At 37.3% G+C, this 144179-nt stretch overlaps 1 protein-coding gene across 3 annotated transcripts; it reads right to left on the reverse strand.

Moving 5' to 3' along the window:
• Positions 1 to 7153: 7153 nt before the first annotated feature.
• Positions 7154 to 71993, reverse strand: LOC126761344 (uncharacterized). 3 transcript variants are annotated; one of them, XM_050477413.1, is made up of 7 exons: positions 71401 to 71993; positions 68795 to 69357; positions 37183 to 37257; positions 14451 to 15867; positions 13633 to 13735; positions 12795 to 12820; positions 7154 to 11760 (listed from the first exon to the last, which is right to left on the reverse strand). In XM_050477413.1, the coding sequence occupies exons 4-7, from the start codon at positions 15244 to 15246 to the stop codon at positions 11057 to 11059; spliced, it is 1629 nt and encodes a 542-aa protein (XP_050333370.1). In that variant the 5' UTR covers positions 15247 to 15867; positions 37183 to 37257; positions 68795 to 69357; positions 71401 to 71993; the 3' UTR covers positions 7154 to 11056. The 3 variants fall into 3 exon arrangements, with proteins under 3 accessions (XP_050333370.1, XP_050333368.1, XP_050333369.1); XM_050477411.1 differs by lacking the exon at positions 7154 to 11760 and having other exon boundaries at positions 11822 to 12820; XM_050477412.1 differs by lacking the exons at positions 7154 to 11760; positions 68795 to 69357 and having other exon boundaries at positions 11822 to 12820.
• Between the last annotated feature and the right edge of the window lie 72186 nt (positions 71994 to 144179).

Genomic DNA, 144179 nt, shown 5'->3' on the forward strand with positions numbered 1-144179 from the left:
GCAATTGCTGCTGCTCTGACATACGCTGCAACAACGAGTGCTGCACTCAGCAGCGGCAGCCTACTCAGGCCGTTGATGATGAAGACGTCCTACACACATCAGCAGTTGTGCATCTCTGCATGCAACACAACACATTCGCCAACAACTGCAGGCCTGCCAATCGGCGTTCCAGCGGAGCAACCAGGTGGAGTGCGCCCATACACTCGTGGAAGCACGAGTATGTCGCTGTCGCCAGCGCCAACTTGGTGAAAAGCCGTCCGATGTGGCATTGCTGCACTTTGGTAGTCAAATCAGCGGCAAGCATGGCGAAAATGTAGCGGCGATGAATTAGTAAGTTGCCATGTCGTCATGACACACAGCGGAGTGCATGCAATTTAATTTTGTCTACATTAAAGCCAAGGATCAGCAGCGCGCTCATTTGCTGCGCTTAAACCAAAAAATAAATAAACAGTGAAATAAGAGGTGAAATGCAAAACTCAGACAAAATGTGGCAAACGTGCGATTAAATGGCAAAAATTTAATTGACAAATCGCCATTGTCGTTGTCAAAACACAGCGCGATGTGTTGTTGTTGTCGTTAACTGAAATGCCTCCCGACATGAGGAAATCATGATGTCTCATTTCGCGCAACTCACTCACGATCACTGGTTTGTGCAATTGCTAATGGTTTGCAACTTGGTTGCGCGCTAATTAATTGCTGCCAGCAGCAACAACAGTCAATGCAACTGCTGTCAATGCGCATGATCGACTTTCGCCGTCGCGTGTGCATACAGACACCACTTTACATATGTACAAGTATATTAGTGCGCGTTGCGTGATCAATTGAAGCGTACGATCGCTTGACGTTGCACGAACGCGCAACGGCGCTCATTCACACTGTCAGCACTCAAGCACACACTCAGAGACTTGTGCTCGTGTGTAGCAGTTTTTATGGGTGCACACATTCGTATTTATGCATTTGCAGTGAGAGTGGGCAGCGAAGTGTCAACATTTTCTTTTATTAATAAAAGCGGGCCAGCTTTATCGATTTTCGATCTGTGAACGTGCGAAAGATCTTAAGATGGCGAAATCGTATAATTACGTATTGAAATACATAAATAATTTTAGTTGACAAGAAATGACAGCTGAAAATTCACATTCACTTCCTGCTTCACACGTGTCGATGAAGATTTATGTTGGCTGAGTGGGCTGAATGCGGAATTTCAGGCGATCGCTGATCGCTGATAAGATTGTGTGCTTGTTACAAGTTTATATGTATGTATGTATTGAGATGTTGGACTTTTGGCTTTATGTAAGCGTAAATAAGAATAATTTATCTTTCATAATCCTAATGCTATTCACATCTACTTACAACAACTTTGTTATGGATTTTGCGGAATTATTTACACAACTTCTTTCAAATACGCCTAATTTGAATTTTCTCATCAATTCCTCGTTCTTAGTTATCGCTAGAGCTCACTAAACTAAAGATTTTCCTAGTTTAATTGAAAATCTTTCGAAAGCTTTGTCTAAAATTTCACCTGCTTTTACTGAACATCAAAGTGGCTTTGGTATCGTTAGCAGATGATAACTTCTAGCCCTGCATTTCTCAAAGATCAACATACTCTTAAATGCAGATCCTTAGAAAATTATAAATGGTGCCTTCAGGGCCTGTTTGATATATGTTTTTAACCTTGGCTGGATCTCGATAATGTACATTTATTTTACGAGAGACCTGCAATGGTTTCCAAAACATATCGATATTCTTGGTAACTCCTAATCAGATGCAGTAGCCAGAGCAGAAACCACCCTACAATCAGACTTAGGAAAAGAGGAAATATATATTTCTCTGACTACTTCTACATATTTAATCGAAAAACATGTTATACATATACATATATATAACTGTGTGTATGTGGACTCTATCCCTAACTTGCTCAACAAACAGATAACCGTAACATGATAATAAATTCAAAATAAATGGCATAAGAACTCTAGTAGGAGTGCTAACAGGTCTCCGTATAATTTGCAGACATGTCACTAGACTGAGGATACTATACAACGCCTATTCAGAGATTTTCAATGTTTAGAAAAGAAGAGACTATAGAGCATTTTTTATGTGAATGTAGGGTAATGCATACGAAAATAATCGGAACTATTGGCTGATATCTCGGAGGTTGCACCAATAAAAACCCAAGTCTAGGACTCTGGTTCCATTTTCTCACCTGACATCTTGGAGATCAAGCCCGAAGATCTGCGTGCGAAATTCCAAGCTCGTGTTGCCAATTTGGCCGCCGTATCGTTACAGATTGGTTACCCAACTATTGCTTCCGCTCTACACAGTATTGTCAATGGCTTCAAGAATCTGTTGGCTTTTGCTGCTGCAACCGAAGTGGATTTCAAGGATGCTGCTACCATAAAGGAGTTCATCAAAGACCCCAGCAAGTTTTTTGTTGCTGCTGATGTCTCTGCTCTAGCTGCTGGTGCTGACGCTGCTGCCAAAAAGAAGAAATAAGTGAAAAAGGTTGAATTGGAGTCCGAGGAAGACGACGATATGGCTTTCGGTCTCTTCGACTAAACAGCTCAACACCAAAGTGTAAGTAAGAACTTCATGATTGGCATAGGGAGGTTCAGAGAGGACATAACTGAGTGAGAAGGTGTGTCACATTACGCCAAAGGCTTAAGTTAGTCGTCAGGCATTCACTCTACCTACTAATTTACCTACTAGTCTACCTAGTTGTTATTGGCCATTATTTGAATGATCAAATTATTGCATCTCATCAATCAGAAAAGTCCTACATATCAGGCTAAAACTTTTTAGATATACATATAATATCTACTATTTGAATAAGAGCAGAATTGCAGTGGCTATAGATTCACGTCAGCCTATTCGAAATTTCAGTAACTACAAGCGGCCTAGATTACTCCAAATACCTCTTTTTGGTGGACGTAGGTTAGGTAAGTCTGCTAAGCCAATGAGCCACGCATAGACCAGTTTTGATACTTTGCGATACCAGATGGAGTTCAGTTACTAGGTCTATGAGGAGATGTCATCTTTTAGGTGACCCCAAATACTTACAGAGCAGTCTTGCCAATGCAGGACAAGTGTACAATAGATGCTCCATTCTTCTTCTTAATTGGCGTAGACACCGCTTACTCGATTATAGCCGAGTTAACAACAGCGCGCCAGTCGTTTCTTCTTTTCGCTACGTGGCGCCAATTGGATATTCCAAGCGAAGCCAGGTCCTTCTCCACGTGGTCCTTCCAACGGAGTGGAGGTCTTCCTCTTCCTCTGCTTCCTCCGGCGAGTACTGCGTCGAATACTTTCAGAGCTGGAGTGTTTTCATCCATCCGGACAACATGACCTAGCCAGCGTAGCCGCTGTCTTTTAACTCATCGTTCGAATGCGATATTCGCCGTGGCCAATGCGCAAAGGACCAAAAATCTTTCGCAGAATTTTTCTCTCGAAAACTCGTAACGTCGACTCATCGGTTGCTGTCATCGTCCAAGCCTCTGCACCATACAGCAGGACGGGAATTTTGAGCGACTTGTAGAGTTTAGCTTTTGTTCGTCGAGAGAGCACTTTACTTTTCAATTGCCTACTCAGTCCGAAGTAACACCTGTTGGCAAGAGTTATTCTGCGTTGGATTTCCAGGCTGACATTGTTGGTGGTGTTAATGCTGGTTCCTAAATAGACGAAATTATCTACAACTTCAAAGTTATGACTGTCAACAGTGACGTGAAAATGCTTTGCATTCTCAGCCAAGTCGCGAGATTTGATCGACGACTGTTTGCTTGATGACAGGAGATATTTCGTTTTGCCCTCGTTCACTGCCAGACCCATTTTCTGTGCTTCCTTGTCCAGCCTGGAGAAAGCAGAACTAATGGCGCGGGTGTTGAGGCCGATGATATCAATATCATTGGCGTACGCCAGCAGCTGTACACTCTTATAGAAGATGGCAGAAATTTCGAGTTTCGGAATTGACTTTTACTTTTGGCTTGCTCTAGTTCCTAGTTTAAAAAGTTAGCAGATCAGATTTCTTATCTTTTTCACATCAAAATAGGTACTTCAGAAATTAAAACAAGGCTTGTTAAGGTTCTTAAGTCATTTGACTTTTCATATATTTAATCAAACCGAAATTCAAAACATGCTTTCATACATTTCTTCTGGAATGAGCATCTAAACAAAGTGACCTTCACATTGGCGGGTAAGTACTTATGAGAATTGTCTTCTGATTGCCAAATATCCATTCCACTTGCAGTACCCTCATAACTTTAAACTGAACTAGTTATTTTTGAGCCAGAAAATCCTTCGTTAAATCATTATTTGCTCTTTCATCTTAACCTTATAGTAGAAAAGGACAGATTTTCTATACTTACCAGTCGCTTTTTGGAACTCCATACCCCCAAAGAGTTAACTGAAACCCTCTTTTGGATATTTTGCTAAGATTTTATTAATGAATATTACTCTCTTTTATACATACAAACCACTGCGATCTCATCTATCTACCCTTGCCTTGCTGGAGTAAAAATAAAAACTCAGTTTGTTTTAATTTTTTTGAAGATTCCCTTTTTTAGTTTTTATTTTACTTAGTTGAATTTTAATAATTTTATATTTTCTTTTCAAGTATTTATTTGCTTTAAATATCGAATTAGATTTGATTTGATTTCATCCATATAACTATGTATTGTATGCATTTTTAGTAGGTATTTATGTATATACGGAATATTATGTATTTATGTAGTGGTAACTCACACAAAAAGGAAACATTTTCAGTTGCTGATAGTTTACATTAGTTGAAACATTAGATTGCTTATTTTTTCCATTTTTGTAATTTCTATTTTTTTTTTAGTATTTTCGTTTTCATTTTTCTTTCGTTTACACTTTCAACACGCTATACGCTTTGCATGCACTGCAACAGCAAGTACCGTTAACGGGAACAGTTTTCTAAAGATTTTTTAATTTTCATATGCTTTACAAATTTTACCGTTAAATTGTAATGATTGAATTTGCATTTATTGTACATAAGTATACATGTATGTGTGTGTGTGAGCATGTGTGTATATGTGTAAGCATGCAGAAATGTATATTTACGAATTGCTTTAGCTTTACGACGCTGCAGTGAAAAGAAAGAGGCTTCTACGAGTAGTTGAAAAGTGGGCTTTAGGTTCGTGTGTATGTGTGCGACTTTGAGTTTTTGTACTCTGTCTGTGTGTTTGTGTTTCTCTGTGTGTGTTTATTGCTGTGTCTGTGTGTGTGTATGGGTTGAAACGCATTGGTAGTAGTTGTTGATGTAATACCGTTATTTATATAATATTTAAAATATTTATTATTGCAATTAGTTAAATTCATTTAAGGACTACAAATATACATTTACAGTTACACATTAATTTACTTTGTTGTTGCTTGCTTTTACTCATTCATTTAGGTATGCATATGTATAGGTATTTATGGGTAAACTTATTACTTACGTAAGTACACTGCACTTGCTTGCGGATTCACATAATTTATATGCGCTGTTGCTATGTACATAAGTATGCATGTGTGTATGTATGTATGTGTCAGTATGCTTGTATGTATATACAGAAGTGTTTGTTTGCTTAGCTCGCTTTGTTTGGCGAAGCGTACGTTTTAACTGAATTAATATTACATAGCCATACATGCATTTACATGCTATTTACACACACATATGCCACTACAGTATGCATGTATGTGTACGCGTATTGCTGTATTATTCATTCGACAATTAATCTGCGCATAGATTCTTACATTTATTAGGACTAGTCTTTGGTAGCATCAGTTGCAATTGTTGTTTCGTGTATGAGTCTGTCTATGTATGCATGTGTTTGTGTGTGTGCATTACTATTTATTGTTAATTGTTGCTGTTGTTGTAGTTGTACAATTTTCAACTAATTACATAGCGAAATTACTACAGTTACTTAATGCTTTGCGGTGTTGTACTTGAGACACACACACACACGTGCGTGAGTTGACTGCTCTGAAGTGTGTGTGTGTGTGTATAAACGCTTAGGTAAACAAATAGAATTAGCTTAATTTCGTTATGTATGAAGTAGTAGTAGTTCTAGTTGTTGTTGTTGTATGCATGTTGAACTCTTGAAAAGGAATGTTTGTGTTTTGGTTATAGTTTAAATAGTTCCTACTAATGAAATACACTCTTGTCATGACCTTTGTTTTTGTGGAAGGCAGTCATGAGCAAGCTTAGCATAATAAATATCACTCTGATGAAATACTTAGTAATTAGTTACAATAGTTTCACTTAGCCGCTATTACAAACACACTAAACGTAAATTTATTTAGATACAAGCTACATTAGTTGAAGTGATGATTTTGGACAGTTTTGCTGCTGCTTTTTGGCCCGAACAGCGCACCAAGTCTTTAACAGCATTAATTTTTCCCTACGCTTAATTACTTATGTAAATATTATATATACTTATGTAACGGTATTCATATATATATATATATATGTATGTATATATGTATATATATATATATGATGATATTATTTTGGAAATTTCTTTACCGTTATGCACTTACAGCTATTTACTATACAGTTTTTAAATATTTACAACAAAAATACAATCCACTTACAGTTAGTTGAGGAATAAAAAAATATATTTACAAACCTTATTTAGCATTAGAAAATAGTTTCTATATAACATTTAAGTACCTACATAGTATACAAGTATTGATAGGAGCGCTGCGCAGAGACGTAGTGGCGCAAAAGCCTAGGCAAAAAATCTAAATAAAAGGTTTACACGCTTTAAAATATTTAGTTTTATAATTTCATGCTGTTTTTTATGCATAAAAATTAAAAATTTTTGTGTTTCCAATAATTTTGCTAGCAAGAAAATTTAGTTGTGATAAAATTTTTTTAAAAAAATTTACAGATTTTTTCTCAAAGAAATTTACAAAACTTTTTTCAAAAAAATTTTGAAAACTTTTTCAAACAAACAAGTTTTTGCGCGCAAGAACATTTAGTTGTGACAAAATTAAAAAAAAAATCATAATTATTTCAAACAAATTTGCAAAACTTTTTCAAACGAAATTACAAAACTTTTTTTATACAAACAAATTTTTATGAGCAAGAAAATTTAGTTGCGATAAAAATTTTTTTAAAAAAATTTACAGAATTTTTTTCAAATAAATTTAGACAACTTTTCCAAACAAAGAAATTTTTTTATACAAATTTAATTTTTTTCTGTGTTATATATTATCTACATTTGACATATTTATTTACTCACAATAACCTTAATGCGTGTTGAAAGAATATTTTTTTCCTAATAAATTTTTGATTATTTTTTTGAAATTTTTTACAGCGCTGTTAGTCATTCTGAAATAAATTTTCAGTATTATTATTTTTTTACAGCGCTGTGAGCTACTATTTATCAACTTGTTTTCGAAAACTTTTTTTTCAACATTTTTTTGCAGCGCTGTTTCTAACTTTTTACAAATTACTTTAAAATAACTGTTTCTAAAACTTTTTTTTACAGTGTAGTTAGCCATTTTGAAATAAATTGCAGTATTATTGATTTATTTTCAACGCTGTTAGCTGTTTTGACATTTCTGTTTACTCACAATAACATTTTGCATTGCTCGCATTGATTTATTTATTTTTCTGCCACCAATTTTCGACACTTTAGCAAATTTGGCATAACAATTTTATTTTTTCAAAATTAATTTTAATTTTTTTTACACAACAACCGTTTGTGGAGTTGTAGTATTTTTTTCTAATTTCAATAAATTTCTGCTTTATTAATTTGTGGCAATGTTGTTTTTGCAAAATTTTTTGTTTAAATATAATTTTTTCGTGATTTATTTGCAAGCACTTGCCACCGATTTTGCGCACTTTAACTGTTTTTGTTATTCCTATATTAGTATAAATATTCACTTGTCTATTTTTTATCATAAAAATATGATTTTTTTTCGCTCTGATATGATTTTTTCACGCACTCATGCAATCATTTTATAGTCCTCTTTAACTGCATGAGTTGCTGTTATTTTTTCTGCCATAAATTACCACTTTTTTATCAGTTTATTAAGATTTTTACTCGCTCAGCAAAATTTTATGTATGTATGTATGTATGTATCTTTTATGGGTTGATATAAAAATGCCTGTGGGTGTGGGTAGCTTTGAATTATTGCTGACTGCGCACTCCAAAAGAAATACGCTTTTCTAAAGTTCCAGGACTTTCGGAAATAATATAAGTACAGTCTCTCTCAGAAAACTGATTTTTGAACTCAAAACTTAAATTTTTTGTTAACGAATTATGCTTATAGTAGTTCACCAAAATTTCCCTGCTTCAGTCGCATTCACATTTTGATTGGAAAAATGGACGCTTAAAGTGTCTCAGTTGATCCTTACTTGATGGTGGTTATACTCCCCCCATCCTCTCATAGAAACTCTGAGAACCGATATTTCATAATCAGTTACTCTAAGCTCTCATGTGCGAAAAAATACTTTCCATTAATTTAAGCTCTATGAGATCCAATAATAGATAGCGCGACATCCACGCTTTGAAACCCTTCATTGTTTTGTTTTTGTAATAACCGAAGCACGAAACTGCGTTGGTCACGGTGTTTTGCGCCAAAGAAATCCCATCAACTGCACAAGCCAATTGAGTTATCTTATCTTATTTCGGAGAGGATATGAAATATGACAGCAGAATGAACCGACTAATGAAGAAGGAAATGCAGTGAGCCAGTCTTTTTTCCAAAGAACTGGTTGCGAATTAACGGAAATGAGTGCAATTGACATAAAAACCAACACATAGCCTTTGGAAATGCTTGAAAATGCCAAGCGCCACGAGGAGCAGTTTACTTTTTTATAAAGAATTCCTCTTTCGTTCTGCAGAAAGGCGGCAGTAAGGAATCGTTTAATTTCACTGCGGGGTTCTTATGCGACTTAACAAGTGCATAAACGTGAGCTGGTGTACATGCGTGTGTGTGTATGTGTGTGAAAGACGCTGCTCACAAAGGACGAAACGTGACTGACATGCTGATGTCATTGCTGGTAGACAAATGCACACACATACACTGCAGCAGTTATGCCGCCAGCGAAATGCTGCTGCAACATTTATTTTTCTCAGTGTTTTTTTTTTTTGTTTTTATTTTTCAGCGAAAGCACTCATTCTTTATTTCTTCAACACTTGGCTGCGATTGTTACTTTTTCAGTTGTTTTATTTGTTTTTTTTTCACTGCCTTTTGAATGCTGCACTCGCACCGGAAGGCCTGCACGTGTGTGTGTGTGTGAGAATGTGTATGCGCGCCAGAAAATCAGCGTGTGTCGCCAGTCGGCCAGTGGTTACTACTTTCCAGTCGGCAGGACTATTGGCATCCACACAACACACGCGCATGCTGATAAACACACACACGAACATACATATGTATCAGTCTGTTGTTGCTGAAGTATGTGTGTCTCCAGTGGAGTATTTTTAAGGATTATGTCTTGCCATGATACCATCGTTAAATTGCGACTGTGAACGTGTGCTTAGAATTTTTGATCGCTGATAATTTGTATGATATGCTGGCGATGGCGGGCAAAGGCAAAAGAAACAACGAAAAAGGGAAGGAAAAACAGACGGGATTGTTAGAGATTTGACGGTTCTTATGGGTGCAATTTAAAGTGGATTGTTGTGCACGGCAGGCATACAAAAAGAACAAAAATAACAACAAGAATGCAATCGAAAAAAAAACTCGTACAACTTTATATGCCTTGGCCGTATAAGCACGTCGCAATGCTGAAAGTATCCGTTTCAATTCCCGGTAAGTACTCAGTACTCACATATGTTGGCTACCAAGCCAATAAATATTTATATGAGTCGATTCGTAGGGAAGAGGTTCCAGGAAAATTTTGCGCTAGAAAAGGTTTCCAAAAAAGCCAAAAAAATATTAACTACTGACGAGCGTGTGTATAAAGTTGTAAGTACTTGTCGCTTTAAAGGCGCTGTGGCCTTGCCTCTCGGAACTCATAAATAAGTGATTACAGACTAGAGATCTTTATCAATTGCCGTACCCAATCAATAAATATAACAACTCACTAGACTCGCTGCAGCTGCTTTGCCACTTGAATTGGCGTCTTGCTTAAAGTGTGTGAAATAGATTTGTATGTAAATAACTGTTAATTACTTCGTTAATATATGAAAACATGTGCGCTTCGGTTTTCAAGTGCTTTTGGAGACAGTTACAGCTGTTACAGGTCTAGCTGGGAAAGTGCTTGGGACAGCGCTTGAATTTTTGACAACTAATATTGCCTCTAAAGAGTTTCTGGGAAAAGCTGCCATGTTATTTTTTTACAGTACCTGACGAATCTGGCGTGACCTTAGCTGAAGGACTTGAGGACAGTTTTTCGACAAAATAATAAGTTTTCAATCTATATATGGTAATAATCCACCGATTATTTTACATTATGATATGCAATTCTGCGTGGCCCGACAGAACAAAAATATTGACTGACTCAATCACCAGATTCTCGAAGCAAGAGTGTCAGACAACAGGCCAACAAGTCATGTTAGAAGTTCAAAAAGGACAGGTTTTTGCAGGTTGCAAAAAATATTTTCAATATGAATCAATTTTTCTCGTTTGGGGTGTAACTCTTTCGGAGTGCGTTCGCAATCTTTCACTGATAATTCTTCAAGGCAAACTCAGATTCTCACATGATCTACATTTGGTCAAAATGACTGCTTTCTAGCAGCACCATGGATCTCTCAGTTTTGTTTAATATTTACAAACAGGAGCGTTTCAAAAACCAGCTTACTTTACTTGGCACAAGCTTTGTCTTAGCATTGCGCAACGAAATTTCACCGCGCACTTCACCGACACATGGCCACCGCTGGCGCGCTCAATGCCATATCCAATCATTCTTTAATTGCTCCGAGCTGCATGATTTCGTCCAAATAAATTCGGTGGCCTCCACTTCGCGCTGTTGTCGCTGCAACTGCTGCTGGTGCTGCTGTTGTTGTTGTTGTCGCCGCTGATAATGGTCGCGATACGGATGCACCGGTAGCAACGTCATTGCGCCGCTCAACGTGGCGGGCATACGACTTTTGTACGCTTGCACTCAGCTGGCCACCACAATTGTTGCATTCGGCCAACGACATGAGGACTCGTCACCCATTTCGCCAGCGCCGCGCCGGCTTATGCCTACACCGACACCAACCATACCCGCGCCGAAGCCAACTGTCACACCATCGGACACATTGTAGGCCGCTTGCTGCTGGTGCTGTGGTTGTTGTTGTTGTTGCTGATGGTGGTGCTGCAACGGCTGATGTTGCAGCTGCAGCGTGCGCGACTTATTGTTGTTCGCCACCGCCACCGGTAGGGTTGGCGTGTCGGACAGCGATGACAGCGACGAGCTGTGTTGGCGTTGGTGTTGCAGCTGCAATTGCAGCTCCTGCGGTTGATGGTATTCGTGCTCGTATTCATAATCGGGCGCGCGCTGATGACCGCTGATGCTGCGGCGTAGTGACGCTTGATGCTGTTGATATGGATGGTGGTAGTATTGTTGCTGCTGTTGCTGTTGTTGGTGTGGCAGCTGTGGCGGCTGCGTGGCATTCGGCGTGACCGCGTTCGAATGCAGGGGTCCCGCTGATGCGCCCATTGCGGTCATTGTGGTCAGCGACGAGGCGGCCGATAGCGATGGCTGCTGCAAGCCGCGCACACTATCCGCTGGGTGCGCTGTATAAATATTGCTGCGGCGCAAATGATTGTTGTTGTTGCTGCCGTTGGTGCGCTTGTTGCGTGACCACCATTGCACATGCGTCTCTGTGTATATGTGTGTGAGGAGTACAGCGCGCACCAAAGGCAATACACACAGGCGTGCCATGAAGTGAAGTGTAGTGAAGAGAAGAAAGGGGGGAGAAGAGAGTTATTGTAGTTTCAGTCAACTAAATGCATTAAATTTTCGGTTAATTCAATTTCGTTTTCGTTTAGTTTTGGGTTTGTGTGGTTTTAATTTTGAATTTTTGGGAGGAGTTGAGCACGCGCTCAGAATTTCTCAGTGCTGCGCACAGCCACCATAACCGCCGCTTCAACTATGGGCATATCAGCTTCTTCGACCGGTGACGCGTCTATCTCCAGCGTCGTCGGCTCTTCATAAGCCACCGACGATTCGGCATAACTGTCACTGCAAATGCTCTCATCATCGCCCCTTCTACTACTGCCACTACCACTACTACCACTGTGACTCGCAATGCTACTACAACTCCGCCGCTCGATCACCGCATCGTGATGCGCCTCCATTGGTGGCGACGGTGGCGGTGGCAGCGAACGCGTAAACATGTCAATGCGTTGTTTTAGCAATTTTTGCTTTTGTGCCGCCTTGGTCAATGCCACTGTGCCAGCGTGCACCGTAGCGCTGCTGTAGTAGCTTGGTGGCCGATATATGGTCGACAGACTGGTGCGTTGCGTGCTCTGGCTGTCATTCGTCAGCGACGAGGAAGAGCAACTATTGCTCACATAATGCATTGGCAGCGGCTGAGGTAATCGCTTGTGTTGTTGTTGTTGTATATGTTGATGTTGTTGCTGTTGTTGGTGATGGTGTGTTGTCATGGCGTTATGGTGGCTAGACAACGACGGATACTGTGCGTGTAGGTTACGATAGGCAGTGGGATACAAATGTCGGTGGTGTTCGTGTACATATTGGTTGAGGTTTTGGTTGTGTTGGTGTTGGTATGGATAATGATGGTTAAGGTGTTGGTTATATTGTAGTTGTTGGTTATTGTGATGATGGTGGTGGTGGTGGTGTTGTTGTTGGATATAGGGTGCTGGATCGTCGTCAGCAAGTTTAGTACACTTACCGTTACGGTTGTTCGTTGGTTTTTTCCTGCAAGCGAGAGAAGAGCAGACAGTTAGAGAGAGGACATTGTAAAAGTAACAAATAGTGTTTTAGGGCAAGCTTAAGCTAGGTTAGCATATTTATGTTTATAAGTCTAATAACTTTCGAAAACGAAAAGCGAAGTTTGAGATAATAAACCTGAATACAAAGAAAATAGTTTTCTTTTTAAGGAGACGGACTGTTGAGAATGATTTATATCCTTGCATGAATTAAAATATTGCTCGCGATGATCGAGAGAACCTTTCGGCATTCTAAAAATTCCAATTTTAACATCTTAAGCACTGCGCTTCATGGATTTTTTTTAGTTTAAAAGCGCTTGAACTAAGAAAAGAATTTAAAAAATTTCGAAAAATGAAAAAATATTCGCTAAAACCATTTTTTGCAGTTCCAAATGTAAACCGTATGTATATAAATATATAAAAGAGGTCAATTAAACTCACAGTGGCAAATATCCGTTTCCTTTTTGAAACACTATAGCCTGCGCCCGAAGGTTAATTCGTGCAATTATCCTTTCGCTTGGATATATTTTATTTGAGATTATGTGCATATATATCCTGTTTTCATATTTCACAGAGGGTTGCCACTCTTCCATTTATAATTGGTATCACATTTCTCAACTAATCCCCACTTAATTGGTTTCAAACCCATACCTTTTTACAGACAGGAGTATATACTTTACTGCCATATATGCTCATGAATGAAATGAAGTCACCCCAAAAGGACTAATATCATAATTCAGTCACGAATATTTATACTTTATAAAAGTCTATAGTGTAATGTGCAATTGTAATTGAACTCACCTTCTGCAGCGCACAACCGTCACCATGACAATCGCTCCCAGCAATGCTGACAGCACCGAAACGATAATCAGCGTCAAGGGCCAGCCCAATTCGGAAGCTTTTTCTGCAAGCGAAATAGAAAAAAAAGAGCAGAACATAAGCGGAAATTAGTTATGGTATGCCATATCCGGCGGAAAGCAGAGATAACCAAATCCTTTACGAGCTTTCATGCCAAATGCATTGCCCAAAATGTTAAAGGGCTAACAGGTTCATACGCGCATACATACAAACAAGCACACAAACGCAAGCAAACGTATAAACGAGCGTGTATGTGTTTTTGGACAGACATTCGTGCACATTTTTACAGCAAACTTCATATCGAAAACCAAACCAATACACCTGGTTGTGAGTGTGTGAGCTTCGCAAATCGATTTATATATATGTATTAATGCCAAGTTCCCGGGAAATGCCGGTTGCACGTAAAGCCTTTAGCTGTCTCCGCTTTTCGCAAATGCGCTGACAACAGCAATCCCGTTTTTGCATACCTTAATACATTTGCATAGATAATGATTGCAAAGCTCATGCACAAACACATGGGTAGGATTTTTAAATTCACAAACACGCATATATACACACAAACGCAAGCAGTGTGCGGAAGCACTCACATACAACGGTGCCTACTCGCACATATCTCTCACCCGACACAAGCAATTTCATTTAATGACAGTATACTTTTACTCTCAAGCACACAGCCACAAACACACACACACCTACACAGAAACAGACACTTGCACACACTCAGTAACCCATCCATCCATTCATCCACCCACTTTACTCACCTATTGTGCCCTCGAACATGAATGTACTCTTCGTTGGCATGGCCCATGAGCACAAATCACACGTTGTCAGTCCATCACTCAGCACCGGCTCATCGACTAGGAATGGCGGACGGGGTGGTGGCGGCACGAAACGTCCATTCCACAAGCCATTATCGGAAGCATCAAATGCCAATGGCGAGCCAAACAAATCGTCATCGTCGTCGAATATATCGAAGGACACATCACGAAAATTGCTCAAATCCTCAGCTGAACTTGCGACAAGATTCTCTATACTCGGCGGCCGGAAGGTTGGATATGTGACAGCAGCACCACGATTGCTAATACCACTACTGCTACTACTACTGATGGCGCTGCTGTGGCTGCTGCTGGTGAGTGTGTTGGTGGTGGTGGCATTTGTGACGGCATCGATGGCAGGCAGAAAATTGGTTAGCAACTTATTGGCGAGGCGGCTGGGCAGCGCGGCAACGGAGGCGGCAGTTAGATCAACATTTACGCCTACTCTACTTCCACCTCCGGTGTCCGTATCGACATCTGGTTGCAGTCGTCGCTCCAAAGCATCCGGCTGTTGAGTTGATATGCTATTGTGGTTGTAGCTGGCGATGCCGGCTGTTGCCGTTGCTGTTGCTGTAGTTGTTGTGGACGATGTTGTCGCAGCTGCTGCTGCTGCCGCTGCCACTGTGGCTGCGGATGTGAGCAGTGAGGCGGCTGCTGTCGCTGCGGCAAGCACTGTCGCTCTGATTGGCCGTAGGCAGCGGGTGGGCGCGGGTCTTGTCGCTTCACTTGTTATGGCAGGCATTTTATTTACTTTTTGTTTGCACGTTGCTAGTCCTTTCTTATTTTTATTTTTATTTTTGTTTGTTTGTTGTTGCTTTTTGCTACAATAAACTCTAAAGTTTTTTTTAACCTTTATCTAAGCTTTCTTCTATATGTGTGTGTGTAAGCGTAGTAACTTTTGTTTTGCTTTCTAGTTTCTTTATTGCTTGGCAGAGGATTAGTTGGCATTCAATTCACAGGATGTGCCTGCGCTTATGCTCAACTTAAAATGTGTACTTTAGTGAGATTGAAACCGTTTCCTCCCATTCGACACACCAGCGCCGTATGTGCCCCGCTTGTTTTAGGTTTTCTGCCACTACAGTGCAATTTTTTATGGCACGAGTGTATACTTTGTAGTTTTCTCTGTGCAATATTTTATACGATTATCACTTTGTGTGCAGGAATTTTCAACACAATCTGATGTGCCGACACATTTCTATGCTTTTTTGCGCTTTTTTGTGTTTTTTTCAATTCTTTTTGATTTTCTTTTTGTTGCAATTTTCCAACTCTCCGTCTTCTTTCGCTTTGATTATTATCCTTTTTTGGGCTTATCGTCTGCTGTTGTCACATGTGATTGAAGTCAATTGCAGTAACTAAAGCCGAGCTGTAACGAAAAGAAAGGAAACGTAAGGAAATGAGTGAAAGAGATTAAAAATGTGTTTAATGTAGTTCTCGTTTTTTGTCTAGATTTTATTGCCACTAAAGGACAAACGCTGAACTTCATGTCCAATGAACGGAGAGAGTGTTAACTGCCACAAAATATGTGTGTGTGTGCGAAATGTGTTTCAATCTGTTAAATAAGCCAATAGAAAGTACTTTTCTTAATTGAAACTCAGTGCTTGAAAGGGATGTGGAAGCTGGTTATGTGTAATTTAGCGCACAGTTGTAAGGAGATTTGTTCACGATAAAAAGGTCAACTGTCATTGGTAATGAAATTGCTAGGGTTTAGCAATTGTTGTTGTAGAAAGCATATTTAGCGCAATTACTGAGTGTGGAAGCGGAGTATTTGAGAACCAGATTTCTGTCTAAAATTTCACTTAAAACTAAAAAACATGAATATTTGAGTGTTCTAGAAAATCCATACGAGTTTTTTCGATTTTTTGAATCCATGACTCCAAACACGAATACTATAACCTTTAACCCTCAAAACCGCAGTTTTCAAATAAAAGGTGTTTATAGTTAACTTTTGGTTTAAGGCTAAACATCTAAGAATAAAAAATTGAGGATCAAAACAGCACTTTTATAAAAAAAAGTGTTGGAGCTAAACTCCGTGTTTGAAAACAGAGTTTATCATTAAGCACCTAAAAGAATGCAAGTTTACTGCCATTTTCAAATTTTTGATAAATAATTTAAATTATTAAAAAGTGTTTAATAGTCGAGTTAAATAAACTCGAGATTATGACGCATTTAAATACATTATTGGAGAAGTGCAGTCTAGTGCCTTGATTTTAAGAATTTATAGTAGGTAAAATGTTTAACGCTAAACATCTAAATAAACTCGAGTTTATGGCGTATTTTATATAAATTTAAAGCACATTTGCTTGGTCTTCAAGTCATATTATGACAAAACGGGACTGAAAAAATTTATATATAAAATTTTTAAAGCTAAACACCTAAATTAACTCGAGTTTATAGCTAATTAACTCTTAATGGAAATTGCATTTACTTGAGTTTCTAGTTGATTTGATACATTTTAGGTGGAGAATTTGTAAAAAAAAACTTAACACTAAACACCTAATTTAACTCGAGTTTATGTCATATTTAAATTTAGTGTAAATCGAGTATACTAGGATTTTGTTTGTTGCTGTTTTATTAATATATAAGTAAAGTGTTTAACCGTAAACTCCTAAATAAACTCGAGTTTATGACTCAATTAATTTTTCTGTTCAACAAGTATGCCTTCAAAATTTATAAGAAAATAGTTTACAAAAAAATGTTGTAAAAAAGCACAGATGCTTCTCCATTAGCACGAAAAAACGAAAAGTGCTTGAAAATAAGTTCAATGCTCTCTTAAAATGAAGAACCTGAAAGGCTCGGTACAAATAATTGGGTAAAGAAAGTAAACAGAACAACATGAAAAATTAATCATTGCTACAAATTTTACTCTTGCGATACATGCACATACTATACGTACAAATAACTAATTAAAATTTCCTCGCCCTTCAATTGAAAGATCTCTATTATACCACAAACAATTGCGCACACACACTTAGGTACCCTACACATATGCACTGACGACACGCTACGGCTTTCATCTCCAGCTCCTGTCACCGCAGGAAACCAAACAGCAAATAAGACACATATATATTTCATTCTTAGCCATAAGTACAACATGTGATTACAAATGAATAAAATCGAATACAACATGCATCCCCTAATGACTAATATGTTACTTAAAAGCATCTCAGAAATCGAATTTGACAGACACGCTGCTTTGTGCGGATTTTCCAATGAACAAATCCAAATTTGAACATTGAATGCCCGATTAGTAAGTAAAGCGTAAACTACATGTTTAACGTTTATTTTTTGACAGAATTTGGGATGCCAATCACCTGGCTGATATGCAGACCGGCATAACACACGCACACACATATACATGCATGCATATCGAACACATTGTGTGAAGCAGAATGTAGCAATTCTATCGATTTTTGAAAACCGACATCTGACTGAACACGAAATTCGCCTTTCTTAACCATGGAATGTCGCCTGTCAGTGATGAGCGCGCAACAAACAGTCGCCAGCGTATGTATGCGTGGACTTGTGTGTAGGACTGCACTTCAATCCAATTGATATTTTTGACAGTTTGACAGAAACGACGGTTCTACGGATTATTTAAATATCAATACAAATATGTAAGGAGAGGCGACAGTTGTTTGTATGTGTGTGTTGGTGTATCGAATAAAAGTTGATATGGGGGTAGGCAGCTGACGTAGTAGAAACAAGGCATTTAAAGGATGCAAGAGAAATCAATGGTTTTAAATTTTTACGTGGAATTTTAGCGAGCGGAAGGTGCTATTACAACGTTTTGTATAGAATTCAAGAAAATTAATTCTAGAAATTTCAAAATACTGAATTTTTTTATTTTGGTATGTTTGTTATATACGAAAATATTTATAGCAATACAAGTATGTAATATTAATATTTATTAGAATATTACATAATATGTGCCAAATTTCTTCATGGACTTAAAAAAAAAAAATTCTGCTACATAACAATTTTTAGAGCTTTTGAGCGCTTATATTGATTTGTCCTTTTTAAGGAATAGATAGATAGAAAATAATAAAATAGGTTTTGCACTACGACCTATGGTTTATTGTGCCATCTCCAATATCACATATGATCACAAAAAGCCAGCACTCTAAACAATTCCAGAAGCTTGCTGGGCAATCTAGAATCAGGTGTTCTGGAGTTTCCGGTCTATGTCGCAAAACCGGCAGTATGCGCAATAGACTATAGAGAACATGAATTTGCTGCCCAGAAATCGAGTCGTATCAAACGAATTGCCTCATGTAGATGATTCAAAATTACCTCATGTCCTCGTTTATGGTTTGACCTTGTTGAACGAAGTCGTGGTGAACCACACCACATTAGCCAAAGATAACGATAAGCATTACCTTAATTTTTCATTAGCTTTTATGTGACTGGTTTCTGCTCGCTTTTGGTAAATATAATGATGTCTACATGTACCCTACATTCCCCAGCTTCGTTGTCCAGTATCTATCTGTATTTTGCAACCTCTGCTCAACGTCTTTTCCAAACACGATTCATACCCAAAACGTAACTAAAATGTTTCTGGAAGATCTATAAAAGATGTTGAGGTCCTCTGCTATCTCTCTGATGATTTTCAAATATTGTTTCTTTGACTTTGTCGATGTTATCGTCATTAACAAAGGTGAATAGACCACTTTCATGTGGTAATGACTTAACGATCTTCACCGAATGTTTTTTGCTATATAAGTATATGTTGGTATAGACGCCAATATATTCTCCGAATGAATTGTTCAAAACTGACTACTATAGCATATAGCTGCCCTGCAAACCGACCGATCAAAATCAAGTTCTTGCTTTGAAGTTTTTATATTTGTGAAGGGTATTCTAGCTAAGATGCAAGCGAAGTGAACTTTTTTTCTCGTTTATAATGTCAAGCAAACTTTTTGATATACCAAAGTAAAATAAAACGAAGCTATTTGCGCCTAAGACACAACCGTGTAAACTTTCATAGAAAAAAATACAAATTTCATTGCTGCTTTGCTGCAGATAACGGCACACATCAAGCGAAATGTAGAAATTTGTCAAAAAAGTGCTTTCGAAAGCACTAGCAATTTCAAACTCCCCGACTAACTTAAATTGTAGAATCGCACAGTTGAAATAATGCAATAAATGCAACTTCACTTCCATTATCGCCAAAGAAGCAGAAACTCTAAACTTATAAACGCCAAAAAAGTTTCCAAAAGCCATTATTTCGGTATTATTTCTCATTTCCAAAATGTACAGTTATTATGACATATTTTTATTTTCCACACTTGTAATCGGTTTTGCACAATCGACTGCAGCGCCATTCAACAACTCACCAACTTAATTCACGTGGCAAGCAATCAAAGCTGATTTCAGGACAAAATAAAATTGTTGCGCTGCTATTCACCAGTAAATGGAACTGTCAGCGCAATGACAATTGAAAACGATTTGTTTTTTACGATTTTTTGTTGTTGCACATTGATTGGTAGTGTAGCTGGTGACGCGAATGGCGAAATGAAATCTACGACAAATCAAAATTGCAACAAAAGCAAATGTCAAAAGCGTCAAAGCGTCAACATTGCAAATAATTTTTAGTTTCGCGCGATAAACACGCTGCAACACATACACTTACATTCAAGTTGCTGCACGAACGAACGGCTGTAACGCCCTCGAACACTCATACGCACACACACAGGCGAAGGCACTTTTGTGTGTGCGCGCGAAATTGAGAAAAAGTTGCTCGCCGACACACCCACCGAGCAGCAGCAGCACACCTGCCTGCAAGTATGCTACGTGCGCGGCAAAAAGTTGTCGCCGCTACCAATTGCCGCTGCCCGCGCGGCACAGTCGTGTAGAGCAACTTGCAACACGCGAATGTAGATGTTGGAAAATTGTTTGCTAATGTTTTTGTTTTTGTTAATATATATGTTTTTTTTTTATTGTAACAGCAGTAGCGTTTAGTTAGTGTATGGTTGCTGGTGTTGTTGGGTGAAAACTCGTACACGCCAAACCTTGTCACGGCCGCAGCCCAGTTGCATGTCGCATGTTGAAGGTGTCATATGTCTTCAGTTGCATGTCTGTCAATTTTTGCTTTATTGTTGCCGTGATTTTTATGTCACTTACAGGCACACGCACACACACACACATGCATTTGTTGCCAACTTTTTCTTTGTTCGTGAATTCTCTTCTATCAAACTCTCGCTGTTGCAGATACTCGTCAACAATGTAAAAAATTCAGCAGAACATGTTCACTTGCGGCAGTGGGGTCAACAGTTGGATAAATAACTCAGCGCTTATGTGTGTGGCTGTGTGTGTGTGTGTGTGTGTGTATGTGGTTAGGTGGATCTATTGCAGCGCCTAGTTGACAAGTTGCTAAGTGAATGAGCAAAGCAGTATATTGGAGTAGGCATTATAGCGTTTGTGAGTGTGTGTGTGTTTGTGGCATGAATGCGCCTCTCAACGTATGTGGGTAGCTGCCTTTTAAGGCTTATGGTGCGACGTGAATACTTGCACTTAGCACAGATTACGGTAAAGCAGATAAGTAGGCACGTGAAAGCGAGTATTCCAATAGTTTTCCGAGGTATTTGAAATCAATATTGAGGACCAAGTGAAATGCTTGAGCGCTGCCTCAATTGGTGATTGCTTTAGGTTAGGTGTGTGTGTGTGTGATATGTGGTTATGTGGAAGCAGATAATTTTATTGAGTATTGTTTATTTTGCGCTTTCTTTAAAAGATCTCGATATCGTTAAATATTTATATACAAGGTCTGTCGCAAAAGAAACAAGACTATTAAAAAAAACAACAAAAAATTAATATTTTTCAAAAGTTATATTTTTTATTCAAAGTAGTTTCCTTGTGCTTCGATACAGCGTTTAGGCCGGTCAATTAGCATTTCAAATGAGTGTTTAAGGTCATTTTTCGGAATGCTCTTGAGAATATCGGTCGTCGCCTTTTGGATAGCTGAAATGTCGTGAAACCAGTGTCCTTTCATGGACAAATGAAGTTTTCCAAATAGGTAAAAATCACAGGGTGCCAGATCAGGTGAGTAGGGTGAGTGATTAATGGTTAATATGGAGTTTTTTGTCAAAAAATCAGTGACAAGCGTCGACCGATGACACGGCGCATTATCGTGCAACAGGCGCCAGGACCCTGCCTCACGGTATTGTGGTCGAGCACGACGAATGCGTGACAAAATACGCTTCATAACACCAAGGTAAAACACAGCATCAATCGTTTGGCCAGGTGGGACGAACTCTCGGTGTACAATACCCTCGGAATCGTAAAAACAAATCAGCATTGTCTTTATTTTTGACTTCTGAAGACGACTTTTTTTCGGTGATGGCTCGTCGGGATGTTTCCATTCGGCACTTTGACGTTTGGTTTCGGGATCATATTGAAAGCACCACGTTTCATCACCAGTCACAATCGAATATTTGTAGTTTATGTCCTTTCTCGACTCTTTAATCAAATCCTTACAATGTTGGATTCGTAGCAATTTTTGCTCTTCAGTCAATTTGTGCGGAACAAACTTGGAGCACACCTTCCGTAGACCCAATTTATCTATCAAAATGCAATGAATGGAGTCTTTGGTGATATTTAACTCCATTTCCATGTAACGCAAAGAAGATTTCGGCTCATTCTTAATAAATTTCTGCACTTTTTCAATATAGTTTTGGCTAATCACTGATTTTGGCCGGCCCGACTTCTGATCGTCACAGAGGTCCTCACGACCTTCTTGGAATCGCTTAAACCACTCATGCACATTACTACGGGATGGGCACTGATCACCATAAACTTTTTCATCATTTGAAATGTTTCAGTAAACGTTTTCCCAAGTTTAAAACAAAATTTAATATTTGCTCTTTGTTCAAAATGCATTTTATGACCGATGACCAAAAGCTACTGTCACTTTTTGATCGATAACATCGATTGTAGTTATCCAATTGTCTTAAAATTTTTACAAAATGTCAACAAGAGATAAACTTTTTATTTCATATACCCAGTTATATTTAAAAAGTTCTGTTTCTTTTGCGACAGATCTTGTATATATGTATGTATATGAAAAAAAAAATTGTTAAATTTTGGTAAAATTTTTTTTCGAATTTTTTTGAATTAAATAGTTATGTAAATATAAAAAAACAAATATTTGAAAAAAAATATTTTTCTTTTTTTTTATTTATTGCTAATTATTAATTTCTTATACTAGGAATTCTTTTATCTTTTCAATTCTAAATTTATTTTTAAACATTTTGAGATGGCAAGAAAATGGAAAACAAAGAATTAATTATTAATAAAAAATTTAATGCAATAAAAAATTTTTAAAATTTTTTCAAAACAGGTTAGCACACACACCCATCCTACTGAAATTTATTACAGTCAATTGACAGCAGAAACTTTCCAAAACCAAATATTTAGATATTATTTTTCATAATCGTAAAACAATTTTCCACTTAATTGGTACTAAGTAAGACACTTAAGTCTTAGGCGTGCAAGTAAAAAATTTAATAGGCGAAAATTTTCCAAAATCATTAGTTCAGTTTACCAAAGAAAAAGCTGTGGGAACGCATTTTATCTATCGAAATTTGCACTAACTACTAGTTACATAAATACTTGCATACATGTACATATGTAAACAGAGCGTTACTTCCCCCTTTGGCTTCATGCAACACAAACACTTGATTACATGTCATATTTATTACGAGTACTTGGGTTTGTTTAGGGTAATTACTTGGAAAGTCACAACTAAATTAGTTACCTGCACGACATTTTTCCGGTTACGGCACTACCCAAGTGTCTGTCAGTGTCAATTACTGTCATTATATGACAAACAGTTAAGCAGGCGCTCACTAATAGGCGCCTTTCAGGCCATGCCATGGAACCGGTTTAAAAACTGCTGGCTTTTGTTCGAAAATGCATGAACAGGAAAAACTAAGACTAATAAAACAGAACTAGAAATAATGTGTGCAGAGAAAGAAGCATGAATTTCGGTGCTTTTTGGTGTAGAAAAGACCACACGCAGGTATTATGAAAATTATAAGCTCAAATTAGGTACACATTCAGAGTGGAAGCATGTGAAACGAAATAAAAACAAAAATAAAATTAAAATTGGCTGCACCAAAGCTAAAATAATCTTCACAAATAAAGAAGTTTTCATACAATTTTTTCTTTTGTGAGCACTCAGTTTGTATGGCAGCCAAGTCGTTGGATCTGAACTATTTCTACGAAGATTATACAGCTGCCTGGAGCATTAATCTAAGCGAAGTTTTTTGAAGATATCTCGCCAATTGCAAATCTCTTCTATACAAGGACTTGAATTTGGTGGGTCAGTTTATATGGTAACTAAATCGGTTAGTGCACAGATATCGGCGCTACTGGCAAATGAGCGGCTCCTCAAGAAGAAAGGAACATATGCTAAGATTTAGATCATTACATCAAAAACTAAGGGGTTAGTTCACCTATATACAGACCGACGCGACGGGCATAGCACACTGACTCAGCTCAACATGCTGAACGTTTACATAATATTTTATAGGGTCTCCGTCGTTTCCTTCTGGATTGTACAAACTTCGCTGCATGCTTAATACACCTTGTTGAAAGTATAAAAATCACGGTAGAGAGCTTCAAATCACAATTTTTTGGTTCTAGCTGTAGCCAGGCAATATCAAAGAAGCCTGGCACACATTTAGTTTAAGAAAACTTTACTCAAGTTTTCTATATATTTTTTTCAAAATCAACTTTAATTTTAACCTGCAACTGATTAAGTTTTGTGTCCTCACCAAACACTTGCAACATCCTGTCATTTGTGCTATTAAAATTAACGACACAGAAATGTCTGTGAAAAATTTCGCTGCTAAAATTTTCTTCAGAAAACTCCGTGAGCACCAAAATGGGCGAAAATTCTTGCTTGATTAAACTGCAGCAAATATCGCGGGGCGTAACAAAACACAAGCATAACAATGCCGCGCGGATCCACAAATGCGCACAGTGTGCGCTGTCACCACCCTACACTTCCTCTCGCGCACCGTGTCGCTCTACACGTGCAACATATGCTATTGAAAGCACATAAAAGCGCCTGAAGCGCCAGGCGGCAGCAATACAAGCAAGTAAAGTAAGCAAAAAGGTGGCAAAGTGTTGGCGCACGTTTCTAGCATTAACGTGGCGGCGCATGCCCCTCTCCCGACGAACCGGCGCTTGGCAGGAGTGACACGGATAATAATAAACTGCAGGTGAGGTCTTAACTCGCGCATTAGGAACATTTTTCGTTGAACAAAGAATTTTTGTGCGCTACAGTGAGTAGCGAGCTGCAGTTGTTGCATGTTGCCGATGCGGCGGTAGTCAGTGGCAACATTTTTTGCTGCCGCTTTCGTTAGTGTTGCTGTGCAATGGCGCACCAAGTGCGCTTTGTGCACATAATTACAGTTGTTGTTGTTTTCGATTTTGTTGTTGCTGACGCTACTGCTGCTGCATACTATTTATGCGCGCCGTAAGAGTAAATTAGCGAAAGCCTAGTCGTGTATGTAGCGCTTTAGAGCTGTTGCAAAAATAGCTTGCAACAAGCTGCGGCATGTGCGCGCACTCGCTCACTTTCTCTATCCACAAGCGGTGATATTTTTAAAGTCAACTTGTTACTTTATTGAAAATTCTTCTATCATATTTTTCCTTGCGCGTCTCACTCGCTGCTTGCTACTGCCAGCCGTGTGGCACTGGCTCATTGCAAATTCCTGAGTGCGCTAATGTTAAATTTGTTCCAGCCAATATGTGAGGGCAACATTGTGCCACTTGAGCAACTTGTGCATTGCGCTGTGTCTGCTGCTGCTGCAATGTTGTCGTGTTGCTCACTCGGGCGGCAGGTGGCGAGCTGCCTACGCCGGCAGCGGCAATATCAGCTCCAATTGCAAGTGTCGCTTGTTTAAACACACATCTACATACATACATACATAGATATGTACTTGTATATAAATATGATATGTTGCATGTCGCATGGACACATGCATGTGTGCGCTTGTGTTGCAGCAGAGCACAAATCTCTTTGAGTTACGAGTGGTAGACAAAATATTGGCTAATATTAAAACGTAAACGATATTTACTCATTTTCAAAATGAAAAACGTGATGCGCATAAATTTCATAAATATAACGTTATTGCCAACACACATGTGCTCACACAACGGTACAGTCTTATAGCATACAACTGACAGCATGAAATGCTTAAAATGTTCTCTGCGCTTTAGGCAGGTGGATAAAAATAAGCTGCAAGAAAAATTTTTAATTTTGAATCTTTTGGACAAATTTTTCTTTGTTAATATTAAATTTTTTTCGCTAACCTAACCTAACATAAATATTAATTTTGGTTACATAATTTGGAATATATACTATTTCAATGAGCCCAGTCCTTAGTTGTTTGGTGTTATAGTGTTGGAAAGATGAGATTTTAAGCTTCATTTAAACAAAAAATAATAATTTCTTTTTTGCTGAAGGACCGAAATGATTTTTTGATCAGCTGACATTGCTCTCATAAAATAAAATCTCCCTCGAAGTCCGCAGAGCAGCAACAGAGAGCTTGAGAGCATATAGCATAGTTAGAATATGGAAATTCTCGCTTAATATGTATTTAAGCATAGCAGAAACTACGAAAAAGCCTCCACACTTCATAGTTAGCGAATATAAACACGTCTATACCACTTTTGGTGAATATCAAGAACGCCAGCGGCAAGCTTGCGTCTCAAACGAACAGTCAAACTCTTATAACAAGCCTTGACAAATCATTCTGTGACTTAGAACTTACACTTACTTTACACTAAAACACGTTGGTCTCTCTCTCTCTCTCAGATATTTGTCAGGTTTTCTGATAATGATGCTGGCGGAGCGCTGTGTCACTCAATATTTGTGATTACTGCAGGAATATCGACTTCGTTTTAATATTTTATATCCAAATTTCTTACGTTAACAATTTATTTTTCATACTAGATCACAGCAAGCGTTTGGTTAAATAATCAGTAAATATTTTTTAATCAGCATTTTTCAATTTAAAGACAGAAAAACAGAGTCTTGTGAGACTTACAAATATTTTTGCACCACAAAATTATTAATTCTAAGATCACAGAACAACATGCACATGTATCCTTCGAACACTCACTATCGCCTTCAAAATTTTAAGACAACTCAACGTTTCAAAAAGATGGAATGGAAGGGTATATTTAATTAATTTTTTCTTATTAGATATAATTTTTTTTTTGAATTTTTCTTTTTTTTGGTTTGATGAAAATCACCGCAATTTCTTTTCTAACCACTCCAGATTGTAATTTTCACAACATTCAGCAAAAAATTGCTTATTTTAAACACTTCGAAACTACACTAACTTCCACTAACAATCTTCTCATTTGCAGCAAATTATTTTGTAAAGTGTAGACTCTCTCCGCTCATGTCCATCACGGTATTAGTTCGGTGTTAAACTAACTGCACACACTCAAATCGTGCAGTCTGCGCGTCTCGTCAAAACGCACAACTGCAGTACATAGACGAAAGATACAAATTGGCGCTAAGCCGGCAGCGCCTGCACCTACTACATACCTACACATATGTATGTACATGTATATGAACATACATAGATGTCTAGATGAATACGTACAAGCGACTGCCTAGTGAGCTGTCCTTATACCCTACACCGAAAACCGCAGGATACTTAGTGCTGTTCCTCCTTCGTTGCATTCATAGTGTTCCATGTGTGCGCCAGGGTTCTTTCAACACATGAAGACATCGGCAATTTAACACGCTAATTTCAGAGGCGGCTTATATGGACATTAACACATAATCCGTAACCATAAATATCTATTTTGAAGCATGACTTCACTAATTTGCTACTCATTGTCAACGATCCGCACATAGTTGGGGTGTACTTAGTAGGCGACTTTCCGCGGAATGCATAAAAATCGCGATAGGAAACTTTTCCTAAACATGTAAGTGATTTGCTTTTCACAAGTACAAACCGTAATTTATATAATTAGCAGCAGATTTGCATGTGTTTTGTGGCCATACCACCTGGGCGCTGCTCAGTGCGACCCTGCGCAACCGTGTTTAAAGGATTTGTGTCGGTTAGGTGCTAACCTTGAATTTAAATTTCTATTAGGGTATATAAGTGGGCATTACACTTGTAGTACATATGTGTGTATACATATATATAGTTTTTATATACACATGCATGTGTTTAGAAGTATTGAGGCTGCAAACTAGTTGCGGTTTCTGTTTTGAGGTCGTCAATTGCGAAGTTTCACGACAGCAACTGCCACAACTGATTTGCGCTTCTTGTACTCGTATTCGTTGGTTGGATATACATATATGTATGTAACTTTGGTGGCCGTAATCATGGCAATATGGTGTCGACTAGCACCGAACTTTGTGTGTGCATAAATAAATAAGGATGAATGGGTGAAGCGGTCCTATGTATTTAGTGTATAATGAAGTACTAGCACAGATTGTTATTTACAGATAGATAAAATAGGCCGTTTCTGGTTAAGGGAATTACTCACAAAGTATGCAAAAATATATAATTTAATTTTTTTTAATTTTAATTTAATGAAAAATATTATTGTTTAGAAAAATTTCGGAATTTTTTATTTTACACTTCAATTGAATATAAAATATATTATTAATTTTTTTAGAAGAAATATTTTTAATGTATTTTATTAATTAATAATTTACGAAAGTACATAATTTTGTATTTAAATAAATTTTAAAATTTGATAGAATCTATATATAAAAAGAAAAATATTAATTAAACCATAAAAAATTTGACCAAAAATAATTAATTATATATTTTTTTGAATTTCAATTTAATAAAAAATATTACTATACAGAAAAAATTTATATATACTAAAAAGAAAAATATAAATTAATAAAAAAAAATAATGAAAAAAAAGGAATTTATTTTAATTTTAATTTAAAAAACAAAATTACTACTTAGAAAAAATTTCGAAAATTTTATTTTACATTTTAGTTTAATATAAAATATAAAATATATTTTTAATTTTTTTTGGAAGAATATAAAATATATTTTTAATTTTTTTTTGGAAGAAATAATTTTAATGTTTTTATAAATTAATAATGTATCAATTTAATTGTGTATTTTAATAAATTTCAAAATTTGTAAGAATTTATGTTTAGAATTAGAAGAATAAAACTTACTTTCTATAAAAAAATGAAAATAATTTATTTTTACATAATTTTTAACTGATTAATTTATATTTTTTTGGTTAATTAGAAGAAAGGACGGAAACTAATATAAATTAATTAATTATAAATAAAGCAAAAAAAATATTTTTTTTATATATTAAATTACAATGTAGAAAAAAATTATATTTAGAATGTTTTTTAAACGAAAAAAATTTAATTAATTTTTTTTAATCAATTTTTTTTTTAATTTTAATTTAATTTTAATAAAAATTAATTAAATTTTTTTTTAAATTATAAACTCTAATAATTTTGAAATATAATAAATTTTAAAATTATAAAGAAAATGTTTAGAAAAAATTTTTTTTTAGGAAATTAAAACAAACGAAAGCCTCGTCGTGTTAAATGCATGCGTATGTAAGTCTATGTCTGCATATATTTTCATTAGACTTATAACATATATGTACATACATATGTACTATTTTATATACCTTTATAATATAAATATATTACACGTACATATACTTATGTTCATTTATTCTCAACTTACAGTTGTGGTATTGTAATTAATCTAAATTGTTAGATAAATTGCGTGCAACATAAAGCTCACTCTCAAAACCGCACGCACAACAATACATTGGCATGCTTCATGACAAGTTCAAGAAGTAGAGCGCAAAAATGCGTGACAGAGAGAAGCAAAAAAGCGGAAACTTTTCCATCAACAACAACAAAAAAGTGAGTGGGTAGTATTTCATACATATGTGCATACTTACTTTTACATACACCGCATATACCACACTCATATATATTACATATATACTAACATACATATATCGTAGGTTTGAACAAAAATTTCCTCGAAAAATATATAGAATTTGCATAGTTCTGAATAATTTCGAAATTACTAGTCAACTTAAATAAAAAAAAAAAATTCAAAAGAGGTAAACAGTAACCTTGTTATGGCAGTTTGAGTTAAAAAAGTTACTTTAATGCATATTTAAGAATTTTATAAAAAATGCAACCCTGCCTTAATATCGTTCTGTCGCCTTAGCTGTTAGCTTGTACTATTTTCCTTTCAACTAAGCTCGCTAAACTTTATATCTACCCAAAATTAGCTAACATAAATTGTTTTACTTTAGAAATTAAAAAAAAAAGAATGGCAAATACTCTTTTTTTGCACTAGAGGATCACCCTAATAGAATAGACATATTTGAAGCAAACTTCTATGGTCTGAATATTTGCCAAGAAAACTTGGTAGCGTTGGCTTAGGCATGCAGACTGCTTCGCCGTCAATCTCTCACGACATCCTTTTGAGTCTCCATTGGATTTGAGTGATTGCACGCACTTACAGCAATACGATTTCACATACATATACACACATATATGTGTTTGTGTAGGCATATTGTGTAAATATATTTATAATATGCCACAGAAATATGTTGCGCTAAAACAAAAGTAATGGAATAATGTGGATCCATCAATTAAATTTCCTATTCTAGAATAATTATGAGCAGAGAAATTTATATATATTCATGAATATACATAAATATATAGTGTATAGTATGGGCTATGTGTATACTGACCTCTTGGGTGTGAGGTTTGCATATTTTTGTGATTTATGACTCATCAGGCATTAAGGCATTGAAGTCTTTCAACTTGACCTTTGCTCTTAAGCGAACTAGACATCACTTGCATATGTTGCAAGTATTTATACTGACGAGATGCATATAAATTTTGCATGTTATTGCTGTATTATGATACAAATATAATTATTTAATATTTATTTAATTTATTTGGCTACTAAAGTGCTGCATTTCCACTATCATGTGGACTTAAATTAGTGTTTCAGATTGACTGTTGAATATTTGAACTTAATTGAAGTTAATTTATGCTCGGTTTTTTGCTTTATTTCATATTATGAACATACAAAAATTTAACTTCAATGATTCTTATATTAAAAATATAAATATTTACACTAGTCTTATATTAATTTATATGCTTATAATAAAAATATTAATTTTCTGCATTTTTTTTCTTTTATAAGTGAAAAGAAATTGTACAAAATGTTCGAAAAATATAACTAAATATAGTATGTGTGGTGTTAAATCCGTTATTTAGTTTAATTACTTAATATATGAAGTCAATTAAAGATGATTTGCTTAAAGTGTTTTTACTTTATAATGGCAATACAAAATTTTTACTTTAATTTTTCTTTAATAAAAAATAAATATTTATACAGAGATATTTAGTATTCATTTAGACTTGTATAAAAAAATTTCCCCATATAAACTTTTCATTTACCATATAAATAAAATTAATTAAATTTAAAAAAAATTATAAATTATAAAATTTTTTAGTTACAATATAAATAAAAATTTAATGAATTATTAAAAAAATAATATATCTATTATATTAGTTATATACTAAAATAATAAATTTTATAATTTTCCATAAAATTAATTTTTTTACTTTTTTCCTTTCATAATTTTCTTTTAATATTTCCTTATGTTTCAAGCTCCATATTTTCCACATTAATCTCTTTAAAACGGCATATAAATAAACACGGTGCCACTTTAGCCACTGAAATGTCAGCTGCAATATTTATTTGACCTCAAATATATTTTCAGAGCGAGCACAGCTGAAGTTGTCGAAGGAGAAAATTAAATGCCAAGAAATATTACCAATAAATAACACGAAAAGCAGAGATTAATTATGAATTCATTACTTGCACTTAAGCAAAAGTTCAAGCGATACACACAACCACACAAATACATACATACAAAGATATGTATATACACACACAAACATAACTACGCTTGAATATTCAACAGTATGTACATATGTTATATGTAATAATAGCTGTTTGCAGGTAAAGGTAAAGCAGCGGCAGCAGCAAAAATCCCAATCAATAACCATAAACGAAAACAACTGCCGAAGAATGACTGCGGAAGCTGTGGCAGCATTGCCAGCTTTGTGCGCACGGACAGCGACAGTAAAAGTGGCCAAGAATAAAGGTGGCCATAATTCAGGCAGTTATAAAAGCAGCCATAAAATTCGAAGTTACGAAGCAGAAGCAATAAACGTACACAGAAATATATATGTAGATAGGTAGGTGTGTATATAGATTGGTTAGGCAAATCCAATTTGTGCATACCACCAACAACACAAATACACCTGAGCAGTGTAAGGCACACATACTACAGCTTCGCGCACTCATATGGGAAATATTTCTTTGATTGATTGGAGCGGGCCTAGTGAGTCCCCGTTGAACGCGCCCTGATCGCATGCTGTGCGAAATGAGCAAGCCATATAGGAGTGAGAAGTTTACGGGTGTGCTTATGCGGCACAACATAAGTATGTACATGCGTACATATGTACAGTTGGAGCCACTGGGTGCTACAGCATTTACAAGTTGTTAACAATTCGTTTTGCGCTCGCAAGTAATGTTTCGTAGAATTAATTAGAAATTTTTCACCAACATTAAGTAGGCAATAACACGAGGGCGCTGCCTTCAACGCATGTGAGTGTGCGTGTATGTGTGTGCTCTTGTACTGGCACTCACGTGAGTATGTTATTACGCGATGCGCCATAATCATTGCGGTAGTTAGGCAATTAATTACTTATTTACAGCAGCGAAATTTTGTTCAGCCGAGTTGGAGGCATGAGTTGCTGAAAAGTACAAGGTAACGCACACATAAACATTTAAATATGTACGTGTGTAAAGTGGTTGCCGCACTTGTCGATTGCTGCTGGAGAGCTGGTGAGTAAGGCTAAATTTTCTTTTAACTTTTATGGATGCTTTTTGGTGAATATAAAATTTATTTTTAACCGCTTTCAACACAGAAAATAAATAATAAAATTCTTTGAGAGCGTTTTAAGCGTTTTCTTTTAATTCTTTTTATAACATATTTTGGTAATGCTTTTTAATTTCTCAGCTCCGGTTTGCTTGCAATTATTGCAGCTTCCTCCAGCATGCTAATAATTGTATAATAGAAACTTTCAAAACAGTGAGCTTCCTGGAATCTAATTTTTTCCACAGCGCTCAACTTTCTCCACATTTACCGTTGCGCGCCACAATCAGGCGCAGCTGGAGTGGCCATAACCACAGCTGGCGTATTATTTTCAATTAAACTTTTGTGCTCCACATAGCTTAGGCATTTAGTTATTGGACGGTTAGCCACATTATGGCCAACAGCATAGCCTTACTCATTATCAGTGCGTACATTTTTCTATGTGTATGTGTGTCAGCGCTGTTGCATGCTGGCTTATTCTAACCGTGCACATTCCCGCAAAGACCTGCAGTGTTAGTTGTAAGTGTGTATATGTACATACTTATACATATGTATGTGTACATACAGGCATGCCAAATTGGATTTTGGTAACTTCATTTGCTGATCAGCTGCGGCCACTGACGCATTAGCTGCAGTTCTTAAGCCGCATCTTCTCGCTTTAAACTCGCCATTTCGGCACGCAGTAGGGCGCTCTACGCATTGGTTTTCAAACTAATTGCTGGTTTTTCAAACCATAAGGAATATGCTGGTCATCGAGTTAGTATGTACGCAGCTGTGTTATGTTCGAAAACGCGTTAAACGAAAACCTTTTAGCCATATTGAAAGTTGCATATTTATTTTTTTAACAATAAGCAATAATATTTCGTTTTCAATACGGTCAATTTCACATTTTTCGAACTGAAAAACGATAATCGCAAACATTTTAACAGTTTTTAAAGATGTTTAATTATTAAAATAATTACATATTTATAATTTTAACAATAAACAGTCATACAACATTTTCAATACGGTCAATTTCACATCATTTCAACGCGATGTGCGAAATGCTCACTAAAACCAGCGCGTTCGATTGCGCTGTGAATCACGCGTGTGCAATCAAATCAGTGCAAATCTCCCTGCCGCAGCATTAATTGCGCATATTAATGAATCAAAGCGCCGTTTTCACTCAACAAATACAACAAATTGTTAATTTATTTATGGCAAACATAATGCCAAACAATTTCCACGCACTCCATTTGTTAAATATTTATTTATTTTCATTTCGATTAATTTTTTTGAAGCTTAAATTTATTTATATTTGTATATATTTTTCTTGCAACGCTACACTCACCATATTTTCGCATAAATAAAACAGAGAGAATTCCGTAATGTAAATATTATGCAAATTCAACAAACCCACCTTAACCTAATGGGGTCACGTGTTGCGATTGTTGCGATTCCATTATTATTAGTTGTATATGTGTGCTTGTGCATGTGTGTGTGCGTGTGGGTGTGCGTTTGCACAAAATTTGCTAAATTAATTTTTTTTATTGTTTCGCATAATTAATTTGCATTTTATTGCAGCGCCATTTATTTTGCCACTTACTCGCTTATATGTATGTGTGCGTGTGTTGGTGCAATTCTCTGATTATTTCACCAATATTTGTTTTAGCTGTAATCAAGTGTCGTGTTTGAACATCAGTGCAAATATTTAAATTTATGTTTGCTTACATATGTATTTATGTATATATATAATTTGTTTTAATTTATTTATTTACTATTTTTTTTAATTGCACTTCTTTGCAACTTTAAATCGCCATTCATTAAAGCAAACATTTATCCACACACACAAGTGTTTTGCTACAAAGCTAATATTTGCCATTTTTCTATTAATAATTCACTAATGCTTTTGCGACTTTTTATTTGTATATATGTATGTATGTAGGAATATATTTTGGCATTTAAATAAATATTTATTGAGCATTCGATTGATGCATTAGCCACTGTATTAATGAATATTCATTAAATACACTGCTTAGTTTTAATTAGATTTTAATATGCTATTTGTGGCATGAAAACCGTTATTTATTTATGATTTTTTAGTATAAATAATCTGCTGCAGGCTTTCTTTATATGTTTGTTGTTGTTTAAATAGCCATTTGTGGTGGTCGCCAAAGCAAAGCAGTGATTTGCTAATTGGTATTAATTTTAAGTGATTTCAGCAACACTCATGCAACATTTATTTACTAATGCAACATTTAGTCACTAATGCATTTTAATACTTAGTTAAAAATTGTGGAAAATTTGCGCCTACTTTAGCGGCTTTGTGTGATAAATTTCTCTTATATACTTATGTACATATACATACATATATATGCACCATAAGCCCCGCTGAGGTGTGCCATAATGCGAAATTTGTTTCGGTATACCGAGCAGCATTGCTAATTCGGGTGTCTACTTTTTTCATGCGAGCAAATGGCGAACTCAACGCTGTGTTATCGCTGTAGGTGTCAAGTGCAACCCTGTGGATGTCTATCATTTAGTTTTCGAGCATTTTTGAAGTTAGCAAGTAGAAAGAAGAAAGAATATTCGAAACCATAAGCAGAAGAACAGAAATCGTAAATTAGCACTTGTGGCAACCACTAGCCGTCAGAACAACTCGCACGGCTTATAAAGTAGCCTACATATTTGGAAATTTTTACTATTATATTTTAGTACTACGTTTGGAAGTTCTTCATATTTTTTCTGCTATTCACGCGTTTTATTCTTTCATTATACTCAATATGTACTCATATGGCGACCTAATTTGCTATCAGGCTAAGAGAATCTGGGATTCTAAAGGAACACATGTCTAAACATTCGGACATCCTCAAAAGATTTCACTTTATACCGGATCTTTTGGGTTATGGAGACGCCAAACTAAACTCAGACGACTTTTTCTCTTCCCAAATAACTGCGAGCGAGTTGCGGGTGGGTAGAGTCGTTGAAGGAGAGGTGCAGCAAACTTCTTTACGGATAGATCAAAGCTTAGGGGAAGGTTGGTGAAGGCGTATATTGTCAGGAACTATATATCAGCTTTAGTTTCAGTCTACCGGCTTGCTGCCATTAACGTAGCGGTGGATTTACTGCTCCGGAGCGCAGTCTTCTTCACAGCAGTGACTATCATCCACTTTGATATCAGTGTGCACATACTACAAGTCTTGTAGTTTTGAGCTCACTAACCGTGCATTCAGAGGTAGTTAAGGAATGCCTAACCTCGTTATATATGGCATCGAGTCACGGAGTAACAGAATCAATGGTAACTGTACAGCTAACGATTTGACAAAGAAAGGTACCCCAGACCCTGTATCAGTAGAATGGGAACGGGTCGGTCCTCTCTATCTCATGTGTTCCACTACTGTTTAATTGTGATTCGCGGGAGCTTAGCTATCGGTGAGCTGTCATCCGCTGTCGCAATATCTTTTTGGTCCAAGATTGATCTTAAGAGATCGAGTGAGCTTTTTGATTTCAGTAAGGCTAGCCTCTCTTTAGTTGTGGGCGTTTTAATTACCTTATCAGCAACCATGTTGTAAGGCTGGGAATCTTACCAGACGCCACCTGCAGAAGTTGTGTGGAAGCAGACCAAGTGGAAACATCTCAACACTTCCTTCTTGATTTAACCACGTTTGCGATATCAAGGCTTAAAGAATTGGATGCTGATATTCTCAGACATTACACCGAAGTGGTGAGAACAGAAATTAAACGATTGCGCAAATTTGTTTTGGTCACCAGACGATTTGCTGACTTATAAGAACGAACACAGTAGTTTGCTTTTCGAAGTGCGATCTCTGAGTCAGTCATCTAACTTAGCATAACCTAAACTCGACTTAATCAACTTTAAATTTTTTTATTTGTCTATATTCACAAAGTTTAACTACAAGCTTTGGGTACATCCATCAGCTTTCCAACAATTTGAAACAACTCTCTTCGCGTTACGAAGCTCAAGTTCGCACACGTCACGAAGCTACTATATTGCGAAATTAGTTCGCGCCTATAGAACTCTCTCAAAGAGCTCAACTATCGCTGCTTTATACTTGTTTTTGGTAAGCGAGTGGCAAAAGAATGCGCAACTCGGCTAACACTTTTGATGCTAACAAGATTCTAGCAATAATATATAAATAATTTGGCTTTTTATATCAGGAATTTTCTAAATTCTGAGTCATTATTATCTTTAATATCTTATAATACTACCTTCGAAGCAACTTTTTTACTTTTTAATAAAATATTGTTTGGCGAATAATTAAAAAAAATATATAATCAAAAATATATAAACTAGTTTGCAAAAAATATTTAAATAATTTTGCCGAAAATTAAAAGATTGTACTGAAAAATGTCTAAAAGGTGCTAGAAAAGTCAGCGGCTGCATGAAAATTGTCTTCTAATTTTTCTAATTCTTCGAATCACTAACAAGTAATTCATCAAAAAATAAATGTTTATCATAAATTTTCCTGCTGCCACAGCCGTAACAAGTGCAACACTTGCATATGTACAGAGTAATGTTTATACATACTTACATATTTATGGGTAGCAAAGCGACCCTTCTCTGTTTACACTAGCTGCAGACGCTCAAGTGAAAATCCGATAATGACTTTATACTCATGTTAAAGATTACAATGCTAGCCTATTAAAGTGTTAACAAATTTATATTACTCCATACATATGCACAATCTAATCTATCTATGTTAAATACACTTACATATTTACTTACCACACACTGTGCGCCAACAAATGAATCAAATTTTTCCCTTCTATTTTGTTTGTGTATTGTTTTTGTAGTGGTTTACTGCAAGAAAGAAGAGCAGAACAAAGGGAAGCATAAGAAAATGAATTAACAATGTGAACTGATACTTGAAATGCACAAAAGATTCCGAAATCCTTGGCTGTCAAATATCAATCATTATTATCCTTATGAGATTTGAACAATCATTATGCGAAGCGCGCAGATATGCGAGTCAAAAAACGCCACTACCACAGGCACACGTGTTTCTATTTTTATGGCTATACACATACAAATGACTATCAAATATTTTCACACACACACACATGCAGCCAACAACAAACACGCGTTCGCGTGCATGCATGCCAAGGCAGATAATATAATGGAACAACGTCGTAAAACATGCGACTTCTAAATGTGCTTATGATTATTTTTATAAGCATGTAAGTGTCTGAATTCTGTAGGGATAAACAACTCCTTGTAAGCGATCAGGTTACCAACTTTGCCTGGGCTTGAGTGCGCGTGTATGTGTGTATGCCGTTTTTATTATTACTTCTCGAATTCATAATGTGCTTGGCCTTTGTGGGCATAAACCATTATAAGTTGGTACTTTCAACACATTCCGAAGATTCTTTCATTTTCATATGCGTCCTCTCAAGTGTTTTTCTATGCCATTTGGCGCTTGGCCCGACCGCAGGGTTATCACAACACATGCCTCATGCATAATGGGTATGATCGATGAGGGCGTAGGAGTTTGTGCATGGATTTTTTCGCATATCATATTTCGAGTAATAGAGATAGTAATCGAATAGTTGAGTATAGAGAGGCGTGGTTGCTTGTTTAACGGTGAATTTTGCTACAAATTTTGAAATTTGGAGACTGAATATTTGATCTTTAATAGAGCAGTAATAGCTTTTTTTGGATTTCCTCTATATTTTTATGGTCGAGATAAGCCTGACAATTGGAAACTTGACGGATTTAGATTTTAGAATTATGTAGATTCTGCTTTTTTATTGTTTTTTAATACAATTAACACAAATGGGGCTTGTTGAGGCTTGGATGACAAAAGCTCCATATATTCACCGAATATATTTGAAGATTCTTTAAATATTGGAAAAAATACATATTTACATATGATTTTCGGCATATATTTTAGTAATCCGTCTTAAATACAAAAATACAAATTTTTGGAATTTTTTTGCAGAGGTAGACTTTAACACTTGATAGTTTTTGTGCTTTGCAAATACCATAGTTTTGCTTGACGGATGCGCTTAAAAAATATTTGTGGTATAATTTTCTGAGCCAACTGTAACTTCAAAAATCGAATGAAAATTGTATCCGACCTCGTACCGAGAGAGAAAAATGTAACTACTTACTTTCCAAACTAACCCGTAACTAGTTTCATCTATATCAAAATTGGTAATTATTAAAAACTCAATTAGTTAATTTTCGTTTTAACGTTTAGTTAGTTCCCAACTATATAATTATCCTTTATTTGGTAAAATTTTAATTAGTTACTTTTTGAACTAACCAGTAACTACTTCCCGTTGCAACTAGTTCCTTTTGTAAGTTCCCAACTTTATAAAAAGTATTAACTATATTTTTTGAGGCAAAATTTTAACTAGTTACTTTCCGTACTAGCCTGTAACTAGTTTCCAATTACGCTCGAAAGTAATAATTCCACCTGCCGATCCACACACGCATTAAAGTCACTGAGTGTCTCGAAAGGCAAGGAAGCGCAAATTATTCATGGCTCTAAATTCGTCTGAACCTTGGCCATAAATGCTTTATGTATTCACCTTTTTTCTTATGCAACGCCGGCTTTCATGTCACCTCTTCCCGGCTGTTTACACAGTTAGTTTATACACAATTTTTTATTTCCGATTTTAATATTCATAATAAATATACACACGCCAAGTCACACACAAACACAAGCAAGCCGACGCAGAATTATCCTAAAATGGCACTTTGCATCTCTTCAAGTGTTATTCTTACTGGTTTCCCTCTGCTTATTTATTTTCTGTACTGTTTCAATAAAAGACTTTGTTAGGCACCGCTTTCGCTTTTATGCTTTAACCGATGCCCGTCGGTTTATTTGCTTTTACAACAAGTGTTTTGTGTCCGAGAAAAACCGACAAGCAAATATCAATAAAACTGCATCGCTGGCTATACCGGGGAACAAGTGTGTATTTATCCTCTTTCATCGCTTGTGGTTGTTGCTTGCTTATTTATTTGTTCCTTGACTTTGGATATAATGCTTTTTATGAGTTTTTTGTTTGCGTCAAGGTTTGTGTTAATGTTTATATGTTAAAGCATTAAATACACAACAAAATGCGATAATAATAAATTTTGTTGTTTGACAGGACTTTGTTGGCGGCAAGAAGAGATAAAAAATTTACATACATTCAAGGCGGTGAGCACGTGTATACGATCCTATATATGCATATATATTATTACTAGACATACAAAAACACATACATATGTGTGTGTGTGTGGGGTTGAAAATAAACTGTATTATATTAAGCAACTTAAATCAAATTTTAGCCGTAATAGACCATAATTTTAATACCTTTTCCATTTATAGTTCAGTTTGTGTTCTAAGAAGGTCGCTATGCGCACATTTAAGCATTCCATTTCATGCTTCATATACGTAAAAGTCTCTTGCGCACATTTGTAGAAATTTAGCGTTTAAAGTCAAGTTAAAGGTTAATATCTATATTATAGTATATCTAGTTGACATTAGGTTGAAGTGGAGCATAAACCAAATTGTTTTCTTGCAATGATATCAGCTCTATCTTGAAATCGTTAAAGTTATATGTCATCAGATAAAAATGCTTATGTGTAATGATTATGAGCAATGTTTGTTCTTAAAGAAAGTATTGTAGGGCAGGTGCAGTGGCAAGTGGTGGGCGTTGTTTGTTTCCCTCACACACCTGCAACTTCATTTTGATTAATTTATTTTCTGATAAAAGGCCTGGTGTGGAAAAAATTGCTGTAAAATACTGTAAAAAAACGAGTACTTAAATTTTAAACCTAAAAGAAACTAGTCGAATTTTTTTCCTAAAAATAACTAGTTAAAAAAACGACTACATAAATTTTAAACCTAAAAGAAACTAGTCGAATTTTATACCTAAAAATAACTAGTGAAATTTCAATACCAAAAGTAACAAGTTAAATTTTAATCTTAAAGGTAACTAGTTAAAATTTATCCCGAAAAGTAACTAGTAAAATTTTAATCTTAAAGGTAACTAATTAAAATTTATTCCGAAAAGTAACTAGTTAAATATATCCCGAAAAGTAAATTAATACATTTTCAATAGTTTCTACTGAATAGTTTTTACGCATAAAAAAAAATAAAATACTGTAAAATTTCAGATTTAAGATAGCTGAGGACCAAATATCCTAATTACAGACAAGGTGAACTAGATACTATTTGTGTATAATGTCTGTTTTTCAACACTTTAAAGTATCTATCACGTAATGCTCTATTTTTAATAAGCCTAAACTGTCATTTGTTAACTTTTTTTTTGTTTTTTTTTTTCGTTTTTTAGGTCTGTTAAAAAAAACAGTGTGTTAATTGAGCCCTTTTTTTAATATGCCAACTGATAAATATATATATATTTACATAAGAAGGTACATTGTAATATTCTGCTTAAGTTCTGCAGCCGCTCATCCTTTCATCGAATATGCTATTCACTCTTCTCTCGACGGGGAATAATATTTACACGCTTGAAATGCTAATCTGGACACTGGAGTCTACTTTCCTGAAATTGATTTTAAAAGCATTGCAGCCGCAACTGCTGCACCGTTATACACCCACCATCGGCAGCACTCACTCTTCTCACTCTTTCGCGCTATCTATGCAACATCAATTATTCTGATAATATTTTGCATAATTTTCATAAAATATAGAAATCGACTGGAGTCTGTTCACAAAGCGCAAAGAGAATTACAGAAGAATTAATAGAAATGCCGTTGGGAAATGCTGAGATTCACAAAGCGAGCGAGGGCAGCAATGCCGGTGGAAAGCCTTTGCAACACTTTGCGCTGAGGGGAACACACACACGCACGAAATCACAAAAACAAAGTATTAGTTACATCAAAGTGTAGCAAATTGTGATGGGAGTTAGAAATTCGTGTAAAAAGTAAGAAGATTTGCCTATCAGTTACAGCTAGCGAAAGCGCTATGAGCTCCAGGAGACGTGAATTCGCAGCTAACACACCGGAGGGTGAGTGCGCGTTTGTTTGGCGGCACTACTGTTGCCGTTGGTGTGCTTTTCACAATGCGAATTTACATAATTTAAATCAATGTATGCATAGAAATGTGAGGCGCTGCCAAGCAGCCGAATGATATTCTTACAAAATTCAAGTGAAATCAGGTGAAAATAAGATATTAAGTAGCTTCGATACGCCGTGTAATGGCAGCGGGGCGCGCTACGAAGCTTTCATACTTCTTATATACATATGTATATATATATATATGTAAATACATATATAAAGCAAATGTATGATTGCACGTGAGTGTATTTTCTTGCGTCAAAAAATGTGCGCTGGCAAATTGGCAAGCATTGCAAAGCAATTGGATAGCTAAAATTGCTACCTAAGTGCATATGTACATATATATATGTATATAAGAATGTGAGTATGTGCATTCAAATGTGTGTGTGTTTACTTATAAACTTAGCTGTATTTGACAACGACATGTGCGTACGCCTGTGAGTATGCTTACAAATTTCGAAGGGGATGAAGCAAACTCATCTCGCTACCTTAATATAAATTGGAAAAACTTCGGATGAGAAACAGGCAAAAATATAAACAAAAAAAAAAAAAATCATAAAAAAACAATAAAGTAAAAGTGGATTTAAAAGTAATTTCCATGAGCGAAATAACATAAAATTTATTTTTACGAAATTTATTTGCAGGAAATGATAAAAATATTTGCGCTTCTCCATAATAAATTGTCAGTCAAATGAAGTGGAGTATAAAGAAGCGCATAACTTCATTCCCCGGAAGACAAAAGGGAAAAAATTAAAAATAACAAAAAAAGGTAGTGTAATGCCCTAAGCGCACTCCTGATAAAACAAATGATGTGCAGAAAGCGTAGGAGAAGGTGAAGGCGATAGAACTGGCTTTAGCGCAAGCGAAAGCGGAGACAATGGGCACACTGAGTAAAATATCAGCAGCGAGCAGTCAATAACAGCGTTGACAGATCGATCAGCGTGTCGCCTAGTGACGACGACTGACGACACAATAAATATGTAAGTATGGGCCCCAGCGAAAAAAGGACACCCACGGCGCTTAGTAGCATGATCCTGGGAAATGCACACGCACATAAACACACACGCACGCAACATTTATAGTAGCAGTCGTGGCAGCCAGCAAGCGGGTCGGTGCGGGGCAGCGCATTTTTTGTCACCATGTGCGCCCATTTTTCATTCGATAGCAATTTTTATTTTTATCGTCGCTGTCATTTGAGATGGAGAAAATGCGCGCTGCACAAACAAATGAACGCAGCAAGCAAATAAACAAACGGCAAGTATGGCATGTCTACTATTAACAGCTGCATTGTTGTGTGATTTTTTTCTAAATTCCTTTTTTCCATTTCACTTCAGTTTTTATTCTACTTTAACGTATTTTTTTTCTGGGCCCCGTGCACTTGCATGGATAAATATTTGAAGCTAAGCGTTGGGCGATGACAGTGCACATCAATCATATATAGTTCTGATTTGCGTATGTGTGCGTGTGTCTTTCCAAATCTGACAGCGCTGTCAACACACAGACACACAAACGTGCGTACATAGCTTATGCATATTTGCGTAAAACTGACAACAGGTTTAAAAAACTTGGCGGGCATCTGCCGACAATTGTCGTAAAATCGCCCCAGGCATCTTCAGCGTTAATAACACAAATACACGCAAATCCATTTACATGCGTACGCATAAGCTGCCCTGTAGGGCATTTCTTTAGTAATGAAGGAGCCAGGGGATACAATAAATGAACTGTAATTGAATTCCGCACGAATATTTGGTGCACAAGGGTTTAATTTCCGCGCTAGAGTGGCGACAATTTCACCCCAAAATCGTGTTTGCCTTCAGAAAAAATAATAGAAGAAGGTACTGCCTTGCCTTTAAGTGCTTAATTACATTCATGTTGGCGGCACTTAATTAGCCTGTCAACGGTTTTCTAATAAAAAACATCGGAAGTAAATGCATTAAAATTGTAGTTAACTTATTCTTTTTGGTATATTGTTACCCTTTTGACACTGAATTAATTTATTTTTCGACGAACACAAGTTCAATCGAGCTACTGGAGCTTTTCAAGCTCTTTAAGCTCAGCAAACAAAGTGAGGAAGCCAAAGAGCTTACATATTAAAAGAGCTTTTCCCATTAATTTTTACTATCAAACGAAAAATAATATAAATTTTGTATGAGGAAAAGAGATAACAACATCTTTCGAATCAAAAAGTCATTATGGGAAGTCTAAGTTACATACTTAAATCATATAAAAATAGTAAAAAGATAGAATTTCTACAATCATTATTATTGAATTTTATACCAAAATTACACTTTTGAACTTGAGAAAAATCTTATTCCGGAATTAGCATTTAGTGGGAAAAGTGTCCGCTTCGGAAAATACTGATTTATAGGGCGGAAAAAGACGCAGAACCATATCTATAGAAGAAAAATAGAAAAAAGATATGTTTAAACTACAATATCAATCATAGCTCAGATTATATGGTCGATCTTAACAGGGACCTCACATGGACAGCTTAGAACGCCGGTCCCTTGTGATACCTACTTAATAGAAAACTTAACTTTAGCAGGAAAAGTGATTAAAATAGTTTTTTCAAGTATGATCAAAAGCTGGAGTCGAAATTGCTGACCCAGCTGTTCTTAGTGACAAAGCTTTGAAAGCATATTTAGATCACTTGTTTTCAGAGCACTGCAAATAAAAAAAATATATGGCTTCATAAACTTCAAAATATAAATTTCTTTCTCTACTTTGCTGAGTGCCCGCAATGCCTCACATTTTTAACTAGTTATGTCCCAAGCCATTTTGCCAAGAATACTACCACTTTAAGGCAATAAACATTTCCTAGAGAGCTTTTCCCGCGGGCATTATAAAAACTCTCCTTCCTGACCGACACAGACACATTAATATACACAGGCACATGCCTACATACATACTCATCATGCTGGTAATAAAGATAAATTCCTGTTGTGCTGGTCGACAGACAATACGCACAATAAATATATCCCAAGGCGGGGTGTTCAACTGTAGTGAAGATGTTCAAATGGGTATACCCCCACTTGGTGCTTAGCGTCCCACTGCACTTCACTTCACGTACACAATGCTCTAATGCGTCTAATGCGCGCTTCGACACTCACACTAACAATAAAAAGAACAACAACAGACAATACAGTTTCGGTTAATGTTGCTATTTTGGGGCGGGGCATATTCCCAAGGGTATTTGGGGAATTCTCCAAGCAATTTACTTTACTTTACTTTATGCGCAGCTATATTGACAGAACGCTATCGGCGGCGGCGGCAACACAACAATAGCAGCAGCAATACCAACAGCAGCAAAGCGCCAGCATCTATTCTAATAGTAGTTCCGCTAGCTGTGTGTACAACAACAAGCGTCAGCCAGTGTCACTACTTAGTTGTCAACTAAGGCGCTTTGAATAGTCCAGCCATTCGGTGTGACGCTCACAGCTTCAGTTTCATTGCGTCAACTTGGTGTATGTATATGTGTGTGTGTTGATTATTAGTTAGAAAACAAGAGGTGGGTAGGGGCGTGTCTTATAGCCAAAAATATGTACAAAGGTACAATAAGTTTTTGTGTCTCGTAAGCATTTGATTTTCAGAGGAAATTGGAAATTTTAACTTTAGTCGTAACAATTTTACAGCCATTAACGTCGTAAATTTCATTGAAAGCGATTAAAGGACCGACGTGTAGTTAGGCGCGCACTCGCTCGGTTATCAGCGCCGCAAACATATTTACAAGCATAAAATATACTAAATTGTTTAATGACTGGGAAACGTCCCTTGACCAGCACTGACCGTTTGAAAATTGCTTCTGGTCGTTAAATATTGAAAGTTTTCTGATTTTTTGGTAGCGAGAAAAAGTTCTTGGCTTGTAGTTAGCGTGATTTTTTGAGTCGTTGGTTGCTGCAGTTTTCCGATAATGTAGCTAATCAAAAGGTACGCTAAACTTGGTTGTGGGTTACTTTTAGTAATTTGAAAATAAAAGGTCAATCAATAGAAGAAATATTTACTGTTGTTAAACTGTTATGGATATTTAATATATAATACTAATATCTTTTACTTTGCTTTAGGTTTTATAAATTTCGTTACCAATTTCTATTAAGGGATTATATGTATATATGTACATACATGTGAATTCCAAAGATAATTTATTCGCTTAAATAACATAACATCACTTTTTATAAGTTTACAGCCAAAACAAAAACGATATAATAAAAAACATTAATGTTGAAAAAAATTGAGTTTTGGTTGTAAAATGATTCTATATTGGTTATACATTGGTTATATATTGGTTATTTATTGGTTATATGTTGGCTATGCATTGGTTTTATATTGGTTATTTATGGGTTATATGTTGGTTATACATGTCAGCGGATGTCGAAACTTGTATGCTTCTAATACGATAGTGAATCGCAATAAGAAACTCAGTTTCAATTTTTTCGATGATACGGCCTTTTGCATTTTAAGTGACGATATATGTATGCACATATGTATATATTTGAAAGCGTTTTTCGAAAATTTAAAATTTATTCAGCCAATAGTTTCGCAGATAATAGCGACCAGTATATGTGAAACATTTTAGATTTAGTATAATCGGCTTTCAAAACATTTATTGCGCTTTTTTCAAAACATTGTTTTCAGAGTCGATGATGAAACAGCTAAATTGTTGGGTTTGAAATTTTTTACCATCTTTTTGGACCTATTTGTTAAGTAATAATTAAGTTATACGATTTTTGATAATAATTTAGATTTTCGAGGTTGAAATGTAATTTTTTTCATAAAAATTTACGTTTTTGGAAACAGACGATTTTGTCAAACGTTCAAATTTTAACTAGTCCTTCGATCATAATCAAGACTCAGCTACTGTAATTATTATTTTTTCTTTTTTTTTAATTTAAGATCTTTTGATACAGAAACAAATTCTTCAGCCCCAGATATTTTTTCCAAGGTGCTTCTAGAGAACGGCTATTGTACCAAGGTAAACGAAATTTTTTGAGAATTAATAGCCGATTATACTCAGAGCTGTACCATGATGTTCAGTAACAGACCAAAGTATTTATTGAACACTTACAGAGGTGGGAACACATATATTAATTTCTATACGAAAAAATTATTCATAAATAAATCCGAATCGATCACTAACTATAACTCAAAATATTTTAGAACTTTTCTGTAGCGATTATTCAATGGATTCTAGAGCTTAGTTAAAATGTGAAGTTTCAAAAATCATATAAGTAATCCATATTAATATAGAACTCAATGTAAGTTGACTTTATTGTTCATCCAGAAGTCAGTGATACACTCTTATTGGAGTCTTTTCGTATTTTGTCAATAGATGTCGTTGAGGTCGTATATCTTCAGTGCTACCAATCACATTGAGTCATATCATATTGTGTTGGAAAGATGAACTTTTAAGCTTCTACATCTAAGTACATCTGTTCGAAAATTAATGAAAATAATGAAGAAATTCGCGATAGTTTAAATTTTTATATAAAAACGGGAAATATGCCACGCAAGCCACCAATGAAATTTGTGAAGTGTACGGAAACGATGCTGTAGTCGAACTGATACAGCATACCCAACATATTTCCATAGCATCTCAAAGTTTTTTTTATTATCGCTTTCGAACTTTCTTCAGTAAGTCGCTCCAATTTTAGAACTTGACTCTACTGGTCACCGAAAAGTGATAGAATTTTGCATGAAAAAATTTATAAATTTTGTATGCATGAATGAGCTGAAGAAGTTGAAACCCAGAACGTGGAAAAATGTACAGATTTCACATGTGCGATAAGATTATATGTATAGAGATACATATACAGCGTTCTCATTGTTAGAATGAAAATATATAGTATTTGAAGATGCCCCAAAATATATGCATATTACTGACCTCAAATGTTCAACTCAATTAAACCCTAAGTTTAACCTTCAACGGCATAAAACACACCATTCAGGGAAGATGAAACTCATTTAAACACACATGCATACATACATATGTATATCAATCTATACATACATACAAACGCTTTGCAAGGTTAGATAGCTTGTGATAGCAACAAATAAGTTGTTAGCGCACTAATAACCATGCAACAAGAGCCAAATAGCAACACACATAAAATAACAAAAACAGTATAAAAAAGAGAAAAATAACAAAAAAAAAAATTAAACAAAAAAGTAAACAACAAACGCATCAAGTGTCGAGCGCATCATCAACGAAACTGCCAAAGACATTAGCTTTACGCCCAAAATAATTTCAACCAATTTTCACTAGCCAAAAATGCGGCCACATCAATACCTGAGAAATGATTGTGGCAAATGTAAGGCAACTACATCTTTTTTTCTCAAACTACCATACAACTAATGGCGTAAAAACAGCAACAACGACTGCGCAAGAAACCCGAAATTTCGGACCTTTTGTATGCTTTGTTGTTGTTTGAGTTTGGTCAGTCCAGTCGCTTGGGTCAAACGGCCGCAGCATTAGTTTTTACTGCCGATAATCACAAGTTTGTTTTTGTTTTTGTTTGCTCGTTGTCTTCATCTTTCTTAATGTCTTATTGTTATGGCGAGTGTTGTCATTTTACTTGTTTTATGCATTTTTACTCACATACTTTTTATTTAATTTCAGTTTTTTTATTATTTACAAACAACAACACATGTACATGTACATATGTTTGTAGCGCTTGGGCACTTGCTTTGGCGCAGAATTCAAGCGGTTTCTTGCCATTATGGGGAGGCCACAATTATAACAGCTAACATAATACGAGCAGATAATAACAATAAAAACGGCAGAAGAGTTGAAAAAGCAACGGCAAGCGCTACAAAGCGACTGATATACATCAACAAACACACGCACACATATTTCTATATATATATATTCACACACCCATACATATTTGTTACAGTAGAAACTCTTTATGCAGTCACTACGAAAAAAGAGCCTTTTGCGTTAGTTTCAACGGCAACAATGGCAATGGTGGCAGCAACAACAACCAACAGCTGTGGCAGACAACAAGCGTTGCGCGTCGGTCGGCCTTACAGGTTCTTTGTTAGCGAGGCACTAAAGAACTTAAAACTAATTAGTCCTCATCAGCTACACAGCCATGTAGAGCTGCTTGTGTGTGTGTGTGCGAAAGTACAACATAGCGACAAGCGCAAAAATGGTAACAGCCGCTCCAACAGCATTTACATTAGTATAACAACGTTAGTAACAACAATAACAACAATAGCTCTATTGCTGTTGCTTAAGTGGAAAGTGTGTGGAAGTGTTAGTGTGCGGCATGTGTGCACACTGGCGGCACCAGAAACTCCATTTGTGGGGTCTAAGTTTATTTGGGATTGAGATTTTTTTTCTATGATAACTAATGAGTTAGTTTTTTTTTATAAATAATTACTTTACTATAAAAAAATAAATTATAATAAATAATTCTGAGATTTTGGCGACAAAAATGTTTAAGCAAGTGATTCTTCACCAACATACTACTTGCAACATAATTATAAAATTGAAATTTTGCCATGCTGTGCAACCCTGTGCTGTCTTCCAAGACCACTTCTTGCTTTCTCTAGAAAATATTGCTTATGTGAAATAAAGAAGAATGCTTATAGACCTTTAATCTTGCTAAGAGCGTTCGGTTGTGGAAGTTTTGTTAATTTTTTCTCACAAAATTCTGAAATTGGTAGTTGTTGTTGTAGGAATAAAAGAGTATCAACGAAACTTCTTATTAAAATACTATTGTTTTCCTCTTAGTTCATTGCTTGTTCGAGTTTCTTTTTGAATTTAGAAGGCTAATGAAAGAAAGACTCTACTCAGAACTAATCAATGAACTCACAAAGCGTTCTTATGCTATCAAAAGTAATAAGAAAGCGACTCTGAACAGAGATGAGCACTTTTGTGTATATTTCTAGAAATTTAGAATACTATATGAAATTCAAATAATAATGTTTGCAACTATTCATACCAACTCAGAAACAATGAAGATCTTACTCTACACACGACTGATTTCTCGCACCTAATTGCTTGATTGGAAGTAATCATGTAAACTTTTACTTCCCAGGTTGTTCTTAACCCCTCAAACAACAACACAAATCCTGTTTAAATAACCGCGCACCTAACTGTAATGTTAGAGGTCCTAAACACTGAAGCGCGCCACGCCAGATCACCGCTTTGCCATAAAAATCAAGGCTTTAAAGCATTTAGTGTAGCGCTGTTGACAGTCGGGAATCAAGGCAGCAGCTTAATACAAGCGGTACAGCTTAGCTGGCGCATATAGAGTAGCACCATATTTATATATGTATGTAGCGAAGCTGCGCTGACTGTCTGGGTGCTGCCGTTGGCTGCTTGAATGGCGAGCAACCATTCGCCACGCTACAGCTACTACTCTGCTATGACTACAAGGTGGGGTATAAACGACTGTTTACGGATATACAAACTCGTATGTAGATATGTATGTGTGTGTGTGTAGTTGTAGTAAGCCAGTTGTTTGCCTGTCTGTCTGCATTTGGCCCACGGTAGTTAAGTTCAGTTTAATACAGACATCTTGTAGATAAAAGCTTTTCCATGTCTTCCTCAATTTTCGTGCCCGTTTCTGCCGTTTACTACCACACACACATACACCAACACACAATATTTTTTTTTAATTTTGCTCTTTTCGTCTGCACCAAATTGTTGTCTAGTGCTTGTGTATTTTTGTTGTTTTTAATTTTGTGATCTTTTTCCTCATGTTGCCACACAGTGGCGCTACGCTATACATAAAATATCAAATTATTGCCGCAAATAAATTTTGTACAATTTTATTGTTATTATTCTTAAGTTTAGTAGGTGAAAATGAAAAGCATTTGGTAAAAGCCGCTGCCACCATACCGCTATAGCCGAGTCTTCGGGCTTGTCTGCGCTTGCTGTTCGCTTTAGCTGTCGCCAGCAACGCCACGAAGCATTAGCAGTAATTTCTTTTGGAATACCATTAAAAATTAAAATTCCAGACTGATTTAATTACAAGCATGGCACATTAACAAATGGCAAGTGGCAAGTGGCAAGTAGTGAATGGTAAATGGTGAGTGGCAAGTGTTGCTGTCTGCTGTGAGTTGGTGAGTCATGCAATGCGACAGTGGCAACATAAATTCAAATATGCCGCATGAGTGTGGAGTCACAATTACATACATACATGTACATATGTACACACAAACCTGCATCACTTACCACATCAACGATTACTCAGATATATGTACATATGTATGTACGAGTAGGTATGTAATGCGACCACTTATTCAAATGTAACTTCACGCTTCCCTTTCTACATATTTTTGTGGTTGCAAGTTTCGTACACTCGCAACACGCCCAGTTTTGCGCAAACAGTAGAGCAAAAACCAAAAAAAAAATGAAAATAAAAAAATAACAAAGACCGTTAAAATTACGAAAAAAAACTTAAAATTACAAAAAAAAACTTAAAATTACAACAAAAACCAATGAGCCACAAAAGGTAGCCGTAAAAACTTGTGCACACTTTTTTCGGCTTTCGCATGCCACAGATCTAAGTAGAAATATTTTGGCGCATTGGTGTTTGTGCGGCATGCGCCATTGCAGTGCCCACAGTGTCCGGTGTGCGGTTGCCGCTTGCCACATTTCGCCATGCTGCCAGCGTTCATTAGGCGCGGCAAACTTCACCTGCCAGCGAGTCTAACATTTCTATCACATTGCTTGGCAGTTGCCAGCGGTATGCCGGCAAGCGCCACCGTTGCAACAAAAAAACTTTGACTTCGACAACAACGACAACAGCAACACTAACAAGTAACATTGCAACACGAGTCTCGCTGACGTTGCATGTACACACATACTATACATGCAGATGGGTATGTATGTATATAGGGAGCTGTGTTTGTGGCATGTGTGGCATGGTGTCTGTGCACACGGTTAATTGCATTTTTCATTTTAGCCCAATGCTGCTCACCTTTCTGCCAGCAAAATTGATATGCATAGCGGTGTCAATGTTGCAGCATCTGCTAGTGTAGTGGCTTGAAGCCATGCAATGCGTTCTATGTGTAGCATATACATATGCATGTATAAGTAGTATGCGTAGGATGGCAAAAGTTTATGTTTGTTCTCTGGAGTTGGTCCGACGTCTGTTGTGTTGGCTCTGATTGATTTGTTGCCTCTATGATTTGCAGCAATTTCAATTATTCTCTGTTGCAACTGCTGATACTGCTTTGCGCAGAGTTAAAAGAGCGTGTCTAGGCATCTTTTAGCATACTAGTTGTATGGCAAAATGTCGAAGACTGTAAAGCTTTCATAATACAGCATTTTTAATTGCTTTTTTTTGATGGAAAATATATTTCAAATATAAATTTCCGCTTGGAAGCTTATCGTCTGAATCTGATTTTTGCTAAGGAGCATTCTAATTCAGTAAATTAAAAAAATGAAATTTTTTCTAATAATTCGATAGTTTGGGGAGTCAAAACTATGTCTCTAAAAGGATTTTTCAGAATTCACATTATTTCCGAAGCTATAGCCGTTTTGGCTTCGTGACAACTGGAACCGTTTATTGGACGAATGCAACAATAAGCGACTTAATGTAAAACTTTGAACGAATTTTTCTTGAAACTACTTTTTCAATGCAGTTGCTAAAATATCTACAGTTCTGATTAGAAGATTTGCTTTAGATATGGCATGAATATTCTATATATGTATATCTCTCCATCACATGAAGCAACAAGAAATTAAAAATTGAAATTTGTAATATTAAATTAGTGAAAAAATCGATATTTATTTTAGGTTTGCTGCGATTTTTAGAAAATCAATTCGTTTGCAGCATCATGAGATAACGGCAATCGACTAATCAAGAATGCATTATTCATATTTTGTCAGAGGATCACAATATTAGATATTATGGCGATAAGGACACGGCCTTTTTTCCATCTACTTCAAGGACCCATAACTCAATGATTTTTTTTGTTTTTTTATAAATGTTTCTTATTCTTCAAAAATAAATAATGAAATGATAAAAAAATGGAAAAAAATTGATTAATATTGCCAAATATTGCATCTTGTAAAATTTTAAAGGGTTTTTCTGTAACAAACAAATCTTCTACAACTACATAGTATGGTTTTCAAGCCAAAGGAGCTTAGTACGCAAAACAGGTCAAGCGTAAAAATGCGTTTTCTTTTAATGTACTATACTACATTGGACTTTCGAATAACGAACTTTTCCGACCACGCGACCTTAAACCTGATATAATTGAATGATATATGATATCAGCTACCAAATACGCTACCACTAGATTTCAATTAATTTATTGCAATAAATAACGGTTAGCATTTTTATTCAAGCAATTTCAGCATTACCAAAAAATACAAAATCAAAATTAAAAGAAATAAAAATGACCGCAAATTCATCATCAAAACGCTCAAGCGCCTAAATGCATACTTAGAAAAAAACCTATACAGTACAGCAGCTGCTGCTTACTGTTGTTTGGTTTTTCAAAAATGCAGGAATCACAGCTGCGTGCGGCATGTAAGCTCCGCACATATGGAGATATATACTATATATGTATGTATATATTACGCGGTGCTGCTTAAAAGTGCGTATAATTCGATACCCAAAGACAAAGGCGGAGAGGGATAAAACAAAAACACATAACAACAAAACGCAGCGAAAGAAAGGCAAATGATATGTGTGAATTATATTTGTGGATATGTAAATGAAATGGACGTTTTGTTTTAATGCTGGTATTGTCTTACTGACAAATGCGCTGTTGTCGTTGTTTTAGTTGCTGCTGTGAGGCTTCAAATTCATTGGAATATATTTTTCACACTTCTCACACCATGCTGGCAGGCAAACACACGCACACCAATACATATATATGAATAAGCGAGCGCACAAAGCGTTGGTTTTAATATTTTGGCGCACTCACACCCCTTTCAATGGTATCTGCTTGTTTTTGTTATTGCTCTCGAGGTTTTTCGGTTTTGATGTGAGCTGGCAGTTAGTGTTGCTGAAAGCAAGTGTTGACACGCCTGAAACCCAATACCGGCACATGTGACCAAGAAACACAAACCCAGTGTCGGTACTTCCCCACACATACACACACGTATATATGTATATATGTATGTTTGCATACATATGTGTTTACAGTGTAAGATAATATGTTAGTAAGACAAGACAACAAAACTCGAGACTTTTTCTTCAAGGAGTGTGTCAAGGAGCAGCAGGAACTAGCGACAGCTCGAAGCCACACAATGGAAATGCAAAACGAATCGGAAAACAACAAATACAAATAAACAAACGGCACAAACACACAAAACAGCGATCTTGCGGCGGAATGAGTGCGGCACTGTCAGTTTGCTTAGATGCTTGATTGGTGAGGTTGCCACGGTGGATGTGATGGCAGCGGTGGAGTGTTGGACACAGCGGTTCGGCCAACTGATCGGGAGGGTTAAACTGGTATTTCCACTTGGCATCTGCGCATTGAGCTTTAAACAAGACGAAATAGCACGCAACTGACTAAAAGCAACCACAACAACAACAAGAGTAAAAGCGAACCAAACAAAAATGCGAAACTGCAAGCGACCGCAACGAAAGCGAAAGCCCACAAGATTACGCAGGCACAACACAATGCCAACAACAACAATAATAACAACGAAACAACAAACCGTCGGCGGCGGCAAACCCACAAGGATAAGCGATTTAGGGATATTTTAAATTGAGTTAAATGCGTGTGCGCCATTATGTGGCAGACACAAAAACAAGCACGCACCAACACACGCACACGCATATGTGTCAGCAGTGAAATATTTCATGTCCCACACACACACACACACATGCAAACGCATTTTTGTGAAATATTTGTGCAAGAATTGTTAAACAAAAGGTATGCGCACACACACGCATACAAACGCACCAACACTCATACATATGTTAATATGTATTTACGAGGGTTTTGCTTTTCGGCCGCTTTGTGCCGCGCCGTGTGCGTGTCATATCAAATGGCACTCAGCGCTTAAGCCTCTGCATTTACATAAGCACACAAGCACAACAACAACATATGCATGCATATAAATATATATGTCTGTGCGTTTGTCAACGGCATTTTTATTAAGCAGACGTTTAAATTTATTCGCATTCACACAGTCACAGTGCAGTTAATGTACTAAGTGTCATGTGGCCTTATTTGTATCTTAAGTAAACGAGTGTACTTCTGCACTTCTGACATTCCGTTTCCGCATTTTTTGATTACACACGCACACATACACCCACACATATACATTTACGAGGTGTGGAAACGGTTTTTAAATGAAAGAGGATACGCCTGTCACTTGCGCGTTAAAAATTTAGTGAGGTGTCGCTTGTGATCAGCCTCAAGTGGGTGGCAAAGGGTGGCGCGGAGCAGTCATTCGCCAGTCAGTCGGGTGTGTGTCACTTTTCGGGTATATTAAATTACTTTTGCTTACCTCAGTGCCGCAGAGACTGCAACAATGGCATTCGGGTAATATTTTCGTATTAGTTAAAAAGCTATTATTTTGTGTGAAGGTTTGTTTTTAATTTAGGGAAATGCCTTTCATATAATATTAATGAAGCATTCCATGCTCATTTGGTAATTTATGGTTTGTCCTTAGCGTCATGGAGTTGGTTAAATGACTGACAGTCGCGTGAAGCGGCTTTAAGTAAGTATGGTTTCAATTATACAGAAATATTTTTGGAAAAAATTCAAAGTATACTAAGGCTGAATTATACTGTCTTATTTATCGAAAAGATGATTTTTTAACTTCTTGAGATTTTTTTAGTTTCAGGAATATGGGCTGCCAATTAATTATGTTCTTAACGCTCTCAAAATGTTTGTATCATCAACCGTTCATAGAAAAGTGAACTTAGAACGATTAAACTTAATTTGTTAAGAGATTTTAAGGAACTTAGCAATTTAGTTTTCAAAAAGACTTCAAAAAATTGAAGTTTGCCACAAAGTTTGTATATAATATCCAGCTTAGAACATCGGAGACCCAAAAAGCATGTATTTGAAATATCAAACTACTGAGCTGAGACGATTTAGCCATGTTCGTATCTCCGTCTTTATACTATATATGCGAACTGTATGTATGTTTTTGATATATTAATTTGAAATTTTGATCACATCCTTTTGTTCTCAAGGAGCTGCTTATTTGTGGGTATAGATGATATTGCACCAATATAGCATTAGCTACCGTACAAAGTAAATGATCTATTTGATTTCACTAGATATCTTCACGAAATTCAACTTGAATTATTTTCCAAGGTATTGCTCCGATATTCGAAGAGACGGTACAAATCGGACAACCATTGCATATAGCTGTCATACTAACTGAACGTTCGAACTAAGGACTTGGCATGGAAAACCGTGATATTTGAAAATATATCATCATGAAATTTGACATAGAATATTACCTAAGACATTAGTACAACCTCTAAGGAAATTGTTCAGATCGGTCTAACATAGCATAGCTCCCATACAAACTGACCGATCAAACTCAACAGAAAGATCGTTTTATAGCCTTTTATGCTGAAAAAATGCAACTATGAAGGGTATACTATAAAGCTTAGATTTTTAATTTCTTTTTTTTAATTTTTTAATTCCTACTTTTATATGGAGAGCAATTTATATCCAAAAATTCACTAAATTCTTACTTTCATCACATGCAATAAAATATTATATGATGAAAAATCAGTTTGTAATTTACACGAATTTAGGCGTTAATGGTAGCTTAAATAATGAATGAATATTTTATAAAGCATATAACACTAATTACAGCAAAATCCGCTTGAATGTGCACATAGGCATGCTAATAAAAAAAGTGCTGCCTACATTTAGAGTGATATATATCAGTCTACACTTTATAAACAAGACAAGATAGAATACATAGAAAAAGTGTCCCTATTTAATTGAAAAATACTTTCAAAGATTCTCACAAGCTTAAAAATCTTACACAAGATATGCCCCTCTCTCTTCCGCTTTAATGACGCCTGTTATCATTATCTCTTTTCAAATAATCAAATTTCATTAAGTCACGACAGTGTGTAAGCTACTCGATGTCTCTTGTCGTGTATGCTGTCTTGACTAATTTTTCTTTTAGTCCTATTTATTTGATATTACTTTACGACTATGATAAGTCTTTAAAGACTTCCACTGCTTTATTCTGCACTTTCTACAGGTGTAATATATCCAAAGATTTCATATTATAGATTTGCATGTAATTTCCGGCATAACAACAACTTTTGGCTAATTTCCCAGCTCAAGCGAAAGCCCATAGAAATTTGTGAAGCTTTTCGAAGAAGAAAATTATCAATTTTGAAATCAAATCAAATTGTGGCGAGAAATATAAGAATACCACAGCACGCGCCACATTGCCAGGGATTCCTTTGTAGGTGTAACAAACAAAGTAATCATTGTTGACTTAAAAAAATACAAAAAAGGAAAAAATAGAGGAAAAAAAATTAAAAATAAATAAATGAAGCTGTGGCAATGAAATATTTACGTGAATGCAAATGTTTACAAAGCAAACATCTTTAAGTGTATTATACATAAATAGCCAGCTGTGTGTGTGTGTGTTGAGTGCCGAAAACTTTAGCAGCCATATTCTTTGCAACGCTTGCCACATAAAATGCGAGTGAGAGCGTAAGTACATGTGTCTGTGTGTGTATGTGCGTCCAATGCCCCGAAGGTGTTGTGCCGCAAGTGCCGGTGAGCACTGGAGACGCAAAACTTTTGTTGTTGCCACTAACACTACTGTTGGTTTTGTTACCGCCGTTGTTGTAGTGAAGATGAAACTGTTCACTAAATTTACGATTATGTTTATTACAAGTCAGCGTTGAGCAGCAGCAGCGAGCAGGACTAGAATACCTTGAAGACGTCACAATGGGCAAGTGGTTGCGGGCGCACACACACACCAATACATGAACTAGCGCTGCAAACGAATATCCGAATATACGAGCGTAATAAACGGACGCACAGGCATCCGCACACACACGCTTACAAACATTTATTGGTCTTTTGTTTGTGTAGGTGTTTTATGAAAATATTTTCAGCTTGACTTGCGAAGATATTCGGAGAAAATATGTACTTTAACGCTTCTTTGACAAAAGGTCATGACATTCATGCCGGCCAAAAGCAAAGCAGCAGCAACAAAAGCAAAAAAATAAGATGAAAAGTAAAATATGCGCGTTTTTATGTGGCTGTGTGTGTGTGTGTGTTTGGCTGGATGTAAGTATAAGGAAAACTTTGCCAAGAAGAATACGCCATTTGCGGCGGTTATAAAACGCATAGTGGTAAATCTTGTCTGCTTCTGTGAGTATGTGCGTGTGTGCATGTGTGTGTGCGTGGACAAATTTTTATAGGCAACAAAAATTTTTGTGAATGACACACTGGGGAAACCTAAAGCGAATTAGTATGCTGCCACTAGACTGCTGGGATATGCAACAAAAATTATATAAAAACACATACATAAATACCGTTAGCTGCCTACTTCTAAGTAATAAGCGATTTATGTAATTTCAAATGTGGCGTTTATTCTTCTCAAACATTTATAGCGCAACTTAACAGCGGAATTAGTCTATTGTGTGAACTTTATGCGTCTATCACCTTCAATTTTGGTGCAGTTATTTATCGCAGGTTGCGCTGTGTATTGAATGTGTATAAATTAACGCAAATATTTTTAAAGAAATCTAATATTGCGTTGATCTGATCTCTAATATTATTTGTTGCAAGTTTCCTGCGCTACCTACCCCTGTATTATTTAAGCCATTAGTTTTGAGTTATGCGTTTTTGTAATTAAACTCAGCCGCTTGCCAACATTTAACTGTGGCACGTGCGTCGGCTTCATAAAAGAATCATAAAAAATTTCATTAAGTACAAAATTATATTCTTTAGAAAAAGTTTTCCGCTTATTCTTTATGTTGTAATAAATAGATGCCACAGTTGTGCTGCTATTGAGTATGAGAAAACTAAGTGTGCGCATAGAAGTTCGTTAATAACGGTATGCTTTAGATAATAACTTTTTAGAGTATATCATGCTGGCAAAAATTTTCCTTTTATTGACTGAAGTGGGTTAAGACTTTTCTTAAGTATCCCAAAAAGTGCGAAAATTTGTGGAAACCCGTTTTTCGAAATTCGAAAACTTATTTGAAACCATGAAATGGGTTGAAAAATTGAAATATGATACAAGAGAGATCAAAACGCAAGTTTTTAAAAGAAGGTTCCTTATAAACGAAGCGGCTAATACTTTAACTTTTCGAAAATCAATGCTAAACTTCATATTGCTTTTTTGAGGCTAATATTATGCATTTAGCCTAAATGTATGCTATGCTATAGAATAGTGCAATAATTGACTGACTAAATCAAAAACGGTTGCCTACATTTAGGATGATGTGCGATGATGTGGAGATGAAGGCGCAGAAAAGCAAGGATTTCAAGGGAAAACCTTTATTTAAATATAAGTATGAAAGAGATAGTCTTTCATGTAAGTAGATATGATTTCTGAAAAATCAAAGCTTAAGAAAGAAAGGTTTATGCTCTTTAAAGAGAGGTGGTTGGAAAGGTTGCTGTCGCGCAAAGTTTATAACTACGAATGTAAAATCTTAAAAACATTTTACAATTTGACCATATGGACTTTTCTGTAGCTTTAAGGCTCAAGGTTTCGATATCGAGTACAAAATGGAAGAGCTCCCATGTGCGATAACCTACACAATGCCCTCGATTTAATGCTGAAAACCAGAAACGCCCTCAGAATACCAAAAATATATTTTATATCCTCACGTTATGTAAAGGAAAATATTTTATAATCCTATTGAGATTTACAGACGTGACTCCATTGCATGCAATAATAAGCAACATGCCTCAATGCAATGAAAATACAAACGTGCCACAAATAATTACATTTTGCGCCTGGCCAGCCTTATTGGAGTTTGTCAAGCATGTAACGATAAGATATTGTTAGAAAGGAAAAGAATAATAAATATGAATATAGCAAAAGGTAAAGCAGGCTCAAATTTAAAACTCTCTGCAGAGCAAGGCCAAAAACATGAAAATATGACCATTTCGCAATGAACTTGAACGCACTGAAATTAATTTCCAGTAAGTATTAAAAACATTTTCAGAAAAGCTTAAGATTTCGCCAAGAACTTAATTTTGTCAAAGGAGGCAAGGACCTGACGCAAACTAGCCGAAAAAGTATGCAGTAAAAATTTAAAGGCCGTAAAGTTACTGAGAGTGGAATCGCCGTAAAGCAGCAACTTTGTGAAACAGCGGAGCAAGTGCGAGCTTAACGGCACTTTCGTTGGTATGAATGTTGTTGTAGGAAAAGTGAATGCTAAGCTGAGAGGTTATATGCTATTTTATATGTACATATGTTTGTCAAAATAAGTCATTTGGATGGCAAGTATGCTTGTAAGAGTGCATGTATATAGTTTGCAACTTTGACGAAAACTTGCCACATGCCACACTAAATTGCACAAAAGCCGAGCAGACAAAGTCAAAAGCATATGCAAATATTAACGCACACACACACACATTTATATACATATATATGCGCATATATGAGGAGCTAACTAAATACATTTGTTTGTAGGTGATTAGGCAGTTGAAAAGTGAAAAGGCAACTTTCCACTTCTACGCAGCGTGAACTTTCCGGCTTTAATGAACGAATGCGTCCCGGCGTCTCGCACAAGAAAATGGCAAAAATTGCGTGTTAGTTATCTCCCCGCACCAAATTATGGTTGTATGTGTGCTAGTCTGGGTTTTCTTTCGTTGCTTTTGCTGCACCTAAATGGCACTTGAGTCAGCGTCGACGGAATACTCGCTCGGAAAAGTTTAGAATTTGAATGTTTCTGCTCTGCGCATATTTCGAAAACAATTAGATCAAGTTTGTGGTTGGAGATAATGGCGTTCGCCGGTGTTTTGGGACTCACACACTTATGCTGTCAGCCGCACACTTACGTGCATACATGCAACGCGCGTGTTTGGAGTGTGGGGCGTGAAAGTTCTAATAACAGTGTGGATGGTATAATTGTGCAAAAACAAAGTATAAGTTATTATTCGTGAATTTGAATTGCAAATAATATTTGTTTATGCTCGTTGAAAGTAGTAAAAGTGTTGAAGAACTTATGCTGGTGTTGTTGTAGACTTTTATGTGTGTTTGAGTAGGTTTATATGTGGCAAGAATTTGTGAATTAAGTTAAGAATTTAATTTTCTAAGGAAAATATTTAGGCAAGTGAGTGGGTGAATAACGGTATTTTAGTAGAAAATTTATTTTTTAGGTATATGCGTTGCCAGATTGCGAAAAAAAAATTTTTACTGCGTTGCAAGGAGAATAATTTTATTGAATTTTTTTTTACTAGAAAATAGAAGTTTTTTATTCAATTTATTACATTTGCAGACATTTTCTTAATTGCATGTTACTGATTGGAAAATTATCATATTTATTTGTTGTTGCAAGAAAAAATTTTTATTAGAAATTTTGCTTAGTAGGAAAACGTAGCTGTTTGTTCCTTTTTTCAAAAAAGTTTTCGACTGGCTGTTACTTTTTATATGTGGCAACTGTACTTTTACATATATAAGGAGCATATAGGCAGGCGTGGGAACTATAGTTACGTAATTATGTCAAAATTCAGTTGAGTCAATGACACCGATCCCATAAAGCACGATGTACATATCCTTCAACACTCGTTCTTGCAACACATTATGATTTATACATGAATGCCATGGTACAAATAGAGGTCCTCCATAATTTGTCAGCTTCAAAAGAAATAGAAAACACAATTTTTAATTAGAAATTTGTCTCAATAATTCAGATCTGCACTGCAGGGGACATGCTCCAAATAAACAGATAACACACATATATGCATGAGTGTGACTTTGTGCATCACGCTAGATACACTACAAATTTGTATGTATGCAACTGTTGCACAGAGATTTTCCGTTGCGGACGTGTTGTACGCGCATTAGATACGAACTCGACTGATAAGTGATGAAGCAGTATCAGCACACAAACACACACACATGCACACAAGCGCAGCCAAAAGATGCCGCAGCCGTTGCCACTTATATGGATATGATGGATATGTGAAACAACAATATAGTTGACAACAACAAAGGCAACAAAGCGTTTGTGTGTGTGTCTGTGTGCCGTTGGCTGGTCATGGATGTGCATAAGTATGCCGTTTTGACGTGCTACAAAGTGACTGTTGATGCAGCGATACGATACTGTGGCTTGTGGTAACTTCTGACGATGCAGCAGCAAGTTGCGGCCGGTGATGCCAGCCACAAGAGCAGCCAAATGAGACGAGACGAGATGCGATGAGATGATTTGAAGCAAGTATTGATGCAACATTATATGCTTGTTTGCCTGTATGCTTGCTTGTTTGTTTGTTGTTGTTGTTGTTTGCAAGCAGCATGAGTTGATGAAAAACACTAAGCAGAGCAGGCTAAAGTTAACGCGTGCGTATGCACGAGTGTGTGTATGTCGGAGGAGCAGTGGAAAATGCGGTGTATATTGAAGAAAATTCAGACTATAGCTTAAAGAGCTGTGTGTACAGTGGCGGTCATATTATTGGGAGCGCATTTTTTTATTTTTTTTTATTTTATTGTAAGCGAGGCATTTAAAAGCGAGGTAAGATTGGTTTAAAGTTGGATATTTAAGTCTTCTTGAACGAACAGCCGGCTGGGGAAAATTCTTAAAGATTTAAAAATATAATTTTTCAAATGTGAAATATAAATTGCAATTTTTTTATATTTTTTTTAACTTTTTTATTTAATTTAACTTAATTTATTTTAATTTAATTCATTTTAATTTAATTTAATTTAATTTAATTTAATTAGTTGTATTTAATTAAATATTAATTTTTTTTATTTTGCTAATTTTTTTAAGTCTATTTTAATTCAATATAATTTAAGTTAATTTAATTTTTACTAATTTTTTTAAGTCGAAAAATTTCTCGATTTAGCTGGCCTTACTATATATTTTTATTTATACTTCAATACAATTTCATTCCACATGTTATCTCTACTTTACAGACTTCTTTGTTACCACACACCCATACGTACACATTTACAAGCAATCGAATTCACGGCCACAAGTGGCAGTCGGACGGCCGGCATACAATGAGGCACACGCAATCCCGACTAGTTGGGGCGGCAGCAATCAGTTGAGCCAATTTCCAGATCAATATCTTTTCGGACAAAACAAGTAAACGTGACACACAATATAACTTGCAACAATGCAACGGCGAGATGTAAAAGAAAGCAGAAAATACCACTTGCCACAATGCGTTGCATAGAAATGCAAGCAAAAAATTACAACAAAGAGCGCATGTAGACAACGCGCGGCATAAATTGTCGGTGTTGCAATAGCAGATAATGAAAATAAGGACGCTATAAAGTTGTAAGCTATGAATTTTCGATAATGGCAAGCGGCAGAAATTTTATCAGAAAGACACACATACAAATTCCAAATAAAAAAGCAACAAAAACGAAATCAACCCACGTAAATTCGAGGCAAATGAAGGCAAAATCAGTGTGCATAAAATTAACAATCATAAAAAATTATGAAGTCAACGCGTGATATGCGCACACGAGTGGATTTATAGCTGCTTGATTTTTCACGGGCATCAGCGGCGTTGTTTTTGCTGCTACGCTTTTTAGTTGTTGTTGCTTTTTGCTTTCTAAACACCTCATACCATTCCAATTTCGTACGCATTACCGCTGCTCATAACGAGAAATGATTAATGATTCGGCGGGCAACAGGCAACGGGCGGTGGGCGCTGCCACAGGAAGGCACACACACAACAACAACAAACGCGAGCAGCAAGAAAAGTGAAGAGAAAAGTCGAAATGAAATGAAAATCCAATCCAAGCACTCATTCATGTGTGCACGAACTTCATGCGTTGCATTTGTTACACTTGAAAAGCATAAACACGCGCACACACAGACAAACAAACAAACACGCTCACGCACACACCCGCGCGCGCGCGCCCCTGCATTGTTAAGCTTGAGAAATCAAGAAATCGAAATTTTTTACACTTGATTAAGGTGAATGTGAAAAATTTGAATTTCGTTACCGCCGCCGCCTGTGCGCTGCCGTCGCGCTGTTGCTCCGTAGCTCCTCAGCTACTTGCAACTCCCAGAAGGCGCAACGCAATCTATTTTGCCGCTTTTCATAACACTCTTTTCTTCTTGCTTTTGTACTTACGTACGCGCAAGTAAATTTGTTTGCCATCCCCCTCCTACAATCATTCATCTCCTTGGCCCAGCTCAGCCCCCGCCCTCAGCCAGCTGCGCCGGAGTGTTCACACATTCATCGTTCATTTGACTTTTTGAAGAATTTCCCTGCATTGTTTATTGACTGACTGGTTGATTGGTTGGCTGGCTGACTGACTGGTTGACTCGGTGCTTACTGGTGATTGCCAGTGATTTTTACTTTTACACTTTGCGAGTGCGTCATTTTTCATGTCATGCATCGTTGAAAAATCCCTTTGTTTCGCTTTTGGTAATGCTCGGAATTGATTGCGATTAAACACTGTGATCTATGTATTTGCTTAGCCCATTTTCGGTCTGGCTCTTTATATGCTGTCTTCTTGTGTTTACTATTTACTTATGGACTTTATGCTTTACGCTGATCAAAAATTAAAAACAAAGCAATCTACTTGTGTAAATGTGTGTATGTGTGTGAGCGCTAGACATTATGTAAATACAGCGTGTCCGATAGTTTTGTGAGTTCAATCATATTTCGTATCATTTTTCATGGTTAAGGCGTTAATGCCAGTGGAGTCTCTTTGGAGCTTTGAAAGATTGCTTTTTGAAAAGTATGAAGGATTACAAAGTATTCAGAGACTTCGTAAATATGTGAATACAGAACTTTCACACAATTTCAGGTCATCAACACCGACTTAGAAGCTGGACTGAAGTGATTATGTGAATAGTCCATATCGAGAAGCGGTTGAGGGAACTTTTTGATTCCTGAAGGTATATATTATTTTTACAGTATTGAAGCACATGGGAGGCGGTTTGACTAAAATAAAACCAATTTTTCTAAGTGAAATTTGATTGTAATTTGAAATAAAATAAAATTATTTTTAATTAAGAAAATAATTTCTTAGAAAATTTGTTTCAATATAAATTAAAAATTTGGAATTTTAATTTTTTGAACTAAGGAAATAATTTGTTTGTTGATAAAATATACATTTATGTTATAAGACTTGTGAGGAAGGAAATATTTTTCAAAAATAAAAATATTTAAAATTTGCAAAATAAAAATATATTTCTTAAATAATTTTCAAAAACAAAAAAAATTAAAAAAAAAAACAATAAAATGTTTTTTAAATATTTTTAAAAATATTTTTCTAAACTTTTAATAATTTTAAATTTTAAATAATTTTGTATACAACCAAATATAATATAGTAGATGAGATTTCGGCAAAAAAAAAAAAATAGTGAATTGCAAACAAAAGTATTCGAATATTTTTTCACAAAAAAGCAACCAATATTTTAACGTGAGAGTTTTCGAATGGAAATCGGAGCATTTTCCATTTTGTCAAAATAATATGAAAAGTAAATATTTTATTTCAAAAATATTGCAGTGTGTTTGGGACATTAAAAAGTTATTTTACAAGAAAAAAAAAATATGAAATGAAAAACAAATCAATATAAAAGTAAATAACCCAGAAAATATTTTTTTTTGAAATTTTCATAAGCATGTTGAGGTTATGTAAAAACAGCGTTAAGTTTTTATTATAATTTTTTGGTTCTTAATTGAGTGAAAATTGAGATAAATTGTTCTTAATACTTAAAACTCAACCAATCCCCTGCCGTTACTGTTCCCGAATTCAGATTGACTATAAACTAATTTTCCTTTCTTTTTTTGTTATTTTATCTCATTTTCCAATGGATTTATGTAATTCTACTTTCTTTTTTTCACTCTCTATAATTCTCAAAGACTTCAGCACCGACTTTTGATTTTTTTCTAAATTTATTTCGGCATTAAAGCCGAATAAAAAACTCAAACATCTATTTCTCACTAATTTTTTAGTGCTCTGAACATCTTCAATATGGAAAATCTGTTCACAACCAAAATTAGATTATTTTTTTTTTGACGTATAAGTAATTAATGATATCTACAAGCAATGATCTTATTACTAATTTTCAACAAATGAAGTTTTACTGGCCATCTAGTTTACATGCAACATGCCGAAGTGCAATGACCCACCCACAAAACCTTGAAAATCACGCATGTAACTTTCGTTTTTATGCAGCTTTCTTCCATCAGCTGTCTATTTTCGCAAGGCATGTTCTAACTATTAATAGTAACACCAAAGATAACTGTGAGTCTCTGCTGCTGAAAGCTTGCATAAAAGATTTAAGCAAGTTAGCCAATATGAGCAACTATGAAAAGCAAAGTTCAACTAAGAAAGTATATACACACATATATATAGTAGTTATTTATTCATAGAAAAACTCGCTGTGACTCAACAGCATCTCGCATCCTTGTTTGTGCTGCAAGCACTCGCAGAGGCCAACGCAGTGTAATCATCTCATCATATGCTAGTCATCGACCCCGCCTTCGCGCGCACAACATGAATTTTAGCACTTCGCAGCCGACCCATTTCATTAACTTCCATCCTGTGTAGGACTGTAGAATTGTGACAGTGGAAATTAGAAAAGTGCGTAATTTTCTTACCGGCCCTGGGTGGTTTTCAACCACCGCTCGTTAGCATCCGCTATTTATTCATTGTTATTTTTGCCATTACAATGGAAGCGCATATAAATCGTAAGCCGAAGTGTGTTTATCTCACGGCGACAGCCACCCCACCAACGGCAACCGCACGGCTTAATCCGACCATATGCCAATAATTGCCTTATGTTACCCTTAGTAATGCACAATGCTTGCACTTTTTATGCGTTTTATGTGTGTGATGTGGGAAATGTACAAAGCAAATGTTAAACTGTCATAAATCAAATGTTAAATAATCAAAACAAATAAAGGAAAAACTTTTTTTTGGCTCTGAAAATTTGTGCAATTTTTTTTCTGTGATTTTATTTTTTGAAAACATAGAAACGTGCTGTTGTGAAAAAGAGTATGCCACTAAATTAGTTAAGCAACACATGCGGTGATTTTTCTTCGAGGGTTCGAAACGAAAATCGCATTTCTTCTTGCCACTACATTCGGGAAGGCGCTTGAAGCCTTATCACATGCTCAAGATTGAGTGCTTTTTGGCAGACAGAGATTTTAAACATTATGCTTGCAACATGTGTAAGTGAAAGATTGCCGAAAAACGTGCCAATGAAATTATTTTCCATTTTTTTATTTCTTTTTTACCAAATGCGTGCTACGTGGATGTCTCCTGTGCGTTGTTGATAGGCAACAAGCACAAAGAAATGTTTTCTTTACTAAAAATGTACTCCATCGCCGTATGACTTTAAGTTGTTAAACGGAAATCACGATTTCAAACCTGCCATATTTTTGCGCTGTCACTTTAACCTCTACTCCAGCCACAGTTTTTGTTACATCAGCCTAAATGTAGGCAACATTTTATCTTTATTGTAAAAATGACCTTAAAGAATATAAGGTAGCATACAATTAGGCGTATTTCATGCCAAGTCAACTTACAGCTAACGAAGCTCAGCATAAAACTCCTTAAGAGAGGTTCGTTTGAAGGAAGTCACGTTTCTGGCACTGTCATCTTCTCTTTTTGTCATATATAACCTTTAATTATATATGAGCTACCTAATTTTAGGTTTACTGCTTAGACCAAAATGTGTTGGAGGAGTTTCCTGTCATACTTTAAAATAGATAAACTTAATTAATTGGATGAAGACATATTGAAAACAGCTGTCGCTGTGGCTCGCAGTTTTTTCTCATTTACCTACAGCATACTTTCAGACACAAACGGTTAAAAAAGTGAAAAAATTTAACAAAATACTTTAAGTTTTGAAACCACACATTTGGCTAAAAAAATTGACATGAAAATGAAATTAAGTTCCCTTAAAGTAGGGCTCTATATGCGTGCTATACCGAGAGAAATTCTTGAATTCGTTCAACACAGTCAGACAATTATAATTATTTCGTGGTTTTGATGCACAAAAAACCATCTGCCGTTTTTCCCTTCTTGTCGCATTCCTACACAATTCCATATGTCTCAATTTCGACTTTATAAATGGGTTACTTATTGATAGACCTTTTCTATTTTTAGTTCATTCCAAAAGCAAAAAAAACGAATCCTCCCCTCTCTCAACTGTAATCGTATGAAAGTGTATGTATTGTTGTTCCTTTTTTGTCTTTTCTTACCTTTAATGGAAACCTAAAGTCATCATTATCAAAGAAAGGAGCGCATTTCAACAGAAATTCATTTCGTTATACCCTTAGCCGATTGATTGCGCTGAAAAGGACATGACCGCTAAAGTCGGCTAAGGATACAATTGAGTTGTCTCGCAGGAGAATCGATATTCTTGTGTGCATGTAAATGCACAAACGCTCCAATAAAGGTGTACAGGGGCAATTAATATTTATTGTTGCAACGAAGGATTTGTAGTATAGAAGTGCACTCTTTACAATTTTTGACATTTAAATTAAAGTATTGTGCTTTGTCGGCACTAATACATTTATATATATGTATTTATATATCTGGGTTCTGTTTTATACATATATATTTACAGATAGACGTATATATGCATAAGTGTGATTACGAATGACTAATATAGAGTGCAGTATAAAATGTATAAATAACTGACTATAATATATCCGTCTGTTTGTATAAAGGCAAACTTCTCCCTTAGGTTTTGAGTTATCGTTCAAAAACTGTGCACATATTATTTTCTCATAGCATATAGCTGCCATACAAACTGAGTAATCATAATCATACGCTTGTATAGAAGACTTTTTCATTTGACGAGATATCTTAACGAAATTTGGCTCTATTTATTGCCTCAAGCGATGATACATTCTGCTCAGAAATTTTTCAGATCGGAACACTATAGCACATAGCTGCCATACAAAGTGAGCATTCAAACTCAAAATATTGTAAGAAATATTTTGTATATGTATACCCTTCGCCATACAAAACATAGGTATGATACAACCGAGGCTAGCGTTTTTGCTTGTTCGAAAGCACCTTAACTGGCGTTTTTTTTAGTTCCAGAAGCATTTACGAAAACTCTGTATACCATATACATACTTATGGTATATCATATATATATATGTATACCCATGTAACGTGCCCCAATTTTCTTTCAATTCTATCTAGTTCAAACCAAAAGTCTTCTCTTCGCCAAGTCCACTCATACCACTCAGCACATAAAATCAATTTACTGTGCGCTCAGCGCAAAAAACTCACCTGCAACACAGCGGTGACACACCAACAGTGGCAGCAATCACTTCACTTTAAGCAGCAATAGCATTTAAAATGCTTCAAATCCAATTAGTAAGAGGTGGCACGTAAATAATCCAATTCAATTGTGATTTGTTAGACAAACAACCAGTGTGTGAGTAAGTATGTTGCACGTTTAAGAGGCAGGTAAAAGCAAATAAATTTCTTTTCTACGCAAATTGTAACGCACACGCGCACACAAACACACGCGACAAGTACGCGCACGCGAAAAACGCTGAAGATGACACTTTCAGTTACTTTGACAACACACACACACACAAATCACAAATGGGCGCACAAATGTTTACTCGCAACACACGCGAATGTTGTTTGCTTGTTTACGGCGCGGCAGCGGCGCGAAATGTTGCAGCGACAAAATAATATTATTTGCTATGCAAATTCGCTAATACGTGAGTGTTAGTTGCTGCACACACATACATACATACGTGCATACAAACGAATTGGCAGATATGTGTATTTGCATATGTTGCACGTACGATTAGGTTGGTTGTTGTTGTTGTTGGGCAAAGCTGCAAAAAAAGGAAGTTGTTTTAGTATACACACACATACAGACAAGCAAATTTATTTATTTATGACTTTTGCTGGTTGCTCCAATTTTATTGAGCCAGCCTTAAGAGGAAATGTTGCAATTTGCAGTAAAGCGGAGTTTATTTATTTTTGCGTAAAAATGCTTTCTTTCTGCTGCGCCTTAAATATTAATACACATTTTGTAGTGGCAGTTTTTTTATTATTGTTGTTGTTGTTATTTTTACTACACTTGCAGCAGGTTTAGATTTGCTGCGCAAACATTTCTAGGCAGTTGTTGTTGTTGCTGCTGTTTATTTCTACTGAAATTGCCATTACGCCTTGCTTTACTGCCTTGCAAAAGCCGGTTGCCGCAGCAAACATACAACATCTGTGTATGTGTGTGTGTGTGAGCAGTTGATTGCCGGGCAGCTTGCAGCAAGTTTGTGCTTTTGTTTTTATTGTGCTGGAAAATTAGCGGGGCGTAAGCACACCAGTACGAGCGTGCATATGAGAGGCCGTAAAAGCGGACATGCATGCTGGCGCACAAACACACACACACAAATATATACATGTATATGTCCACATACATACATACATATATATAAATAGCTAAGTCGCAAGCAACCGAACAAGTTGCAGAAAAATGCAGTTGCTGTTGTTTTCGCTATTGCTTGCAAGCTACTGCTGCCGTTGTTCTTGTTATTGTTGTTTGATGCTACTTTTTCTTCTGCACTGTATGTTGTAGTTGTTGCTGTTGTTGTTTCTGTTGCTGCCGCGTACTTTGAATCAACGAAGCAAATCGCGAATTGTTTGCAGTTGATGACCGCGTCCGACGCGGCAACATCCGCGACAACGACCACAACAACAACAACAACAACAACAGCAGCAATGAATGCAATAAAAAACTTAACAAATGCCGTTCCCGCTGTCGCTGCTGCTGCTGTGACCATATGTGCTCTTGTTGTGCACTTGACACTGGCAAAAGAACAACAACAGCAGCAACAACATGCAGCAAATCGCTGCTGCAAGCACAATATGAAGTCAGCAATGTCAAAGAGAATTTAGAAACTTTACTGTTTTTGTTATTTTTGTTTTTGTTTTTCAACTATTAACAATATAGGCCTATAAGCAGCGTGTGTGTGTGTGTAGGTGTTGCTTGCCACAAGCGCTATTAGGCAAAAATGGTGAGCAGCATAAAAACTTAAAGAATATTCTGGTGGAGGTCTGATGAAAATGTAACAATTTTTGAATGAAATTATTTTTTTGAAAAATTTAAAGAGTTCACTTAAAGACAGTTTTTGAGCTATAAAAATATTAATTACTTTAAAGCGTTCAATTTATTTAATTTATATGCCGCTTGTTAATTTCTTTTTGTTTTTGTTTTTGTTTTCGTTGCTCTCAAAACCATCGCTGCCTAATTGACTCTGAACGCATTGACAGCCCTCAATCGATTAGACTAAGTAGGCTTTCAACTCAGCTATCAACTTGAGCTCAATAACGGTTAATGTGCATGCTGGCGCGCGCCGCAACGCCACTTCAAGCGCCAGATGTATGCGCTCCGACAATTAAATAATATAATATTGCTATTAGGCAGGCAATAGCAAGCCTTTGAAAGCAATTATGTCATGAAATAGCAACACTTGAAGAGCAGCTGCCGCAGCGGCACTCGAATTGTAGCGCACAAACACACACACGCACAAGCACGACTTTGTGAGGGGTGTAGCAGGCATTTAAGCTAATAAGGTTGTATGCTACACATTATCATAAATATTAATGTTATCAATAGCTGCATGGCTTTCTATTGACAAAAACAAAAACGAAACTATGTCATTAAATTTGTCTGCCGTTTGCACAATTCATTAAGTCGAGCTCAGAGGCCAGCGCGTCAATAAAAAATTAAAAAAAAACATCATGTAATTATTTTCAGTAGCTTTCTCAGCTGATAAGTAGCCACTACAAAGTGCTTTAATGTTGCAACATATTGTTTTTGGGGTCACAGCGCACAAATTTGTATGTGAAAATTTTCGAAATGATTTTATTATTACCATTTGCTTATGACTAAAATGATTTTCAATGAGCAGCAATTGAATTTCGCTGTTTTTGTTGGCTTTTTAATTGCAGTCTGCTGCTAAATAAAGCAGCTTTTGGAACACAAACTTGTCTTTTTACACTTTTTCTTTATTGATTAATTTTTTAAACTTTTGTACTTTTGCTGCTTATCAAAATTAACGGTTTTATGCAAATTTGTTAGATTTTAAATTTTAAATTTTTTTTATATTTTTTCACTTTGGCACACGCACTTGCTTTGGCTTGGCCTTACACTCCACAACACTTTGTTTGCATTTTCGATTCGCAAGCGCTGTTTTTCTATTTTTTCTTTAAACAACTTTAAACAATTTCTTTGCAGTTGTAATTTTGCGTTCGTACGTGTATATGTATTTAATTTAAGTTGAATTTTCTGACACACGGTCGTACCGTTCGTTCGTTAAGTTGACGATTCCGTGTACTTTGCATCCGCACGCCAACGTAGCGCCGCAATTTTGCTTCAATCGATTTGAACCGGTCTCAAGCACTGAATCGCACTCAATGGAAACAGGTCCGACGAAGCTAATATTTTCCGGCGCAGCGCGACACTTATCACATTGAGCCGAGCAGTGAGCTGTGTGAGCTATGTACTGTGCCCGCAATGCCCAGCCGCTTGGCCACAAGCGCATTTCACTCAATATCATCACACACACACAGGCGCGCACACAGGTCGGCCGTTGATGGCGCTACCTTGTTTTCCGACAGCGCAGCAGTGTGTTGTTGCTGCTGTTATTATTACTGTTGTTGTTGTTGCTGTTGGTGGTAGTGTGTTTCAGTGGCAATTTCGTCTCAAACGCAACTGTGAGATACAAACAAAACCTGGTGTATCTTGTCGATTTTGGGTTCTGACGAACGAGTGAAGTGTTTAGTGCTGAGAGTTGAAAAAAAACTCACTCATTTTTCCTCGCTCTAATCTTGTATGCGAATGCACGTTGAAACACGTGGAATAAGCGAAACACTCAATGTTAACAATTCACGCTCTTTCACTCATTGCATCAGCGAGTGTTTTTCCAATGGGAAGAGTGTATAAGTCTTGCGCTCGGCGCTCTTTAATTTTTAATGCACTCCAATTGGAAATTTCAATTTTACAAATTGAGTTGTTGTGCGAGGGAATAGCACAAATATGAAACATGTTATTAAACAGGAACTGCCTAAACACACACGCATACACACAAAAGCGCACATGCAAACATACTCATATTGAGGCATATACACGCTCACCTCTCATTTAATAAGCCTGTTGTGTATTTGTTTCATGCAACTAATATCCCCATGCATGTGTGTGCCTATGTATGTCGATTTCTTTGTATGTTTCCATATGTAAATATGTTTATACAAACAAATAACAGGTAATAAATACTTTCCTCTCTCCTTTTCCCCATCGCGCAACGCATTTCTTTGCTTTTTTATGACTTTTCCACTTTTATTGGTTCATTGTGGGTGCCTAGGCTTGATCGCATACTTCTCTATGTCTGTATGCTTGCATCTCCATACATATTTATGAGTTTGTCTTTTCATATGTGGCTTAATCCAGCGCATCTGATCAATATTTATTGGAGATATATACAGTTTTGTACCAAACTCTGTTAGTATTAAGCCATTATTGCATTATTTAGCCTTTATTTATGCATTCGATTTTTAACATAAAGCTATAAATATACAGTTTTCAATTGAAATTTGTCAATTTCTATTATTTTGAGTTCAAAACATTAACACTGCATAAGATTAACTTAATTTGCATGGGATAAGCTTTCTAATGCCATTCAAATAAACTCACTCAGGTTTCTCTTTTTGAGATCTGGAACCAAAATTTATGGAGAACCACTTTCAGCAAAATAATTTTGAAATTTTATGGTTAAATATTGGGAAAATATACTTGATTCAGTGTATGTGAGGAGCTAAGTTGATGTTATGCTTAAGTTATTGTCAAAATATTATATAGAATTTAATAGATTCATGAGTTCTCATCAGCTCGTTAAATAGAATGGTGCCCTTGAGGTTATGTTTCTAAGGCTTTATATATGTATGCTGAACTATAGTGCTATACTGAAGAACCACATAGCGAAGTTTTTGAGCATATTATTTCCTTCCTAAGTCGTCTATAAATTCTAGAATTCGAGTCAGCATATGTTTTTGAAGAATACTCGCATTCGATTTTTAACATATTTTTTGGTATTTCAGCTGCCGCTTTTGCGACATGGAACCGGAAACTCCAGTAACACCTGATTCAAGACTGTCCAGCAATTAGTAGAAGCAGGATGAAAGCTCTGGGATCCTTCTACGTGGACAGGGCTCACATCACCTTCATCGCGCCCAGCTAGCTCCAGGAAATATTGAGAGTGCTGGACCTTTGTGACCATATCTGATATAGGATAGGGCACAATAGGCCATGGGTCGTAGTGTAAAACCTCAATTGATTTCTTTCTATCTTGGGTGTTTCAGAGTCTTTAATCTGCGAAGCCTATATTTTTTAGAATTTTACTACATTTATATACCTTAACAGGGAGTAATGCAGATCGATACCTTCTAGTTCCTTGTACATATATACTATTCAATAATACAGACAGTTCTTAACAGTCATAACTTCCAACCTGAAAATAAAACTCCGATTGATGGAAAAATTGAAAAAAAAAAATACTGAATTTGGAACAATCAACACTTAGAATTTGCTATATACGAACCGATGCGCTATGCTTTTAGACGAAATATGTAGTAACTGCGATGCTATAAATGAGACTAGAGCCAATGTTCAATATATAAGTTTTCTATTCACACTGGTGAGACGCTAGCGAAACTAAAAAAATCGAACGTGCCACACATTGAGAGGAGCTTTGATCTCAGGTTATACTGATTATCATTCTTCATTCCATTTATTCTAAATGAGATCAGCTTAGAGATGGTCGAAATCACAACACCCTTGAGCTGTCTTAACAGACAAAAAAATAATAATAATGAAGACCGTCGAGTAAACATTCCTCAAGAGCCTGTTTGGAATCATTAAATGAGGCTCGATTCAGAATGAAGTCCGTTGATTCGGTGCCATACAAATTAACGTAAAATAATAACCTCACTGACCGAATTTTCAATCGCTACTGAATTACCACAAAATCAATCCATTACTGAAGCAGATGGTTACTGATGGTGAAAAGAGGGTCAGTTGCAAGAACGTCAAGCGAGAACTTGTGGTGTTGGAATCGCAGTGAGTCTATGTATCGAAGCCGAGACTGACGGTCAGAAAGGTGTTTCTAGCTGTGGCGAGATTGACAAGGAATCATTTACTATGAGCTGCTTTCGTACTGCCAACTCTTAAATCGGATCTGCAAATCGCTGCTGCATCGCAACAAAATCCATCTAATCAACGTCAAACGGAATTGGTCGTGGTCGAATAGGGCTGAACTTTTACAAAGGGTGACCAAGCCCGAATAGACAGTCAGTTTTGATATGTGTTTGATGGGATTGGGAACGAATCTTCTACTGTGAAAAACTCTACTACCGCTACCTCCCTACGGCCTAACTTGCCGTACCCTTTTGGATCGTCTGAATTTTATAATCGCCCGGAAGCGGATAGGTTAGACCAGAAGAAGAGGAATTGCGTTTTATAAGGACAACGCCAGGCCACATATATCCACATTGACTCCCTAAGTTCCGGAAGTTGATTAACATTTATTTGCCTTATAGTTCGATCTTGGCAGCAAATGATTACAACCTGTCCAGTCTGTCGCGAATGACAATTCGACTCAGAAATAGCTTGTGAAAACCGAATGTTTCAATTTATTGCCAATAAGGACGAATGTTGAAAATATAAACGAAGGTTTTCAATAAGTACGAAGATCTCTATAAAAGTGACATAATGAAATTAGCTTCAAAATCACAACAAGTTATCGAGCAAAACCGTGCACACTTTTGCCTCTAACTATGCTAAATAAAAACTCCAATTTATAGAAAAATAGTCGATTTATTTTATTTTTACTAGAAAGTGATGGATTTATAACGCAATATCTAAAGTTTATAAAGATCCAAAATATCCAAAGAAACCCTTCTCGCGTGCTGTTCCTCTGTACAATATAAAGAGCCGTCCCAAAATTAGGACCTACACCAGCGGTTTACATATCACCACAGCGAATTTCATTCAATTTTACGGTTAACTTTGACAAATTAGAAACTGGATACCAAATTCTAACTACTTTTGACTTCGAAACAAGACAAAAGTGCTCAATGAAGCACAAGAAGCTATTACATCTCATAATTTTACATGTGATTGCCCTTGTAGATCCCAAATAAGCCCACTGGGATTAAAGTTATCAAACAACTTATTACTTTCTCAGACGCGTGTGCAAAAGAAGTGTGTTGGTGTGTATCTCCGAATTCCCCGATCCACTCCAACGCCATCGAAAAATATTTATTTATCATTAAAAGCAATAAAGCGAGAAGCGCATTTTCGAATTAAAGTAATTCCCAAAAGTCAATATTCACGGTTGGTAAACAACATAAAATATGTAGATGCAACCGAAGTCAAATCCGAGCGCGCACACACACACCGACACACAGCCCTGTAAAGTATTTTTATACAATACCATTTTCGTTCCCCTCAATAGTTCTGGTGTTCGAGTCATAAATTCCAATTGATTAAAACCACAATAGCGGTGCCTTACACAGCAGCCAGCAACAAAAACCAACAAAAGGGAGGAAAATAAAACTCGAAGAAAAAACAACAATAACAACAAAGCCAATTGTATAAAAACGAAACAGAGTAACTAGCCACCAATTTAACTCCAGCTTTAGTTGCATTGGCGGGAAGCAAACGAACCGCCGACGCCGCTGCCGATGCGGCTGCAGCCAATATTTGTTGCATGTAAAAGTAAAAGTTCAATTGGCAATTGCTCATGTTGCAATGTTGGCAAATACTTTGATCACGTTCGCTTTGCAATTAAGTGACAATTTTTTCTGCGATAAGAACAGCAAGCACAACAACAACAATTCGAACGACAACGGCAACGACAATAATAATACACCCTGCCACGTAGTAGCACACGGTTCTTGCTATGAGTTCATGGCAGCAATGCTGAGATTTTTACCTTTACGACGTTGTGGCACAGCTGCGGCAAGCGTTGCAAGCACTACAAAAAAGCATGCATATAAGAATATGTGCGGCGGATGGCACTCGCTGCCGTGGTATTGGCGTTGTCGCAAGGCGGGTATGTCGCCGTGGCGTGCTCCTCGCCCAACTAAAGTTATTGAAATTCTTTTGATTGCAAGATTTCTTTGGCTCTTTTGTAACCCTATGCGATGCTGTTTCGGCTGCCTTGCTTATTTTGCTGCACCTGCTGTTGTTGTTGCCATCGTAGTTCCACTTGTCTAGTGTTGCTTCACTTACATACACACTCGCATGCATGTGTGTGTGTGCAAACCACAGTCAGCCGTTGGTTGTGCCACCAAAAGCCTGCTGCTGTTGTCCAACTATTGCTGCCGCCGCTGAGCATGGAAAAATAGTTCGAACAGTTCGAGTTTGCTGTGGTGCGAGTATTTGCAGTATGCCGCAGAAGCTCAGTAGCCGGTAGCAGCGTTCGACTACTGTTGGCGGCGGCGCGCTCTTCGCACATACCCGTACAAGTTGGCTGCATATGCCACATACACCCTTCCTGGTAACCACTGGGATAGTTGAAGGTCCTGCACATTGCTCGAATTTATTCTGGATGGCTTTGTAAATTTACAAGTTGCAAGTATTTTACGATATCCGTTTAGAGATTTAACTATGCTAAGCATGGATGGCAGGCCGCAGCGTAAAGTCGAGTGGAGTTATGAGCAACAGTGGAATAAATAATTAAATATATTGGTTGCATACACAAATAGACAATAAAAAGATGAAGTTATAATGTAATTTATGGCGAAAATACCGCCATAACGTGCCGCAAACATTTAATTTCTTCATATTTGGCATACACGTTCTTAATTGAACTTCGCCTTATGTTAAGGTTTGGAAGTTCGGGCTTCTATACTTGAACTTTGTTTGGATTGTATAATTTCACACTCGGCTAAAACTGAGTTCCGAAAATTAAACTGAACACACTGATATCAGCAGACATTGTGACCCTTCGAGATGAGGTTCAAACAAATCTTTTAGCTCACCGCCAGATGGCCCGAATGTCACAAATGACATTTACCATCTAATCAAATAGAAAAAGAAACAATGTCGCTTTGGACTTTGTTTCTAGCTTTGGATTGGAAAACCCGTAGTAAAAGTGTTCTTAGATATTGTGCGCATATATTTCTTATTTCGATTACACATGTCAAAAAGGTGATTTTAACTGCGTTGCAAGTTCATTTTTGATGAAGCACCACTTGCACCCAAAAAATACTATCGTGGACGATATCATGACAGAAGTCCCCAACATCGTATTGGCAGACCTTCGAATGAAGATGCATAAAATATGTGAGGTTGTACGTATCCAAGAAGATCACATACTTTGCAGAACTTCAGAAAAAGTATTCTTAAGACAAATTAAAGAAGTTGATGCATCGCTGGGTCAAGGGTGTCCAACCAAAAGAGGTCTATGTTGAGAAATAAATTGTAATTTTCTCACATTTTAAAGTTTTGTGAGCCAAATATTTTTCGTATCATCCTCATATAAGAAATTATACTGTTGCCAAACTAGGATTGACTTTCTGGAGACCCTTTATGGGTAGATGACTCACGAGTTGGTCCAAAAAGTATCGAAATTGGATAGCAGGAGTTGTGATTGCTCAAAAAATTCAGATTCCATGATTTCTTTCTAATAGTATCTCCAATATTTCATACGCCTATCATCCTAAATTTGTTCGATTCCGAAAAGATACAAACGGCAATGCTCTAAAAGGTTGTAAAAGCGTTGGTAATGAAACTATGTTTTATCTCACTCTCCGTTGGAAAGACCAGGTGAAAATAGACTTGACTTCGTTTGAAATCTCCAATTGGCGCCACATTGTAAAAAGAAGAAATGACTGTTGTTAGCTCGGCTTTAACCTCGTAAGAGGTTCCTACGGCAGTAAAGAGGAAATATAATGTAAATGTAATGTAAATGAATTAATTGTTCAGAGTATCGCAGATTATTCCATAATTTCCCAAATGTAGCCATCACTTTGAATGAATTTAAATTGACTGACTGGCTTTTGCTAACTCCTCGACGTCGAGTCATAAATACCAACTCGAGAGTTATATTCTTATCTCTTCAACGGAGTGGATGTTCTCCTCTTTCTCTGTTTCCACCGGCGGGTACTGAGTCGGAACAGTTTAAAGCTGTGGTGTTCTCTTCCATCGGTGGAGCATGACTTAGCCAGCGCAGCAGCGTTTTCTTGATTCAGTGAACTATGTCAATGTCGCCGTATATCTCGTACACCTTATCGTTCATCGACTGCGGTACTCGCCGTTGCCAGTCAGCAAAACATTTCTCTCGAACAGTCCTAAGGATGATTCTTCAGATGATGTCATTGTCCATGCCTCCACAACATATTGAAGGACGGGAACGATGAGGGGCTTGAATAGTTTGGTCTTTGTTCGTCGGTAGAGGATTACTTTTCAATTGCCTACTCAGTCCGAAGTAGCATCTCTTCGCTAAAGTAATTCTGCGTTGAATTTCAAGGCTGATATTGTTGTTGGTGTTGATACTGGTTTCAAATTAGACGACGACTTTTTGTTTGATGACAGGATATATTTCGTCTTGCCCTTGTTCACTACCAGACCAATTTGCTTTGCTTCCTTATCCAGTCTGAAGAAAGCAGAACTAACGGGGCGGGGTGTTGAGGCCAATAATATTAATATCATCGACGTACTCTTATAAAAGATTGTACGAAATTTTCTTCTACACTTATTTTTGAAACTTTCTAATACATCAAGTAAGTTTGAATTAGTGAGTCAAGTAGTAAATAAGAGATCAATTAACTTTTTTTGCCTTAAGTGGGTCTCAACGGACTGGTGATTTTCCTCAGAGGGTCCCCTAGGTCTATTACAGTTCCGGTAAGAAGAAATAATTTTGAATTTATACCCGAAAACTTAGTCCAAAAAGTGGGATTTTAATTCTTCATGACTTTATTAAAACATTAAATTCTAAATACTCACCCATATCTACCACGCACATATCACATACGTATATATCAGCTTACGTAATCAGTAAATGAAGCAAACAAGTATTACACACACAGCCATACGCATTCCTCTGGCATTGATCGATGTTAATTAGGTAGCGCTAGAAGACTTTGAAAATTGAAAAATAAAAAAAATCAAAGCAGAAGTCTTTTGTAGTGATATTAACAAACATTTGTCTATTGTGAAAATAGTGGCCCGCCTACTTCTCACCACAGCACAAAGCAACCCAACTGCATACACACTTTCACACAATACATATGGACGTAATTAGAAGCCTAACATTAGCTTAAACTACTGTAAAAACTTACTGTCACGACGTGAAGCCGCACAGCCCAGCTAGCGGTACGAGCGCTGTTCGAAACATATGACGCGGTCAAGACACAGCACTGTCGGCATTGACTGACCAGCTGTGCGCAAGCGCTTTTTGACTTCTCTGAACTTTGAGGCAGCTTCAAAACGCACTGCGCAACATGTGTCTATGTCTGTCCGTATGGTGGCTCTGTGGCTATGTGGTTAACAAAGTGACTGGTCATAAGTGTGCAACAAGCTGCCGGCACATCTAGTGCGGTGGTTTGCTGTCGCGGCGGTGATTTTTGATGTTCGATTTTTGTAGCAACACGCTTGTGGTTTGTGGCAACTTCATTCAAAGCCATGAGCAGGCTACAACATTAGAGCGCACTCATGCCTGTGTGTGCGTGTGTATGCATATGAGTTCATTTTAAAACATGTATTTGTGTATTTGTTGCTGGCATGGTTTGCCATGCCCTCGTCCATTTGGCCGGCGCACTGTGTTAAGGCTTCTCAAGCAGCTGATTAATTACACCGCCCGCTGTGCGAATTCAATAATGCGTTAGTAATCAGAAAAATACTTGTTTTCAACTTATTAAGCGCTGAAGTTTTTATAACTTTGTTTTCGTATCGTCGTTGCTGTTCAAACGCTTTGTTCGTGTATAATTTAGCACTTTGTACAAATTTATTTCGGATTTTTAATTTTCCACTTTTTTCTTAAACATTTTTTATTATTCTTTTTTAGAGGCATCTTCTTACGATAACCAATTTGTATATTTATATTTTTTGTTTTTGGTTTATGTTGCCACATTCCCTTCGTTAGTTAGGGTGTAACGAATTTTTAATTGAAAAAAATGGCTGATCGCTTATTGCCTTTATTTTGAGATTTTTTTCTTGAGATTTTTTTCTTAAGTTAAAATATTTATTGCAGTTTGAAATATTTTATAATAAAATTCACACACATAAATATTAGTATACTCAGAGAATATAAACTCATATATACTTTTACTCAACGATTTTTAGGTGTGAAAGTAAATGAGACTCATTAATTCTCCAGACAGCTGTACGTTTTAATAAAGATATTTATTGAGCAACCTTGCGCCGAACTAACAGCACACGCACACACTCACTCATATGTGTGCTTTTGGAATTCCCATGAGTGCTATGTGGCTCCGTGAAGAAACTTTTTGAGGCGCAGAATCTTGCCTCCACCACTTATTCGCAATGAGAATATGCTGCTTTGAGCGTATTTACGTTGGTATGTATGTGTGTGCGTCCATGGCTGTTGGGAACGAAATTTGCCATGAAAAATTGTTGATTGATTGGATAGCCTAATGAATAACTTTCTAATTATACATATATCTATACTTATATGTATATATGTATATACATACATACGTGCTTGACTATATGAGAATAGTTTTGAAGCATTTGCTTTGGACGTCCTCTTAATTAATATGTATTGCAAAGTATTAGATGTGAAGTCAAGCAATCATTAAAAACCAGCTATGTAATTTAGTAATTGTAGTGTAAGCAATAGCGTCATTAAGTTGGCTTTTTCAGGTCCCTCTTCCAGAAAAATATTTGCTCATCTGTGTAACATATTAATGTAGAATAACGCACAGACAATTATGGTAAAATATAAACTTATTAGATGACCTATTGGAAAAAGCGGGGTGTCAAAAAATGTCTTCCTTATAAATCTTTAATATTCAACTAAAGGCTGATCCATTTCGAGGTTCCCTACCTTTTTAAAGAAAAAAACGCAGACACTTCAAATTTAATGGCGAGTATTTATTATCATTCGAAAGAACATTCTTTGGCATTTGTGTTTTGAAAATTATCTCTTTCAAATGTTGGTCGCGGCTATGTCTCAGATGGTCCATCCGTTGATTTCAATTTTCCAAGACTCGTTTGAGCACTTCGACTGGTAACTGGCGAACATCACGCATGTTTTGCTCCAAGGCCTGAATCGAAGCGGGATCCGCATAGACTTTAAAGGTCTAACGGTAAGATATCACACGATATTGGTTGCCAATCGACCGACCCAAAATGTGAAATTATTTTCTCACCCTAGTGTTCTCTCAATAAATCCATTGATTGATGCGATGCGTGGGAAGTGGCGCCGTCTTGTTGTAACCAAATGTTGCCAAAATCACGAGCTTCAATTTCAGGCATGGCGCGATAACGGTTGTCATTGACGGTTTCGTTCGCACTGACAGTTACGTTCGCACTGACATTATTTTCGTAGAAATATAGACCGATGATTTCACCGGCTCACCAACCATACCAAACCGTTGTCTTTTCTGTATGAAATGGCAGCTATCGAATCCATTCAGGTTTGCTCTTCGTCCCAAATTCGGCAATTTTGCTTGTTCTTGGAACTTTTCAATAACCCATAGGGGGAAGCAATGTCGCTTGGGAAGGTCGAGTTGCTATGAACGGCGCCGAATCGATAACCCATAGTCTTCGTGTACTGTACAGTCTCAGATAGATTTTTTTCACTGCGTTCTAGATATGGTCTATTCGGTCGAATATTATCCAATAATGAATGCTGAGTATCAAGATGCCGATTATGGTTACCAAAAGTTGAGCGAAGCGCGCGAACACATCCTTTACAGAAAGTGAATTTTCCTCTGATCTCTTCAACGAAGTGGAGGTCTTCCTCTTCCTCTGCTTCCCTTGGCGTGTATTGCGCCGAAAACCTTCAGAGCTGGAGTGTTTTCTTTCAAACGGGAAAACATGATCTAGCCAGCGTAGCCGATGTCTCTTAATTCACTGAACTATGTCAATATCGTCGTATATCACGTACAGCTCACCGTTTCATCGACTGCGGTAATCGCTGTTGCCAAAGCGGAAAGAACCATTAATCTTCGCAAAAACCTCTCTTTCGAACATTCGTAAGGCCTACTCATTATATGTTATCATTGTCTATGCCTACGCACCATATAGCAGGGCGGGAATAATGAGTGACTTATAGAGTATGGTTTGTTTTTACTCAGTCCGAAGTAGAACCTATTGGCAATAGTTATTCTGCGTTGAGGCTGATATCGGTGTTGGTGTTGACACTGGTTCCAAGATAGACGAAATTATCTATGACTTCGGAGTTATGACTGCCAACAGTGACGTGTGACAGCCGTATTAGCTTTGAGGTGATGAGTGCCGATTTTCCTGAGATTTTGAGGGGCGACTGCTATTGAAATTTTTATGTATAACGAATCCAGGGCCTTTGATTGCTTATGCTACATTTCCGACCACAGTAAAATCTGGAATATAGATGTTTTATATGTATTTATGACTTAACGATCATCTAAGTAAGAAATCTATACATATTTACATTACAAAAATAACTATACATATATCAATATCTTTCACTACGTCTTGATATGAAATTAATGGTGTTGGGATTTTTTACACATATAAACAGCTGTGTAGAAAATTTTTGTGTACTTATGCATACATAGTATCAATATCACTTTTGTGGCTATCAAACACCAGCTCAAAGTGATTTCTCATTAATAAATCTTCGCTCATTAAACTTGGCATCTAAGCAACGCCCTACAGATATTCCGTAAATAAACGCTTCATAGAAATGAAAAATAAAGAAAGATAGCATATATGTAGATGTATTGGTGCCTATATACATATGTGTGTGAATGCCTTGAACCATTTTGCATGACTTCATTTGGCACATATGCACACATGTGGGTATAGAGCAATAACAACAACAATAATAACAACGACAGTCGGCAGAAAACTAATGAGTCAACGTCGCCAAGGCGCAGCTGTCATTTTCGCACTTGCGGCTATTTAGCTTTAAATCATTTCCACTCACTGTGATTTTAAACAAAATAAATCAACTCCAAAGCCACTAAATAAATAGAGGAAAAACCAAAAAAAAAGAAAATAAATAACCCAAACCATGCAACAACATCTAGTATGTAGACTCACCGATTTGATGTGGCATCAACCGCTCGGCCATGTGGCAGTCTGTGGAGCTGCGCTATGTAAAAGTGTAATAATTTAAATAACTCTGCAGCGTTTTAGTTTTCACTTTTGTTATAACTCTTAGTTTTTGTGATTTGTTGTTGTTTTCGTTTAATCGTTTTTTTTACCTTTGTGGCGGCACAGCATGGGTTGGCAACTAAATTATGGAGCAGCACGTTGGAGGACAGTGGCAATGGCAGTTCACCTTGATTGCAGAGTCCACAACTGCCAAACTACTGTCCCGGTGCTGCAGGACACACATACACACGTACACTTGTATATATGTACATATATTTCCATATGACATTCCAGCAAATGCTGCTATGTGGTCAGGGCGTAAATAGTCCGCATATCTGCATACCACATTCAGCGTCCAGCAATGTTGCAAGGTGTCATATTCATAATTTACGGCATTCGCTCGCCACAGGGGTACATATGGACGACGGCAACGTCTAGCTGGAGCATACTCATACAGATGTTTGCATTTAGTGGTCCACTTGGCTGCTCGTTGTTGCTGCATTTAGCCTTGACCATATGCAATGGTGTTTTCTGTAGATTAAAATAAAATGTTTTCATTATGCATACGATGCATTTTTAAATAACTTGTGAAATTTCTCTGACATGGGCGTTTAAATGTGAATTTCATGCAGCCAATTTGACAAGTAATTATGCGTCTAAATGTGTGTAAGTACTTGTAAGTAATGGCGTTAATGGATTTCAGTGGCGTCACAGAACATAATCTAGAAAATTTAACCAAATTTTAATCATGTGCTGTGGTATACATTTTATACTATTATTTATATAATAAACTATTCAATACAGTGAAAATTTTATATACATACGAAAAAAGGCGAAAACGTTTTTGTCGGTATTCTTATACCAATTCAAGGAACTTAAGGTTTAATATTGAATATGTTCATACAAATAAATTTCATTGGAAAAAATAACGAAATTAAGGCTGCTTTCTCAACGTCTGGTTACTAACCTTTCTGTCCAGTTAAAAGAGTTGTCCGCTGGATAGGTTGTATTAATAAACATCACGAAATTGTGGGACCGGCCAATGTGATTGGTTAATGGAGATATGAGCTTAATACGCTTTAATAGAGCTTTCACTGAATTTTTATACCCTGAACAGGGTATATTAAGTTTGCCACGAAGTTTGTAACACCCAGAAGGAAGCGTCGGAGACCCTATAAAGTATATACACATGTAAATGATCAGTATGTTGAGCTGAGTCGATTTAGCCATGTCCGCCTGTCCGTCTGTATGTTTACATACAAACTAGTCCCTCAGTTTTTAAGATATCGTTTTGAAATTTTGCAAACGTAATTTCCTCTTCAAGAAGCTGCTCATTTGTCGGAACTGTCGATATCAGACCACTATAACATATAGCTGCCATACGAACTGAACGATCGAATCAAGTTCTTGCATGGCAAACTTCCTTATTTGACTATATATCTTCACAAAATTTGGTATGAGTTATTGTTCATAGAAATAATGTAATATCGGAAGAAATTATTCAGATCGGCTCACTATAGCATATAGCTGCCATACAAACCGAACGATCGGAATCAAGGGCTTGTATGGAAAACTTCGCATTTCACGTGGTATCTTCACGGAATTTAACATGTATTACTGCTTAAGGTAATAATATAATCTCCGGAAAATTTTTTCAGATCGGATTATTATAGCATATAGCTTCCATACAAACTGAACACATAGTTTATAAAAGAAATGCACCTGTGAATGGTATATTAGCTTTGGTGCAGCCAAAGTTAACGTTTTTTCTTGCTTTTGTTATATTTTCTTGAGCACCCAAACATTTAGTTTTAAAGAAAAGTTATACGTAGGATGTCTTTTATATTTCGGGATTTGACAACCCCAGAGATGTAATCTGGCAACTCACAACTCAAATTTTTGATACTCTATGCACTCAGAACATTTTGATATACGAGCGCTATTTGTGTTGTTTACAGTAACTTAAAATATTCACCTCAGATAAAAAATGGAATAAAATCGGTATCGTTTTCTTGCGATTATTTGATAAAGCTTCATTAAAGAATAGTGTGAATCGGTGGTAGGGTGATTTCAATCAAGGTTGTTAGTCACTTCAAAACGAGTTTCTTATAAAATCAGTTGTTGTTCCGGAGATGTGGATGCTGGGCGCAAAGCGATGTGGCAAGATCATCATGTGATCTATCGTGAGACTGATTCTCGGTGTTGGTGGGACCAGCATAATATTCGAAACATGTTTATGACATCGTATCACATAATGAATTGTGGATTTATACCCGAAAGTAAACAACAGTCGTCTGTATGAGTGTTTCAAGATGAGTCGTATTCAACAAAAATTATTCGCGCAAGAAGCAAGCAAATAGTTGCTTGTTTTTCGGGAAAACTGGTCATGTCCCAACCATACAACTAAGACAACGCAGAACAGAAAATTCTGAGTGGTGCACAACCATTTTCATAAATCAGTAAATTTAACCATCGAAGACGGATCACTCTACAACCTAAATATAAAAGGGAACCCTCGCATGAACATTTTAGTATGATAAACTTTGAGTTTATAAGTATAGTGTTATAAATAAATTCAAGTTTAGGAACAATGCTATCCTACTTTCCACACCAAACTTTCAGCTCAAAACTTCATTGGCGTGAATCCTTTGTAAACAAATACGATTATATTTCTAGTAAGTATTCTAGAGAAATCTTCAACGATAGTGCCAAAAACATATTATTAGAAGAAGTGAATAATTTAATCAATATCTAGAGTTTTATTATATTTATCTATCTTATATCTTTTATAAAGATAGTGTAGGGGTGAAGCCTTGGAGCTTGTGTTCTTCATGATGAAAGCAAACTTTTCAAATTAATGTTGAATACTACAATAACATCTGAGGGAGAGCGGTAGGACCATAGTATTGATATGCAAGTTTCGAACTCGATTCAAATGACTTAAGCGTTTGGATAATATTATTATGACAGAAATAAATTTATTCAGCAGTAATCATGCGATGATTTTGAATCAAATAATCAAGTTGAACTATATCTTCATTGAATAATCTGACTTTCTTTGCAAAACACAGCCATAGTTTGTTGAAGTTTCAATTCCACAGCTCTGCTTTGTACCACGTGCCATTAAATATAGCCCTATTTTATATTATTTGGTATTTAAGTACCAAAACAGTATTACAAACACTCATTAGAGAGAAGATTATTGATTTCGAGCGCCTTCACCAATATTTTCACGCCACAGTTATAAGTTATAAAAAGTCGGCTATGAAGCATTATTCAGTCGGATGACTGATAAAAAACACAGAACCGCCACCACAATAAAGCTTATTGGATACCACAACTATGGCACCACAGCACAGAACACCGAGCTGAACAAGAATATTAGCGATAGAAGATCGAGAAAAACAAGATCCTTCCGCAGCAAGGCGGCATCATTGTTAGTATACAAATACGTGAGTGCCAAGGCTATTGTGCCACATGTGAAGGAGCTTTACAAGCACAGCACAGCTCGCAGACGTGTATATAAATCCAAATAGTTAGAAGTCTGCCTTGGCGCATATGAATTACTGACATTTTGCGGCGCGTTGCACTTGAAACTATCGCATTACACTTGACTGCGCTGCCCGCACCAACGCCGCCGCCGTCGCCGCCGCTCTCCGGATGCTGTTGCATTAGGTGGCCGATACTGATCACAGATACGATTGTGTAGGTAGGTGTGTGTGTGTGCATAAATAGTCGCGCGGAGTGTTAGCGCGGTTCCGGCGTACGGATGCTTGCCAAAGTTGGGTGTATAATAATATTGATTTATACCTTTCAGCGTTTCACAACATTTATCATGGCATAAAAATGCATTTATCATTTAATGTTGTTGCGCTTGCGCAGCGTAAACACTTTAAGTGCCAACTAAGCCAATAATGTTATTGCTATAGCTGCTGCTCCAGCTGTTGCTGCTGTTGTTGCAGCCGCGCGGCTTATAAAGTTAGACTTGACATAGAATGCCGACAGCGTGTTTATGCTCACTTGTTGGCTTAGACAGCTTTACCGCAGACGCCAGCCTTGCACGCACACACACACATATGGACAAGCGAAGCGCTCATTGTCGCTTGCCACCATCCGCTTCATTGGGCGCCCGTCGTTTCTTCGTTTTAGCCTTCATTTGGCTAGCATCCTTAGGCGTTTGACGCGGCAGCCGTCGCGTTGGAAGCGCGCCACCAGCGGCTTGAGACATCCGCAGCCGCCCCGCTGCGCTGATTGGCGCTGGGTGTTGCATTGTGTTGCGCGCCGGTTGCATGCGCTGGTGTGCGGTGTCGCAGCGGTTGTCGCAGGCGCGGATTGGAAATTTTTCATTTCATTGCCTGCTTCTTCTTGTGGCGGCCACAGCGCGCCAGTGGCAGTGTGGCACTTATTGTGCGATCATTTTTAGAACATCTACACCTTCGTTTTCTTTTCGATTTTAATGTGGCGTTTTTTTGTTTTTGTTCTTCGCTGTCTGCTTAGGCGGCACTGTCACCTATGCTGTCATTATGCACTATTTGTTTTTGTTGTTTTCTTATTTGTTCTTGCTTTTGGCAATGCCATGCTGCTCTGCCATTTTAGGTAAGCGATTTGTGCGGATTGTGCTAATGTCAAGTCAAGCTGTGCGCGTTCCACGCTCGGCGGTGTATGCCGGCAGTGCTGCGAGTAGAGGCATTCTCTACATATGGTACATCAAATGATTGCGCTATAAAAAATTTTATTTATCGCTCGAATTGGTAGGCGAAACAGTTGGAGACTCTGCAACTGCCACTTATTTGTGAATTTTAAATTCTAACTACATATTAATAGGGCTACAAACGAATCTACATGCGGGTAATTTCAAGGTCTTATGGAATACATTGGCAATACCATATAGATCAGCTTAGGGAGATGGAGCTGGTCAAAAATAGCTGATAATTTAGTTTCCACATTGAAAATATTTCATGAAAATTGCTGTCTTCTTCCGCTTAATTGACGCAATAATCTTTTGGTATTCGGACCTCATTTCACTAAGTGGAATGTTTATCTCCAGCGTGTGAGTGGATTTTGGTTAGGAACTTGGAAAGTTGGGGGGGACTTGCTAACTTGGCTTTTCTTGTTTTAATTATTGTATAATTTTTGTGGTTAAGAGCCTTTAGTTTAACTGTGAGTGGCCCAATGCTAGTAAAGCGCCGCGTCCAAATACGTTTCTGCCACAAAAATACTAAGTGTGTTTTTCAGACAATAAAACGCATATAATTTAATGCTATGAGCAAGAATTTAGTTTTTTTTTATACAGAGAAGTGTTTGTTATTATGTTATAAAAATTACTGGGAGTAAGTGAAAGCCGCGGATGGCTCAAATAGATTCCAGTCCAGAAGTCGAATTTTTGACCGCTTTTTGCATCAATTGGGACCATATGTCAGCAGTAAGTGCCAAATATTCCTTTTCCCAGCCGTCAATGGTCTAGAATTTTCGGATTCGTTTATTCTCTGAAGCGATGTTAAATCGCATGATCGCAGAGGCAACCTCTTCAGCCCCATGATGACAGATAATGCGGTCATCAAAAGCTTTATTCAATAAATTGATTGTTTCTTTGGCTGTATGGAATGTGGCGCCGTCTTGTTGGAACCAAAGGTCGTGCACATCAGCTTCCTCCAATTCAGGTACGAATAAATCATTATTCAAGCTTCTATAGTGTTCTCCATTCACTGTTATATTATGACCAGCTTAATTTTTGAAGAAATATGAAACAATGATTCCCTCTGCCCATAGAGCACATCAAAAAGTGACTTTTTGAGGATGTCGATGTGGACGGCGTCACCACAATGGACGGTGGATTATTTTTGTTTCATCACAAACCAAATCTGAGCTTCATCGCGAAAAAATTTTGTTTTATAACGTTCAATCCGAATCCCTTTATAAAGAACTGAGTTATGGTGGGTAACAACCATATCTTTAATGAATCGTTCGGCTTCAATTTTTGATATTCTGGGGTGTAAATGTTTTCAATAACGGGGTTGGTTTGCTATCATCCTTAATAGCTTGAAAACATGACATACCAAGCTTCATCGCTGAACAAAATCGAAATTGGGATGGATTGCCAGTGGATTTGTATTTAGCTGCTAAAAATTTGCCTTGTATATATTTGGCAGTATTCGCCTTCCGAAAAGTATTGATGCATTTTCTTAAAACGCAAATCCTCGGCTTCCAATTCTAGGTCCTTTCTAAGAAGAGCTCAGCTTAGCGTAGAGTTTGCGAACTGAATCTTCGGCGTCATCGAATATTGTATTTATCAGATCGTATTCATTTTCAACTTATTTTTAGAATAAACTTCCAAACCGTATTGTATAGTTGAGACAATAAGTGCCTGGTTACGTTAATCAACAATGCCGGACCGAGAAATGAGCGCTTTGCGGAGAGGTACTTAACTATTAATAGTTTGGAAATTAGTCTATCTCTTACATATTGACAATGTTCAGTGAAAGAGTACTTAGAGTCTAGTATTATACCTAAAAACTTAAGGCTATTTGTACAATGTTACATCGGAAAAGGTTATGGTATGGGTGCTGGTTTCTTTTTCTACAAATGTGCAAAATTGAAGCGCCGACCAGGAGAAGATTTTGGAGAATATCGGAGAAGGTTCTTAAACTGCTGCTTGATTTTTTGGAAAAACATCAGCGTACAGTTGGTGCTCAATTGGTAAATTTAGACAGTAATTCGCTTCAAACGCTTAATGAAGAGAATCACCGATAACGGTGATCCTTGAGGAGTGCCATTATCTAGTAGAGGAGCGGGTGTTTGAGATACATTTTACGATGGGATAAAAAAGATTTTATAAAATTTAAGAACCCACTTTCCATTTGGTTAGTTGCCTTAGTACGATATGAATACCTATTCGATCGAAGGCTTTTAGAAAATCGAGAGACATCAGGGAGATGTGATATTTGACAAAGCATTAGAAATGTAGTGATAAGGTGAACAAGTGAGTCGATAGTACCCTGCCCTAATGCAACTGGTTATGATGAATGAAATCATTTTTGCGGGCATACCAGATCTGGTGACTGGTAAGGATTCAATGGTTTTCCAAAGCAGAAAAAATATTGTTGTAGAGGTTATCGAAGAGACTAACCCCTGGAGAAGTAATGCATTTTTGAAAACCACCATCTTTCGTAATTAGATTAAAGCTAGGTTTAGAACACGAGCTGGAAACTGTTCAATAAGTAGTGTGGAATCTTTAAACTGCTAAAATGATGTTTCTTCGTAGATCTGTGACTGGTAAGATTCAATAAAGCAGCAGCGGGACGGAACTACAATATGCCAATGGGAAGACCAACAACGCCGAACTTTCGAGTGAGATGTCAAAATATTTTTTACAATCCGTTAGCAAAAACGAAATCGCGGGAACTTAAATGTACGGTAATCAAAAAAAAACCAATAGCTAGGTTTCAATATTATTTTCTTTCTACAACTTCTATTTTGTTATAGAACGCGGTTTTAGAGTTTATAATACTTAAAACTGATCTCTTAATCTTAGTACCCATGGAGTGTTTCCTTTAGCAGTATCGAACAAAATTATTTAAGGAAATGAAAACCTACACTTCTCATTGAAAATAAGTATTTGTGGTGGATCACAAGTTAGGAATATATATTTTGCGTCCACAATTAAAGATATATAGACTTAAAGGCATGAGCTTTTGCGTTTAAAGTGAATCAGCTTTTTGAACAGACTTCTTGATGCAAAATAATCCACCAATATTCATGCCCATTCAATTATTGAAGCAAATTGAATTTACGGCTATTTCTTAAGACAATCTTAGTACTAGTTTGGGGTTGGAACCGAGCCAAAGCGGCTTCAATTAAGAACAAACAAGCAGCGCAAAATCGAGCGGGCGGCAGACAAAAAGCTTGAATATTAAATTTGTTTGTGATTTTCGAGAGGTTTTACGAGTATCACCAACTACAATATAGTAGTGTTACGAAAAAGAGCTAAAAGTGGAGTCCGCTATAGGCGCATAACTCTTCTTTCGAAAAGCAAAGTGAGCGCAGTGAGGACAACGACAAAGATGTGCGGGTTAAAACAACAAAGAAACGCCAAAAAGGAGACGAATAAAGCGGATAAAAGGCTATTTACATACTAGCACACATACAGATGCATATATATATATATATATACATATATATGTACGCAAACACTCGCGTATTTACTACGGGTTTGTGTGCAAAAATAAATAACTTTGCAAAGGGCAAAGATGACAAAGGATGTTTACGCGTTTTGTTCGCGAAGGTGTTTAACAAATAAACCGAATAACAACAATGCAAGCTCCAACAACGCGAATTAATACAATAAAGGCGTATAAAAAATGTGCACGAAGGCAGTGTGGCAGCAAGTGGACGAGAGCGCAATTGTCTGGCAGACAAAGCGGGTCGAAAGCCTAAAAAGGGGTGTCAGCAGCCAAAGCGGCCGCGCATTGGGGCGGTCAGCCGGTTAAGCGGCGTGAGCCGGGTGATTGGCGCAAAGTTGAAAAGGGCGTACCAAAGGAGACAAAAACACAAACAAATACACACCCGAATGTAAATTGAAGGCCTACGAGAGCGACACACAAAGGCGCGCTTATGGCAGCGCGCAGATATGCTAACGCCAAGTGACGATGGCGGCAGCGGGCGCCGAGCGCCGCAGCGCAAACGCCTAAACAAATGCACGAATTATTCGCAAATTTTCAAACAGTATCGCTGCGCGCCAACTGACGGCGTGAACGAACAAGCAGTGACACTGGTATGCGGCCGAGCGCGTGACGGTGTGCGCGCGTTTGTGTTTGTTTCCGCCAGCAAACACAATGCGATGCAATAAATATGTGCAAAAGGCGCTGCGCCTGCCATCGACGATTGTATGGCGATATAATAAATTGCAGATTTGCTGTGGCAGCGGCGCGCACACCAAATGCAAGCGGCAGGACAATAATAACTGCGCTCGCAATCTCTGCTTTGTTTGTAAATGTTTTAAATTTCGCTTGTATCGGTTTTTGTTTATCGCATTTTCGGCGTCTGTTTTTCTACATTTCGGCATTTATTTGGTTATGCGTGCTTTTGTTGCTTATTTATGGGGCGGCGCGTTGTGGCAGTCACTAAGACAAACTATGTGCCAGCCAGCCATACACCTCTGCATTTAAGCGGTTGACTGCCACAACACGCAGCAGCGTTTTAGCTGCACCATTACACTGCGAGCGTTTATTATGTTTTTGGCTTTTGTATGTGGCCCGAAGGCGTGATTGCAGCTTGTTAACAAGTGTTGGCAGTTTAATTGAGTTGAGGGATCAAAGCAGCAGCCACAGCGGCAACAAAAGCGACGCGCAACAGCAACAAACACTGCTAAAGCATTCAGCGTTGCTCCACCAATGGCGTTGGTAGTTATGTAAATGTGTGTGTGTTTCCTTTCATGCATGCATTCAAAACATTTTCTGTATAAACGCAGTTGTTTGTATGTGTGTTGGTATGAAAAAGTTCCATCTTCATACCACTGCCACGCGTAACTAATTCGACACTGAGTGCTTTAATCTGCAGCTATCATATGCATGTACAGCTCACCTACGTGCTCGCATGTGTGTGAGTGTGTATGCGTGCAGGCCTTTCATGCGTATTGCATTCAGGATCACATGTGCGCGTTGCATGCCACAACACTCACCACGCTGCCAGCCGCACAGCTCACTGTCACTCACACAGTGCAGCAACACTCAACGCTCGCCGCTTACACGCCAGCTGTCCCTGCGACCATGCAACACATACATGTCCGTCCATGGATTCGTGCCACCACCCTTCCCTTCGTTCCTCATTCTCACTTTTCGTTCCGCCCGAAGACAGACAATTTCATATCTCCGCGACCGCTTGTTGAAATAAATTAAATGCACGTCAGCATCATTGATTGCAACAACCTGTCAACGGTGGCGGCGCACCGCATTGCTATAATATTGTGTTTGTTGTTGTTGCCGTTGTTATTATGGTTATTTGTTGTTTGTTGCTTCCAATGTTTGTTAATGTTTTGATTTTTGTGCTCTCCAGTTTTATTTTTATTATTTTAGTGTTATTTGTTTTTGCTTGGTTGAACTCGATATGTTCCACTTGTCAACGAACGTGGCAGGACTCCACTTGTGACAAGTCGGAAATTTTATGTGTGCACTACTTGAACCGGAAATTGGTGAGTCATACTGACTCTTTGCTGCTAAACTGAGAAAAAGCTGACACTGTGTGGGTGTTGGTGAAGTAATGTTTTATTTTTAAAAGCTCAAGGCCATTCAAATTGATTTTGAAAGGGACTTTCAAAGTTTAGTGTTACAACTTTCCACTATGCAGTTGTTTTACAGAGCTAAAGAGAGACATTTAAAAGAGTTCTGCTATATATATGGGCTGCAGGATCCAATCCAGTACTTGGCTAAATATCAGACTTTAAGCCCGCCACCCTGACCCTGTTCCTCGCCAGTACCTTCGCCACCTCAAGAGTCTTCCTCTCCCGAAGGTACCATTTCAAACTGAAACCTTTCATGTCCTTCTTACACGAGGGTCATCGTGCTCTCCGGGTTTTCCTGCTGGTGGTGGAGGAGCCAGTTGACCCCGTTCTTCGTTTCTTCCTCCTTTTACGAGCACCTTCAGTGTACGCCCGTTGTGACACCGAATCCGCTGGGTGGAGCGGGGCCGGGGGAAGAGATTGTTGTGTGTTGGGCTTAGTTCCTGGCGCTGTTTCTATTGTCCTGCACTTCGTCTGTGTTCGTTCTATGGGTCCGTTGCCTTGTTGTGAGTGTATCTTTTGGCTCAACACGGTGAGCTGTCGGGTTTACGTTCTTATAGGGGAACTTAAAGGTCCGTCACGTCAAAGCCCCGGTTAGGCCACCGTTACTTCCCAAATTGGCCCGGTGTTGGGAAGACTCCGTTCGAATATAGCCGAATTAACCTCGGGATTCGCATAACACTCTGGATTAGGAGGTGGTACCTCTTGGTACAGTTTCTGACAACCCTTAGGAGAGATGCCATGCAGCACCGCTCATGAAGGTTGGAAGATGCCATAAATGTATTGCAGTTAAACCACTGGCACCACGACAAACACATTAGATCTTACTTTTCCAGACATCGAGGCGAATAGAAATACAATTTTTAAACAGATTTGAAATAAATTGAACCACTTTTTCGTGACAGAGGTCCTATTAAAGGCGTTTTCTCAATGCACTTAGGTTTTTTCTTAGTACTGAAAGAGACAAATTCTGGTTCTTTTCGAGATCAGATGCAAATATGGCAAGTGCCTGACGAATTTTTATAAACACAAGCCATAGGTGAATTCAGACATGGTGCTGAAATAGACGCAAGACGAAATTTTATACGCTTTCTGATTCTAAAAAAAAATTCCATTTATGTTGCATGTCTTTGTACTTCAGTTGTGACAACTGAAACTTCGAAGCTGAAGAAAAAAAGCTTTTATTTTTATGACAAAAATATGCAAATATTGTGGGTCCTTTGGTTGGGTCTTACCATCTTGTCTGACAGAGGATGACTGTGTCATATTACAACATCTACTATACAAATTTGTCCTCAAGAGTTGAGAATTGGGCGCATGCATCTCAGTCTACTTTGATATCTGGGAGGTCTACCAAGTATCTACGATAAACATGAAAGCCACTGAGTTATGGTTACGCTCAACTATTGGATCATAGCAATGTATGTACGACAATTTTTTATGCCATCCGAGTTTTTAGAACAAAGTCCTTTCGGAGGGTATAGTATGCACTCAAATATCGACTGAGCACCCTCAAAAACTGGCGGCCTGTAACCGGGGATCCCAACTAGGCGCCTTTTTTTTGGAAGATCTAAAATACCCAAACTCAGTAACTGCTTGGTTCTTGTGACCCTGCAGCCAAAAAAAAAAAACAGCTTCCCATACACCAAATGACCTATTGCCTTCTTATTCACCGTTATTATTAATATTGTACAATCTTTTGGCATTTTCCAACATCTCCTGCATAATATAGGAACCTCGTAGTTGTTGGTTCGGTATTGCGTCACATGACATTCAGCTCACCGCCAGCCACCAGCCACCGGCACTGGACGGTTTATCAGCGCCGACACAAGCGAATGCTGTAAATCCTTTTAAAAATGCGCGTGCTTTTAATTTTTATCCTAGACAGTGTGACGTGTGTTGCCAGATTAGGTTGTAGCCGACAGACGCAGACGGCAACCAGCAGCGGCCAGCCGGCAATATAAAATCTATGTTGGCAGCGCGGCAACAAACACTGAATGGCGTGTGGCACATTTGCTGCAACAAATAAAGTAATGAGACAAAAGCGGATGCTGCTGCCACACAAACACTTCAAACACGTCTGCATGTATTTGTAGGTATTGTTAGCATAGCCTCTTTAGCAGCTAACTGCCCCAAACGCTAACGTGGTGTCTGTGTGTGCAAGTGTGTCTGTAAGCCTTGTTGGGGCACATACTAAAGCGTTGCGTTGTGCATAATTCTATACAAATGCATGTATGTATACGTGTATGTGTGTGAAAATGCTTCAGAATTGCATGCGACAGGCTTACATAGCAATATACTCTGTATGTGTAAATATGTATGCATATGTAAAATTAAATGTTAGCAACCATCATATATTCCTCTGAAAAAGCTCCGACAGCAATTGCTGCTGCCTCTGCCGCTGCTGCTCCAAACTACACACACACACACACACACACATAAGACTTGGCATTTTATGGTGGCAGCTGCCCTTACCCTGCACTTAGTTGCATGCTTCCGCCGTCCCTTCCGTGGACCTCGTAGCTGCCCGTTTGGTGCCTTTGTCCTGGTGCTGGTACTGGTTTTTTAAAAGTGTTCCCATGTTTTGATAGCCCTACTATCAGTGCGCCATGAAAATGAATGTGGACTATTGGCAGATTAAAGCAAATGAAATGAGTGAGAGCGCGCCAAATGTTGTAATTGCATCAACAGAGGCAACACCAACAACAACAACGTATAACCAACTAGTTAGTGAATATTATGGCAGTACACATGCTTCTCTGTATCCACATGTATATAAATATGTATGCATGTATGTGTGAATATATATGTGAATGTATGTTGTCACACTTGTTATGCATGCATACACACACCTACAGAGGTTTGAGTATATCCGTATCGGGCGTATGTGGCGTTTCACAAGCGTGTCTTTCGTTGCGTTGCATGCTGCAGTTATCTGTGGCAGGCACTTTGTTTGCATTTCATATGAATTTTACGAGTTTGTCTTCACATTTTGTCTGCCGTTCAGCAGCTCAAGCGAATCTTTTTTTTTTCAGATGAGAGACGTAGCAAAAAATGTAAAAGGAAAATATTATGGATGTGACCCAAAATGTGACCTAGAAATACCAAAACCGAACAGAGTGTGTGCTAGATTGCAACATGGGAACCTTAAATTATGGTATAGCTGTTGCTATGAACGCAGCCGTAAGGAGATAATATTATTGCGGTCATTATATAGGATAGAACAGAATGTAAATTTAAATATTTCTAGAAACAGTTCAAACAAAATGGGTTTTACAGTAAACAGGAAGTGAAGCGAGGTCAATTTTCAGAACCAAGTACTGCTTGATTCTTCCAGCTAAGCCACATATAGGCACAACTACTGGCGCAATTTAGTCAATTATATAGTATTTATATATCTAGTCTGTATTTGACATAGAACCTAAGCTCTAAACTCATTAAAGTATATACAAATATTCTCCATAATCTCTTGTTAAAGCACTTAAAACAAAGATGTATTTTGTGCTTCACTTTTTCCTGATCTGAACGAAGAAAGGAAACCAAAAAGACAACAACAGATATTGTTGTTGTAACGGGTATCTAATCTCCGTTAGGACGGTAGGGGTTAGATAAGTTGTCATCGACGTCATCCAATGGTAGGCCCAGCAAACGTGCTGTTTCGACGGGTCGGACCAAAAGGAGGAGGGTGCCAGATGTGTAGGGTTAGTAGGGCATGCAAAGAAATTAGGTGTTTAACTTGCTATTATACAATATCCAGAACGAAGCTGCACAGCTTAGCTGCTCCACTGTGAATGACGATCAGGGCTTGTCGGAAGTTAGTTGCGGCTGAAGTCTGGTCGGCCTATTGCTTTACAACGTCGACGTAGTTGAGGAATGACATCTTCCGCTCCAAGCAGGTGACTGTAGGGATGATTTCTGCGTCTCGTCTGGGTTCACTGCAGAAAAGGAGATAATATGTTATGATCACTTAAAGTGATACAATCCCGACATTAGCATTTTTTAAGAGGATTAAGTTGCGATTCAGATATATCAGCCATTCTGGCGATTTGCTAGGTGTTTTGTATATGTAGCTTTCCACTTTGTGTCGTACCGTGAAAATGCTATTAGGACCATTATTAAGTGAGTATTATTTCGTAGAGCTCTCTCGAAATTTTATATTGAAACCGTTGAATTTAGAAAAAATGAGCTTGTCCTTATGACCTTGTGTGATGTAAGCAATGAGGAGTGTTGCGGTATTGACTTTTTCCAAATAAAGTCGGGTAAGGTCATTTCTCCTTATCTTTTTCGAAGAGGGGCATTTCGCAATTCTCTCTCACTTCGATTGCTTCTCGTTTAATTTTGACCACTTCGTCGCAGAGCCTAATCCTACCGACATCTACTCAGCGCATATATCTCCGAGGGATGGGGAGAGGCGAGCAAATATTGAAGGGGTAGTCTTCTATCGGGAATTCTTAATCAAATTCTGTTTCAAACTGCCAGTTTACTGTAGTATTTTTCAAGCAGATGTGACAGAGCTAAAAGCTAGTCAAGAAGGGGACCTAACTGTAGCATCAAGCTATTTCCATATTAGCCGATCCGATGAGTTTGCAAGAGAGGGACTCTTTACCCAAACCCCTTTAGGTTGTAAACACTCACTCAGGCGCTAGATCTATGGGTGAAGCTAAAGATTTTGTAGAACGCAACTTTGACAAGCAGTGAGGAAAATGAGGTATGTATACATTTTTGCTCCACTATTCAGCTTTTATCAGACTATGGTTAAAATATCTCGGTTGCCATACTTTCTGTAAATCCAACAAATTGGCTTGAGTAGATATTAGCCGACTCAATGAGAGAATCAATTTGTGGTAGGCTCCAGAGACTTTGTAGATATATTTTTGATCCATACCAAGGGGTTCTGAGCATTTCAACAGATAAATGTTTCCAGCTGTCCAAGCGGATTACCATCAGAAAAAATTAGTCTTTTTATCTAACCTAATTCTAAGGAAGCACTAAGAGAGTAATAAATTAGCCGAATGTGCTAGCAGAATCAAGAAGATCTTGTAAATAATTTTATATAATATTCCAAATCATCGATTCCAGCAAATAAGAAAAACGCAATTGTTTTAAACTTTATATAATTACGGCGGTATTATTCAATTATGCGATTTACAGGTGACATTTTCAAATTACCCATAATTAGCATACATCAAATCGTATTTGTAAAAGTCATAGATATCGACACGGCTAAAATAGATGAAATGCAATTACAAGTAATTTGACAGGAATGACAATTATTTTGATATTATTTTGATAGTGAAACTCTGTACGTGCGGTTGTATGAACACTAAACCAAATAAAGCCGAAGCCAAATACAAAGCTAGACAAGGAGAGTCGTGATAAAATTTAATTGCAGCAACAATAAACAAACAGCCGCACAACGGCAGACTGCTTGGCTCTTCTCAAAAACACATTTCTACATGCTCAACTTTATTTACTTCTTCAACCCAGTAAAGAAATATTTCGTAGCGGTTAAAATAAGGATAGTCCTTAAAGATAGTGCAACACCGGTATAGTAAAGGATTTGGATCGAGCTGGAATGGTTTATAAAACTGTTCAATTCTAGTAGAACTCTTGATCGAATATTGGAGTTGAACCCGAAAATAATCGGATGGGTTCACTGGAACATAGATCGTTTGGTAGTTGCATTATTACTACGCAGGGCCTGAAAAGTCACTGGAAGTTGGGGCATTTTCAGCTATAATTTCCATAAGAGCATACCGAAGTAGTAGCGGATCACGGGAGACCGACTGAGGTCGAACACTGCTCATCATTGTTGTTCAATTAGTTATATCTCCATTTGGGAGTCTTAATTTGAATCAATTTAGCATACATCAAATAATTAGCCTTTTATTCTACAGGATTTCAAAGACCCAATAGGTTCTGGTAAAAGTGATCATACCTTGTAAAACCTTTGGTCGAATATAGAAGCGGAACTCGAAAGTAATGGTATGGGCTTACTGGAACATCGATCGTTTCATAGCTGCATTATTACTACGCAGGCCCTGAAAAGTCAGCGGATTTAGGGTTACTTTCTGCAAAAGTTTTCATAAGAACATATCGAAGTAGCAACGGATCACAGGAGACCGTCTTAGATCGAACACTGCTCATCACTTTGGTATACTTAGTTGCATGCTTCCTCCGTCCAGAATGGATCTAGGATATATAAGACAGAACAATGTCGGGTATTTATATATAGATAGGTACCGGGATGTCTCTAGAATTTCCTAAAATTATTGGTAAAAAATTTTTAGACAGACAAAAGGTAATAAGATCGATCGCAAGCAGAAGTCTTAGTTTCAAGAAGCTCTAAAAGTGACTGCGAATAAAAGAATTTACCGAACTTTCATACTGGGAAAGTAATTTTATGAAGTCCTCTTTAATACTTCTTATAATAACCGATAAACAATTTTTCTGAACTTCGAAATAGGTCCAACAATTTTCGTTGAGTGGGTTAAGGCAATAACAACAATGACAAAGCGTACAGTTGTAGTCAATAAACTAAAATGACAAGCAATCAAGCGGATACGCCGGAGAGGAAGAATAGTCAATAACACCGCCCTCTACTTTAGGCAATGCACGGAAATGTAATTGGAAACGGGTGGGGCGGCGGCACGGAAGTCAAGGTCGTCACGATTGTCACTGATTGTGAAATGCCAGTCGCGCTGTTGAGCAGAAGAATTGAAAGCGAGAAATTTTACAATACCCATGCAATGACAAGCAGTCAATGCTTTTGTATGCCGTTGGCGATAGCAAGAACAACAACAATAGCAGCATTGCAAAAAGATGATGGCAATAACAATAAAATCACGCCAAGCGACTGCAGTTCTATTAATAACCATGTAATTGAAAGTGAAATATCGCCAAGACGACGAATGTCTGCAGCTGTGAAAAACACTCGAGTGCAGAATATCAAAATGACTAGGAGAAATGTGAATTCGTAAGTGTTAATTTAAATATTTGAATAGCAGTGCAGGAAGTGAGTGGCGTAAGGACGATTAATTGTCATAGTGCTAATTACATTGTGCCACTTTATTGGGTGCACTTACTACTTGAATGGATGGAGCACGACGAAAGTGTAAAAAGGGACGTTTAAATAAGTAAGTATTAATAAGGATTTCAAAGCGTGGTTGTGTCTCAAACTTTCAACACCAAATGGTTTCATGGAGTTTGATATTTATGCAGTCCGTTACCAAAACTCACTTAAAGGCTAAGAAATCGAGTTCCATTATTTGAGGCATACAATCAGTAGTGGCTTTGTGTAATGAGTAAAAAAATATACTTGACTAAACGAATGAATGCTTTAGTGGCGTAGAACAGAGATTTTCATCCAATATAGAACTTTGTCAACTTAAACATACAAAATTTTCAAAAACTTTATTTTGAGTTCTTTGCTTTGGACAGGTTTTAAAAAAGTTTTGAAAGCTTATAGTGAAGTTAGTTCTCTTGATTACCAAAATTAAAGTTTTCTGAGCCTTAACGGGAAACATCTGGTTCCTCCAAATGGAAGTACATATATGAACAATCCGCTCGAACTCAACAAAGTGCTAAAAAGGAAACGAGGAACCTTATTAACTTTTTCTGACATTCTTATATGTATTATGTTAGAATTAGTAATATTATTGGACTTTACTCTGGTCTGAGGGAACTAAGAATTTATTCGAACTTGTTTAATATTTATCTTTCTAAAAATAAAAACAAGAACAAGTTTCTAACTAAATTAAGTCCCATCTCCTCGACATCGGCTTGAAAGGACCTCATATGGACTTATATCGTGTTTCTTAAAAAATGAAGCTCATAGACTTGTCGTAGCCTACAGGAAGTAATCTAACGGCGTCAAATCGCACGACCGAGGCGGCCTATAGACTGGGCCATTTCGTGAGATAACACGTTCGCCAAGCTTGGTTTTCAATAAATCGATTGTAACATTCACCGTGTGGCTTGTGGCGCCGTCCTGTTCGAACCACATATTGCCTTTGTGGCGTAAAACAGTTCATATCATCCAATTCGGGCCAAAACTATTCGGTTATCATTGAGCGGTAGCGATTCCCATTCACGGTAATGCGCCGGTCTTGATCATCACGGAAGAACTACGGCACAATGACGCCGCCGGCCACTAAACCGCACCAAAAACTAATTTTTTTGGTATTCAATGTTGACTCATAGAGTTCGTGTGGATTGTTGCCCGACCAGTAACGCATATTTTGGTTATTGACGAAGCCATTCGGCCAGAAATGAGCCTCAATGAGGCTAAAGATGATGTTTCGATGAACCCCGGATCATTTCCAAGTTATTGCTCAGCCCAATTCACGAACATACGGCGATACTGGTGGTAAAGCGGCTTCAGTGCTTACGTCAATTTGATCTTGTAAGGATGTAGGCCAAGATCTTTTCGCAAAACTCGCCACAACGACATCACAGAGATGTCCAACGCTTGAGAACGACTTGGGAGAGACTGAATTGGATTATCCTCAATTGATGCACTAGCGGCTGTAATATTATCGACACTACGGTCACTTCTTTGTCTCACTGGCACGGCAATATTTTGTACTGTGCCTCCGGATACATATTTTTCCGCTAGACGCTAAATTGTTGATCCGACAAGATGATTATAACAATCATAAATTGGACGTAGCGCTCTTAAAGTTGAGGCCACTGACTCCGAATTTCGGTAATAAATTTAAATAATTTCGACTAGTTGTTATTCGTATGTCTTTCCATGATGAAATGGCAAACCTTACTAAAAAGAAATATCAGTCCCTGTCAGTTTACTTCTGTAGCGTCCCTATTGAAAAACTCGTTAGTTTTCCTGATTCCTGGTTGAAGTCGATGCTATAAAACCAACATAGGTCTTGATCTTTTAGCAACAAAAATAGGAATAATTAAATCTAAAAACTTAACTGACGGTTTGCTTTGAACGGAAAGCGTTTCGCTAGTTTTTCCTGGCCACATCGTTTGATATGAGCAACCTTGAAGTCAAATTTAGGTTGCCTAATAACAGCAAAAGATCTTTGGTGAAAAACTTTATCATGTATTTGTTCGACTAGTTTTGAAAGCTTAAAGTGGCCATCGAAACAATTTCTTCGGAGATTTTATCCATGCCAAATTTCGTAAAGATATCTCGTCAAATAAAAAAGTTTCCTAATCAAGCACTTAATAAAGTGAAAACCGAAAGATACAGCGACCATCAATTATAAAGCACTCTCCTCAAATTTCCTTTAATTACCATACTGGCAATCGAAAATTTATACCCTACATCCACATATACATACACGTCGACAAATAAATATGCATAAGTCATATCCATATTGTACAGGAAATTGTGTCTAACATTAATTATCGAAGCCCTTTGCTGCCCTTTTTATTCACGTGCAACTAATTTAATCACACTTATTATTATCATGTGAGCAAATATATGGACTATGGGTGAGATCGAATTAAACCAAGAGTATGAACGCGCCGCACTTTGAATTAAAATTCACACCCAGCACTTTTCCGCGCTCACTTGAACAATATATTTGTATATTTGTATGCGTATGTGTAAGCAATCTCCCAGCGCCGCACCGAAAGCCATTTTCATAGCCGATGAAGTCATTAAAAATTATTACAATACATAATTGCCCATAATTAATAAGCACTCATATCCTGTGCAGCGGATGTATGAAAAGGCAGCAACGAACGCACACACACAAGGTCGTACATGCATATGCATGTATGTGTAAACAAGTGCTTATGTGTATACAACAACAGAAATATGGTGGCGTGTTAAATGCGGTTGTATCAGAACTATTATAAGGGCAAGTAGATCATCATGTGCGCTCACATGTACGATATATGGTTATATGTATGTATATACATGTCTGCACAGCCTTTTGTCGGCGCTTTTCGATCAAACAAGCACACACACATACATATGAATGAACAATAAGCCGTAGGCAGACACTTGACCAGACCGCGTCAGAGAGCCAGTCGCCAGTAGCCTATCCTGTTCTTTAACACTGGCATGCATCCATGGTCTAGCTGTGCGTGTGCATGCGTGTGTGTGTGTGTGTGAGTCCCTTTGCGCGGTTTTACCCGCACTTGGCTTTTGTCTGCCCTCGGACAGCTGCTTTGTATTGTAATGAGTTGTAATTTTTATCAGCTCATTCAGTGCAGTGTTGTCGACAACAAAACCGCCATTCAACCGCCGAGCTCGCATCAGCCAGTCAGCCAACCATCCGACCATCCAACCATCCAGCCAACCAGCTTAAAAAGAAGCCAATATTATATGTGTATATTATAGTGAATGACTTGTACTTGTTCGAATTGTTGGAAATAAAAGGAAATTTTATTAAAAATCTGTAATGTCATTCGATAATAATGGGTCACATTTTTTACACAAACACACGCACACCCAAGCAACATATATACATATGTATATAAATGTGCAGTTGTTTATTTCATACATATAATTGTCGTTATGGTTGTGCGCTCTTAAGCAAATGCGACTTTAAGCAAGTGCACATTTAAATATTTAATGTGAACTTAAGGTTTAATCCAAAACGTTAAACACACGCAGAGCTGAGGCTTTAATGCTTCATTACTGTTATTTTATGTTCCATAAAAATTATGCTTTAACTGCAAATGGATAAACTTGGTTTTACTGAAATCATACTTTTTCATTTGTCGAAGGAAGGACAAAGAAGAGGGTAAAAAATGGAAAGAGTAAAAAATGTTAAAAATTTGAGTATTCATTATTTGATTTGATTTACGATCTTAAGTTGACTTCAGTCAGTTCAAAACTCGCTAAGTGTTAACAAAAAGAAGCTTAGGAATGAAAGCAAGTCTCGTTTCCAGATTTCGAGAAAATACTGACTTAAGGGGACTACGTAGGTCTAATGGTTATCATAATTTTGATATCTCTGAGTCTACTATACTTGAGCGGTGTCCTATGAAAGGCATTCCACAACCATGAAAACGAGCTTAGAGCATAAACAAAGGCGTCGAACCTCTTAGATATGGTTTGGAAAAAGTCTATCGGGTAGTTCGCCATATGGTATAGGTTACAAACCGGAAAGAGATCATATAAAATATAATTTACCCAATTAGAATCATGCTCACATAATTCCCAAATAACAGTTTCTGGTTTCCTTGCAGATTTTCTACCATAACAAAACAGTTATCATAGTGTGTGAATAATTTTTACCAAGCTTTCGTATATCTCACATTACATTAAAGGTATGCGATATGAAAATTATCTTAAAAGCATCAGTATATAAATATATGTGGTTGGAAAAAGAAGCAACAAAATGAATATAAAACAGACTTTAAACTTAACTCAAGACCGTGAGTAAGTTTGTTTGCATTACAAACTATAGTTTCTTTAAAAAATATCCTTTGAGGTAGGTCTATACATAAGAAAAGCCCATATATTGTTAACAGTATCACATCAGAACTATACGGTTTATACACTGAGACCTTTGACTTGCGAATTTGAGATTATATTCACGAGATAAGATATGAAAGGTATGTATCATCCAATCAATTGACCGGAAGTAACACAAAAAACTACATTTTCAGGTATATAGTTCAACATAAATATTATCGCTTTAAAAAAAGGTTCCTGAAAATAAAAACATGCCATAAAACCCAAGTCTCGTCACCAGTAATGTTGCGTTTAATGAATGTAGGGTACTCAGCTACGTTGTCAATCACCTCTCTTGTGACCTTTCCTTGACGTCGTTTTTAAAAACACTCAACACCTTTTTTACTAATCTAACATTGACACGTCTCACCCTCAAACCATTAGCTAACATGTGTTGAGTCAATCCAGAGTTTTATGGAAGACTTGCATGAGGTAAGATTCTGATAACTTCCCGATCTTTACTGTATACATTATGTCACTCAAATACTTGTATTCCTGATCAAATATGCTCCCTAAAACACTTCTGGTACATCGTCAATAACTTATGTTGTCCGTGAGATCCCATTGGAAACACAATACTTCGGTCAAACTCGTTCAATTTCGACAGACAAACTTTTCGTGTCGAAACAAAACAGCTGTCAAACAGCTGACATTAATTGAAGTTTGAAGATCAAACTTTACACGAACATGAAAATGTTTACTAATCTAGGAAAAAGCCTTTACCGATTTTGTTTGCACGGGGAGTTTTAATAAACCAGTCCGGATTAATTTGATAAGATGGTATGTATTAGCTGAAAGGCATACTCCACAGACAAAAGATTGAATTATTTTTGGGTATTGCATTGGCTTAATGTTTCAAAAAATGCTTGACCGGCATTTGAGATCGTGGCGTCTTTATAAAGATTCTAATGTACTATACTTAATTGCCATAAGGATGTAAAAAGTATGCAGTTTCAATATCTTCTTAAAACTTCTTCTTACAGAATTTATTTTAAAAACCGCCGGATCCTTAAACATATTCCATCCCTCATCAATATGTACGAAGGAATCGAATTTTATAGATTGATAGATATAATATTAAAAATAAGGCTGCGCTCCATTCGCTAATGACCGCTATTGTGTGACTTGTGTACCCTATAATATGAACCCTAGAGGTGTCTTACTTCTCTGGTGACACCAGGATCTCTCGTGTTTATTAAATATAGTTCGGAGAAGCTATCGGAAAACCTTTAAGGCACATCTGTGGTACTATTTAGTAGGCTCCAATAGCTCCACATCCCAAAAGTTACCTACACGGCCATTATGGAAAATAAAAATATTCAAAACAGCTGCATTTTATATACTTGTGTTGGTGAGCGCCTGCGAAAGCGCCGTCTTATCGAGAGAATCAAAAGTAATTGGCGGCAATAAAATAAAAAATGATTACCGAAACGAAAAAATTAGCCAGGATCTCACATTTTGCAGCGCTATTTTACTGCTTACTGTAAATCTGTGCGTGTATCTGCATTTTATGTTGATTAGTCGCCCATTGAAATCCATTTACAGCACATTATCGCTGAAAGCCTCAAGAATAAATGCGATAATTTGATGTCACACTAAATGTGTGCAACGCGATCTCAGGATGCTAATCCGTCCAGCGCATATATGTACATACATACAACCCAACGCGAACAATACCAATTGTCGACGATCTTTGAGCCGGCACCGCGCTAATGGTGCGCGCCTGCGTGAATGCTGGTGCGTTGTATGCAAATGCATGACGCTCGAAGATGACGCAGTTAAGTTAATGTTAATTTGTATTGATCTCACTAATAAAACGAGCCGAGCTAATCTCAACGAGATCTGGATTGACTTTTCAGCTCTCGTGTGTGCGCATGCGCGTATGTCCTTGAGCGTGCCGTGGCAGCAACAACGGATAAGCGTAGCGCAACGTCAATCATACAACGCACGGAGACGAACGAATGTGACTCCATTAGCGAAAGTGCCATGTTGGCGAGAACAAAAGCAATAACAACAACAGGCGCTGCTTAAGTGCGTGATATTATCGGCAAGATGCAGCCGCAACCAGCGAGCGCAGCCAAAACAACAACCATAGCGGCTGCAGCCGCATTGAATATGGCGATTGGGCCATCAGTTCGCATCAATAAAACGTTCCATCAATTGCTGCGTTCGTACGCAAAAGCGAACCGGTGAAACGGCAAACAACCAACTGCCAGCACCACGGGCAGGAAGGACCCTTGCAACGCATGGACGTCGTTTTGCCGCCGCCATTCATGCGTCACACATGTACGCAGTTGTGTTTGAGGCACTGAGCCACGACGATATCTAAAGTGATATTAATTAAAATATCATTTATATCAATGTACATATAAAAATAGCAAAATGATGCAGCAAATGCAACATGATGCTGATGCCATGATGCAACATGCGCATACGTAGACAAACTTATCAACAGCGGTAGTCTATATTTATGTCATATGTATTTGTGTGCATAGATGCGCCGGATTTGATTCGGTTGTGGCTCTGGTAGTTGTGGTTTGCCAACGACGCGTATCACTTGTTGACGGACGCATTTAAAAGACTCATCAACGCCAGTCGGAATAAACTCGTTTGCCAGCGAGAGGATATGTAAGTATCAACGCAATTGTTTCCTTTTTTCTCCGAAGGAAGTGACAGTGGGTTGTGGTGGCGGAAAATTGAAAGAAGCACTTATCGTAATATATAAGAAACGGAATGTTTATTTTTCTAAAGCAAACCTCTATACATTGCGTTTAGATTGAGTTCGGGTAGCAGGCGATATAGTAATTTGATTTATTCCTTTTTAGTTGAATTTGGGTGTTTAAGCGGGAGCTACCTATTTATATCGATCCATTCTAACAAACATTCCTTCTGGATATTAATAATTATAGTTGAATCGAAATCGGAACTTTAACTTAAATAAGAAGTTTCCTATCACTAGTTCTGAATCAATTTCAGTATATAATAGCGCTCTTACTAATAATATTAGTAGACAGTAATCCCTTCCAGCCATGTTACAAGAAATTATGATAATGAAACACCTGCCTCTCCCTACTTTGGTTAGGTTCTCTTGCTGGAATACCATAGTAATAAAAAATAATATATCTGCAGATTATACTTTACTTATCTTCCTTCCAATAGAGAGGCAGATCAGCACCTCCTTCCCAACTTTTTTCACACTTTCTTATTTTTAGTCAAATCTGAAAAGAATCAGAATAATTTCTTAAGAAATTTCGAAATAATTTACCTAAAAACATATCTACGAACGTCGAAAGAACGTGGCTGTTCATGAGCTCTAAATCTAACAAATTTTTTACCAGTAAACTACTTTCCACTGGGAAAATGAACTTCTCTTTTGTCATTGGGCGAAAGATTTTGGATTCACTTCGCGATTTGTGGGAATCTAAGTTGCCGGCAAACTCTTCGTTAAGGTAACCCAAGATTTAAGTTATAAAAGAGGTTTTGTTTGTCACTATCTCGATTTTTTTGGATCCAAGACAAGAATATATTTTCCAAACACCTATATAGGAATCCAATATCAGTTATATACTACAAAGCAGGATCAGGCTGTGAATTCTAGGTGTCTCTCATGGGACAAAGACATCATCTGATTTTTCGGCCTAAGGAGTATTCGAGAGAAAAGTTTTGCGGAAGATTTATGGTCCTTTAGGCATTGGCAACAGCGAGTTTTGCAGTCGATGGAACGATGAGCTGTATGAAATAAACGCCGATATTGACATAGTTCAGCGAATTAAAAGACAGCGGCTATTCCAACTAGGTCATGTTATCCGGATAGAAGGGAAAACACAGCTTTGATAGTTTTGGATCCAGTAGCCGCCGATGGAAGCAGGTTGGTTGCACTTACTATATATACTATATTTCCTAAGGCATTCCAGCCGTAATACCCAAATTCTTTGGGACATAACTTTTCAGCTCATCTTGTGAAATTGAAGAAATTTGGATTATAACCCCGTCTTATATAACGGTTTTTTTAAAAACTACTAAAATTGCGATGATTCTAAAAATAAATGCAGAGGCATAAACTTTTACACCTGAGATGGTGAAATTCCTTTTAGGAGCCGGTGTTAAATTTGAAAGATAGGCATGACATCGCTCACATTAGGCGAAAACCCATATCTAAGGACCTATTCGACCGAACTTGGTAATTAATATTATTATGATGTTTTTAGATTACAATATAAATCGGCCTACTTCACATATAGCATAATAAAGTTGCAGAAGTATAAAATGTTAGGTTACACCCGAATTTAATCCTCCATACTTATTCCAATATACTTTTAACTTTGAAATTAAATTATTTATCTAAAAATGGGATTATTTAAAAAGTTAGGAATTAAAATCGTATGCTCAAAAATTATTCAGAAAATGAAAGCATACTTTTAGGCGAGTAAGCAAGTAGTCACCATTTTTACAAAAAATCTGATCTGCCCTAGAAAAGCCTAAGAAGACACATATTTTTTTGGTATGAAATAGAAAAATTACCAAAAACTATTTCTTTTATCAATGCCTCCGGCAGTCTACCAAATTCACTAAAATGATCTCTCTCTCACTTTCTTTTTTATCAGATATGGAAAACTTTCATTACACTCTAACCTCAATTTTCCCACCGTTTTGGGGGCAGTAGTTGAATAAAACAAATAAGCTTGAGAAAATTTTAATAAAATGCACACCAAAATTTTTTTGTTTCACTGTGCTCTGCTGACAGTGTGTCACTCAAGCAGTCAGTCGTCAGCGAGTTGTCTGAAGTCAAAAGTGCGTGAATTGGTGCTGAGTATGTAGTTTGTGTTTTTGCTATTGTTGGATGATCTATTGTCGTTGTAGTTGTTGTCGCTTCTTGGCCGGCCAGCGGATGGATGCCTGCAGCCTGCGTTGACGTTTATTGCACTTGACAGCGCAAATTCATAGCTCGAGTGCATGCTCAGCTAGCCGAGGAAGTGCATATGCGTGTATGTGCGTATGTACATATGTGTGTGTGGATACAAACAGACGACAACCGAGGTTTGTGGCATCTCGCGAGATATGCAAATTTGCCGCATTGCAACATGCAAACAAACAAAGGCGAAATGTGGCAGCAAAAGCATTGTAATGAATGTGTTAAATAAAGAGACGGCGACGAGGATGGCAGCGGAGGCAAAACTGAGGAGTGAACGGAAGGCTATTTGTTGACGAAGTGATCAAAAGAGCTTTGACGAAAAGTAAGTAAAGAAAACGAAATACGATGAAGTGTTGGCAGCAACTAAGCGGGAGGCAGGGTGCCCGCAAGGCAATCAATGACAAAAAATTGCAAAGCGTGGCTGGATATGTGAACTTGTGTGTATGTGTATGTGCGTTGCGGGCGCTGCGTGAAAATTGGCGAGCTTTTGTTGGGTGTTGCGGCAACAGCAAAAACCTTCAGCCACACTTCAAGTGCCTACGAAGTTGCAACAGAAGACTCTGGCAGATTGAGGCAAATTTGCCACAACGCTCATTTATTGCAACGTTTTGAGCGAGAACTCACCGGTTGTTGGGCGGCGTGTTGGCACGCAGACAATCAAATTCTGCTACAAACTTACAAGTGCACACATGAATATATATACGATAGATATATACATACATATAACTATGTATGTATGTGAGTGGCTTGTGACTGGAATTTCGTCTGCGAATTCTTTTGCGACATGCTCTAGCGGCATCTACATCATCTTCCGAGTATTCTACGTTCTAGTCGCTTCGTTAGCATTATTATTGCTGTTGTTGTTGGCTGTTTGTTATTTTCGCCTTGTTGCCGTCTCTGCTGCAATTGCCGCCGCACTGGTTCAAGTTGCTGCCTGAATGATTGATGGCAAATTTATTTTGAAATATGTGCGCAAGCGCTTTTCGTCTTCAATTACATGCGAATGAACAGGCGAACTCGGCATAGTTTGAGGATAGCAGCGGCGTCAGAGGTAAAAGGGTGGCAACCACTACTGAAATGCCTTCGCATGCAGGCTGTAAGAAAGGCAGACGCAAGGTACTCGCATGTATGTGCAACCAAGTGTGCATTGCCAACTGCAAGTAAAACGAAACCATATCAGATCATAGTCGTTGATAAATCTGTTTAGCTGCGCACAATCACAGGCCTCCAACGACCATCGTCGTTCGGACAAAGAATCAAACTATCTGTCGACCAGTTAGTTGATCGGCTCCACTATACTAGCCGACTTTAAGTCGAAAGCGCATATATATATTTTTTTTCGCTCATACATAAGAGTATTAATATACATATGTTTATATACATATACCTGGATGCATACATATTCGTGTAGAGTCTAGAAGTTTGAATTGCTGCCTAACATCCCAGCACTTCCCTGCAATGAAAATCCACTTTGATGCAGTTATTGTTTAGCAGGGTTGGGCAAACAGTAGTGACTGATCTTACTACTTAAAACCAAAAAATTAACAAAAATTTATTGCATAATTTGTAAGTAAGAATTATGTTACGCTCTCTCCTTCTTTCGAGAACAAACTTTATTCTAATAATTCTTAGTGACAACATGTATATAATGAAACCACGTGAAAATTAAGAGAACCCAGCTCAGGTTAAAGGTTGAGCAGCTGTATTGGCTCCTAAAGTAAGGATGTTGTATCTGTTTGAAGAACAAGCTACTCATATATAAATCAATAAACAGACTGATCTGTTCGTATGTAATTGAAATCTGTGAGAGCTTAGTTGACTAAAACTTTAGAGTTATTCAAGCCTTTCAAAATACAGCTTTTCGTGTTAGAAATGACATCCTTCGTCGAGACTTAAAAATGTTGACTGTAAAAGTGACTTAAATAAGAAAAATTTAATGTTCGTAACCTCACTTGCGTTCTGATTGCTGGATAATAGACAACTATGTAGGAGACTAATTTTTTTGAAAATAAATTACTATTATATAAATCTATATTAAAACCTATCTCATGGGAGACCAAAAATATAAGTCAAATTATGGTTTTGTTATCAAATTTGCTTACTATTCACTAAAATAGATTGCAAATAAAATGTATTTAACCAAAAAAAAAAAAAACTAAATTTTTTGTACTTCAAAATATTTGATCCTATTTGTCATCTATTTGTCATTTAAATAATAAAACCGATTCTAAATAAAACTAATAAAAAAATCCTCCTCTTTCTCTATTTTTTTAATCCTATATAATTCATCTATGTATTTTAACGTTTCTATGAAAATAATGTTATGTGAGGGCAATAACTATTTATTATATTCAATAGTATCCTTAACGTCAGCAATTTAATTTTATTTTTATATAATCTCAGCCTAAAACTAAGCAATATTTTTTAACATAATTTTTCATATTCATCTCTTAGCCTTTCTATCTATATATTCTCCGGTTTGGATCTCAACTATCACACACGAAAGGAAATTATTACTCATCCTAAATGTAGGCAATATAATATACACGTATATGCTGAAAATTGTTCTTCACTTGCGAAAACATTCTGTTTAGAGTTAGGCTTAACAATGACTTATGTTTTCTCAAAAATTCTCCCGCTATTGATCTATTTTTGGCATTGCTTGAGTCACACATTATGCATATTTATACTCTTGGCCATCCTGAATGTAGGCAACATACTAATTTTTACTCCAAGCTCTTTAAAGATGGAACGTAAGCTATTTACTAGCTTTTTAGCGCTATTTAAATAAAAAAGTTTCATTATTTATTGTAATATGAAATTTCTTTATTCACTCAGACTTAATTTTGCAGCTGCTTCTAGACTTAGAGAATCCGGGTAATTAGGTGACTGGAAGCCTGAACACTCTAAAATCTTAGCTCATTTTGGCTTCATTCCAAAATACTTGCATTACCATTTCATCAAATCTAGCCCACACTATACTTTCTATACTCACATACCATCGGGGGTGGCAGGGGAGGTAAAGAATCACTGTAGCAGATGGAAGCTGAATTTTTTTACCGATGGATGAACGTTTGCGGGAGGGTTCGTGTAAGAGAACACTTTCAGAAAATTTCTATCAACTCCGGTTTTAGACTTGCTGACCACTGCGGCGTCTTCCAAACAGAAGTGGCTGCCATAAAGATAGCAGTAGATCTACTACTCCGGAGCGCAGCAGTAAATCGGAAGAGGTTTAGAGAGCTCTTCGTTATCCGCAAGGTCCACTTTTTAATGATTGTATGAGTGCTAACTGAATACAGTTCGATCGAAATTCCTGCAGTATGATTGAATGTCTTACCGGATGCCAGCTGTATCAGCTGTATGAAAGCAGATGAGATTGAATAGTCTGAACACATCCTCCTCGAATGTCCCGCTTTTGCAAAATCAATGCAAAAATACAACTAATCTGATATTTTTGACGTCAATCTGAAATAGGCGAAATAGAAATAAGTCACCTAGGTAGGTTTGTGATAGCTTCAGTGCGTTATACCGATAGCTAATATACAACTGCAGAAGTTTTTCGTCTGGCTTCTCAAAGGACTGCATCTTAAATAACAGTGTAAATGTGATCGCCCCTCAGTACTGAGTGATCGACCATCTAAACTAACGAAACCAAGACTTTGACTTGAAAACTGATTGGTAAATTAAAGATTTTGTTAAATGCTTGCCGCCTTGTGTTGCATTCAGTGGCACATAGTGCTAGAGAGGCCACTAATTTTTCTACTGATATTATTAGTAAGTATGTGGAAATTTAGTATGTAGATAAATATGAATGTTTATATGTATGGTCTTATCCACACCGAGTTCTTAAAAGCATTCATGGATCAAAAGCCACGCTTGCAACATCAGCATATCATTGAAGTTGTTGGACTAACTTTAGCTTTGGAGAATTATAATGGAATTTTATGAGTCAATATATAGCTTTAATAAAGTACTTATTATTACGAACTTCACTTCCCTAATGAAACTTTCGAATATGTGCCAAGTTTTTATGACCGAACCCAAAAATAATTATAGCTCAAAAATACTCACAGCATAACTTCGCTCCAAATCTACTGATCCACTTGCAACATTTCGACTAATTGGCAGTTGCAAATTGTGCCACGAATCTCAAAGTTATACTCAATTGCTTAATTAACGAATATTTTCACACAATTATTTAAAATTCGCAAAATCGTACTAACAAACTTTGTGCAGCCAACCGTAGCATTCACATGCGCACACACATACAAAACTCGCACGCATGCGAATATTAATTACCATTTCCGGTGGGATACATTTTTAGGAAGTCAGTTGTTGGCTTAGATGGATTCGAGTATGATGAAATGAAAACGAGCTAGGAATAAATGCGAACAAAGTTGCCAACTGCTCGCCGCAGTTATCAACAGCTTTCGATTGATAGAGTTTTAACTAGCGAACTCATGTGGCACTCGTTAGTAGTCATGCCACTCTAACGGCAGTTAAATTTCATCTTTTGTAGACGGTGCGACGTAGGAAGTTTGTTTGTTCACTTTTTCAAACAGTTCCTTTTCACCCGATCTAAATATATGAATATTCGAGTTCTAATTTGGCTTGGTCGCATACTTTTATTTTTTCCTCAGTTGGCACATGTGGCAGACAATAAATCGAGTTTATCCTATACGCAATTCATCTTGCTAAGCGAGAGGAGGTCTTCAATGTGTCAAGTCTAGAAATGATTGTTTCAACACCTTGTTGGTCAATACGGAGTTGTAAATTTTAGTTTTCGCTTATTGAATGAGCTCGTGAGTTGACAACAAGTGACTCGCTGGCATACCTTGTCTTATTATTTTAACGAATCAGTACTGTTTGTCCGTAGTGCCTTAAGAGGGAAAACACAAATGTGTCAACTAGCCGAGCGATGTTTCGTCGTATCCTCGCTCAAGCACTCAGTTCCTCTTCTGAGATAGAAAGACGTACGATTATTTCAAAATTTAGTTAATAAAGCATGGAAAAAAGAGAGAGAGGGAAGAAAACCAGAGAGAGAGAAAAACATAAAAAATAATAAAGAAAGAAATTAGCAGAATTTTCAAGCTGTGCAGAGCTCTGCTGTACAATAACTTATTGTTTTGAAGAGTTGGTTTTCTCAGAGTCTGCTAGCATGAAGTTCTTTGTTTAGATAGTTCAAGAAGTACTAAAACCATTTTAGTTCTAAGATTAAGAAAATATCATTATAAATTTAATCATCTGTATGAATAAAATATCAGCTAGTCATGCCCAAGCTTTTATAATACAAAAGGGTGTAAATGGAGTGCGGTAGTTATATGGTATCCTGATATAGTTGAGCTACCATATTCAGTCGCTATTCCAGATCCCGCTACCACCACACCGGACAACGAAAGCAACTTTGAGTGAGATGTGAGAGAAAGAGAAAGCCTTCCCGTGGCCATTCCGCGGTAATCGGTTTAAGGGCTCAGCAAAGTTGCAGGAAGTGTCCACCAGGAAGTACTGAAACTGAAATGGAACTCTAGTTTCACTATCTACTTTGAAATGATGAAGAAGATGATCTTTCACAATACAAAGTACATGGACCCCGTACACAATGATTTCTCGTGTCTTGGGAACTACGTCAGTGTTCACAATTGAGAAGCAGATCCATAGCACAAAATATACGCTCTATGAGTCTCTTATCAATACAGTCCTATTATACGCTCCAGGACCATGGATGATGACGAACTCAGATGAAAAGATACTTGGAGCATTTCAGCAAGATCTTTGAAGCCGTCCGTCTGACCGATTGAGTAGGCTATGAAAGTGGAACTACCATGGAACGATACAAGCTTGGCGCCATGGATGTAGTTAAGCGCATAAAAATTCAATGAATGAAGCAGTTAAGCCTTGTCGTACGCATGGATGACGATGTACCAGCAAAAAGCTCTTTCGATTCGAGACCCATGTTTGGACAACTGGCTTGACTCCGCAGGACATAAAGGCAATTGATGAAGTTTTGAGTTCTCGGCCCATACCAAGCTGATGTTCAGTGGTAATATTCCTAAAGCTTTTCGTCTTTAATGGCGTAGTCACTGCTTACGCCCAGTTAACAACAGCGCGGCAGTCGTTTCTTCTGATCGCAATATGGCGCCAATTCGAGATACTAAGTGCAGCCAAGTCCTTCTCCACCTGATCTCTCCAACGAATTATTCCAGTTTAATCATGATATCATCATCTAAGGTAATGAGTCCATAATTCCGTAAGTAAGAAACCAAAGCGAACTTTTCATCGCTGAAATAAATATTTTCCATTCTTTCAAAGGAAAATCTAGTTACTTGCAACATCCTGAGAAAGCACTCACCTAAATTAATACCATAAACTCGTTAGTCATTATGTTAGGAAAATTAAAGGAATTATGAAGACTCTACTTGCGGCGCATTAAAAAATTTCCCGACTATTCAATAAAATTGTTAAAGTAATTTCATAAAAAAATATCTGCGTCCAACTCAATTAAATCAAACAAGATTATTTGCTAGCCACTGGCATTTATGGAGCAAGCAGCGCATACATAGACACAGACACACAAAGTTGCAAGCTCCACGTGCACTTAGACCCCGTAAAAGGAGTTAAGAGCTTCATACGCATAACTGGCTGCCCTTATGTGGCATACATGCCAGAGGGGGAGTGCTGCGGCAAATTGCAACAGGGAGGGCAACTAGTGTAACTGCTCTAATTCCACTTGTACAGCTGCTTCTTCGTCTACAGCTACAACTACAACTGCGCGTATGAGTACTTGACACTCAGTTCGTGCATCAATGTGGTTGTTAGCCTGATTTGGTGGAGGCATTCGCTATGTTACTAGTAAGCGCACAATAGCAACAACAACGGCAACAACTTGCAACTGCAAGTGGAGCAGGCCAACAACGTCGCCATTTAGCTTCGAGCTGTAGGAACAGAAGCAAGCATGTCAGTGTGTGTATATGTGTGCGAAGTGCATTTGCGGTATTGTAGTTGTTGTTGCAATTGTTATTGTTATTGCATATTATTGCCATTGCGCTTGTTCGGTTGTAGCTTACGCTTGTTTTTCGGCCCAGTTGTTGTTATTATTGTTGCAAGTTATGACACACTTCAAATTTGTAAGTTTGACGAGAATGTGAGCGTGTGTGCGTGCGTGTGAGTGTATGTGCCTTTTTTATGATCTCCTTTCCGATGTTCCACGACCACATTGTGCTTTTTGTTGTTTTTGCGGCTTACACGCATATATCTATGCGTGAGTGTGAGTTTGTCAGTCAACGTTGCACTACTCACTACAAATATGCAGTTAGATGATGCAGCAACAGCAACTCGAAACATTGGTTAGCGTTTTGCAACTCGGTGCTTGTGTGCGTGCGTCTGTTTGTTAAAATTCCAAGAATTCTATTAGAGTTTGAATTTCTACGAATTTCTTATGGCAAGCTCTCTTTGCGTGCGTATGTGTGTGGCTTTGATGGAGTCTCCACTCGGCGCAGTCAATGCGTCAACATTTATGCCTCTTCAATGTGCATAGTTACTTATTAATAGGAATTTAAAGGCACTTCTTGTGGCTTCTTTTATTTTTTAACTGGTTGGGTAGTCTTTTCTCCTTTTGCAGTTACATACATACATACATATTTTCTTCCACCACAAGAGGGACGTGCAATCGTGGATGTTTTACGTTCTGTTGCACTTTCAATAATTGAAAATAGTCTGAGAAAAATCCAAAGAAATGAAGCTCGCAATCGATGTTCGTAGTATTGAAGTCATAACTATAGGACTTGACTATAGCAACAACAACAATGTTGCTGTATACCCTGTGAGTAATATTTCAATAATGGAATACAGCAACAGTATTCGGTAGATTATTATCAGTAAAAGTGAGAAAGTCCCAAATACGTTTATGCTTTCAAATTGCAGAATTATTAAGCACTTTTAGTTTCCTGAAAGTTTTTAAGACTCACTATTATCAAATTAATTGTCCTAGCAGCTCCTTTAGTTGTTTTAGCTTAAATATAGTAGATAAGAAACAGATTCCTGGCTCGACAAACGATTAAATAGTCCAGAAACATGAACGATGACAAACCGAGATTAGAAAGCGCTTGGACTATTTGAGAGAACTGATCACCGCAAGGTATTTGTAGCGGAAAACGGAACCACCAATAAGCATTATGCAGACATGTGATACTCACGGATGACGATGCTTCAGAGAAAACCGCCTAAGAACCGAGATCCAAAGATTGAAAATGAAAGTAAGGTCGTCAAAACATCCAATGAAAGGAACATGTTCATAGGAACCTGTATGCACTTGAAATGGCGTGACTTCGCTAAGGGCAGAGGCAACTGGGGGAACGTTATGTTCTCTGCCTAGACCCACCCACTGCTGTTAGTGCTAAAGAAAACAAAGATGATAAATTTGGGCAAGGTATGTTATAATTAAGTCAATATTTTTGCAAATGTTTTGAAAACGACGTTTGTGCAACCTCCTTTATTTAAAGAACAAATAATTTTCCTGCACTGGTAGTGAAGATTTTGTAGGTTAAACATTAATTAAGGCCTTTCTGTCGATAGTTGGAGCTCATAGAGGTTCTAAAAACTACTGATTTTTGATTTTCATCGGTTAACATTGTTAGGATTAAGCACATTTAAAAAAAAAGAGGTTCCTCTCTTCAATTTTTATCAGCTATAATGTCGTAGTCAGTATGCCAACAAGCGTTTTTTGGAATACACAGGTTTAATGAAGTTGAGTTTCAGCTAAGTTGAAGAGATTTCCATCGAATATGTCAGATTTTAAGTTATTTCTGTTCACCCTTTGGAAGTATGAACTTAACCTTCTTTTGTGAGAGTGATATCCACATTATTTTCTTAATAAGATTCTTAAAGCTCGCCAGTCTTCTTTTTCGCTATTTAGCGCCACTTCGGGATACCAAGTGCAGCCACGTCCTTCTACATCTGATCTCTCCAACCGAGTGAGGGTCTTCCTCTTCCTCGGCTAACCCTGGCAGGTACTGCGTCAAATACTTTCTGAACTAAATGTCGTCAATGTCGTTGTATACTCGTACAGCTCATCGTTCCATCGAATGCAATATTCGCCCTGGCCAATGCGCAAAGGACCATAAATCTTCCGTTAAGAGTATTTAAGAGAAAGGTTCTGTCTCTTAAATACTCTTAACGTTGACTCATCAGATATTGTCATCGTCCATGCCTCTGCACCATATAGCAGGACGAGAATAATGAGTGACTTATAGAGCTTTGTTTTTGTTCGTCGAGAAAGGGTTTTTCTTCTCAATTGCCTACTCAGTGCGAAGTAGCTCCTGTTGGCAAGAGTTATTCTGCGCTGGATTTTGTGGCTGAAATTGTTGTTAATGTTAATACTGGTTTCAAGTTAGACGAAATTATCTACGACTTCGATGTTATGACTGTCAACAGTGACATCGAAGCCAAGTCGCAAGTGCGACGACCATTTGTCTGATGACAGTAGATATTTCGTCTTGCCCTCGTTCACTACTATTAACGCTCTTAACACACGTCAAAAATTAGGGAAGATATCCTTTAAAATGTTTCGGACCTTGATGTCGAAAGCATAGTAATATCCGCAGGCATATGTATGTCGGAAGACTTTGTCGAGAAAATTTATCCTCAGATACAAATTGTAGGAATCTTTTAAACAGAACCGAGCATGTGCTGTAGTCATTATATGATTTTATATTTCCAAATATACGCTCTCAATTCAGGAATCATACCAGAGCTCATCTTAAATGCCGAAATAAATTTCAATCGCCATTGAAGAGGAAAAGTAAACTTTTTAGAAAGTGCTTTGTGCTTCGTTGCATTCATAAAAAAAGTTGTTCGAATTAAATGCGAAAATTTAAAATACTGATAAAATCATTTCGGCAACTAAATTTATAACTCACTTACGCAATAATTCCTTAACGTATTTTCGCGTTCTTCTTTGAATTTATTGTGCTCCACTGCACCGCACGCAACTCTTAGAAAGTATCCACTTAACAGAATTCGCTTAAAGTTTTTTGGAAATGCTGCGGGCATTCACTTAACTATCCAACTATTTCACGAGTTTTTCCACGGCCATTTGTTGTTGCTTCATGTTTTGTATTCGCGTCAGAAAAAAAATGCACGAAATCTACTAAGGAGAGAAACAACAACATGGCTTAAAGAACGTTTCGCCGTAACTCTTTCTTTGCGAACATTTTTTCTTGCAACAGAAACGAAGCAAAACAACTTCCCCCTCAATAAATTTTTAACTGCAGCTATAAGTTTGAAAATGCTTCGGGCGTAAAAATGCTGGCAATTTCGCGATGTTGGTGCGTATTTTAATTAAAACTTGTTTTGGTAACTGTGGACTCGGGGTTTTGAGGTTCATTATAGTATATAGTACACATAAATATATGTATAAATCTATGACTGCTGATTACTTCTTTTGCTGGGTTTTGCCTCAAGCTTTTCTTTTTTTCGAGTTTGTCTATTACTGCGCCAAAAAATTAAAGTTGAAACTAGTTTCAAGCAGTTTTCAATAAGGAATGTATTTTCAAAAATTTTTTTGATATCAAAAACTCTCTCGTAGCTTAGATAATACCTTCCTTGGTGTGACCTTTAATAGAAAATAACATAATAATACTTTTTACAATTCTGATTCCATTTCAAACGATACTTGAACCCATTACCAACCAAGTAATCCAACAGCACTCAAGAGCCTCGATCAGAGCGATCCTTTATGCGTAAATAATTCAAAAATTCCACCGAATTCCAGATGACATCCGACTATCGCATCGATCATCAACAATATTTCCTTAACTTGAGCACCGCAACGAAAACTTCGCCGCACAAAGTCCGAAAGGTAAATAAACAAAACTTGTGCCCATCGTTCTTTTCATCACTGTCTTTGCATGTGTGTGAGTGTCAGCAAGTGAATGCATGAATGACGTTTTTGAGCGTTGCGACCACCTTGATTGTCGAGGCTGTCATACGCAATGCCACCAACTGAGCGGCTGTAAACAACGTTAAATATGAATAAAAATATGCGCACAACAACAAATAAATATGTACTATATATACAAACATATACATAGATGTATATACGTAGAATATTTTTGTTTTCGTTTGTAAGTTCCATTCAAGTTGAGCACCTGCTGCAATATGAAATACAACCGCGGTTCAAGAGGAAAATTATATACATATTTAGAGGGTGATTTTAGTAGAGGTATAGAATTTCCTAAAAGTAAAGCTGTCAACCAGTTGTCAAAGGAAATACACGTGTTTGTCATTTACTTTCCGAATACTTTGGGACAATACTTACTCTGGTAGAACACTTAAAAACCACGGCAGGTTATCTCGAACACTAAGGTTCTATGTAATAGAACTAAATTTACATTTTTACTATCCAAACAAATTTTTTGTGAAATAAAAAAGTTCTCCATACAAAAGCTTGCTCTTGATCGTTCGCTTTGTATGACAGCTATACGCTATAAATATTCGATATCGGCGCTTCCGACAAATAATCAGCTTTTTGAGAAGAATACTTTTCTTCGGATCGGTATCCTAAAACCGAAGGAAGTTCGCGTATATACATACAGATAGATGTGGCTAAAACGACTCAATTCGTCACCCTGAACATTTATATATACATAGGTTCTATAGGATCACCGACGTTTTCTTCTGGATCTTGCAAACTTCGTGGTAAACTTAATATACCCTGTTTAGGGTATACAATTATTACATTATTTTGGAAAAAAAATATTTTAAATAAAATAGTCTAAACTTCTGAAAAAACAACCTTTATAATGTTGACAAAATATGAGCGTTCAAAGAAAGGATTACAATATGCCTGCCAGTTTAATATGAGAACTTATAATAGATGCTTCAGTCTATACCACATCGAGTATATGTAAGCATTTGTAATTTTGTGTCCGCTCAATGACCACATACTTGCTTCGTTAGTGAACAAGGATAAGGCCGAAAATGCAAATATGCTACGACAGTTGGCTACTGAGCGCAGCTTGATCCTTTAATCGTGTTCGACGTAAAAGTTTATGTGAGTATTAAAAGCTAATTGAACAAGGGTTACTTTGCTCATGAACTAGCAAATTGTAAGAAGATTGTTCGAATTTCACTATAAACGGAGGAAATTAAGTAAAACAGCAGCTGTAATTCTCCTGAAGAGATTAGGCAACTATAGTGAAACTCTCAAACAAAAGCCTATTAAAAAGTCTTAAACGATAGATAATCCGTAATTTATGACACTAGAGAGTGAAAAAGAGGGAAAGCAGTAATACTGTTATTCCGAATGTTGCCGGAACGATCCTGCTGAGGTCATCAAAGGAAATTTCAGGAATTCACATACCAACTTCGAATCAAAAATAATCAGTTTTGAAGTCCTGACTCTAGTTCTCAAAACAGATAATAATTAACATATGTTCTTCTGTAGTTCCTTTCTTTGAAATAGTAATGGTTTAATAACTGAGAGCTTGGTATTGTTTCCTGCTCCATAAAGAGATGAAGGAGCTGTCTTTAAAACGTTCAAATAACTTAGCATGAATTCGTACGCTTTCGGGCCCAAAAGTCAGGTCACTACAACTTGTTGGCTTATCCTTTTAGTATTTGTTATTTCTGGACTGGGAACATAAATCCCCATCTGGAAAAATACTCCCCATCTCCTCTTCCTGGAGGGCTCTTACAATTTCTTTAAGAACTAGAGAAATTTATATTTAAATAACAATTTTGAAAGACGAAAAGCTGAAGTATTTCACACCCTTCTCTGTGATTCATCTCAATCTCTCAAAGATCCAGAGCTGTTTTACAAACATATAAAACATACTTATACATGTATATATAAGTATATGTATATACTTACATATAATATATAAAGGGTTTGTCCGGAAAGTAATAGGACTGATTTTCTTCCGAAGCAACTGTACTTCGGAGCGTCCGCGCACCGACTGGATTCGGTAGAGGGCGTTCCTAAATAACGAACGAGCGGCTGGTGAGTTGTCTCCGAGCACCGGAAGAGTCAGAACAAACATTTTTGCGCGATGTGTTTCTATGAGTGGTACAAGCCGAAAATGCAGCGTTCGTTAGAGCCGATGAATTTGTCCCAAGACATGGCAGCCAATTGGAAGTTTCGCCACGACAACACTTCGGCTCACACCGCCTTTCTTGTGAACAACTACCTAACCAAGGCCGACATCCCAACGCTTCCGTAGCCGCCCACAGCCGAGATCTGAACTCCCGGACTTTTTTTGTTTCCTTGCCTGAAAAGGCCGATGAAAGGCAAGAACTTTGAGACGGTTCTCAAGGTTATTCCGGAAAATGCCTTCCGTGACGCCTTCAAAGCTTGGAGATCGCGCGGAATCAGCGCTGCATCGACGCAGAAGGAGCCTATTTGGAAATTTTTAAAGAATTGTAAGGATTGGTTCAAACATTTTTTTAAATCGACTCAGTCCTATTACTTTCTGTAAAACCCCTGTGTGACAAACATAGATATAAGAAACAAATATGTGAACGATGAATTCCTCTTTTTGGTCTGTAGTGCCTATAAAATACAAGTGTCACATCTAAATGCACTTGTTATTGCCAACAATAAAATCATAGACACGCACATTTCATACAAGTCACTTTAATTTACAGTCGGCAAGTGAAAAAGTGAACGATCGGCGAAGTGCGAAAAATTGTCATTATAAAGGAGATGTGGAGCAGGCCGGTAGACAAACACTCAGCACAGTACATTCTCACCATCACACGCCTATATTTTCAATATTCATAAAATGTACAGTCGTGTGTCAGTGCACTGCAGTCAATTGCTTGCTATTAAGCTTGCAATGCAGACAGAACGGCACACATACTGAATTTATTCGCTGTCAGAGGCCTTAAAAATTTTCACACCTCCCGCAGTTTGCTTTTGTTCGCCAACGCCTCATTGCCATCTAATATGCTTTTTATGTCAACTACTCACACTTATGGCCGGGCAATTCTTGCGGCTGTTTCCTTCTCCGCATTTTTTATTACCTTCTGCTCGATTATAAAGGCAATGATTTCGCTACAACTTTTGTTGTCTCCGCAGTCGTAAAAAGCTGAGAGGCTCGCTTGAGATCGTTATTTGTGGTAAATTTCTTTGGCGGTTGGAAAATTATATTTATATTGCATTTAGAAAGTAAGGCAGCTAAGATTAAGGCTATGTCTCCACCTAATATTGAACAAAATGCCAAGCAAATGAGGAATTATTCGCACGTAGAGGGATGCTGATTCAGAAAGACAGAACTTGGGTAGGTAATATAAAAAGTATGTGATCAAATTATTCACAATTTTAGAGACTCTTTCAGGTCCGTGAGTTGGTTTAAGCCGTTGAATAAAAAGTATTTCTGGATTAGTAGAAAAGATCTGAATACTCGATTGACGCAGCCAAAGTGAATTCAATAAACGACCAATATCACTCGCTGTGTGGTGGAATCGAATCTCGATCGCGTTAATATCTCAAAATCATTGTAATAGACTTTTGTTGCAAAGGTCATTCCACGATTGTTCGTGTACTAAAACCTTCTGCGTGAAAATAATTTCCATTCCCGACAGTTCGCTGGAATTTTTGAAGGTATGCCTTCCTTTGACCTCCCAAACGCAAGGCAGTCAAGAAGGAAGTGATGAATTGTGATGACGTCTTATCAGCCTTACAGCAGCGGTTCTAGGGTGTCTTTCCTAGCCAGCTTATCAGCTTTACAGTTGCCCGTCATTCCGCAGTGGTCTCGCACCCATACCAATCTTATTACAAAGAGACTCGATGCTATTGATAGCGAGGTTAGGCACTTCTTGACCAACCCTGAATGCACTGTTAATGAGTTCAAGGCTAGTGTCATTTCAGTGAAAATGAATTTGAAATGTTACGAAGTATTAGGTACTCGTATAACCCGGTACCCTCAGAATGTTGAATGGTATGTTATACATTATATTTCGAGTCAAAAGGATTTTTCATAGATTGTCAGCAGAGCGGATGAGAGGTAAAGGTAGATAAGTCTGGTAGGCTAATGAGCCACGCATAGACCACTTCCCAGATGGGGACAGTTACATACTTTATGAAAAGTAGTAATTTTTCAGGATGACAGCTCTTTTTCTGCGGCCTCATCAAAGATACCTTTTCCAGTGTCTCACACCGTGGGGTTTCCAAATACTTAGAGATCGTCGAAAAGACATAGGATGGATTTACCAATGTCGGTCACGTCTTTGGTTGTTAACCTTACAATACTCTTGGCAATCTCGTACACTATCTCATAGCCTGACGACGCTCGGCACTACCGCCTTGCTTCCTAAGACACTTCTAGCTGGGTGCTAACAAAGAAATATCTTATTTGCATTGGAACAATCACTGGGTAGAGTACAGTTACCCGAAGAAAGGGTTGGTGCCCATAATTTGAATATAATAAAATGGCATGAAATTAGATGCTGTGCCAACCAGTGAATGTTAGAGGTAACCGCCCCAAAAACAAGCTTGTCGTTTGCCATATTTCCTACGGGGCTGAAACGCGCCACATTTATGTGTCTAATAAATGGAATGGCTGATGGTATGCGTCTAATTAGTGCCATATGTGGGTGTAACGCTTGAGTCTTACTACACATTTGATTTACACGATGACGCAGTGCTTCGAGGCATAAGTGCACTGTGAAACTGCGACAAGCGACGGTGGACGGTCGGCGGGCGGCGGCCGGAGAGCGGCGTGCATAGAACTCAAGCAGGTATGGCATTAAAAGTTATTATTAAAGTTTATAGTTGTTAGCAATTTTTTGTGCGCGCCTACACACGCTCATACACGCAGGGCCGCAGCGACAGACGAGCGCGTTCGCATACGCATTTGCGTTTTTTGTTGCGCCTCCGACGGCTGATTGTGAGTGCGAAGTATGCATGTTCGCGTACAACGAGTTGTAGTAGTAAAATTTTATGACATCCTTGGAATGCCGCTTATATGGGTAATGTGCCGCAGCGTGGAAGCCTGCCAGTGCGGCCGCCGCAGCTGGAGTTGACATTTGTGGCGTGTTGTTATGTTCGGTGATAAGCGTAATGATTAATGCTGAAATGTGTTTGGTGCGTTGAATTCCACCGATGACGGAATATTTACGAGAACTTGACGTTATGCGCACACACCCACACACATACACCCGTACATTTACGTGGATGCTGTTAGCGGCTCCGTATCGCTTGTAAGTGGCATGTTATCATTATTGCGCTAATGTCTAAAGTTTATTGCTGCCTTTGGCGACAGGCTTATTTTGGTTTTGTTTTCGGTGTTTTGCGTTTCTTGTTTCGAGGATTCGAAAAAAATTTGAAAACTAATGCGTCGCTAAGTGTGGTGGCATGCGCTCATAGTTAGTTGCGGATGTGAGTTAATAATTTCCGAAAGTTTTTAATTTATAGGCTTAAATAGCTTATCCTTAATTAAGGACACAATATCCTTCCGAAAGTTCAAGTGTGAAAGTAGTGGTGACTCTGTTGCCGTAATTAGTACATTTGAGGTTTGATGTTTGACGAGTGAGAAGGAAGCAAAGGCAACATTAAACGAAGTAGCAGTTGGAAAGTTTAGAATGTTTTTAAATTTCGAAGTCTAGGCATAAACATACACATATATACAAATAAGTTCTTACTTTTTTAAGAAAGTGTTTATTTATTCATGAATATCTGTCAACCTCAGGTACATATATAGTATTAAACTTCTACTAGCGTTTCTTCCAATCCTCAAAGCAGTAAAAAAAATAATTTAGAGGAACTTGTTTAGCTCCTCCATCGATGCAGTTTTTATCGCTTCAATGCCAGCGTGGCGTTATCCTTTCATGAACCTCTTCAGTTCTAGGAACAAAAAAGTCACAGTGGGCCAAGTATGGGAAATACGGTAGATGCTCCACCATTAATGTGTTGTTTTTGATCAAATATTCGCGCACAAGGAACAATTCATGAGTAAGGACGTTATGGCGCAGAAGCCAATTTTTGTTCTGCAACAAATACGAACGTTTCTGGCTAATAAGTGATAAGCGGCTCCATTATTGATCCAGGCGGTGAACATACATTCTGTCAAATAAGTACCCGGAAATTCTCATTTTAAATTTTCCCACTAAGAATATTTCAAAACTTTTTTTCCCCAGGTTGGCACAACTGTCAGCCACTATTCTGTCAATTTTTATTGCTATGTGTCATTTAGTTTGTTTACGGCGTCATTAGGAACAAGTCAACCTTTTGTGTGCGTTGCGATTTTAACGATGGATAAAAATATTGAACAAAGAGTTTATGTCAAATTTTGTGTTTAAAACAAAATTTCTTGTGCCAAAACGTTGGAAATGTTGAAAAAAACATTTGGTGATTCAACCATGTCGAAAACTCAAGTTTACGATTGGTATAAATCGTTCAAAGAGGGGCGAGAAGAAGTGAACGATTTGCCACGTTCTGGAAGACCTTCGATCTCTTCAAGTGAAGAAAACATCGACAAAGTAAAGGAAATGGTTCTCGAAAATCGTCATTATAGATAGCCCAAATAATGGTCATGTCTCATGAGACCGCTCATCATATTTTGGTTGATGTTTTGTGTATGTGGAAAGTCGCAGCGCGATTGGTGCCAAAAGAAACAGTTAGATTTTGCACCACGATAATGCACCAGCGCACAAAGCGATCATTGTGAACGAGTTTTTGAACAAAAATTCAACAAATATCATCGAACAACCACCATGCTCTCCAGATATGGCGCCGTGCGACTTTTTCCTGTTTCCAAAACTCAAATTAGCACTTCCTGGAACCCGTTTTGAAAGCATTGAAGACATCAAAACTAATTCGCAACGAGAACTGAAGGCCATCCCGGAATATATAATAGCTTTAAAAAGTGTTTCGATGATTGGATTGTTCGTTGGAAGAAGTGTATTGCCTCAGAAAGGGCCTATTTGGAAGGGATATAATAAATTTAGATGACTGATGAGTTGTTTGTGTTTTATTTCAAATTTCCGGGTACTTATTTGACAGACAATCGTGTTCTATTATTGATTAACAAAAAGACATAGACTTTCTGCAAGCAAGTAGTGTAAAAAAGACTATGATTTATATGTGTAAGGGAAAAGCCAAAAAACCCACTTGGTGTAGTTTCACCGTGGAAAATCGGCAGTACCTATATACGAGTCCTCTGTTAGTCAGTTTTTTCTCTCCCATGCAGTAATACTTAATGCAGTGGTTCCGTAGGAGAGATAACAGATGGGAGTAGGCCACCCCACAGGTCCAGATAATCCGCTCACCAAAAATTTCCTCCAATAAATTGATTGTTTCGTTGGCTGTATGGCACGTAGCACCGTCTTGTTGGAAACAAGGTTGCCCAAATCAGTATCCTCCAATTCAGATCAATTTTTAAGAAATATAGATGATTCCCTCTCCATATAGAACACCAATTGAGGATGTAACGGCGTCTCAGCAATGGCTTGTGGATTACCATCACTGCAAATTTGACAATTTAGTGTATGAACGTATCGATTCAACCAAAAGTGAGATTCATCGATGAACACAATTTTATAATTAAAATGGGCATCAGTGTTCATCTCGTTTTTGTCTTATTCACCAACCCTGGTTACAAAGTATGTCTATTTAGTATGAAATGGTACATAAACCAAACTGAGCATAAAACAAGTAATAACTGTCAAAAGATCAACTCCGAAAACAAGTTCGTTGAAACCCACACATCTAAAAAGACATACCCAATAAAGCCAAAATATCAAAATTGAAGAGATTTGTAGACAGTTTTAATGAAGTAGAGGTCGTTAGAATTTTAAGTGATTCACGCACAGTTGATAGAATCTAAGATAGGTTTTCAGAGGTTCACAAATGCTTCCTATGGATTAAAACTTTCCAAAATAAGCTTTTGATGAAATTGAACTCAAGCGCCACGAAATATCACTGCGCATTTGTAAACACCATACCAGCCTTATTTTAATTAAAAAATACAATTTCAGTTCTCATATTTTAAATTAAATCACCCAAATATCTCATCCGAGTACCTTTGATTTCTTCAACTGTCTGTTAAATGACTACTTTTTCAGCGCAATTAAGAATATTCTTATTTTAACCACTTGCAACATAAAAACACCGAAATGCAACAAAATTATAAATTAGCCACATTTTAATTTCTGCTTATCAAAAGTTTTGACCATAACAAAGATTCCACCGACGAAGCAAGAATAAAAGTTTTAGCTGCTTGCATCGAACAAAATCCAAAAACAACACCAAGAAAATATTTATTGTGCCAACAAATATTAATGCGCCAAACAAACTGCCAAATAACAACAGCAGAAGTTCAACTTCTATGTTGAGGTGTGTATGTGTGCGGACACCCACCGCCACCAAGAACCCAGTTGCCAGCATTTAACGGGCAACTCTCTCTAAGCGCAGCTGAAACTGGTAATTACAATGCTTTTTTAACACTTTCCAGCACTTGAAGCGCTCGAATGTTAAGTAGTCGCATGAAAAAGTTACCCTTTGGCAGTGTGCACATTGGAGGCACTTATCAACTAAGCTAGCGCCCGGCAAAGGTGCACTGCCAGCGGCCATTATAGCAACTTGACCCACATTAAATGTATACTTTTACAGTTTTCCCTAATTGTTATGCGTCGGCAAAAGCATAGTGTAACAAAAATAACAAGAAACTTCTTCTTTTCGTGCGAATCTTGCCGGCATAAGCATAAAAGCTCGGCGCTTAACCAGGTAAGAGCCGCGCAACACCACGCGCTGCCCCGTTGACGGCGCGCTATACCGGCGACGGATCATGGAGGAGGAAGTGCGCGGCCATAATTACCCGCTCATTAAATTGGCTATGCAAATTATGTATTGTGTTACAGAAAAATATAGTATGCATGCACCCAAGCCAACGCGAAAAGTGGGAGGCGGTGAGGCGCACCCAAAAGTGTGCGTACGTGGGTACCCAGTGTGGGAGGGAGCTGCGAAAAGTTTGAGTGTTTGGTTGTTGCATATTTTAACAAAATAAATATTTTCTTTGTTCCAACAATGCGTTTCTGCCTGACTTCCGAGAAGTTAAAAATTTAATTTCATTTTTTTATGAGCAAATGTAGTGAGTAAGTGTGGCACATTTAACATTTAAAATTTAAGTCGTAAAACAAAGAATGAGAGAATGTTTTATGAAATTAGATTTGTTGAGCTTATTATTTGAGCAAGGGTTGCGTGAATGTGAGAAATTAATGCGACCCATTTATGATGCTGCTAAGCTTCAGTGTAATATTTTATGGCTCGAAGGTAAATACAGTGCTGGTCATAACATTAGCAGTTTGCTGTAAAATTAAATTTATGAATATTTATACTCTTTTTAATGTGACTAATTTAGGGTCTCCAAAACTATCCAAAACGAACTTTATTTTTTTATAGAATTATTATGGACAGACAATTATTGACGTAAGTTTTCGAATAAAAATTAGTGTTTTTTCCATATCACGGCACAATAAGGAGAAAAAACATTTAAAATAAAAGTAATAATATTTTTGAAACATAAAAGATAACTTACAACAAATTTACAAATTTTAAGAAAAAAAATTAAAAATTTTAAAATAAAAAAAATGGAAAAAAATGAAAAAAAAATTTAATTAAAATTTTTTATGAAAATTAAAAAAAAATTTTAAATTAAACATTTTTTTTTGTTTTAAATTAAACATTTTTTTTTTATTTTCACATACATTTTGAGGTTAGTGAAAAAGTGTTAATATAAAATTTGTAGAATTTTATCATTGACTACAACTTTGCCAAATATTAATTTTTTCATAGCACTTGCTGCTTTGCCAAAAATCAAGATAAGCCACTTTTAAGCCTGCAAAATTTAACCACACTGCACTTCTTCCTCTTCCTGATAGATTGCCGTAAATGATTTTTCCTTTCATTTCTGTTACTTATTTTATATTTATTATCCAATAGGTTTCAACCAACAACGACTTTTTCACTTTTTACCATTTTGAAAGACTTCTGCACTGCCCCTATTGGGCTATGCTTGAAAGTTTTCTTGAATTGAACGATGCATTTCATACAAAGCAGAACCTGAAATTGGTTTTTATTACTAAACGTTTTGCCCTCATTTTCATGTACACTATTCCTAAGAGAAAAATAATTCGACTTTTTAACAGAAGAGCTTTTATATCTAACGAAGAAGTGTGAAAAAAGAATAATTTTATAATTATCTGATAATGATGATGAAGAAGAATGATGGAGAATGGAGTCAGGTGTAGAAATTACCGAGAGAGGAAAGTTCTCTGAGCGCCATTCTCTGGGGAGTGCCAAAAACGATTATTTTACATGTGGCTCAAGCAGCTCACGACTTCCGGTCTTAAACTAAGTAGCCTCTGGGTAGTCAAAAAACATCCGTTTGAAGGCGAGGTAAAGTGAGAAGGCGAATCATCCTTCCTCGGGATTGTGCGCTGTGTTTGGGACACGCCACGTAAAACAGAAAGACTGCCCTTTTAATGACGATCCTTACTTAGGATGTCCGGTCCTTTAATTGAGAACAATGCCTGCCATTTACTAAAGTGGCCATATAAAAGAGCGAAAATTCAATGTGGGATTCGCGGTAGGAGAGAGACTCCGTCGCCAAGTACTGGTATTCAATTCGCATCAAAGCGAAATTCTTCAACTTATTTCGCTTCGCTTATTTTCTCCCACGCTCCGCCGGTAGAGAACAACGATGTGACCAGAAATGTCTTCTATGAGAGCTTGAAGCACACCTATGATAGCTGCCACCGGCACGATGTCGAAATAGTGTGACTTCAACGTCAGGGTGGTCAAAGAAGGTATCTTCAGCATCCATGATGAAACATCGCTTAATGGGTTGACGCTGATCGACTTCGCTGTGGTTATCTGTAGTACTAGATTCCAGCATAGAAATATAAATATACTTGGCTCTCCGTATCGAAAAGCCACCATGTTGTGGCAGACGGTAGACACATCGACTTGGACCACTATCTTTTTGCAGTCAAGATTCACACCCGCCTCTGTGCAGCAAAAAACGTTCGTCAACAAACACAAGGAAGGTTCGACCTCGAGAAGCTGCATTCACAACATGCAGCCGAATGATTTTCTACTCGCCTTGCACTCCTGCTCTCTGAGAGCCCTCGTCAGCAACTCGGTTTAAGGGAATTGTAGGGCGACATTTCAAGTTCCTTAAGTACGGGTGCAAACGAAACCATTGGTTTTCGGAAATGGCAAAAGAACAGCTGGTACGATGAAGGGTGCCATGTCACAGTGGAGAGAAAACAGACACAAAATTCACAAAAAATCTTTATTAAGTATTTTATCAAAAAGTTTCCTTTCATAGCATAATCCATCAATGAAGAGTCAACTTTGTTTTCAAATCCGAGGTGTTTTAATTAATTACGGGATTTCAAGTTTTAAAATTTTTTATGTTGATCTACTTGTCATTGAAGTACTATAAAATTTTCCGTTGCATTCATTGCTTACTTCTTCTGTAGCAGCTGCTAAGGTTAGACGTGCTTTCATTAGCTTGGCGATTTTTGATTCTTAAAAACTCACACTTCGTTGCATGTTTGGGATTTCTTGTGACCGAGCACAATACTCCAATGATGTTAAAAGCTTCTATATTCGCCAGACAAGGGTTCGAGTGACCTTTTGCTATTTCTAAAAATAAAAAGAACCTTAAAGAGTTGTCGTTATACAAGATATATGAAAATCAGTGAAAGAGCTAACGGCAATATTAGAAATCGAGCTTGTTCCTTGTCACTATAGCTTAGTCATTAAAAACTTGATTTGAAAGTTTGATTTACCCAACCAAGAGGTCAACTACTCACTTTCTGAGAACTTACGCCACTATTTAAGGCTCAAGAAAAATTTAACCAGAAGATTAAATGATATTGCTTGAAAAACACCAAGCTTCTCCGCAGTTTGAGAAAGCTTCGAATGTTGGTTTCTAAGAGTTGTGTATAGAATTTTGTACATCTGTGAAGTGTGAACCTTACGTAACCTCAATACACATTGTATTCAACCATTGATTAAACTAAAATTTACTGCTTAAAAACCACTACTAATATTTTTAACGAAGTGTATCAAAATGCACGATGTAAATATGTTTGTATGTATGCTAAAATAAATGTTTATACCTTTGACATCCACAACACTTTAGGTTGACCTCGTTGCATTGAAATATTTGCGCATTAATTTAACAGCACAAACACTTGCACACTAGCACAACATACAAACAAACACGCATACATCTGCGTATTCATTGCGTCCGTGTGATACATAAATTCTGAAGCGTGTCATCCCCATCAGCATCGTTATCATTTTAATAATCATAACCCACATCTGTTTCTGTATCTAATGTGTCCTGACAGCATGCAAGTGGGGCATGATATGACAAGAGCGACACAGCAACAACAACAACACCAGCCACCTTCAAATGTACCACATACAGGCGGCGATCAAAGTTCATTCGAGTTGAGCAAAAGCGGAGCAAGAAACGAAATGACAAGCGTCCAGTGTGCAGCAATGCAGAGACAAACAGTCTGCAGGGTTTCTAGAAATTCGCAACAACAAGTACACATATGTGTGCACGTGTGTAGGTACATATGTAAATACAGATGAGTGTGGCACAAACGAAGCAGTGAAATCGACACCTCAGGTCCGAAAGTTTCCGCATGCAAAGGGATAGCTTTCAAGAAGACAAAGGTGGTGCAGAATAAAAGTATGAGTTTTTACAACTCTTTTTGGGTCAACTTTGGTGTATGTGCATGTGTGTGTGTGCGATATGTTAAGTAAAATTTAGCTTTTGGACAAATGATCTGTCACATGACAAACAACACGGGAGATCATGCCACATTCACATCTTTGCTCATTAAAAATTACTATACACACCTTTCACATATATAGTTTTTTAGTTTTGACTTTTTCTTGTTATAAACATACGTTTTTATGTCAAAAATTGAGACTAAAACAGTAATACTACAGTTACTTTGCAGCGCATCCTTGCTGCTCACACTTTATATAGCACAATCACATGTGGATATACATACATACATACATATGTACATATATACTTCAGTAAGTAAATCATAAAGCGAACAAGTCAAGCGTATAAAATACTCTGAGGGAACTTGAGCAATTTATGAGAAAGTTGCAAACAGCAGACACATAAGAATGAACTTCAAACCTCAAATTCTCTGGAGAAATGCACTTACACTTGCACGTGTGGCGACGCTCACTTTGTATGTTTATAGTGCGTCGGAAAAGTTTTCGGACAATTTCGTGTGCACCACTCACTATTATCCTGTTTGATTAGCTTCGTATTACTTAAGCGCCAGGAATTCCCAAGAGGTGTGAAGCTGATGGCTGTGGCTACTCACCGTTGGCCACGTTATTAGGCAATGAGCAGCGGAAGTGATGCTTTTTAGGAGTAAAATTGGTACGCCTCATTAAACATCAATGGATTTCCTGTATTATTGTTATTGAGAAGTGAAAGAAAAGGAGATACGGAGCGAAAATCTTCTAGAGCTTCTGGTATTGCAAGACTTTCTGAATCCCAAGCAGCATATGATTGAGAAAACACGAATAAGCCAATTGGGAACAAATATTTTATTTTTTCTAACAGCAGTTGAAATAATCCATGCCGTGTTATCCGTTTTGTATTCAAAAGTTACAAAATATCAGTTTCGTCTGCCTCTCTCTCTCATGCTAGAGCGACCACATGTCATCTCAGTCTTTCAATATTAGCGTTGTTAAGTATGGTTTGGAACGAGAGCACTTCTTTGGGTCATTATCGCCAGGCTTAATATTCGTCCATTACTAGTTAGTCGCTCTCTCTCCGATAAATTGCGATTTGCCACAGCAAAGCCTTTCTCATTTGAGCAGGCTCTGACAGAGACATCAGTGTGATGATTCTCACTGGAAACATCCTCTTCTTCTTAAAACTCTTTTACAATAATGCTAATGATAGAAAAATAGGCCCTATTATAAAGACAATGCTTAGAAGCTCTAACGTGTACGTTCTGAAATTTACACTATTATTGCTAAAAAATTTTATAGAAAACGTATACATTCTAATCAGATATAATCTTCAAATATTACTTCGAAATATTTATTACACTGTGGTCGAAAATGCACTGCCAGTATAAAGAGGATACTATAAGAATATTTCGGAGGCCACCAGAGAGCAAGCAATACATCGGGTTTTCACCATGAAGGCACTTTAAAATATTACCCTACTCTTGCAGTGAGAAGAGATATGTTAAAATAGTGTAATCCAGGTAAGGTTAGGTCGTATTGTTGATCCAAAATTCATGAACTACTAATAGTTGGAACACTAGATCCTTAAAGATCGATGAAACGTTTTGTGCTTACCACAAATTTATTGGGTCATCTAAGTCTCAGCAACTTCGCTAGGCTCCCCAAAGCTGCGTCTACAGGGATATTTTAATCTGGAAAATGCACGGCAATAGAGAAGGAAGTGACAACATGATTTCACCTCGCCTTTCTCCACAAAGCTTTGGCAAAGAGCGTCGATAGAATTTATAGCCGCACCGCGTATAAGACCATTGTACAGTGTCCAGTCAGAACACTTACAATAATTATTTCGAGATTGACTTTCCTATCAGCCAGTAGTTCGTTGAACCTCTTAAGGTTCTCTCTGTGCCAAAGGCAGTCGCACATGTTCTGATTATGTACCAGCGCTTTTGAGCTCACTAGAGCTTTCCAACGCAAGAAGATAAAGGAAAACCCACTCAATTCCTATCTGATAGAATTAAGGAAAGAGTGCCCTTCTTAGCCAGCTCACCGGCTTTGCAGTTTACGGCGATTTCACTGTGACCGGAAACCCATACCAGACTTATGTGGAAGAATATCCAACGGAGTGGAGGTCTTCCTCTTCCTCCGCTTCCTTATCCTTTATAGGCACTAATATTATCAATTTCTTAACGTCTGTTTGTGAAAACACTCCTAGAACTGGATCCTTTGTATTTATGTTAAATCTATCGTTCACAATTTCCTGATCATCAGATTTGGTAAGAAATATATAAAATAAAGTGTCCTGTGTTATTGAAACATTCTTTGCTGACACCGGGAAGAGATTTACTAAGTTCCGTAAGACGCTTCAAAGACATATAGCATCCAAAGAACGCTATAACTGACCAAACATCAAAAAAAGAGAATAATTTTCGAAGATTTTAATTTGGATCATCTATATAGTTGGCACTCTAAAGATATAGAAGGCGACTGTTAAACATTTCATTCATGAAAATTTTGGTTACTTAGTTCTCAAAATTTCTTACAAATGATCGATAAATCAAATCAATGAAGCCGATGGCAAACTTGCTGCGCATTGTTTCCACATTCGCCGTTTTCGTGATATCTGGAGTTACCACCAAATTTATATTGTTCTTTGATCTCAAGTGACTTTCTCTCTGCCAGAAAAACGATTTCGATTTTATTAGATGCGAGCAAAATCAACTACGTTTTCCACGTAGAATTAAGCAATATTTCAAAAAGTTTAACTGAGCTTACAGCAGACACTTTTTACATTTTAATTACAATTATGGCAAAGGGCATGCGTGCCAAATATTGTGTTTCGAGCATATGCACTTTGTTGTCACAAGGCGTAAATAAACTTATAACATTTACAAAGCGACCTGGAAACATTTTTGCTAATATTTTGCCACCCTTAACAAGCGAACCGTCACCCCTGCACAAGGGCCCCGTAAATCCGCGAAGTATTTACAAAGGATTTTCATTAATTCGCACTTCGCGCAGCCACCCTCACGTGCACACCCCACCAAATCGCCGGCTTACTAAGTGCTAACCAAAAATGAAAATAAATAAACAAAATGTGCATTAACAAAAACAACCTTGCGGATTTGCGCTTAATTTTCGCAGGCACTGTCGCTGCGTCACATGCACGCGGCCGCGTAGCGCCTGTCACTGCGTTGTTATTGCATTTTGGCATTACGGCCTTGCGCTTGTTTTGCCGGCTGTGCGTTCCCGTCAGTGTCGGCGTCGTCGTCGTCGTTTTCGTGCATTTGGAAACACATTTCGAGTAATTAATCTGAAAACCACACGTGAATTTCGATATCCCGGGTGATGAAGTGCACGCAGCGCATAACAACGGCTTGATTATACTAGCTGTTGTTGTTGTTGCTGCTGTTTTATTTGCCGGTCGCCGGGTTGCAGTTGTTGCACGGCTGGTCAGCAAATTCAAAAATGCGAAGCGCTGCGACACCGGCGTGTGTTTTCAAGCTCACACGTATGTATGTATGTACACTTACCGTAGATATAAATGTGTGATTGTATGGGTGTTTCGCAATCACGCACACGCACGCTTAGTTTGGCGCAATTGCCGCAATGTCAATCCCACAGTTTGCCACACGGTCGCATATATTTGGATATAACTGCACGCACACATACTTATATATACATATACACACATACATACATATATTCAGCCAGCCACATTCATTTGGGGTTTTCGGCTGTTACTTTGGTTGCTGTTAATGCCTTCCTTTCGTTTGTTTTGCTTGCCCCTGCGTTGCGCCGCAATATCCCGTCATGTCACCAATGTTGCTGTTGTTGTTTTTGTTATAGTTGTTGTTATTCTAAAGCTCTCCTTTGTGTTTTATATAGCTTTTTTGTCGCTGTGAATTTTCTACTAAAACCGCTGCGCTGTGTTGCTGCCGCTGCTGCATCTCTCGGGATGTGGCAACGCGAAGAACCGCAACCCCAACAAAGCATATCCTTTTACCAGCGCTGAGGTTCTGCGTATACATTACCCAGCCGCACCAATGTGTGCATGTGTGTATGTATGTTTGTTGAATTTGCTGCCACGACTGTTGCTGTTTGCTGCTTCGCACTCCACCACTTTTGGCGCGCTGCTGCTGGCAGTTGCTGTAATTGTTGTTATAGCTGTCAGTGTCACCGGCATTCGTATTGGCATGCATATCGCATGTGCAGCAACAACATTTACAACAACAACAAGACAACGAGAAACAACATCAGTGCGGTTGCACATCAGTGTGGCCGCAGCATGTCACCAACAGCAGCATTGTTGCTCAGCGGATGCCAGCATTTCGCATTCTGCCCTCCTCTCCATACAAATATAAGCACACATACATACTTACATGTTATAAAAGTCGCTGCCTGTGTGTTGCGCCACACCATTTGCACTTCGTGGTTCAATGGCAAAGTTTTTGCTCTCCTTTATTGCTATTGTTGTTTTATTAAAATATTCTTCCGCTGCTGAAGCCTTAGAAATGCGTGCTCCATCAGCGGGGTTAAATGCGCGCTTTAAACCTGGTTGTTGTTGTTGTTTTGTTGTTGCCGGTTGCGTGTGTGTGTGTGTGTGACTGAGCTATAGTGACTCATAACTGTACTTCAATATTAGTTGACATAACACGTGCATTCACAACTGCAAACAATCAAAATTACAAAAATAACAACAAAGCTGAAATTGCTGAGAGACTTAATTTCATAGCGCATTATTTTGAATACGAAACGCGGTTGTGGCAAGTTCATTCAAAATTGCTAATGTTTTGAACGAAAATGTGAAAAGTAAAACGGCAAATTATCTAGACATACTTACATGTAAAACTTTGGAGGAGGTTGTTCTCTCTAAAATTGAGTACGACTGTGGTGACGTCACATTAGCGAAGTTCTAATGGTGTACTGAGATCAGACATTCATTTATCTGGTACTTAAAATTAACTCTGTGTTATAGCCTTATCTTAACATAAAACCAGCTGATATGACATCACTAAAAGCTGATAGCTTTTAAGGCGTGTTTACGGGCACCCCATATTTTCAAACTATACATTTGTACATTTGATATATTATTTTGAGAGCAGCGGTACAGAATGTACAATACAAGGTGTAAAATATTTTTTTTTAAGTGTAATGGAACTACAAGCTCTTTTCAAATTCAAAACATTCCTAAAATTCCCAGCAATAATTTCAACACATATTTGGAATAAAAAATGACCAACGAAGAAAATTCGCAAATCTTTGTTTGATAAATTGATCGAACTTTTTAGCACCACTTTGGAACAATGAACGAAAAATGTGATACACTGAAGTGAAAGGAATGAAGTCTCTGTAAAATACATATCTACAATGACTTAGGCTATAATGAAGCCGGATTAAAAACATCGTAGGCGAAAAACGTATTGTTTTAAAAATTACACAAACAAAAAGCCACTATACAGCATTGAGGAGTTTTTCAAGATCTCACGCTTTAGAGGGTTACATGGTTTTTTTTTTTCAACAGTTTTTTCTCATATAAAAAATTAAATATTTCATTTGAATTTTTATTGTTACAAACATACACTATTAACAAAGAAATACTGAAATTTTTCGAAAAAATTATTTTAAACCCAACCATTGCGACGGCATTTCCGGTGACCACTCGGAAAAAAAATGATCCCGCCTTGGCAGGATAACTCCTTACAGCATCATCTAAAGTGAAAAAATGCGTGTTTTGGTCAAAACCTTAACCTAGAACTTGGAAGTAGGAAAAAACTAAAAATTGGATTTTTGGCAGACGTTTTTACAAAAAATTAATGTTTCAGTGAAAATTTCATGTTTTTTCAAACAGTTGTGATCGAAAAAAATCCTTCGTCCAAATCTTTTAGATTTATATCTCAAAGACCTATGTAAAACTTCATAAAGATCGAGTAGTTCTCGGGAAATCTTGCCTACCGTCTTCAAAACCACAGTTTCAAGAAAAACGCGTTTAAGGACATCGCACTTAGCCTAACTAGGCTTGAGCTCACAAGAGCTCTAGGCTGTATCTTCGAAACTATTTTTCGTATCAAAATTTAGGGCAATATTCTAGAGGTGTTGTAGAATTTAATACGATAAGAGAAAAACCGATTTTTTTAAACCCGTAAACCCATGTAACCCCTGTTCGATTTTATGCGAGAACTTGAACTTTTTATGCGAAGGTATGATGGAGTAATTTCTTGTGGAATATACATATATTATTCATTGGAAGATATACTGTCGTCTGCGAATTTCAGTTCCTTTGGATTGGTTGAATTGTTGAGAGTTTCGACGTCATATTTAAGAACCCACGTCTCGTCATCACTAAAGATGTCTTTAAAGAATACAGTGTTTTTAGTTATCTTGTCAAGCATCTCTTTTGCAACCTCTACTTGACATGGCTTTTGTAAAAGATACCGGTCTTTTTGTATGAGTCAACCATTGAAACGATTTATATCCAAAACATTAACGAAACAATGTCGAGTCTATCTCTGGTGCCAATAAAATGAATTTCAAGCCCTTTTTCTTTTTTCATTTTTGTGGTTATGGTCATTAACAGAGTTGATGGAACGACTCTCATGAGGCAATTTTTCACCGGTTTCACAACATTCATTGAATATTTTGTGCCACAGAAATACTTCCATTGGAAACAAAAAATTTCAAACAAATCTTGTTTAATCATTTCCAATGGTAAAAAGCGCTAGACAAATCTATTCGTCGTAAACACACGCAATTTGACGTATGGACATGAATCTTAATAGAAACATAATAGATATTATTCCAAACATGGAAAAACATTTTATCGATTCGGTTTGCGTATACATTTTAAATGGACAAGTCTAGCCCAGGTCATATTTGTTTAGATGATTTATTAATAGTTTTATTGATTATTTTTTCGACCTGACTATTCACAAATTTATGTTAACCAGACTTTTACAGTTTCTCAAGAACTCTTTAATAATTTGGCGAATACTTGAATTTTAAACGATTTTTTAAGCTTCTGTTCCAGTTTTTAAATAATTTTGAACTCCTATCTATGCATAAGAAACTCAAATCTGTGTTAGAAACACAATCGATTCACAAATTATGTAATTTTTATACTCCTGCAGTTTTGTAAATCTGGCTTCCGAAATATACAATTATAATATACTCTTCGGAACCACTTACTTTAGGGAGCAGAAATATTTCAACTGGAAAAGAGTATGCTGAAAAAAGGGCTAGGAAAACAAGTTTCTTGCGATATTCACGTCGTCATCATGTATTTAGATATCTTTTGTTAAGGTACTTTATAAAGTATTAGAGTTTGCACTCGCGAAAACCAGCAATATTAGCCATGAAATGTGAGCCGTTCCGCTCTAATGTACTCATTCAATTGGAAATCAGATGCCCATTGGCTTAGCAACCACTCATTTATCAGATGACCAAATTTGCAATTCGCATTTACACACACACATACTCACATGCATACATGTTGTATGGTGCAAATACGGTGCTTTTTTCGTTTTCGTGTTTTCACAACTAATTTGATTTTATCAGCCATCGTCAAAACAGCCGCCATCGCCACCACAAATGTACAGCTGGTTTACAAGCCACTTGAAAAACAAATCAGATAGATTAGCAGCCTGCTGAAACCGAAATTAATTTTGTGTGCATTTTGTGCGCGCGTGTGTGGCGTCCACAGATACACATGTAGATCCACACTCGAATGCATGTCAGCGCGCCTAAGCGGATATTACTTAATATACATATGCATGCTTGTGTGTGTGTGTGTACACTTGTGCGTTTGCGTGTGGAGTTATTGTGTACATATGTTTTCGCTCGAATCCGATTAGTGCGCTTTTCTGCGGCTAAAATCCTGCAATCAAGTGTGTAATCCTCTAATCAGTCGGTCTGTTTGTGTCATTTTGTCAAAATCGATTTTTGTTTTTGTGCAATTAAATGCTCATTAGCTATACGAGTACCCAGCGCAGCGCATGGATTTAAAGTTAATGGCATTTATCATCACAAGGATATTAGTGAAATTATTTAATTCATTTGCGAGCAACAAATTTTAATTTCTGAAACCATTTCACCACATTAGCCCACGCGAAATTGGTTAAGCTGCTAATGAAAAATGAGCAAGCGATTGTTTTGTTGTGAAGAGAATATTTGAAATTAAGAGACCCTTAAAAGTTATGCAATTAATTATTCACAAATATTTCTGAGACGTAGAAATAGTTTCGTCATGAAGAATTTCATATTGGCAAATGGTTGCGATAACGGTCGATTCATCAAATCGTGAAAAGTTGCGAATCCAGCAATTAACTGATATAAATGAAATAAACTGGTATAAAAAGTTTCAAGTGTAATAATATTATACCACCTAAGTGAGATATCTTGTTGTTTTGCTTTCATATATAATTTCTATAGTAAAAGAGTGGAGTTCCAAGTTTAGCAGTCTCCAAAAACTGGAGGCAGTTAAATAATTCGTATATTGTATTTCAGAAAAATGTTTTCTGCTGAGTTGGTAGGAGTGTCCTTAATTACTATTCTAAATATATGCGTGATCAGTCGGCCAGTTTGTTCACAGAAGCTGCTTATGTCGGTATGGTGCATTGCGACAAAGAATTTGTCTAAAATTTTGTATTTGTAAACAAATTCCATAAGCGGAACCGTTGCGAATGTTGGAAAAGGCTTTCGGTGATTCAAAGACACTAAAAACTAAGAGTGATAGAAAATTTTCAAAGACGGTCGAGAGATCGTTGAAAACATGCCTCGTTCTGGACGACCTCTTCAACTGAAGAAAATATTAAAAAGAGAAGGATATGGTGCTCGAAAATCGTTAGGCAAGTGTTGGAGGGATGGCAAGAGAGCTCGACATCTCTCGGAATGGTGGCAGAACAATTCATGGATTTTGCACGATGATAATGCACCATCGGATCGAGCCTCGATTGTGACCAACGCCAATAGCCAAAAACGGATTGAATACCATCGATAAACCACAGTATTCACCAAATTTGGCTCCATGTGATGTTTTCTATATCTGACTGATTATCACAGTAGAATTCAAATACATAAGAGTGTTCTTTTTGGTTGCGTTGGCTAAACAAATGATCGAACACTCAGCAAAAGAAAAACAATTACCTATTTTAAAACAAATCTTTTTTATCGGCTTTAAAAGCCTACCAAGATAACTGAGAGCCAGATCTAGTGAAAACGGTGGCTGAGCGATGTCTCTCGTTTGGTATTTCAAAAACATCACTGACATATTTGAATTTGATAGCGCATTATCGGGAAAAATATTTAAATTTTATGGCCAAAAATCGGGTCGTTTACAACGAATAGCTTCACGCAGAAGTCTCCAAATGGGCGAGTATTCCTTATTGATCGTTTGTCTATTTGGAATGAATTCATGGTCAACCTCATCACCTTTGAAGTGGTATATCGGTTTCGGCTCATTTTGTGAGCATCATTCGCTAGTCCTTTTGGTATAAGTCGATCCACACGATATTTTGAGATCCTCTGCAATCTCTCTGATGCTCACACGAAGTGTTGCAAGCATTGTTTCTTTAAATTTGTTCATGGTATCGTCGTTAACAGAGATAAATGAACGAGGGCTAGTTTTCGATGACTACGAACTTCAGTTAATGCTTCGTACTACTCAAATACTTGTTTCATACTTAGCCGTTTTCATTGGAAACACAGAATTTCAAATAAACAGTTTAAATGGACCAGTCTAATTTGATCAGATGGCGATTCGGAGGAGCAAACCTCAAAATTTTTGTAAGATATAAAAAGTCCGAACTGGTGTAATAGTAGGAAATAGATTAAAGATTAAGGAATGAATAATATTTATTAGCAATAAAGTTAATTTAGAACAATTGGCCTTCACAGAGTTATTTGACAGCTGATCGGAGGCTTTCTTGGGGTTCCCTACTTAAATCGGCTTCTGCTTTGTATAT

This window comes from Bactrocera neohumeralis, chromosome 6 (assembly GCF_024586455.1).
Source record: "Bactrocera neohumeralis isolate Rockhampton chromosome 6, APGP_CSIRO_Bneo_wtdbg2-racon-allhic-juicebox.fasta_v2, whole genome shotgun sequence".
Taxonomy (NCBI): domain Eukaryota; kingdom Metazoa; phylum Arthropoda; class Insecta; order Diptera; family Tephritidae; genus Bactrocera; species Bactrocera neohumeralis.

Bases quoted from the DNA above. Each gene is read 5' to 3' on its own strand.
- LOC126761344 (XM_050477412.1), bottom strand. From the start codon at position 15,246: ATGCCTGCCATAACAAGTGAAGCGACAAGACCCGCGCCCACCCGCTGC. The intron at 13,736-14,450 runs GTGAGTAAAGTG...TTTCGCTTGCAG, and splicing joins CATGTTCGAGGGCACAATAG to AAAAAGCTTCCGAATTGGGC. The intron at 12,821-13,632 runs GTGAGTTCAATT...TCTCGCTTGCAG, and splicing joins ACGGTTGTGCGCTGCAGAAG to GAAAAAACCAACGAACAACC.